Source organism: Protopterus annectens, chromosome 1.part1 (genome assembly GCF_019279795.1).
Source record: "Protopterus annectens isolate FY-2018-M chromosome 1.part1, PAN1.0, whole genome shotgun sequence".
Classification (NCBI taxonomy): Eukaryota; Metazoa; Chordata; order Ceratodontiformes; family Protopteridae; genus Protopterus; species Protopterus annectens.
Window position 1 is genome coordinate 374677261 of NC_056726.1, and position 144179 is coordinate 374821439.

The following is a 144179-nucleotide window of genomic DNA, read 5'->3' on the forward strand; positions in this document are numbered from 1 at the left end:
CAAGGCTAGGCTTAAAAAGACCCTTGTGGTTGCTAGTCTAGTAAAGACCTATGAACGTAAAAGATGATATACCAGCCAAACTCAGTTCAAACCTCTCCATTATCTTTCTGGGCAGTAGATATAGACGTGAATATAAACTATTCTGTAAGTATGCCACATGTGAGAAAGTGTAGTTAGAAATTGCTGTTGGGAAAAAGTAATATTTTCCAGATGAGTTACCAAGCGAGTTACTTTATCAAGTAGTTAATGCACAGAGTGTCTGGGTTCTGCACTTGGAGAATGTGGCTTATTTAGCTCTACCAACAACATACCAACAATATGAAGTGGGAGTAGGTAAGGATTCCAGTATGTATTGGTATAATATATCCAAAGAACAGCATTCTCAGAGGTGTAGCACCTCCTTTATATTACACTGCAGTGTCAGGACTGGGAAAAATCCAAGCACTGGTATACGAGGAAAAATATACAGTTTTCTGATCTTTCAGCATCAAAGGAAACTGTGATACTAGATGAGTCATTAAATTTGACAAAACCAGCCCTAAAATCATCTAGTCACACAGAGATTATCAATCCCATGTAGAAAGACGTTTTTTAGTCATTATTGTTCAGCGATCAGCTTTTAATTTGCATTTTATAACATCTGCAAAGTCTGATCTGTGCTACTTGTGTATGTTTTATGAGGCTTATAATGTAGGCCTAAAATGTGAATACTGTTGAGACAGAAACATACATTATTTCATTTGCAGCCAGGAAAAGATATGAGTTTCTTTATTATGTTATTAAGCTGCAGAAAAGTAGACACTGCTATCCATTGTGAATGAATGGCCACTTCAAGAAAAAGACTTATTCAGCATGAACAGCCATCAGTATATTGTGTCCAAATCTTGACTTTCTTTTCCAGATTAATAATAATGGTTCTTTTGCTGGAAACTGCTCAAAAATTCAAGATTTCAACAAAATGTATTAATGTGCATTTCTTGCTGAACAAGTTTACTTAAGATGCCCTTTATTTTGCATTACTCATTTGTGTCTTACTTTTGTGCTGCTCAATTCTGCCATTTAATTACATGCAGGAGTCATTTCAGACTTCCCATTAGTTTCAGATGTATTATCACCTAATGACTTGTTAGTATACATTGATACATATCTATCGCTCTATGATGTATATAAAATTACATATTGATATAGGTGCATAACTAAGATTTAAACCACATGGTTCATAAACATACATAGTAGATTGTAAACTTGGTGAATATAGTTAAGCTGCAGGTTAAATACTGGTGAATTAAACAGCAATAAAACTATAAAGAAACGGTTCATTTTTTTTTTCCTTTTCTTTTCCTTAACTATTACTGAATACAAACAGGATGAGTGAAGACCGGTATTAAAATGAAATAAAATGAATTCATATGTGTTAACACTGTTGTACACACAAGCCCAAACTGGAAATTATATAAGCAGATAGGAGACTAGATTAAAATGCTGTATATCAAAAAGGTTTCCACTATGAGTGGGCAAAACCGAACAGGATGAGGTCATTTCAAGTGTGTTTTGTCCCGGGGGGGGGGGGGGGCATTCACTAATTGCAGGTAAAATCAATGCCTTTATTGTCAACACACTTTAGTCAACAATGCAGATGGTCATCAGTTGTGAGATAAGAGACAGTCCCTAGGCCTGGAGAATTTACCCATTCCTCAGTAATTGTGAGATGTCAGACTTATTATATATAATTAGCAGGAGGTGTGGGGAGACCTCAGCCAACAAAAAAACAAACTTTTTTTAAATCTGCATATTCTGAGGAGTAACATCTGTGAATGCACAGAGGCATGTTGACCTTTGTGTTTTGACATTCCTGTGTCATTAGCCACTTTAAGGTAACATCAATTCAATGAATGCCACTAGATTCATTTAAATATCAGCTTTTATATTGCTGCTCTGTACAAGACTGCGCTTAATCACAGTTTGAATTTGTCATCTTGGGATGGCAACATCTGTTGCTGATAGAACAAAGCAAATAGTTTATACTTGATTTTTTTGTGCTGTTGTCTGAGGTTGTAGATGGACTCCTACAGAAAGAGCAAGAATATTGCTTATTAACTGCTCTTCTCGTCTTTCCCAGATGTCTAATGACCACAGAAGGAGAATAATAAAGTAAGGGAAGTGTAGGAGGTTAAAGTTTCCATTACCTAATAAAACATGTTATTTTGTGCGTTTTCATCTTTGTATGTTTGTTGTAAATCTTATAGTCTGTGTACGCATGTTGCAAGCTAAAGCATCTCAGTTCTTTGGTTTACAAGTTATCTTTACCAAAGATTTGTGAATTGGAATGTGTATACTTCATACCTCTCAACTGTACAATTTTTTTCAGAATGCCCAGATTTTGCCTCATATTTTTCGTCTATTCCTTACAAAATTTGTGATTTCTGGCAACTCATTGAGGACTGAAGTCACTAAATGGTGACAATCATTTGAGTTTCAGACTTCATATCCTTTATAAAAAGTATGCTAAAACAAATTCTATTATTCTTGCAACTTTCTAAACTTATTAGAGCAATATTTAAAATGTCCATATTGTGGCTACTGTGATGGAAGGAGATACTGTCAGCCAAGCTATCTGGAATTGTGTTACAAATGTATTAGAACTTTATGTCATGTGTATATCTAACTTGTTTGTACAGACGTGTGTTAAAGAAGGTCTTTGCAAAGTGCTTGTATCTACAGTGTGCCCTACTGGAATAGAACAGAAATGTACATGCACTATTGTAAATGTTTAAATGTATATATTTTAACAGTGGAAACTGGAACACAGGAGGTTAACTGCAATCCAGCAAAACTTCAGAAAAATAGCTGAAATTAAATTACTTTATGACTATGCAATAAAAGATTATATATTTCTGTTTCAATGCAGCAAGGAGACACAATGTCTAAAACTAGGGAACTTTATGTATTGTCTTGGAAGTGTTTTACTGTTTCATGACTTCCAGCATCTGCCAAAGATCTGAGGAAAATACCTTGTCTACGTATTTTTAATGCTAGATGCTAAATGCTACTAGCTGCCATCAATGATTTGTTTAGGCCTAGAAACTAGAAGTCAGATGACAAGAAATTATGTCATTCTGCAAGCTAGCCCAGCAGTAATATTTGAGATATTAATTTAAGAAGTCTCTTAAAGAGACACATCATTCTGTATTCATTCTTGGACCTGACAAGAAGATCCATTAAACAGACATCTGCCTTGCTCTGTAAGTAAGTTTCTAGGGAACAGTACAATTCTCTTAGATACAGTCAGAAATATAGCAAAGCTTAGTTTAGATATTTTTCTTTATTTATTTGAGACTGTCCTGCAATGTTGCTTTAAATATTTCCTGTGATTTTGAACTCTGATGTCACTATGTATATATGCTTTTTTCTTGTTCTTCTATTATTTGTTATTAAATATATTTAACCCTTTCATTGTGGCTGATTTATGTGAGACATATTTAAGTTCTGAGTGCACTTGCATATTTATTTGGTGATACTGTGTGGGCCACTCCTAATAACCTTGCTCTTGGTCAAACTACCATTTGTATTAATATTAACATTATGCAGTAAGATTGGACACCCTTTGTTAAGGGTCTTAAAGTAGCTGGTAAGGAGTTGGCTGGTGGCAGTGATAACTACCTTATAATCTAGGCAAAGGAAGGCACAGCTAGTAAACCTAAGCCTGCCTTTCCCAGGTGTGTGTGCGCATGCACACACACGTGTGCATGTGTGTGTGTGTGTATGTGTGTGTGTGTGTGTGTGTGCATATTTGTGTTTGTGTGTGTGTGTGTGTGTGTGTGTGTGTGTGTGTGTGTGTGTGTGTGTGTGTGTGTGTGTGTGTGTGTGTGTGTGCATGTGTGTGTGTGTGTAAATAAATCCTCAAAGAGTGTGTGTGTCAGCTACTTGGGCAGGTACACAAAGTACTGGTTGGACAGAGAGAGTGCTGGAGATCTTGGCTTGGCCACTCAGCTGAGATCTCAACTCTATAGCTGTGCCAGTGGGGAGTCTTATTGGGGATCTGGAGAAAGACGGTGAAACCAGCTCTGGACTGACTGTGGTCTCTGTGTGCTCTCAAGGGAAATTGCACTTGATGCAGAGAGCTGCATCTGGAAATATTGTGTGTGTACATGTAATCCTCCCAATGTACATCCCCCACTGGTGCCAGTGGTGAGGACTGAGGCTCCTTGATTACTTGTTCAATGGCGGGTCATCACAGCTACTATTATCATTTTGATGATTTTTAACAGATTAACAAAAAGTAAATTTGCTGCACATTCTTTGTTTTATCAGACTAGCAGTATAGAACTGGATAAATGAGCACTGCTCAGCTTTAGTATTAAGGGTCTAGATTAAATGATGTGTGGAAATGAGAATAGATGAGGGATTTCTTTTTCAAGTGACAATTCTTATTTACAAGCTACATTTCTGCATGTTATCCAAGAGTTTCACATTTCATATTTCCTCTTTATATTACCAAAGTCTATTTTTCTATATGATATTCAATGGAAGACCATACACTGAGAACAAAACTTTTTCACACATCCTTCTTGCATTTCCAATGTCTTTTTAAGTCTATTTTTCTATGAGACATTCAGTAAAGGGCTATAGCTTGGCTACTTCTTAAGTTCTAGCAATGGTTCAACATGCTATATTTGGAACCACATATAAAGAACTACATGACTATCATTGTATATTTCTTTCTTGAAGGAAAATTCACAGCTACTTCGCAGATTTACAGAAATGTATTAGTGCAGCAAAATACTTCATAGCAAAGGGTCCAGTAGAAGGATGTGAGGCAAAATGCTCAGAAATAGCCAGGAATGTGCAGTATTTCTAAAAATGATCATAAATAACCAGGAATGTACAGTATTTTTTAAAATGCTCAGAAATAGCCAGGAATGTACAGTGTTTTTAAAGTCACTAGAGAACATTCATTGCAAAGGAAGAAAAACAGCACCACTCTGGACAGCATTGCTAACAGAAATATTTTATTTTTTTAAATATTCAAAACATCCAGACTTGGAACAACTAGCAGATCCAAATAAGCAAATTAAGAATCTAGTTTCTAAAACTGACCTTGTCTTTGATTATGTTTCTTTTAGTAAACAGAAAACTGAGACAGGCAGAAAAAAAGAAGCATAACATGCTCAAAATATAGTTAAGAAATAAATGAACTTGCTCATAAATGTTTTAAATGTTAAAACATTTAAAAAGCACTAATCAAATCTTGAATTTCTCACAGGCACTTTTATAGAACATTCCTGAGGCATCATTACATCATTGCTGCCTTTTGCTTTCAGGTGCATATTTAAATACAATTTCCTCTTTCCTCTTCACTTGGACCACTTCACAAACCTATTAACAAATGTATGAATAAAACTAAATAAATAAACAGTTCACACTGTATTAACCTGTAGCACTTAACATTAGCATGTTTTCACTATGACCAGATATCTCATAGGTTCATAAGCGTTTACTAGGCTAACGACCACAAGGGCCTTTTTAAGCATAGCCATGCATCCCAAATCTTTGACAAGTTCTGATACCCTTGATAAGTGTAAGCACGGGCCTGGGAGATGAACCATTTACAGGTTACTTGTTTGTATTAGAGACATAGGTACCAAACCAGGGATCCAAGGACTGATCTCTGAGGGACTTCACTTGTGACTGGCCTCTTTGTAGAGGTGGACTCCCCAATTCTGACTTCCCGGGTCCTGTCTGAGAGCCAGTTGGCTATCTACTGGGTGGCATATAGGTTTCTACCTAACCTCCTGAGTTTGTCAACAATGTCAGAGTGGGGTATTGTGTCAAATACCTTGGCCAGATCAAGGTCAGCAGTGTGAATGATTTTGCCCTCATACATTACTTTGGTGACCTTTTCAAAGATGTCCACCAGGTTGAGTAGGCATTATCTGCCCTTGACAAAACCAAACTGGGTTGGATCCAGTGTCTGGAGGTTTATTGTATCTCTTCTGATCATCTCCACGATAATTTTTTCCTTGGCTTTACATATAAGACTAGTGAGACTTATGGGTCTCTAGTTTCCAGGGTCCGTCGATGGCCCATCTCATGAGTTTTTAATTGCTGATTTAATATATAAGACTCTAAGAGTAATCATAGAAAAGATTAAATTGAATAGGTGAGTACAAATGTAGAGTTCAAAAAGGTGCCAATAGAAATTACAGGGTGCATGAAAACAAATATTAAGCATCCAATGTAGATAAAAATGATCCTCATAAAAATTTGCTAGAGTAGAACAATGCTCTTTCCTCAGTGTTGCATATTTGTGCTACATGGTAAATATGAAATTCACTGACATGCGTAATTAGCATGGTGCTGAGTCCCATTAAATGCTCTAGAGAACTTTAACGAATCACTAATCTGAGCAGTTCAAAAACTCTGGATTGGGTAACCCACTGAACAGATTGTACCCAGGCAGTGCTGATTGATATGGGTACAGACTACTGTGCTCAGGAAAACAAGGTGCCACAGAACACTGATGGTTCCCTGTAGAAATGAATGGATCCAACACAAGTAATAGCCATGCATTCTTATGCTCCTCTGCTCAGATGTTGTATAGTATGGGATTCCATGACCTGCAACACTATACAGCTTCTGAAATAATGAAGTTCTTCATGATGCAAATGACCTAATTTGCATAAACCACACCCAAACACCATCAAATGTATGAATAGTTTGGAAATCTCATCACTGCTCAGTTGCAGGTCACTGAGGTGCATAGCAGCAATGTTCTGTGATTCACTTTTTCCATGTATTGCAAGTTTTTTTTTTTTTATGAATGGCTGATACAGATAACTATAGCCTGTTCCACATAACCCTATAACAAGTGTGGTGGATGACTCCACTTGCAGCAGAAGAAAATAGCAACACAAATAAGTCATTTTAGTAAATATAATGTGAATCTTTACTTTATAGTAGACTGTGTCTGAAATCTGTTTGAACCATATGTCTAAATATAATAAAGTTTTACAGTATTGAACGCAGTGATTCAGATCCAGTACTGATTCTGTAGCTCTGCAATGTTAAGCACTTAGCTCCTTATTACGGAAAGCAAACACACAAAGACTTGTATTATAGTTAATAAACAAGGGCATGTAAAATTAATTAAAAACACACATGAGCAGACCTCTTAGCTGCAGTCATTCAGACTGGTTTTCTTAATCAGATTTGCTTGTGATAGATTTTGGTTATGTACTTGTACTAGTATAATAAATGGCTGGTAGAATACAGCTTACATGCAGTGCCAGCAATCACAGCAAGAAAATGTTTTCATTATGTGACAAAAAGTAAATTATTTGTTTTTTCATGATATACATGACCTGTATTTTCCAACACAATGTATTATGGTACAATAATCTGCTTTTTCAGTTGTTTGGCAAGTCATATTGCTACTGATGTGCTGAAGTCACTAATGAATTATTTTCAAAGTGTTCTACATTATCAAAATAAATAGTGCGGATTGTACAGACACTGTTTATATGGGATGAAATATCTGTCCATATTAATCTGAAATAAGTAAATAGGTCTTTCTAGAGGAAGGAATGAGAAAGTAAAAAATGGAACTAGATAAAAGTCAGCATTTTGAATAACTACTTTCATCACTTATGAGAAGATAACAACTGAAAGAAACAGCAGCACATTTAGAGATATATGTAGGTATGAGTGTGGGCTCTGAAGGTAAAATGAATGTGCCAGTATCATATAATGCTAAAACGTAATTTGGTGACAAAGACTAGATATAGAAAATTTGGAATATTCAACCAAACATAACATGTATCATTGCAAAATGGCACACAACCATTGAAAATCTGTCACAACTACAAAAATAAATAAATAAATAATAGAAGTTTTCATGAGCATAAAAGGTAAAGACTGAAATAGAATAATATGTATAAACAAAACTCAAGCAGTGCCTTGCTTTGAGCTTCTTAATGGTACCCTTAGAGCATATGTTGGCATTCTTAAACGTGCTCCTAAGGTGCTTTGAATGAGTCATTTTACAAGCATTTAAGCATTATTTTTATTTATTTACTTTTTTTTAATTTGCCTATCAGGGTAGAGCACTGATCCATATGGACCACTTTCAGACTCAGCCCTGGTAATGGCTTTCATTTGTTATATGGTTTATTTATACAGGTGTTCCACTGTAGGGGGTTGTTCTTAAACTTCTTATTATATTTGGTGCAGACAGAGACTCTCTTAAGTGGGATAAGAAGTCATAGGATTAGAGCAAAATTTATTTAGCTTATCAGGTAATGAAGAAAGTTTGCTTTTAAGAAATCCCCCCAAAAAGTAGTATTTACAGGGAAGGTACCATTAGTTTTAAAGAAAAAAGTCACTGATTTGTAATCTGATTCAATAAGAGACATTATGAACTTGGAGGTATGCAAGAAGAGGCCATATATGTGTGACAAGATCACGAGTACTTTCCAGCTAGTTATATGGTAAATATTTGTACATAGGAGATAGCATTTATGATGTCAATGAAGCACTGGGATGCCAACCATTGGTAATATAGGTTAGCCAGTGTATTCAGAGATAGTTGAAGTCCTAAAATAAAAATGTGTTGGCAGAGACAGATCCAGCCCAAGATAACCTAGGCAGCTGCATAGGGCCTGGTGCTAACAAGGGGACCCAATAGACATAATAAAAAAATATCCTATTCCCACTCCAGTTACTTGCCAGTCCACAGCATCATTTTGACATTTGATCTGTTTTGCTCTGGCCTTTCATTGGCTCAAATGCATAATATTTCAGCCAGTGAGAGACCTCCTGGAGCTATAATAGAGTCAGAGTGCAGACTTTTCATTTTAAAAAAATGTGATACATTTGTGTGAGGTGGTGCTCTTAATGGAACAGATAGATTGCCCTGTAATAAATTGGCTGAAAATCAAAATAAAGAACTTGTAAAGCCACATTGTCTACCATTGAAAGCTTGCTTTATCTTTGAGCTACTGTTATAATGAACTAAGACTCGGATTAACCAACAAATTAACAGCTATAATTTTATAATTCCTGCAAAACCGAGAATTGTGTATGAGTGAGTCTGCATAATTTTGTAATGTCTGCAGAACTGAGACTTGCATATGTGTGTTTATGTGTGTGTATGCGTGCATGCGTATATGCTTATGGTGTATGCATGTGTATGAGTATGCCGGTGCGCCCGTGTGTGTGTGTGTGTGTGTGTGTGTGTGTGTGTGTGTGTGTGTGTGTTTGTGTACTCCAGTGTGGATACATTAAGCCAGAAGCAATGCTGGCTGAACCACTGCCCTGTGTTGGTACTACAAACTAGTGCCCTACTCCATCAGCTCTTCAAGTGAGGAGCAAAAAAAAAAAATTAGCCAATCAATTTATTACACTTTGATCTACCCCCCAGGTCTTCCATTGTGGAGCAAAAAAAAAAAACACTTTACTGTAATAAGTCAATTAGCAATCGGCTTATTACAGTCAGATTCAGATTCACCCACCCCAGCTTTTCCACTGAAGCATGAAAAAAAAATGTCAATTCCTTCTACTGGCACACTTCCTCTTCTGCCCTAGGCATTCATGTCCCATTTCAGTGCCCTGCCCCTCCTTCCTCACATGTTATTAAAAAATATTTCTTCTTTTATGCTGTAGCAAACTAATAGTAAACAGATACTACAGTTTATGCCCTGCCTGTCTGGAGTGCTATGGCACTCTTGTTTTAGTTAAAAAAATTTCTTCTTTTAAACTGTAGCAAACTGCTTGCTGCAAATGTAGCAAACAGTTGCTATAGTTTATACCTCACCTGAACGGAGCACTACAGGGCTCAGGTTTGACAGTAAATGCAATACTGGCTTTTAAAAGCTGATATTGCATTAAAGAAAGAGAGATCTGGATTAGGTGACTACACCCCCAACAATTTGCTCCTAGGTCAGTTGCCCCATCTTGTCCCATCCTAGCTATGCTACTACATTAAGCTGGCAATAAATGTAAGATGGTAGGATTCTAGCACCTAGTGTCTGTGAACTACCTTACTATTTCTTCTGTACTCTTTTACAACTGTGCTGAATGATGTAACTTAAATTATTTTGATCTGTATTTATTTATTTTTTTATTGCCACATGAAATAAATACTGTACTACACTGCATCTTCTGTGTTTGGAAATGATGTGTTATATGCAAGTTATAATACATCTTGGGTTCCCATTAGCAGAGACAAAATACGGCATCTGTTTATTTACATTTTTGTCATGATGGCAATGTTGTTTTTTAATATTGTTAACTATTTTTTCATGAACATGGCTGGATGAAAAAAGACATTGGCACAAGTCATATTTAGTGCAGAAATCAAGGATCACTGTATAATAAAAAAATGAAGATATTTGTATCACACCTCCATTATAATATTGAATTATTATGCCAGCATTCTAAAGAGAAAGACTGTAAAATAATTGTTGTTTAAAGTGTGCAGTTATTAAAGTACTTCCTCTTCTGGACATCATACCATATATTTGTTAATATGGAACAGTATCTGGTTAAATGACTTACTCAGAGTCACACAATAAGCACATTCTTGATCGGAAAATCTTGCCGGTGCAAACTTGTTGTTCTCTTAGTGTTATAAATGAATTAATTAGAATAGCCTTTTTTTCTGTGTCCAGTTTTGCAGAACATCTCTTATTTTGCCTCAGATGCGCCCTCTATATTTAACTTATTTTTTTCTAGTAAGTCAATGAGGATTACAGTCACTAAGTAGTGCCAGTCACTACAGTTTCATTGCTCTTAATATCCAAAAATATGCATATCCATGGAACATCTATTGTTCTCTTAACTTTATGAGTGAATTAGAGTTGTCTGGCAGTTAAGACTAGGAGGTGTAAACATACTGCTTCCTGTAGTCAAAGTACAGAGTTTGATTCTTACAACTCCATTTGCCTACTGTGTGAGCAAGTCCAGACAATGCTCCTGGTTCACCCCTGAAATGGGATACTTTGTCCAATGGATTTACCTAATTAATAAGTACCCCCCCCCCCCACACACACACACATTACATTTAGCTTTGTCCAGAATTCTTGAGCAAAAAACCTGAGAGGTATGTTGGTATGTTCCCTGGAATGCTGTTGCAAGTTGTGGTTACTAAATAATGATAGGATTTTGAGTGTCAGGCTTTGTATCTTTCAAAAACTGCTTGCTAATGCAAAGCTTGTTATTCTAGCAACTTGTTAAGTATATAAGATAAATATTTTAAAATCTGCTATTGATTTTGGGTGTTTGTCTCTGATTCTTACACAGGGGTTACAACAAGTTTCACTGTATAGTTCTCAAAACAGCAAGCTGAAATATACACTAGGTTATTATTTATGTATTTGTTCATTCATTTGATTACAAGCAAACATGTGATGTATATCTTGTCATACAAGAAATTGTAACTAATGACTATGTGTTTGCGTGTGCATGAGTGTGTATAAATATTTGGTTCATGCATCTGAGAGTAGTTATGGGGCAAAGGAAGGAATGTGTTGTAGTAAACAGAAGCATCATCATATGAGCCATCAGTGGCGGCTGGTGACTTCAAATCACAGGGGGGCAGCAGGAGACAGCTGAATGGGTGGGGTCAGTGGGGGAAGGGGTGTGGTCAACCAGAAAGGGGAGGAGCTATGCACAAAACCACAAAAAACTAACTTTAATTAAATACGCTGCCCTGGGTGGCAAACCATCATTATGAAAGTCCAATTGAGACAAAAATAAGTGTAGAAGAATAAAAATATTTCAATGTATTGGCTGCATGACAGCTTACTTAATATCTAGATGGAAACAAAAGGTTGTGAGGCATGAAAAAATAAATTACTTTTTAAATACATTACTGGAATGCCAGTCAAAATCAAGTATAAGAAAAACCAGAAGCACTCAACTCAAACCACTTCTCCTTGCACTGCAGTTCTAATATATAATATATTCAGCTTTATTAAAGTACCAAGTAACATGCTGAAAGTAGAAATCTATGTGATGCCCCCACTTGTAAAAATGTTTCTTATCCAAAAAAGACCTGCTGCCTGACAACTTGTTTCATGGGGAAAACATGATAAAAGTAAAAAATGAAAAGCAAACAAGAAACAAGCTCAAGATACATTGCTTAAAGGATTACTGTACAGGTTATGGACCACATGATTGGCATTCTGTTTAGTTTACAGGTAAAGTCTGTAGAGATGACTGGAAGTCTCCAACAAGTGTAATGAGCTTTTTAAAATAATGGAATCCTGTCCTTTAATACCCAAGGCTTATACATTATCTAGTCAAGTATTCTCTGCATGGCAACAACAGAAAGGCTTTCAATGTTGGCAATTCTTTAACAGTATGCTTATTAAAGCTTACTTGCATCTTACGATCTCAGACAAGCTTACCTTATGGTCATTAAAGCATTGCTACTTAAACACAGAGCAACAGCCACTTTGAGTAATAAGCATAAATCAACAGTACAAAAATATGACAGAAACCAGACCATTCTGCAAAATCAAGGACAGATGAAAAGCCACTGTAGTACTTATGCAGTGTGTCCTCCCCATCCAAGGTAGATACAACTACTCCTTGCCTTGCTTGGACACATCCAGAGTCACTACATGGGGAGTGGGGTGCAACAAGCATGTCACAATTTGAAATCTCTCTGGCTGACTGTGATGGCCCTGACACATTTGTCATACCTCTCAACCTCAAGAGCAAGAAATCTGGACAAAGCCATACACAGAAGTGGGACAAAGGCCCAAAAATAAGGACAATTTTTAAATATTGCTCTAATAAACTTAGAAAGATAATAGAATAGGTCTTGCATTAGTATGAATTTTCTGAAGGGTATAAAATCTGAAACTCAAATGTCTGTCATTTTCTAACTTCAGTCTTTAGTGATTTGTCACTAATTTGCCAAAAACACAATTTTATGAAAAATGGACCAAAAATGTGATGCAAAAATATAAAATAGACACACAATACAGCTGCTACCTGTCAAAGAAGGGACACTTTAATATTAGTACTGCTACCTTGAGCAGCTGACAAAATAAAAGAATCTACATGCATTTCAAGTAATCTATAACTTTGATTATTACAGTTATTTCTTAATTGTAAACCCTCCATATTTTCTTCCAAAATTGCTATTTTGTGGAGGGATTATTAGGGGGAAGAGCAACATTTTGAGCCAAAAATTGGGGACAGTTGAGAGGTTGGCTATGCCTAATTCTATAAAGCAATTTATTTGCATGTACCTCTCAACCTGTTAATGCAGTAAATCTGAACAAGGCCAACTATATTGGGGGCACATATAAACAGTACTAAAAAATGCTCTTGTATAAATTGAGACAGTTGATAGAACAGCTCTTACTTTAACATGCATTTTTCTGAAGGTTATGAAGTCTGAAACTTATTATTTAGTGACTTAATTCCTAAATGATTTGCCAGAAAACTACAAATTTTATGAAGAACAAACCAAAAATAAGAAGCAAAAATCTATTCATTCTTTGAAAATCTGGACAGTTGGGAGGTACAGTTCCGCTGGGCCTGTCTGAGTTTGCTGCCCTTCCCCCCTGACAAAATAATGGTTGAATTGAGCCTTTGCAGCCATTCCAATGAACCATTACTTGGCTATTTCACTCCATTTACCATAAACACTAATGTGCATACTGCTTTACTTCTATGATGAGTTGGACTTCATTTGAAAGTTTTATTTTGTATTTTACAGCACAAACACTAAGTCATCTGTTAAACAAAGCAATGCAGTCTCACAATGAAAACTTAGCATTAAAACTTCTCTGCCCTTGAAACTCACATTCATTGAAACAGCACTGAAACCCACATTCAAAGAAAATACATTTTGCCAGTGGCAGATAAAGATTAATTTTGGGCTGTTTTCAAATTATAGGCCCCTTGCATATGAAACATACATGTGCTCTTTGATACACCTTCCTCATTGTACTAAAATTATATTCCTTGTACAATACAGTACACTTGTTAGAGGGTGTTTTAAATTTGTTTTGAACATTTTTCCAGTAAGCAATGAAACAAACCATATGCACCCATAATGGCAAAACTGCCCAGTTGAGAACATTTATCATAAAAAAGTCTACTCAGACTTCCACATTCCACCATTATTAGTAAATATACACAATTCTACAGTCCACCATTATTAGTAAATATGCACAATTCCACAGTCCACCATTATTAGTAAATATGCACAATTCTACAGTCCACCATTATCAGTAAATATGCACAATTCTACAGTCCACCTTTATCAGTAAATATGCACAATTCTACAGTCCATTATCAGTAAATATGCACAATCTCTGAAGTAAGTCATCTAAATAATTCCACATTAAAGAAATCTGTAACTAATGAAGCGGTTGCTGCTAGCAATCACCTTTATATTTCATGGTTTCATCGAAAAATAAAGTGTCTGTTGCCCCTCAGGAATAAATTGCCTATATTACATTAAAAATGATAAGCTAGTAATAATATTGCAAGAGGAAATGGATGGCAAACTGATAACAGACTCATAGTTAGTATCTTCACCAAGGAGAACATTCTCAGTGCGGCAGCATCCACCCCTTGTGGGAGTAGAACCCACAGCCTTCTGCATCAAAAGCAAGTACACAACCTGTTGTGCTATAGTATTAACAAGGCAAAGCACTAAACTTCTATTCCCCTGCAGCTCTCAGCTCCTTGTAAAATCTACTCAATACTCAACTGCATCTCAACTTCGCAGCTCAAGAAAACTGGAAAAAGCCAAAATGTATTGGGGGTCAAAAGCCCAAAAACCAGGGACACATTAAACATTGCTTGTATAATCTTGGAAAGTTGCTAGAATAACATGTTGTGTTGCCACCATACATTTTACTGCCAAGGTCCCTGAGCAAAAAACAGTCAGAGTAACATACCACTACGCCACATCAGCTGCTTTGTAAAAGAGAGGAAGACTGAAACTTAAACGGCTATCATTTAGTGAATTCAGTTCTCACCATAGCTGTCAACCTTTTAGTACAAAACACCTGGACAAACCCAGTAATGAGGGAATACAGCCCTCAAACATATTCAGTGAATTGAGTTCTTGCCATAGCTGTCAACCTTAGCACAAAAACCTGGACAAAGCCAATAATGGGGGAATACAGTCACAAAAATAGGGACAAATTTAAAATATTCATCTTATAAACTTAGAAAATTGCTAGAAAAAAAGGTTGTGCTACTATGTATTCTTAAGAACATGAAGTTTGAAATTCAAATGCCGGTCAATTTTACTGCTGACAGAACAAAAACAATTTTCAGCAGAGACCCAGGGATTAATACTGCAGACACATCTTTGTAAAATGACAGGGCACCAGAGCAAATCCACACAAACACAGGGAGGAGATGCAGACTCCACACAGAAGGCACCCCAACCAAGAATCAAATCAGAAAACCTATAGCTGTGAGGCAACAATACTACCACTGCGCCATCAGATATGCAAGGAATTAAACATTCAGAAACCTGAAGTCTGAAATTCAAATGCCTGTCAATTTTACTGCTGACAGAACAAAAACAATTTTCAGCAGAGACGCAGGGATTAATACTGCAGACACGTCTTTGTAAAATGGCAGGGCACCAGAGCAAATCCACACAAACACTGGGAGGAGATGCAGACTCCACACAGAAGCCACCCCAACCAAGAATCAAACCAGAAAACCTATAGCTGTGAGGCAACAATACTACCACTGCACCATCAAATATGAAAGGAATTAAACATTCAGAAACACTTAAGTCTGAAATTCAAATGCCTGTCAATTTTATTTAACATTTTTTAATCAGGACAGTTTGACTTGGAACAAAAAAACAATTTTCAGCAGAGGCTCAGGAAGAAATAATACAGACATGTCTTTGTAACATGGGAGGACACAAAAGCAAACCCACAAAAACACAGGGAGAAGATACAGACCCCACAAAGAAGGAACCCCAGCCAAGAATCAAACCCGAGAACCTGCAGTTGTGAGGCAACAACACTACCAGTGCACCATCAAATAAAAACAAACCCATACAAACACAGGGAGAATATAACAGACCCCACAAAGAAGGAACCCCAGCCAAGAATCAAACCTGAGAACCTGCAGCTGTGAGGCAACAATGCTACTACTACACCATCAAATATCAAGCATTGCAACATTTACAAACCACAGATATTATGAGGAACAGATCAGATCAAATATGAGGCAAAAATCTGCAATTTCTTTACAAATGGTGGTAGGTAGGGAACTCAAGTCTTTAACACCTGCATACAGGGTACAGGGTTCAAGCCTGAGGTATTCCCTACCACACCACCATGAGCACCTGGGGCATTTTCACACACACACACACACACACACACACACACACACACACACACACACACACACACACACACACACACACACACACACACACACCATAAAGTCAATCCAGTAAAAAGCACCACACACACCATAAAGTCAATCCAGTAAAAAGCACCATACACACACCATAAAGTCAATCCAGTAAAAAGCACCATACACACACCATAAAGTCAATCCAGTAAAAGGCACCATACACACACCATAAAGTCAATCCAGTAAAAAGCACCATACACACACCATAAAGTCAATCCAGTATAAACATTGTAAACTAAAAGTAAAAAGCACCATACACTTACCTGAATATATCCAGCTAACGTACATCCTGCCCGCGCAATACTCCAAAGATCCGCGAGATCCCAAGCAAAGCTCCTTCCCGACGAGATCCCAAGCAAAGCTCCTTCCCGACGACGAGACTGTCCTGACTGCTGCTGTTGCAGTCCGGATGCGACATATAATCCCAGCGAGTCTGTGCACTTTAAAAGTGCACAGACATCTCCTTGTGTCCCCCTATGGGGACTGCTGGACTGCCTGGAGCATGCGCATAGACCGACAGTAGTCAGGACTACTGCGCATGCGCGAAGTCCGCGAAATTTAAAAAATAATTTTTTTTTCTATTTTTTATTTTGAGGGGGCTGCAGTCCGGCAGCCCGATGCCATGAGCCGCCCCTGTGAGCCATGATTTTTGGGTATAATCCTTAGTTTCCTTGTTTTGTCGACTGTTGATTGTCTTTTTATTGTTTGGCTGTGAGTAAACTGGACAGCATGAAGTCTTTATTTTAATATTAATAGATTAAATGTAAATACATTTTTAATTTGGCTTGTTTTTTGCAGGCACATGAGTGTAAAATGCACTGTGTTTTGGTTACAACTGTTTGCCTGGCATTTACTGTAGACGAGTAAGACTATAAGCTACTTTCCACCCTGTAACTCTCTTTCATCCCCCCTCCACGATTTTCCCCTTTCCTCTCCGTCTATCTTTTTTACTATCTCACTTGCCCATTAATTGGCATTCCTCTACTATTCTTTTTGCTACCATTGACTCATCCTTTTTCTCTCCATTAACATGTGTCCTGCAGCTGTAAATTCTCTTTAACCTTTGTACTTTATCTTCCTCTCTAGACCCTCCCTAACTTCCTTCCTTTTCACTCCAAAGCTCCTAACTCGTATCTCTTTACAGTCTGAACTTAAACCTCTTTTAAACTTACATACTTATAACTGTTTCATACCTTTCTGCTGTTTTCCCTTACCTTTTAGATTGTTTTTCTTCTAGTGCTACAACACTCCTTTGTCTCTTCCCGCTCCGTTCGCCCTTCGGGCTCACTCCGCTCCCCTACCCTGCCCCCAAATCCCACCCGCCCCCAGTACCTCTACCTATATCCCTCCAGTTTCCACACCCACTTCCTCCCTACACCAATCAGCCCTCTACACCTTAGACACACCTCAACAGCCTATTATCCAATTTGTAACCACTCCCTCAGCTAATACATACATTCTTCTCATTCTAAACACTCCGCAACTTAACTACCTCCCCCTCCAGCTCCACACTTACTACTCCCTATCCTACCCATCCTTACAAAGCTTTTCTCCATCCCCTGCACAATTACCTTACAACATATATAAGCCATCTATAACACTTAACACAAAGCAGCCTTATCAACATGCCTTTAAATCCTTCATCCATTTGTATCCTTCTTTTACTATCTCTTAAACTATCATACCTTTATTACCTCACCCAACCCCATACTTCATACCATACACAATGTTTTCATACAACCAACCATTTGAACTCCCCTCTCTCACACTTGCACTCTCCTATCTCTCCCCATCTTTACCCAATAACACAGCTCCTCACCTTCTCATTCAAAGTTTTCTCCTCTCAGAAAAACTCTCTCCCCATAGCAACCAAACACCCCATAATCATTACAACTGACCCAAATCATTGTTTTACTCTACTCAATCATCTTTTGAACCCAATCTTTTCCAGTCTTTTATCTGGTGATATACATCCCAACCCTGGCCCCTCCTCCTTTTCCTCCTCACACAAGCCTATATACTTTACCTCTCTAAACTCCCAAAGCATAATGAATAAAGTCCCAACCCTCCATGCATGGCTTATGCATAATAAACCTGACATACTATCTATTTCAGAAACATGGTTAAAGCCCTCTATAAAAGATTCTGAAATTACTCCACCCAGCTATTCCATAATTAGAAAAGACAGGACCCAAAGGAAAGGTGGCGGTGTAGCCCTCCTATATTCCTCTTCCTTGCTAGTTACCCCCTACGACAAACCCACTCCTACATTTAACAACGCAGAAGTACTCCATACTCTCCTACAAGTTAATAAGCACAAACACATATGCCTTGCATCTATCTACATTCCCCCAGGGGACAATATTTCCACACTTGAAAATATCCTCTCTTGGCTCTCTGACAATATTAGCAATGAAACCATACTCTTAGGAGATGTAAATATTAACTGGGCCTCCATCCAGTCCCTAACAAATCCTCCTAACATCAACCTATATAACTTTACCCAACTAATCAATACCATAACACACCCATCAAAAGACCCCTCCTGTGGCACCATCCTTGACTGGATTCTAGTATCTCATCCCCACTATTTTTCAGATAGCGGTACTCTTCCTGACCCTCTTAGTGATCATCTGCCTACTTTTACTCATCGGCTCCCCTGTATCTCATACCGTTCCCACAACTACATTACTACTCGTAACGACAAAAGCTTCAACCCATCAATCTTTGTAGATTCCCTGAAAGCAATTAATTGGAACAATCTAAATACACTTCCATTAGAAGAAGCAGTTGCCCACTTTAACTCCACTTTCTTAAGAATACTTGATTCCCATGCCCCTCTAAGAACAAAAAGAATCAAAACAAATTCAGCCCCCTGGCTAACCAAAACCACACTATCAACTATGCGCCTTAGAGACAAAGCCTGGGGACTCTATCTGAGAACTAAGACCCCAGAACATCATATTGCATTCAAAACCCTTCGAAATAAAGTAAAAAAGCTAATAACCTCAGATAGACAAAAATACTTCTTCACACTCCAAAACAATAATAAAACCAACCCTCAAAGATTTTGGAAGGGGATAACCACCCTCCTTAACCCCAGCAAACCTCACACCTCAACCCCAGACCCAAACAGTCCCGACTTAGATTTAGCTACACAGTTTAACTTCTTTTTCATCGACTCCATTAGCAAACTCACCTCCTCCTTCACATGCCCCACCTCACTATCTAATACACCCCCTCCCTCTCCCACCCACAACCCTATCCCCAATTCCACCTCACACTGCCTATCTTCCACCTTATCCACTACTCCAACTGCTTCATCATTCTCACCCCCCTCAAACTCTCTCTCTCCACATTCCTCTCTATTCTCACTAAAACCTACACCCACTTCCACTATAAAGAAACTTCTTCAGAAACTGAAGCCTTGCACTAATGCCCCTGACACCATTCCCTCCTACTTCCTAAGCATAGCTGCAGATGCTATTGCTTATCCCATCAGCATTCTAATCAACGCTCTATTCATGAATGCACTGTGCCCCAACTGTGGAAGCAAGCATTCATCATCCCTCTACACAAAGGAGGCAACAATTGTAGCATCAACAACTTTCGTCCTATTGCTATCCTGTCCCCTATTTCTAAACTTCTGGAAAAGTGTGTCCACCTTCAACTCTTGCCACATCTCTTAGACAACAACCTTATAACTCCTACACAGCATGGATTCAGGCCAAACCACAGCACTATGACAGCCCTCTTATCCTTCCTTGAGACTGTTAACACAGCACGTGATTCCGCCACATTGTCTCTACCCTACTATTTGACCTCTCCAAGGCCTTTGACACTATCTCACACAATCTGCTCTTAACCAAACTGTCAAAACTTAACCTCTCTCCTTCTTCCATAAATTGGTTCTCTAGCTATCTATCAAATAGAAACCAAGCTGTAATATGGAAAAAGGCCACTTCCCTTTCCTTAGTACCCCCACTGGAGTTCCTCAAGGATCTATTCTTGGTCCCCTCCTCTTTAATATATTTATAAACGATTTCCACAAATCAATTCCTTTTGCAAACATCATCCAATATGCAGATGATTCTACCATTATCTGCTCTGCCACCTCCTCCTCTCAGCTCCAAACACTTACCCAGGAAGCTTTTTCAATTACCAAACAGTGGATGAAAATAAATCACTTGGCACTCAATGCCTCCAAAACAAAACTTATGGTATTTACCCCCTCCAAATCCACTTCCTTCAATATAAACTCTTTCTCAATTACCAGCCAAAATAACTTACCCCTTGAACTAGTGGCTGAAACTAAGCTACTAGGTGTACAAATTGATAATAGGCTTAGCTACAACTCCCATCTACAACTAAATATTAAAAAAACTCATCAGAAACTAGGTATGCTCTACCGTCAGAATCAGTACCTTACAAGCTCCTCCAAAATCACACTCGCTTCCTCTTTTCTCATCCCCTCCCTTCTCTATGGGGCCCCACTACTGACCAATCTTCAGTCCTCTCTAAAAAAACAGCTTTCCTCCTGCTATAATAAAATTGCCAAATTCGCAAATGGACACAGGTCCTCCACCCACCACTGTTCCTCTCTCCAAACCCGAAACTGGCTCGAACTACCTAATCATCTCACTTATATACAGCTGACTTTCGCTCACAAGCTCATTCTTAGTCCTTCTCTTTATCCCTCCCTGTCTTCTGCCTTCAAAATGCACCTACCAAATAGAGTATTAAGGTCTAACAATCAAAACCTATTAGAAGTCCATAAACCATCTCATCCCCCAGGTAAACACTTACTATCCTTCAACCTTGCCCGCCTCTGGAACTCACTCCCATCATCCATTCGTACCACCTCTAACCGGTACACGTTCAAAAACTCTCTCCATACATACCTGAGGTCCCAATGGGATTGCTCTTGCTCCCTCCCCTCATAAATTTATTATATCTCATCATCCTTTACACTTTTGATACGTATCTCTACCTAACAAACCTAATGTTTCATCACTATATCTACTCTGTAAGGTTATTTGATGTCTGCTTGAATAACTTCTCTAAATGTATATCACATTACTCTTTCTATTTTCTTACCTCTCATTTATCCTCATCATACTATATTGATTTGAATGCTTTTGAATTGTGAGCTTAAATGTTTTATGTTTTACTCTGTACAATCTCTTTTTTGTAATTTTTTGTAATCTTTGTATGCACCTAATTTTGTCTGTATTGGAGCTTTTCTCCCCAGGACTCCATTGAAAACGGGTTCTTTTGGCCCAATGGACTATCCTGGTAAACCAACTGCAAATAAATAAATAAATAAATAAATAAGCAGTCAATGAGTTGCTTACTGTAGTAAAGGGTACAAATCCCTCATCTTTTGTTTGTATTCTGTGCAACTAATTAAATAACTTCACCAGACAGTACACATGTGATGCCCCTAGAAAGGGAGTCTTCCATCTCTTCAGCTGTCCCTGACTGTTTGCAAATGTGTTACACATTTGTCTTTTGAATTTCTATGCCTTTCATATAACCTCTTGTGAAGGCTGCCAACAGGTAGCTAGAATTTTGTAAATAATTATGTGTCATTGTAAATATTAATATGCTCCACAGGCTTGTCTACAAATGTACGTAACCTGTGTGTTATGTGCTGAACTTCAAAAATGTAACCACAGTGCACCCTGCTGGAAAAGAGCAAACATATATATGCACTATATGCCTGTGTAAATGTATGTTTTCATAATAGAAATTGGAACATACAGAGTTAACTTGAAAACTCTGAGAAAATAAGTAAATAGTTTTACAATTGTGTTTACCACAGCTAGAAGACAGAATGTCTACAGCTAGAGTTTCTTTCAATTGTTTTAAGACAGAAATAATTATTAGGTTTAAAACGTAAACGTGTTAATTGTTTTACGACTTCCAGTTTCAGGCAAGCTTCTAAGAGATAAGTGTCAGCTTCTAAGAGATAAGTATTTTTGACAGATATATGTTAAATTCTGTTGGTTCCTGTTAGCCTGGGAACTAAGGCAGAAGTGACAAGAATGATGTAATCTGAGATGCCCAGCAGAAATGTTTGATAGTAATTTAAGAACTATCTCAGAGAGAAAGTCTGTGCATTTTGTATCTTGTCTTGGACCTGTAAACATCCAGTCAGCGCTTGCATTTGCCTGTATCTGTAAGACTTAGATCATAGTATCTCTGTTAGAGATAGATTGGAAATAGTAAGATCAGTCTAGATGTTTTCTGTATTTATATGAGACTGTCCTGCAATGTTCTTTTAAAGTATTTCATGTGATCCTGAACTCTGTCACTGTATTGAGTTAATGAGTATTGTCTTGTGCTTTTATTATTTATTATTAAATATATTAAAACATTTTTAAATTGTGGCTGGTTTGTTAGAGATATTTAAGCTCTTGGCGTACTTGCAAATGTATTTGGTGATACCATATAGGCCACTCCTAAATAGCCTTAAAAGTTCTGATCACACTTACCATTTGGATGACAGTACCATTACACAGTAGAATTGGTCACCCTTTGGGAAGTGCCTTATAATAGCTGATAAGTAAGGGTGGTTGATGGCAGTGATTTTTACCTTAAAGTCTTGGCAGAAGGGGGCATAGCTAGTGAACCTGTGCCAACCTTCCCCATGAGTGTCTGTGTGTTTGTATATACATCAAATCTCAAAGTGTGTGTGTGTGTGTGTGTGTGTGTGTGTGTGTGTGTGTGTGTGTGTGTGTGTGTGTGTGTGTGTGTGTGTGTGTGTATGACAGCTACTTGGACAGGGACATGAAGCACAAAGAGGGTGCTGCAGGTTTTGGTGTGACCACTTGGCTGAGAGCTTGTCCCTATAGCTGTGCCAGTGGGGAGTCTTATTGGGGATCTGGAGAAAGAGGGATCTGTGTGCTCTTAAGGGAAATTGTACTTTACTGTGTGTGTACTTGTTATCCTCCCAATGTGCATGTCCCTCACTGGTGTTAGTGGTGAGGATTTAGGCTCATTGATTACTGGACCAGTGCAGGGGCATCACATATTAATTGTTTGGCAGTGGTGGGATATCCACATCACATATTAATTGTTTGGCAGTGGTTGGATATCCACATCACATATTAATTGTTTGGCAGTGGTGGGATAGCCACATTGCATATTAATTGGCTTGTAGTGCTGTGGATATTGAATTCCTGTAGCTTGTGTACAGTGGTCACTGAAGGTGTTTGTACTCTAAATCAGTCATGCAGTGAACATTCAGAGGTCATATCACAATTGTTTTATTATTTTTGTTAGCTTAGTTAGTCAGGGAGAACAGGCAAGCAAGTCAGCAGAGGAGTATGGCAGGCTGACAAAGAGCCAGTTGACTGAGATGTGCCAAGCTAAAGGACTGGTGCAGGGAAAGCTGACTAAAGCAGACGTGATTGCAGTTTTGGTCACAGTTGTATCAGAGAATAGTAACCAAGAGGATGATCAGACTGGCCGTGGAGATGTACAATTCTCAGAAAGTGGACAGCTCAACCTTTCCACAGAGGACTTGAAAATCCATCTGGAAATAAAATACTTGAGTTGGAGGCCAAGTTTTTGGAAATGGAAGCTGCAGAGAAACTGAGACATCTGAAATCTGAGGAGAATGAGAGGCAGAGGAAGCATGAAAAGGAGATGCTGACTTTTCACCAGAGTCATGGAGGTGATGGGGAAGGGAGTAACTGGACCCCAGAAGCAACAAAGGTCAGTAAATTCCTTCCACAGTTTACAGTGGGGGATAATTTTGATAGTTTTATTCATATGTTTGAGAGGATATATAAACAGTATAATATTCTATTAAAACTGTCTTATAATGACTTTTTAAATTATAATGTATAAAGAATTGTTTGCTAGAAATTGTTAAGCTAACACTTGAAGCTTATAGGAAAAAGTTTATTGAGCATAGACACAAGGCAGATGAAGGTGTGTATGAATATTCATGACAACAATAAGAGAAATATCCCAAAAACAACGAATGTCAAGGTATGGCCAAAATTTAATAAAAAACAGCAAATATTCTCACAGTGGCACAAAACAAATAAGCACTCTAGCGCCTCAGCTTCACATAAGCCTTCAAGGAGTCATTGTGTGTATAAATATGTTGCTGAACTAAGCACTTACTTTCATAAGTGGGTGAGAGGATGTCAGGTCACCACTTTTGAAGGGCTGGCAGACCTTTTGGTGAGGTAACAAGCCCTTAGCACTTTGCCTGAGGACATGAGAATCTGGTTAGCTGAAAGACAGTGCCTTACTGTAGATGAGTTGGGGAAGAAGGGAGACCTATACCTAGCAAGGAGGACATCCCTGTACAGGAAAGGGACACCCAGTGCTGCTCATGGGTCTAAAGGAACCCATGGTGAGCAGCCCAGACTTCCCCAACAGAATCTGCCAGTCACAGGGAAAGACATTAGTCCAGGTACATGTCCAGGACCTAGGGTTAAATATTTTGAATGCAACCAGTGGGGCCATGTAGCAAATAGATGTTCACAGAGGCAAGATGGGGAACAAAAGGTGAGAGAGCCAGTAAGTGGGAATGACAAAATGCAAAGAGTAGGTTGTCTTGAGATAATAATGGTACCAAACTACCACCCTGCAAATGTCCTGGTAGGGAATGATTTTGGTACTGCAGTACCATGTGTTCATGCAGTTACATGCACTCAGGCTTGGAGACAAGCATGTGGGCCTGGTAGCCTGGAGGATACCCAGATAGACCACACACTTGCAGCCGGGACTGGTGAGGTGGTTACTTCAGGGAGGGAGCTACCCTGTAGCAGTGAAAGGTGAGCCACAACTGCTTGTGGGTACTGATGTTCCCTTAGACAGAGTGACTGCAAGGGCAGAGGTGAGTAGTAGTACCTAGGCTGACAGTGAGGCACCGCTGTCAGAGGATACCAGACTTCCTGTGTAAGGGGAGCTGGGAAGGGTTGCTAAGAGAGAGTTGAGACAGGATTAGCTCTCAGACCTTACATTCCAAGGCCTGAGAGAGGTAGCTAGTGAGGCACCTGATTCTCAAGGGAAGGGGGAATCTGTATACTGTGGCAAAGGGTTACTGTACAGAGAGTGGACCCCTAAGGGAGGGCTAGAGGATGAGAGAATGCAGCAGTTGGTTGTGCCCAGAGACTACCATCTGGCACTTATAGCCATAGCCCATGATATTCCCTTTGCAGGTCATATGGGCATAAAACATACAAAGAAACATATTATGCAGAACTTCTATTGGTCTGGGATTTCCATAGATGCAACAAGGTACAGCAAGACCTGTGAGTAGTGCCAAAAGGTAGGCAAGGCAGGAGACAAGGTGAAAACTCATTTGATGTCTTTGCCTGTGATCGAGGAGCCAATTCAGAGGGTAGCTAAGGATATTGTGGGGCCTCTGAGTACCCCAATTCCCGAGTAATGGTGAGTGCGGAAGAGAGGTGAAGAAGAGAGTACAGGAAGGATGGAATTGGTGGATAAGATTGTCAGGAGTGATTTGTGACAGACGAGTACCAGTAAGAGTGAAAGAGAAAGTCTACAAGAGGGTAGTGAGACCAGCTATGTTATATGGGTTGGAGACAGTGGCATTGACAAAAAGGCAGGAGTCAGAGCTTGACGTGGCAGAGCTGAAGATGTTAAGATTTGCATTGGGTGTGATGAGGATGGACAGGATTAGGAATAAGTATATTAGAGGGTCAGCCCTGGTTGGAAGGTTTGGAGACAAAGCCAGAGAGGCAAAATTACATTGGTTTGGACATGTGCTGAGGAGGGATGCAGAGTATATTAGGAAAAAGATGCTAAGGATGAAGCTGCCAGGTAACAGGAAAAGAGGAAGGCCTAAGATAAGGTTTATGGATGTGGTGAGAGAGGACATGCAGGTGGTTGGTGAGACAGAGCAAGATGCAGAGGACAGGAAAAAATGGAAACAGTTGATCTGCTGTGGCGACCCCTGATGGGAGCAGCCGAAAGAAAAAGAAGAAGAAGATAGTGGTAGTAGATTATGCTACCAGATACCCTGAGGCAGTGGGTCTTATGGGGCCTCTGAGTATCCCAAGTCCCACAGGAAAAAAAGTATATGATAGTGGTAGTAGATTATGCTACCAGATACCCTGAGGCAGTGGATCTGTCCTCTATTGAAGTAGAAAAGGTGGCAAATGCTTTGTAAGAGATTTTCAGCAGGGTTGGTTTCCCAAAGGAAATACTAACTGACAGAGGTGCCAATTTCATGTCAGACCTGCTGGCTTGTCTGTGGAAGTACTGTGGGGTGAAGCACCTAAAGACCACCCCCTACCATCCCTAGACTAATGGTCTTGTTGAAAGGTTAAACTCTACACTCAAGACCATGCTATGGGCATTTGCAGACCAGTTTAGAGTTGCTGTTGTATCTTTCGGCTTTTCCCGGTTAGGGGTCGCCACAGCAGAACTCCGGTCCGCTAATGATTGGCAGTAGATTTTTACATACTGAGTTGCCAGCTCTGATGCACAACCTTCAACAAAGGTATGCCCATTCACGCATGTCTCCACACAGAAGACACTTTAGTTGAGAATCGAACAGGACAAAGTCTTACTGTGAGGCGACAACGCTACCGCAGCACCACCACCGCAGCCATACAGACCAGTTTAGAGGGACCTAGACAAATATTTGATGCATCTGTTGTTTGCTTACAGAGAGGTTCCCCAGGAATCCACAGGTTTTCCATCCTTTGAATTGTATGGGCATAGGGTGAGGGGACCTCTAGATTTAATTTGAGATGAATGAGAGGGTGAGTGTGAATCCCACAAGGTGTCTGTCCTAAACATATGTACTAAACCTCAGGACAAGGCTCAGGGAACTCATGGGCTTGGCCCAGGGAAACCTGGCAGAAGCCCAACAGCAGAAAAAAGTCTGGTATGACAAGAATGCTTGAGCTAGAGAGTAGGCTGTAGTGCAGCAGGTAATGGATCTCATTCCTGTAGGTCAGAACAAGCTTCAGGCAGTTTGGGAAGGACCCTACAAGTTGGTAAGGAAGGTCAGTAATGTTAACTACATGGGAGAACTGCTAGGCAGGAGGCAGGTGCACAAATTGTACCATGTTAACATAATAAATCCTTACCATGATAGGGAGGCCCTTGTGCTGAGTATTTACAGTAGATTGCAGGTGGAGTCTGAGGGAGATCTGGTGACTGATATCCTCAGTGAGGCTTTGACTGACACCTCAGTGGAGGGGGTAATAATGTCCCAACAGCTATCCCCTACCCAGGTTTGAGAAATCCGAGCAGTGTTACAGGAGTTTGGGGACATGCTCACTGGGAATCCAAGGTGCACCCACCTGGTGCAGCACCATGCGGATACAGGACCCCAAAGGCCTATTAAGCAGGCCCCTTATAGTGTGCCTGAGGGAGTCAAACAGACTGAGGGAGGAGATACAGGAAATGTTGGAACTAGGGGTAATTCAGGAGTCCAGTAGTCCTTGGGCCTCCCCAGTGGTCCTGGTACCAAAGAAGGACGGCAGCACCAGATTCTGTGTGGACTACAGGAAATTAAACAGTCACACAGAGTCAGCTGCTTACCCCATGCCTAGGACAGATGAAGCCCTAAAGTAGCTGGGTGGGGCTAAGTATCTTACCACCATTGGTCTTACCAAGGATTACTTGCAGATGCCCTTGACTCCCAGTGCTAGAAACAGGTCAGCCTTTCTGACTCCTTTTGGCTTGTATGAGTTAAGAAAGATTGCCTTTGGATGAAAAATGCTCCAGTGACTTTCCAGATACTGGTAGATCATATCCTAGCAGGCAGAAGTAGGATATTTTGCCTTGCTTACCTATATGATATTGCCATGCACAGCCATTCTTGGCAAAAACACCTTCAGCATGTCAGGGAGGTGCTGGGGCAGAGTACAGAGTGCAGGGTTGACCATTAAGCCCAGCAAATGACAGCTGGGTATGGCAGAGGTCTCCTACCTGGGACATAGAGAGAGGACTGGTAAGATCAGCCAAATCCTGCCAAAGTAGAAGCCATTTAGGTATGGCCTGCACCTGTCACCAAAAAGCAGCTGAGGGTATTTTTAGGGACAGCAGGGTACTACAGAAAGTCTGTCCCCAGTTATAGTAACATAGCTGCTCCCCCCACAGACCTGACAAGGAAAAATAGGCCAGATAAGGTAGTGTGGACCCAGCATGTGAGCAGGCATTCCAGAAGCTTAAATGAGCTTTGGGAGGACCCTCTGTGTTAGCCAGAACAGAATACAGCCAAGAATGTGTTGTGCAGGGGGATGCTTCAAACCATGGTGTAGGGGCTGTACTTAGCCAGATTTCTTCAGAGGGAGAAGAGCACCCCGTGGTTTATATCAGTTGTAAAGCTCCAACCCAGAAAGGAATGCTATGCAGCTGTAGAAAAGGAATGTCTAGCCATAGTGTGGGCACTGCAGAAACTTCAGCCTTATCTGTATGGAAGGAAATTCACTATAATTACAGACCACAATCCCTTAACATGGCTACATCGAGCCAGCCAGCAAAATGCCAAGTTACTAAGGTGCAGCCTAGGACTGCAAGCATATATGTCAGTGCAGCACTGCAGTGGGGTTAGCAATACCAACACAGATGGGCTCTCAAGACAGAGAATGGGTTAAGGTATTCCCAGATACACTCAAACCTCTCAAGCAATGTTTCTTAAGGGTTACTTGAAAAATTTGCTTGAGTTCTCGTGGTCGGGAGAAATGTGAAGGCTGCCAGCCCAGCTAGCTAGAATTTTGTAAATAATCCTATGTCATTGTAAATATTAATATGATCGATAGGCTTGTCTACAAATGTAAGTAACCTGAATGTTATGTGCTGAACTTCAAAAATGTTACCACAGTGCACCCTGCTGGAAAAGAGCAGAAATGTATATGGACTATATGCCTGTGCAAATGTATGTTTTCATAGTAGAAAGTGGGGCATACAGAGTTCACTTGCAATGTCTGAGAAAATAAAGAGTTTTATGATTGTGTCTACAGCTAGAGTTTCTTTCTATTGTCTTAAGACAGAAATAATTACTAGGTTTAAAATGTAAAAGTGTTAATTGTTTTATGACTTCCAGTTTCAGGCAAGCTTCTAAGAGATAAATTTCAGCTTCTAAGAGGTAAGTATTTTTGACAGAGATATGTTAAATTATGTTGGTTCTTGTTAATCTTGGAACTAAGGCAGAGGTGACAAAAATGATGTAATCTGAGTTGGCCCAGCAGAAATGTTTGATAGTAATTTAAGAACTGTCTCAGAGAGAAAGTCTGTGCATTTGTGTATCTTGTCTTGGGCGTGTAAACATCCATTCAGCACTTGCATTTACCTGTATCTGCAAGTAAGACTTAGGTCATAGTATCTCTCTTAGAGATAGATAGGAAATAGTAAGATCAGTCTAGATGTTTTCTGTATTTATGTGAGACTGCCCTGCAATGTTCTTTTAAAGTATTTCCTGTGATTCTGAACTCTGTTGTCACTGTAATGCTTTAATGAGTATTGTCTTGAGCTTTTATTATTTATTATTATATATAAAAAACCTTTTTTAAATTGTGGCTGGCTTGTTAGAGATATTTAATCTCTTAGAATATTTGCATATGTATTTGATGATACTGTATATGCCACTCCTAAATAGATTAAAAGTTCTGGTCACACTTACCATTTGGATGACAGTAACATTACACGGTAGAATTGGTCACTCTTTGGGAAGTGCCTTATAGTAGCTGATAAGTAAGGGTGGTTGGTGGCAGTGAATTCTACCTTAAAGTCTGGGCAGAAGGGGGCATAGCTAGTGAACCTGTGCCAGCCTTCCCCAGTAGTGTCGGTGTGTTTGTATATAGATCAAATCTCAAAGTGTGTATATGTGTCAGCTATTTGGGCATGGACATAAAGCACTGGTTGGACAGAGGGGGTGCTAGAAGATTTGGCTTGTGTGCTCTTAAGAGAAATTGTACTTTACTGTGTGCGTACTTGTCATCCTTCCAACGTGCACGTCCCTCATTGGTGTTAGTGGTGAGGATTGAGGCTTCTTGATTACTGGGCCAGTACAGAACGTCACACCTCTAGTTAGCACCATACCTCTCAACTTCTTAGTGCAAGAAATCTGTACAAAGCCATAAATAATGGGAGGACAAAGGCCAAAAATAGGGACAGTTTTTAAATATTGCTCTTACAAACTTAGAAAGTTGATAGAATAACAGAGTTTACATTAACATGAACTTTCTGAAGGGTATGAAGTCTGAAACTCATATATCTGGCATTATTTTCTGACTTCAGTCCTAAATCATTTGTCAATGACTTGCCAGAAAACCACAATTTTATGAGAAACAGACTAAAAATCTGAGCCAAAAATATGGACAGTAGAGATATATGATTAGCACTAAATTCTATGTGATTTGCTCACAAATTCCAGCAGGTCTCTTGTAGTTTAATGAGTTGCCAGATGCATTTTAAATAAATGGAAGTTTCAATGCAAGAGTGGTTTATTGCTGTTCATAATAGGTCTGATTTCAATGTGAGAGTGTTTTGTTTAGCAAATGGTTGCTAATGTTTTACTGTACAATTTGAAATAAAAGCTTTAAATTAAATCTGAATTTCTGTGATCACTGTAAAAGTAAAGAAGAATATAGTATGCACACTGACAGGTTTCAGCAGTTTGTTATGGTTAATCAGGGATAGGCAGGTAAGTAATGGGATATCAGTATAGCTGGGGCTCCCCATTCCATTACCCTGCCTAGGGTCCTATTTGACTATGATTTGGCACTGGGTACTGGGATTAAGATGAAGATGAAGATTTAAGCTACTGCTTTAAGCTATCATGATCAGAAATAAGAAGTTATGTACCTACCATAACGTTCCATGTTAGTTGTCTTCTCTCGCCTTCTTTCTTGCTTGATGGGTTCGTAGCCAATCCCTCGGCTCCGACTCGGCACTTGCTAAGCTCGAGAGTCACTTTTACCAGCTCGAGGCAGCCCCATATCCCATGATGCAAGGCGGTAAGTACCCAGATCTCATTTGATGACAAAGGGCAATAGCACCAAGCATAAAATACTTCCCAAAGGAAGAAAGAAAACTACAGATGGAAGAAGGACCAGGTCTGAATGGTCTTCAGCATAACAGTTTCTTATAACAAGGTCTGTCCAGGCCAGGGGGAAGGAGGGAGGGTCGCAAGAAAGAAGGCGAGAGAAGACAACTAACATGGAGCGTTATGGTAGGTACATAACTTCTTAATGTTAAGTTGTCAATCTCGCCTTCATTCTTGCTTGATGGGACCGCGTCCCTAGCACCTCTATCCTGGGTGGCTCAATGGAACAAACTCTTGAGGACTGTAGAGCCAAAACTGGCTCTGTCCCTGGAGGCCAAGTCCAATTTGTAATGGGAAACAAAAGTGTGAGGAGTGGCCCAAGTGGCCGCTGCACAAATAGTGTCTAAAGGAAGTCTAGCTTGAAAGGCTGTAGAAGTAGCTAAGCTCCTAGTTGAATGTGCTTTAGGTTTTGAGCACAGCTGTTTTCCCCTGAGCAGATAAATTTCAGAGATGACCGAAGAAAGCCATCTAGACAAAGTCACTTTAGAAACAGGAAGGCCTTTTTATTATCCATAGGAAACAAAAGTTGATCAGATTTTCTAATTTTTTTGTTCTGTCCAAATAATATCTAAGTTGACGGTGGACATCAAGATAATGTAGCTTTTGTTCAGCTCTATCTGAATAGTTGGGGAAAAATACACGGAGATCAATGGATTGATTCAAATTGTTCTTTGAAGCGACCTTAGGCAAAAAGGTTGGGTTAGTTCTCAAAGATACTCTGTCTTTGTGAAAAAACAAATAGGGGGGTCGAACCGAAAGAGCATGAAGTTCAGACACCCTCCTGGCCGATGTAATAGCCACTAGGAATAAAGTTTTCCAAGAAAGATATTTCAGGGAACAAGAAACAGCTGGCTCGAAGGGGAAGAATCAAGGATGTCAGCACTAAATTTAGATCCCACTGAGGAGGAGGATTCCTGATTGGAGGCTTTAGTAGGAAAATTCCTTTCAAGAAGGCCCTGCAGAGCCTATGGGACATAATATTATGATCTGCTATACCGACATGAAAATTGGAAATAGCAGCCAATTGAACTCTGACTGTGGAAGAAGAGGAGCCTGCATGAAAAATCTCTGCTAAGAAGTCCAGGACTGCCTGAACAGGGGCAGTAAAAGGATCAATATTCTTGGCCTTAGCCCAATAAGAGAAACGTTTCCATTTGCTTGTATAAATCCTCCTGGTAGAGGATTTTAGCGAAGCTACTATGATGTCTCTAACAGGGTTAGAGATCAAAGGAAGCCTGGCTAAGGAAGGAAGTGGAGCAACCATGCTGTGAGGTTGAGAGAAGGGATTGACCGGTGCAGCTGACCCGATTGGTGAATCAGAAGATCTGGCACTGGGTCCAGATGCCACGGCTGCACCAAAAGGTGATGATGGAGGAACGGAAACCATACTTGTCGAGGCCAGTAAGGGGCAATGAGAATCAATTTGGCTCTCAAAACGGTAGCTTTCTGGATAACCTGAGGGATCAGAGGAAATGGAGGGAAGGCATAAAGAAGTCCCTGGGGCCAATCCTGGGTCAGAGCGTCTCTGGGGGGATGGCCTGATGGAGGGAAGAGGCAGAAGAAGTCTGGACATTTGCTGTTTTGGGGAGTAGCAAAAAGATCGCAGCATGGACGACCCCATTCCAGAAAAATCTCTTCCGCTATAGATTGCTTGAGAGACCACTCGTGAGGCATGAGAATAGCTCTGCTCAATCTGTCCGCTACAATGTTGGTTTTCCCAGGGATATGCGTTGCTACCAGAAACCGATGAGAGGAGATCGCCCATTGCCATAGTCTGAGCGCTTCTCGACACAAGGGGTAAGACTTGGTTCCGCCCTGTTTGTTGATATACCAAACTACAGACATGTTGTCTGTGTGGACTGCAATTGTCCCTACGGGAAGAAAGTCGTTGAGGGCTTGCAACGTTAAAAGCACTGCTCTCATCTCCAGGACATTTATGTGCAGATGGTACTCGAGCGGCTGCCACGTCCATGAACCATCCTGCCCTGATAATGACCCCCACCCGATCAGGGAGGCATCCATGGTGACAGTGGCTATCGGGGATGGGGGTACAAAGTACCTGCCTTGGTGAACCTGAGGAGATGTGATCCACCAAGCAAGATGCTCTTTGCATGTCTGTGTCACTAGAATCTGGTGACGCATTGGAAGTTGTTGGTATGACCATTGTGTGAACAGCATCCACTGAAGAAGGCGCATGTAGAATCGAGCCAGGGGAAGAAGAGTAATGGCCGCAGCCATAAGACCTAATACCTTTAGAACCATTCTGGCCTGTACTTTCTTGTTGGCCAGAATGATTCTGACATGACTCTGAATGTCTGAAACTCTTTGATCTGTAAGGGTAGCTGACATCCGAACAGTGTTTAAGTTGCGCCTATGAAGGTAATAGACTGGCAGGGCGATAAGGATGACTTTTCGAAGTTGATCGAGATGCCCAAATGAGAACAAAGGTTTATTGTGTAATCCCTGGCTTGTATAAGCTGATGCCTGGTGGTGGCTGACAGGAGCCAGTCGTCGAGATACGGAAACACCTGGAATCCTTGACGTCTCAGGTGAGCCGTGACCACTGCCATGCATTTGGTGAACACTCTGGGGGCTGTAGTGAGACCAAAGGGCAGGGCTCTGAACTGGAAATGATTGGACCCCAGCCGAAAGCGGAGAAATCTCCTGGAGCGTCTGTGAATTTTGATGTGATAGTACGCATCCTGAAGATCTATTGAGCACATCCAGTTGTCCTTCTGTAAGAAGGGCAGAATTGACTGAAGAGTGACCATTCGGAATCTTGTCTTGCTGACAGACTTGTTGAGTCTGCTGAGATCCAATATTGGTCTCCAATCTCCCGTCTTTTGGGGACCAAAAAGAACCTTGAGTAGATTCCGGGCTCTGAATGGTCTGTTGTAACTGGCTGAATGGCTCTTTTGCAGTAGTTTTGAGACTTCTAACTCTGCAATTTCCCTTAGACCGGGTGGTACATCTGGAAGGGAATTTGAGGGTAAGGGACTTTCCTCGAAAGGAATTATGTAACCCTTGGATATGATCGACTGTACCCATCTGTCTTGAGTGAGGGAATGCCAGGCTTCTGGGTACAGTGATAATCTTCCCCCGACTGCCTCCAAGGAGGGACAGCCGGGCAACATCTCAGGGATGCTGAAAGGGCTTGTCAGAGAGAGGCTCTCTGTTTCCCTGGTTTTCGGACCCCTCTGCCTCTAGAGCGGCGTCTGTTGTTGTTACCCCCTCTGCCTCTAGGGGTAAACTGACCACGTGAATCCGGCGTGACTACTTGGGATTTACGGAACCACATTTTCCCACCTTTCTGTCCTTTGGGATAAGGTCTAGAAGGGGTGGAAAAACAGACTCCTACAGCAGAAAGAGTCTTGCCGTCCTGTTCGCACCTGGTCAAAGTTTCCTTCACCTGAGGGCCAAACAAAGCTGACCCATCAAAGGGAGAATTTGTGAAGGACGCCTTAAAGGGATCCGCAAAATCACATAGCCGCATCCAGGCTTGGCGTCTAAGAGCCACACCTGTACCTGCGGCTCTACTCGCTCCATCAGCAGCATAAGATATTAGCCGCATGGAGGAGTTTGCAATGGAATTAAGGGTTCCTAGCTATGAAGCAATTTTTTCTTGAGCCCCTGCAGCTGTAGGATCCTGTACTACTTCACCCAGCTCCTTAAGGATATCCCTCTGGAGTCTGGTGAAGTGACATAGGTAATTCAGCGAACGCATAGCAAAGGTCGCTGAGGAAAACATCCGCTTACCATACCTATCCATGGTCCTAGAGTCCTTATTAGGAGGATGGACGGGTACGGAAGGATCTGCAAGTTCCTTCTTGGTGGCCGCAGCCACCACCATGGCATCAGCGGGGACACCCTTAGTGAGAAATTGCTTGTCACACGGGGCAGTGATAAATTTTGAAGGCCTCCTAGGGACTGGCTCTACAGAGTCAGGAGCTGCCCATGCCTTTCGTGCAATAACCTGCATAAGGGGGTCGAAAGGCGGAGACACCCAGGAGGTGGAGGGCCGAGATCCAAACGCCTCTAGGTATACTGACTCATCCTCAGAGGGATTGTTGGTGGGCCAGTTTCCCCTCTGTTTAAGGAGTTCTAGGATGTCTGAGAAGGAGACATCCTCAGAGGGGATCTAGGGGATCCCTCTGACTCATCAAAGTCAGTATCCGAAGTGACAGACTCAGGGGAGTCTACATGTTTCCTCTTACAAGTCCTCTTCCTAGGAGGATCTCCCGAAACATCAGGAGAATCCTCGGAAGACGGGGAAATTCCCAATGGGGAAACCTGAGGCGGAGGATCTCTGGGTCCTGTAGCAAGAGAAGTGGCAGAGATGTCAAGAGGTACTATAGAGGGAGGAGCTACGGGAACAGACTGCTGACTGATACCAGTGGCCAGCACACTCTTCATCAACTCGAATGCTCCCCTCCCAGGCAGGTCCGAGAGAACCCGTTCCGAAGAACTAGGAACTCCAGGGACCACCGAAAGGGAAGTCTCCGAGGCAGATGTCGGAGCCGAGCTCACCAAGGCCGAGGCTCCAAGGGGAAGAGCGGGTTCGACAAGGGTCCGATGCCACTCACCCCCTCGGAGGAGACCATGGAAGCCCGACCACCGAATCCCTCTAAGGAAGGTCTCGAAGAGGAGATAAGAGTAGAGGCTGAAGGAACAGAAGGGGTATCCGTCCTCCAGCCGTAGCAGTAACCATTCCCGAAGACTCCAACTCCAAGCTCTGGGGTAGAGTTGAAGGAGGAACTGTAATGGGGTGTGGACCAACAGTCGTCTGTTGAGACGGACTATGTAACATTTGGGCCAGTACCTGTGACTTAAGTAATCTGCTGACCACTCTCTCTAGGTCATGGTCTGAAAGTCTGGATGACCTTGAAGATCGGCTCCGATGGCTCCGTTCCGAAAGAAGAGGTGAAGCCGGAGCTGAAAGTATCGGCTCCAAGGAAGGAGACCTCGACCTCTTCCTGGAATGAGCCATCGGAACCGATACTATAGATCCTGTCGGAGCCGAAGACTTATCGGAGCCGACAGGAAGCCTCGATGCATCGGCTCCAGCCGGAGCCGATACAGCCACAAAAGTAACGGTGTCTGAGCCGATCGGAGCCGACACCGATGCCTGTGCCACATGGTGGTCGGAACCGATCGGAGCCGACACCGCAGTGGTCGATGCAGAATCGGCACCGATAGCCATCGGTGCCTAAGGCTTTGTTAAGCCAGAATCGGGTCCAGCGAGCCGATCTCGACTCGAACGAGTCGAGCCAAGGCCGCAGGCTTAGACACAGAAGCCTGGGCCTTGGAAGATTTGGCTGATTTTGATGGAGCCGACTTGGCGGAGAGCCCTCCGGCAAGAAGGCCCCTAAGTATCAGCTTGTTCGTCTTTCCTGCAGGACTCTCTGGCTGAAGGAATGACAAATAGCACAGGAGTCCTGCAGGTGAAGAGGCCCCAGGCAATACAGGCAAGAAGTGTGACCGTCTGTCAGAGACATCTTCTGACAGCACGAGTCACACTTCTTAAAACCTGAGACCCTCTCCTTTGACATGGTGCTTCACAAAACACACACACACACCAGTCAAAAAATTAAATTAAATAAAATACCAAAAAGGTATTCCTATAAAACAAACACACACACCCTAACAGGGAGGGGATGGGATGGGTAAAGTTTGACTAAAAAAAATTAGAAGAGACAGGGAATTTCTGTCAGAAAATCTATATAATTAACTTATAACTAACAATTAAAGGTTTTTTTACAAAAAAGGGGCTTAAATATCAAAAAAGTGAATCACTTACCAGGAGCTGGTAAAAGGAGGACCTCATAAGCGAAGCGGCAAACGAGATCTGGGTACTTACCGCCTTGCATCATGGGATATGGGGCTGCCTCGAGCTGGTAAAAGTGACTCTCGAGCTTAGCAAGTGCCGAGTCGGAGCCGAGGGATCGGCTCCGAACCCATCAAGCAAGAATGAAGGCGAGATTGACAACTTAACATGAGACATTGACTTTGTTCCATAGCTAACTCTGAAGTGTTACTTGATTACACTTAGAGTCATTTGGACATCTAAGAGTTTAATTTTGGGGTCCAAGTCATGAGCTGATGTTATCCTTAAAAAATGCTGATACTCCCTCACTGTCACCAGTAGGTTTGAAGGCATGATAGACACTAAACACAGGAAGTAAGGTAGTACATTCTTTGCATAGAAACCATCTCCCTGTACCTATGTGTGTGTGTGTGTGTGTGTGTGTGTGTGTGTGTGTGTGTGTGTGTGTGTGTGTGTGTGTATATATATATATATATATATATATATATATATATATATATATATATATATATATATATATATATGTATATATATATATATATATATGGGTCTACCTTGACCCAATGAAATTACGTTTCTCAAAAACATTATTAGATGCCCCTTATTTCCCAAAACTGCATTTTTTCGAAAATGCAGTTTCACAAAAAAATCAACTTAGCGAACAGTAGTAGAGGTTGTTGCGTGGATCATGGCACAGCAGGGATAAGGGAATATTCCCTTTTTTACCTACTGTAGTGCGATCTTGGAGTGAGAATATATAAGTAATGGGGGTGTGGGGGGCACAGTCCCCACATGGGGGGTGCAGGGGTTGTGCCCTCCTACATACATGTTGTTAATGTTGTGTTGGTTTTTGTGTGTGTGTGTGTGTGTGTGTGTGTGTGTGTGTGTGTGTGTGTTTTATTTTCATTTAGTTGAATTTTCATGAAACTGCATTGTCATAAAAAATGCAGTTTCAAGAAATAGGGGGGGCTTAATTTCTTTGGGTCAAGGTAGACCTCTCTCTTAATATATATATATATATATATATATATATATATATATATATATATATATATATATATATGTATATATATGAGCCTGGTCTGAAATGTGAACAAGTAGATTTATATGGGAAGAGAGTCACATTAATGACAGATCCTTAGTTTCTATGTTTATGACAAAAATATAGCTCATCAATGAAAGCAACATGCTTGTAGCATTTAGAATTCTTTTTCAAACCACATTATTATAACATCAAATATAAGATAACAAAGCAATGTGGCAATACCAACAGACATTCATATAGTATAAACATGTACCACTGAGGCACAGGTCATGCATTACACTGCAGTCACTAAACTATTACAAGTGAGAAATGTGCTTATCTAAAGCAAAACTACAAATTGCCCAAGATATATTAGATTATTGTAGAAGGATGTGCCAAAAATTATAATTAACTCACTGTACCCAGATTTTGCAGCTAGAAAACATCAGTTGTCTGCCTGACTGTCAGGAAGATCAACTACGTAGGTCCAGTAATGCTTCCTAATCTGCAGGCCAAAGTGTTGGACACTCTGTGAATGATACATCAGAAATGTAAAAATGATTTAAAAACACACATGCATCAAAGCTAATGCCAAGGCACTCCTACTAGTTTGAGCTGCTGTTTTTAATGCTTCATCTGGGCGACATCATACTTTTCTGATGTTGTGGTAGAAGTACATTCCTAGTGTGAAGCAGGAGCTGGTTAATCTATGCCTTAATGCTAAAGTATCTAAGTATAAATACAAGTGTTTAGTTAAGATTATAATTGGAAGGGATAGAAAAGCTTCAAAGATAATATGGCATATATCTGCCTTTTCTCCATCTGTGGCTGTTCTGTATCAGATGAACAAGCCATATCACAGACATTTTCTTTTTATCAGACCAACTTGTAGTTTCTTTAACAGCAGATGTCAACAGATAAGTTTGTGTCAGACGCATGCTTATTAGTTAGGACAGAAAAATATGTTTTTTTTTTTTACTTAAGAAAGTGTGTATATGCAAATAAGCTTTGCCAGAATAGTCTGCAAGTAGCGTTGTCATCAAGAAAATATTATTTCACTCAATTTACTTGTAAGATAATCAATTTGATGAATGTATATGACAAAATTATATTTAAAAACATAAACCACCAGTAGCTGAAGTACAAACTGAAAGTGATTTAAAATGTTTGAAACATGATACCAATTGTCTGTTATTCAGATCAAATCAAAGTACTGCCAAGGATAATAACTATATGCCTGTTTATCTGAATTTATTTTAAAGGTATCAGAAATATCAAAAAACAAATTCTGAAATATATATCACAATATAAATATTTAATAATATACTGTTGACTATAAAAAATAACACATATACTGTTGGCAACGTAGCAAAAGTGGACTGGAGGTGTAGCATGAAATAAGATGATATACCCACAAAATATTTGCATAGACCTGCTTTTATAAATGTACTTTTGAAATGCAGAAAATCGTATTGTTAGGAGTATAGTAATAATGGACTGTAGTAGTCAAAAAGGTACGTCCTGCATACCTCTCAACTGTACAGATTTTTTGCAGAATGTCCAGGATTTTGGCTCATATTTTTGTCTGTTCCTCTTAAATTTGTGGTTTTCTGGCAATGGTATGTTCTGAGAAGTGAAGTCACTAAACGATATACATTTAAGTTTCTGACTTCAAATCCTTCAGAAAATGTATGCTAAAACAAACCCTGTTACTCTAGCAACTTTCTACATTTTTAAGAGCAATATTTAAAATGTGTCCTGAGTTTTGGGCCTCTGTCCCCCCATTTTGTCGGACTTTGTCCAGATTTCTTGTATTAAGAGGTTGAGAGGTAAGACATCCTGGAGTGGAGTCATCATAAAAAGTATGCTAATTTCTGCCGAGACTAGCATTTTCAACTGTACTAGTATAATAATAAAACATAGGACATACTTTTGGTAGAACCGCAATTGTGAATTGGCACCATGACATAAAGCAAGCTACAGCTAAGAATGTCTGCAGCAATAAACACTTAAAACTGTGCTGTTTATTAAATATGAAAATGCTCACAATAGTTTTAATGTACTTATCACTGGTTCACCTTCAAGTGGCTTACTGCAGGGCAATCTTGTAAATGAAGGAAATTGTGATATTTTGCACAACAAATTGCAGCAATGTAGACCTAGGAGCCATTAATTTGCCAAATGGCAAGCAGTGACCACTACACTTTAAAATTACATTATTATTTTCCTTCATTGGAACAGAATCTTGTGTGTCTGAAATTCTGTCTTTTCTACAAATAAAAGTGTTCACATTTACTTGTAATAAATACAAGTTAATAAGTGGTAATTTTTATTTATTTTTATTTATTTTATTTATTTAAATTTGTTGACCGGGAGTGTCCGACTGGACGTAGGTCCATTTTCAGCGGAGGCCCGGGGAGAAAAGCTCCACAGTAAAATAAACAGACAGTAGTTACATTGGATTACATAGCGATTAACAATTTAATATAGCAATTACTTACAACATATTTACAGATGAAGAACATAGTACATCAGTAAACAACTAGAATCTTTATCTGTGAAGTACATAACAGACATTAACAAATGTTACAATGAGAAGTTCCTGCTGTATAATAAGTACTAGGCTTATGAGCATCTGAGCTTGCTATAATCAAGGTAGTTAGTGGAGTGGAAAGAAAGGTAGTGGTTGGATATTAGAGTGGGAGTTGCAAGGGCATAGCCAGCATGTTTTTAGGTGCGCTTTTAGTAAAGTTTTGAAGTGGGTGCATGATGGTACAGAGGTAATTGTGGGTGGTAGTGAGTTCCATAATTTGGCTATGGCGCAAGAGAATAGTGCTTCACCAGCAGAGTTATTGGCTTTAGTGATCTGCAAGTGATTTTTGTTGCTGGATCTTAGTGGTCTGGTGGTGCGATAGGGTTGGAGTAGATTCTGGAGGGATGGGACATTTAGTGGATGGTTTACTAGTTTGTGGGTGAGTGAGAGTTGATACCACTGAAGGAGGTGAGGGAGTTCAAGCCAGCCCAGTTCAGCAAGTGAGAGACAGTGGTGACTATGGTAGGATGCCCATGTGGCAAATTTGGCAATTTTGTTGTAGCAGGTCTCTAGCTTGTTTAGATCACATTGCCTTAGGTTGGTATATATTGGAGAGGCATAAAGTAGGGTGGAGATAAGGTGGGAATTTGCTACTGAAATCTTTGCTGCTTTGGTGAGAAATTGCTTATTTCTGTATAACGCTCCTAGTTTTTTGTGGACTTTTTTATGGTCATGGATATGTGAATGTCAAATTTTAGTTTATTGTCTATTTCCACTCCTAACAATTTGGTGTGTTCAGTTGGGTATATAATGGTGTTGTCTTTTGCTGTGATGTTAAAGTGAGAGTTGTTTTGAGTATGTTTGGTGGGTTGGAAAGTAGTTTAGTTTTGTTTGGATTGAGTATTAACTGGGTATCGGATAACCATGTTTCAACAGAGGAAAAGGCTTCCTGTGTGACTTTTTGCAGTTTGGGTAGGGACTGGGCTGAGCAGATGATGGTCGAGTCATCTGCATATTGTATGAGTGTGCCATGTTTGGTGGAAGAGGCTAGATTATTGGTGTAAACAGAGAAGAGTAGGTAATAACAACTGCTGTTAAAAAAGTGGGTTTTGAAAATCACACATCTGTTGCTGAACTGCGCTATTTGCATACCATACCTTATTTGAAAAATAGATGCATATAACTGCATGCAGAGAGGAGCAGCATTTAATAAGTGCCAGGGCAAAACCATACACATGTGCAGTATATTAGAATGCCATCAATAAAACTGAAAAGGATTTACTTTATAACATGAAATGAACTTCTGGATAAATTATAACAAAATGAAGACAAGAGGAAAGGATTCACTGACTCAAAGGTGCTTTATTGTAGGAGAGTACTGCTTGTGGATGCAGGAGGCACACAGAAGCAGCATAGTGGGACAGGGTATATGTAACTGCATTTTTATCAGTATTTTTAAATATAAACACAATAAGTTACATAGTTTCATTTGTGATTTGCATCTGCAGTATGATAACTGCAACTGTCGCAGTAAGCCATGGACAGGCATATTCATCTCAGGAATCAATGGAACTCTTGTATATGTAAGGATGCTTTCCTAGGCTACATAGCAACTTGAATTTGCTGCTGAGTATACTCACGTGGTATGCTGCATCAATTTATTTATTTATTTTATCTTATCTGTTTTTTTTGTTTGTTTACATTTATTAACCAGGGTAGAGCACAGATCCACCTGGACCAGCTTCATACTCCGCCCAGTTGTGAAAAAAAGACCCCAACAGAATAAGAAATAACGAACATGCATTGCATAATATACAGTAGGTAAAACTGTAGACAATGAAATCGCACATTAAAAAAGAGCAATGTGAAAATGGAGGAAAGGTTACCAAGGGGAACTGGAATGTGTATAAAAGTATATTAACTGATTAATATAGTCAGATAAAAGTCATTACTTAAAGTAGAAGGTAATACAATCAGAAGTTGAAAAAAGGTACAGAAAGTTAAGTGGAGCTTTTACTTCAAGTTTTTAAAGTGCCTCTTACCAAGCAGTGTACAAGTTAAATTAACATAAGCAAACACAAAATAAAACAATAAAAAACTGACATAGAATCTAACAAATTATACAGCATTAACGCAGCAATAAATGCAGATAATGCTCCTTATAAGCAGCACCAATAATGCCCATGCTCACGAACTTTAGATTGCTAAAAAATGTCTTCAAGGCATTATTTAATATTGGCAAGTGTCAGCCACCCAGGTAGCAGATTGCAAAGCTATGAACATTAATAAACATATTCCTGTGTTCCAAAGGACTCAGAGCAGATGGATGGAACTGCCAGTAGTCCATGCGAGGCTTAGCACTAGGGACACATTGGCCAGCAGCAGGTCAGAGGGCCATACAAATGGGGGAGGCAGCAGCCCTCAGAGGGCTATGCAAATGGGGGAGGCAGCAGCCCAAGCCAATGTAGGGCAAGGAAAACTAACACAACAGCTTTGTACATAATCTGCCATTCGATATGCAGCCAATGCAGAATCAGCAGAACTGATGCAATATGACATCACATAGACAATTAAGAAAGCAACCAAGCTGAGCAGTTTGGCACCAGTTGTAGGCAGTCAAGTTCTGTGCCTGGAAACTTCAGGTACAAAGCATTTTAGTAATATAACTGGTAGGAAACAAGGACATGCATCATGTTAGGAAGCTCAGAGGGCAAACTAAGATGCTTAATAAGAGTGATGTCCCTAAGTTTAAAAATTTGGGTAAAAGAACAGATGAAATCTGGTCATTTAAAGTCAGTCTATTATCAAGATTCACTAGCAATTCCCAACAGATACATTCACTGTTACAGACAACGGTGGCAGTGAGTCCAAGAAGTTAATCATTTTTGAGCTTGATGCACGTTCTCCTATTTGTGAAGACATCTGTAGACTCAACAAAATGGCTTGGTAAGTTTGTACAAGTCAGGGGCTATCAGAGGGGGCCCAGGAGGGCCATTTGGTCAGGGCTCCAACCTGCAGAGGACTTCACAGTATTTTACCCAAAAACATGCTTTCATGCAAGGATCAGGATTGCAGGGGTATCACTGAGGCTAAATGCAGGGGTCCCCTACATAATATCAAATCTTAAAACTTTGAAATTCATATGATGGAAGACCATATGATTGAAGTTTTAAAACTTTGAAATCCTGAACGGAGATTGGCATACAGTGTGGAATGGGAGATTTCCCTTTCCCTTGCTGTAGTGCGATCTCGGAAGTGATATATTTAAGTAGCGGGACATGTGGGGGGCGCAGGGGGGCTTGCCCCACTGAAAAAACATGTTTTGTGATGTGTTGACTGCTTTTTGGGGGGTTTCTTAATTTTGAGATTCCAAGATCTCGAGGTTCTGAATTCAATATTCTGAACCTCGGGATTTGGATCTTTCGAAATTAAGAAGTGAATCCAAATGCAGTTATTCACGAATCATGCAACCAGATCAGAGACATTTATCTGTGTGCTTCCCCTTCCATTTTCCACACAAATTCTGCCATGTGAAGATCACTACTAAATGCAGCTCTTACTATTTAATTTATACAGAAGTTATGCCATTTTTGCAGTGTGTCTCTCAGGATCACAATCACATATTTTTGCAGTGTCTCAGGAGTGTGTGTGTGTGTGTGTGTGTGTGTGTGTGTGTGTGTGTGTGTGTGTGTGTGTGTGTGTGTGTGTGTGTGTGGGTGTGTGTGTCTGTCTGTCTGTCTGTGTGCCTGTGTAAAAATGCTCTGTGAAGGGGTAAATCTGAAAATAGGTATTTCCTGAAAAACAGGGGCAGTTGAGAGGTGTGGTAGTATTCCATAGTTTGAAAATGGAAAGTTGACTGTGATTGTAGTTTCTTTAATTCTTTTGCTTGTTGGTGTTTTGGATGGTTTGGTATTCATGATGTTGCAAGCCTTCTCATACATGTGTTGTTTGATGTGGATTTGTGGTGGTGTTGCATGGCTTGCCCATCTGGGGCCTTGGACTTTTGCTACTCAAGTTGTTCCTCCTGAGAATCTCTAATAGTTGAAGAACTGGATATGTAGAAAAACAAGTATAAAGTAACATTTTAACCATGATATAAACTCTCTCCCTACTTAATAAATAGTCTACATTTTTCCCATTTGTTCCTCCTTATAAGAGGTAGTATAGTGTTCCATATTTTGAAGATTGAAAATTGAGAATGGCAACAGTTTTTGTTTTAATTCTTTTGCTTGTTGGTACTATGGATGTTACAGCAATGACAAACCATACAAATTGTCTGAAAATGAAGAAGCCTCAGCTTACGAATTTAAAGATATGTAGTTTTAATCGTCTCAGTCATTAAAACAACAAAGTCTTAAAGTCCTCTGCTGAGACTTGTTTATAGGCAGTTACATTAACATTCAGAAAATCATAAATGCATAATTTAATATCCAGCACATCCAAAAAGTATTAAAATCCTGGAATTGGTTATTCTGACCAGACATTCCCTTTTGAGCACTAAACATATCTCTCAGCTGTCCTTTTTACAGAATGTCCCTGATTTTGTTTCAAATGCTTGTCCTATCCCTCATAACATTTTTTGATTTTCTGGTAAATCACTCAAGATTACACTCTGTCAATAATGCCAGTCATTAGAGTTTTATACTTTTTATTCAAAAATGCATATTGATACAAAACGTGTTGCTCTGTTAATGTTTTAAGTGAATTAGTGTAATATTTAAAAATTGGTCTTGATTTTGTCCCCCCATTATTTTTGGCTTTGTCTAGACTTAATAATAAGTCAAGAGGTATAGTGCTAGATCTATATTCTTTCTATTGGTGTTATTTCAGCAAGTCATAAATCGAGGGGTCTATATTATAACATCGAAGTGTCAAAACTTTGAATGTTTTAACATCGGACCCAAAACCACGAAAGCTGAAAACCCCGAAGACTGAGAACAGCAATTTTTTTTCCCTGGGGAGAAAAATCGCTGTTCCAGTACAAAACACGAAACACACAAACACTACAAACTATTTCTAATGTGGGGGCTGTGCCTCCCACACCCCCCTACTTAAATATACCAACTCTGAGATCGCACCACAGTGGAGGAAATAGTGAAGCCGCGGAAACGGCCCACCAAATTTTTTCCCTGGGAAAGAATTTGATGTTCCGCAGCTTCAGTATTGTCAATCTTCGAGGTTTTGGGTTTTATGTTATAACATTCAAAGTTTTGACACTTCGATGTTATAATATAGACCCAAATCGAGTAATTGGTGCTTCATGTTGCTGCATTTGCTTGAAACAGTCTTTGTCTTTCTCAGGGCTGTTTTCCTTGAAGGGGGCTGAAAATTGTGTATGTTTGCAGTTTCAGTAGATCAATAACACCATTGTCTTTGGTACTGAAAGTTGTGGATTCTATTCCTACACTAAGTGCTTGAATTAATTTTTCCAATAGAGACGTTGCAGTCTTTGCATGACATGTTAAACCAAGGCCCCATCTACCTGAGTTGGTGGTAGTTCAGGTTGATGAAAAAGATCCCATGGCATTTATCAAAAACAGTAGGGGAAAGTTCCCTGGTATCCTGGCCAAATTTAATCCTAGTCAGCATGAATACCATCTCTAGTTTTCCCTGATAAGAAACCAATGGCCTAGTTAGACTAATATCCCTGCCAACAACAAGTCTAAATAAATTATATTTGCCACCTTATCTCAGTTATTTCATTAGATCTTTGTATTCTGACTATTGCAATGCCCCAGAATCATTAAGTTGTTATGGTTATATTATACCTCAATGAAGCAGCCACTATATAGTGATTTTGGATTTTTTCCCCAGAATCTACTTCAAGTCCCCTTTAAACAAGTTATACTAGACATAAGGAAATCATTTTTATAAAGTTCCATGTAAGTAGAATGGCAGTAGTGTGAGTCACAGCCATCTTGTACAGCTCCTGGAATCCATTTGAATTTTCAAATTTTTGTTTAAATTACTCTGACCTGTGTTCTCAGATCAGTTCTCACCTCTTTACCAGTAGTTGTAAATGCTCAACAAAATAAACTAACTAATCTGCATGTTTAAGGCTTCCATTTTTAAATCAAATGCTGACAAACCCTCTCTCACATACTTCCTGAGCTGTCAAAACTATTGTTGTAATCCAGGAGCTGTAAACTGATGACTCTTGCTGCTACTTCAAAGAGCTTTCAATAGACATTTAAAATACTTTGCTATTCACCACAGTGACTACAGTGGGAAGATGTGTGTTTTATCTTGAATATTGATAAAATGTAATGTATTTATTTAAAAAAAATTCCTTACAGTACAACATAGATCAAAATAAGTTGTGTCTTTCTCTTGATAAATGGGTTGATATTTTTTTGTTTCTACTAAGGCACAAATGTCTTTGTGCATGACATTTTACCACCTCTGATGTATTGGTAGCTACACCCTTGACTTGTTAGACTGTATCATTTATATATATTAACACTTTATCCAAATCATAATCCTCAAGCATGACAAATCAGTAGCTTCTCTGTGTTGTGAACATTGTTGGGATTTGTAAGATTATGGCATTTGCTGTTTATTTTTCTGAAAATGGTCTTTCATTTTTAATGGTGGCTTGTGGGTGAGTTATTACCATGTATCATGTAGTCTTTGCTTGATTTTTATAGTGTTTTTTTTTTCTTAATGTGCTCTATGTGCCCAACCAGCTAGCTACTCCTAATGTGCCCTGGCAGGAAGAGGAACTTGTATCCACCACTATCGACACAGGCCTTCTTTAAGATGGGGCATTATAGAACTACTAAGCCATTATAATTCAGTGCTGTCCGATCATATACAAAAAGTTTGCAAGTCACAAGACACTAACCATGGATTCCATGTTCAATGCTTTTCCCAGCACATTCAGAATGAGTGTATCGAGCTTTGTGGTTCATTTATGCAGATCTCCATTCTGGGCAAAATTCAAAATGCTAAATATTTAGCAATAATTGTTGACACTACTGCATATTCTGCTTGTAAGGAACAGACCACGTGAATTGTTAGATATGTGAAGATTACACAATGTGCAATTGTTTGTAGAAGAGTGATTTATCTTGTTTGACAATTTCAAAGACAAAACATGATGGGAAATAACCAATAAAATAATCACACTTCTAGAAGAATTGTACCTTGATTTTGATCTGTGTGTTGGCTATGCTTATGACAATGACTCAAACATGGCCGGGACATGGAGGGGATTTTCACTGAAAGCAATGAAAGTTGTGTCTTCTCAAGCTGTGGAAATCACACACTAAACCTTGTTAGCATTTATTGTGCTACATCCTGAATACAGACAGTTGCATACTTTGGAACCATTCAGCAGATGTATAACGTGTTCAGTTGTAGTCCGCAAAGGTGGGAAATATGAAGCAAAGTCTGTCAGTTTCACTTCACAGCCCATCGGAAACTAGATAGTCACCATGACTGGGCTTTGTTAAACCAGTCGCATTGCATTTGAGCAGAATACTCATGGCATTGTGTGAATCAGAGTCTCAATCTGCCATCACAAGCCCATACAGAATTGAAGTTTGTTCAGAAGTATATGTCAAAATTTGAATATGACTTAATGTCTTCAGTATGGATTAAGCTTCTCACAGTTATTCATCAGACAGACTTGGTAATTCAGGCACAAAATGCAATGCTTGATGTTAAGAGAGACAACACTGAAACTTTTATTGCAGATTTTAAACTGCTTTGTGAACATTGGAACAGAATTCTTGGTGAATCAAGACCTGTGGCACCATAATATGGATATTCATTCCCAGATCTTGAGAAGTCACAGCCTGCCAACTGATGTTGATAGTGAACAGCACAACATGTTGAATGTGTTCTGTGTCATGACTGACTCCATTCTTCTGAGTCTTTGGCATCATTTTGAGTCTTTGCAGCAAAACATGTCTGTCATTTCTTTCCCCACAGTTAAATTCTTGCTTTCTTAAAGGCCATAAACACAGAAATGAACAATGAGTAGAAGTTACTTAGAAAGCAACATAACAGTGGCAAACAAATTCCTATCTAAACAATTTTTAGAGCATTGACTCAAGAAAATGTGATACATGTCATCATCACACATATTTTTGTGACAGGGCACTTTGTGTCATCTATCTTTGTCTAAACAACTTTTCTTCGTGAGGGTTATGGTCATATGAAGCTGAGCAGGGAACCAGAATTCCATGACTTAAAATGAGTGATTGGCTCTTATGGAATGCAATCATTAAGCCTTGGATTTTCCATGAAACAGATGCAATCACACTTTACTATTATACTCAAAGCCCTTTTAGTGAGGTATTGCCGCATAACCACCATACCTCTTCTGCTTAAGCATATTAACTGAGATACATATCTTGGAGAAAAGTGAGCTCTCTAGGATACCAGAGTCAAGATCTTAAAAAAATAAACCAAACAAATCAAGCATTTATGATTGTATATTCAACTGTGTCTCACAAATGACTCACCATTAAGCCTGGCACCTGAGACCAGACCTCTATATCCCCAGCAACAGTCCTCATATCATTTTGCAGGATCTCTAACTATTCTCAGCCAATGAGAGTAATACTGAGTCTACCTGTTGGCTTTCTCCCATTTTGCTGCATGTGGCATACCTCCATCACAACATGCTCAAGGGCCATTCTCACTAGGTGCCCACATTAATGCCTGTCAGCTTACAGGACCATTTATTTATTTATTTGTCTTTGTTGACCAGGAAAAGTACAACTGGGTAAAACCCATTTTCAGAGGAGGCCTGGGGAGAAAAGCACCACAGTTACGTTACATATGATGTACAATTATAAATGCAGGATAAAAAACATTATCTGCATGTCTGTATGAAGACCTCTTGGATTGCTGAACTTCTCATTTTGCATTGAGAGGGGTCCTAGCATATCCATATTAGAATATTATTTCTGTTGCTTATATCTGTGGTATCATCTTTGTGGTCATTCCCCAAAGCTCAACCATAGATAAAGATGTGGACCTAGGATGACTGGTAAAATAAATACTTCATTCTGTGACTCAGCTCTCACTTTACTAGCAATGCCCATTTCAGCACATGAAGTTCTCCTAGCACTGCATCAATCCAGCTGTCTTCAACAGTTCCCACTCCCCTTTTTTGTAAAAAAAGACTCCAATGTACTTAAACTACCCCACACGGGGTAGCTTCCACCATCTCATCTGCAGACAGCAAAATGCTATTTTCTGGAAGAGACTCATGGCTTCTGATTTGGGTGTGTTGATTTTTATCCTACCTGCTTCATGTGCGACAGACCAGAGATTAGACTGATTCATAGGTTCATAGGTAGGTATTAGACTAGCTGCCCTTGTGGGCCATTTAAGCGTAGCCAGTTTCCCATTTTGGTGCTTGAATTAACCTATCCCATTTGGTGTTCGATTGGCCTTATCCATCCCATGGTCAATAATTATATATTACCCCTAGTGAGAGTTACAGGTGGGCAAGCAAGAGCCAATTAGAGCTTGGTTCCAGCCTGAGTAAAAGCTCAACTCTGGCTTGTGATCCAGCAAGGTAAAGAGCCGAGAACAAGCCAAGACACATCCACAATTTTTTTTAATAGTAACTGCTGCTTATTGATTCTGCCTAGATCTGCATGCAAAGAGTGCTTTCTCTTAGGTCTGGTTTGTATATTTAAGCATTGTGGTTGACTGGAATTCCAGAGAGGGTGGTGCCACAGTGCTGAAAAGAAAGCAAATGTAAACATTATTCATTTAGAGGACTATTGCAAGACACTGAAGTTGAGCAATTATTTTATATAAAAAGATTTGCAGTTCATTTGTTTATGTTTGTATTATTTCTTTTACTTCAGGAGTGATTGCATGCAGGGCACAGTCTACTGGGACAGTGTGTGTATTTTGTACCCAAACAGGTTATTAAGAATACTGATTTATTATTGCTACATTCTGTCATAAGTGAAATGAAAAATGATTTCTTACAATAGAGATTTCTTACAAAATCCAGCATTTCACAAGATTTTTGTTGTTCCATTTAGACTGTGTAACTATTTTTACGTTAGGGCTGTTTGACCATTTCTTGCAAAGTGTGTTGAAAGTACTGTTCACTAAATTATCACAAGACCAGAAGGGGAAAAATTTTTTTTCACTAGCCAAGGCAATTTTTCTTTTACTACATACAGAGTGGTCTATTACATTTTGAACTTAGCATTTTTTCCATTTTTTTATTACCAGCACACCTGTAGCTTGGGCACAGTGAAGGTGGTGGCTTGGTGCAAGCTGTTTGGAAGTGAATGTTTGCAATGACAGTATGTGGTTGACTGTAGCTGCAGTTTTTTTTTTTTTTTTGTAATAATGTAGCCTGGATTCCTGGACTACGTTATTTTTACCTAGCTACTTCTCCAATTGTCTCCTCTGGCTTACCTCTTAGTGGGCTGTAAGAGCCATGCCAGCCCCTTGGTGCAGTTCAGGTTTGTCTCCTCTTCAAAAATCCCAGGCTTGCTCAGTAGTTACAATAACTGGGATAAATACCTTAGATATTTGAGGGGACCCATGTATGGGGTAAAGCATTTAGGAGAGGCCTCTGTCCATTAACAGTATTGGTGGTAGTTCAGGAGTAATTTTTTTGTTTACCACCCATAAGTTGCACTTGAGTATAGAACAAAATGAGCTTTGCTTTACATGGACGGGGAGTCTGTTCCAGAGTAGCGGTTTCCTTTGCAAAATATACATGTCCCTCCAAACCATTCTGCTGATGTTGCAAAAGAGATTTAGATCTATATACTGACTATTTCTGATGTCATTCGACTTGTTGATGTGTATTTAATCCATCAGTTTTTAATCAGAGGATACTTTGTATGCCAAACACAAGTCATCCCTTAGCAATCTGTAGGATACTGAATATAGTGGCAGGGCTCTGAGTTGGTCCATGAAAACATATTGTTTAGATCTTGTATCCTTTTAGTGAGGAATCTCTGTCAGCATTCCAGTTGTTGTACATGTCTGGACAGATATATGCCAAAGGGGGTATTATTCTGAATGACTGACCTAATGAAGGTTGTGTAAAGGAGGGACAATGACATCCCTAGATTTAGACATTATTCCTTTGTTTATAAGTTATGCAATATAGAAGGACTTAGTTATGACAATGGACACATGGGTTGAAAGTTAGGTCACTGTCCCCTGTTCCTGAATCCCAAGCAAATGGTTCCGCTCTTAGGAGTGTATTGTCAATATGGTAGTTCCCATGGGTAGATGACTTCCCAAATGATAAGATAATGCATTATTTTGGCATTTAGTTTCAGTCCATGATTTTGGCACCATTTTTTTTTTTATTTGGGACAAGCCTTCCTGCAGGGTCACTAAGTTATTTGGGGAGTCAATGTCTCTCCCTAGATTGTAATCATCTGGAAACTTAGTCAGCTAGGGCACTTTGCAATTGGCTTTTATTTCATAGAAGTACAAACAGGAGACTTCCCAGTACAGAACCCTGGGGGACTCCACTGGTGACTGATCTTCCTGTGGAGGTAACTTCCCCTGTTTTGATTTCCTGCATCCTATCTGTGAACAAGTTGGCAATCCAGTGGGTTGCACAGGAGTTTATCCCCTGTTTATTTAGCTTTTCTGTTATCCTTGAGTGGGGGATTGTATCACAAGTTTTGGCCAGGCAGAGGTATGTGGTGTGTACCATTTTGCCTTCATCCATTGCTGTGGTGACTTAAGTCCACAAGGCTGAGTAAACATAAGCTGCCCTTGGCGAATCCAAACAGAGTCAGCTCCAATGCTTGTAATGTCCCTATGTCCTTATTGATTAGTTCCATGAGAAGCCTATTACAGTTATCTGAAGCCATGGCAACAACATATTATGCAAGCAATACAGATGCAAGCCTCACATCCCCATATTGGGTGCTGTTCACATATTGTTTCCACTTCATTAGCCTGTCGATCAAAATTATGAACAAGAAGAGAGGCACAACTCATAGTTCATGAGTCTTGTTCCATTCTTAAATGCATTTGACTTAGCCCTGAGATTGAACATAATAAAATATAAAATATATAATATAATAAAATATAAAATTAAAAAGTTGCTCATGGAAACAGTGTCTGTTTCCATTTATGCCGAGCATTCTGTGTAGTAATATAGTGGGTAAGATAACAACCAGGTCTTTTGAAGGAGAAGTTGATAAAGCCACTACTGAGAAAAAGAATGTATGGTTGGATTGTTGGATGATATGTTCTTTATGAGCAGAGTTAATTTTAAGGAGAATATTATTTTTGTTATTACTCACTTAGTAATTAAGCGTGTACTGTTTTGTTCATTATTACTAGATGTGGTGGTGCCTTTCACTGAACACAGGTTTAAAATGCTTTTACTTTTTAAAACATTGTTATGTTTAGGCCATTCCAGACTGTGGTGAGAACAAGTTTGTACTGCTTTGTTCATGATGCACACAACGATAGGAAATGGTGCATCACAGAACAGACACAAATTACGCTGGGCTACATTATTTTGCTTGGGTGGAGCTGTGATAGATCCTTTTCCATCACTGGGCAAAATTAATTGCATGAAGACTGTCCATTATACATTTACTCGGAGATGTATCATGGTCAAATGAGGCCATAGGCAGGGAAATGGATCAGCACCTCCCCACAGCCATTCTGGTTTCAAATTACTTGTCTTTCTCCCCCAACACTGCTCAAAACTATCAGTGTGTATAAATGCTGACAACCAAACAAAATGAAAATATGAACTGCAGACCTGCTGGCAAAAAAAAACAAGTAAACCAGAAGCCAAAAATTTAGCGCTTTCTTCCACTGTTTAATATGTGAACTTCCTCAGAAACATTTTCAAATGATTTCCATTTCCTTAAATAACTTACTAAACAGGAAATGACATCATGACCATCAAACTGAAAAAATAACAAATGTGATTTTCTACAAAAATGAAGTATTGTCATAATGATAAATAAAAAAAAAAATATATATATATATATATATATATATATATATATATATATATACACACAAATGAATGTATATACACATATATACACATACATATGTATAAATGCAAAAACACAGTCATAAAAGTGCAGTGTAAATTCATGCTGTGTGAATAGCATGATAATCAACTTGAGCATATGAAATGCGTATCCAAAGACATCTACCACGTAGACAAAACAATCACATGCATACACACACCCGCACACACACACACACACACACACACACACACACACACACACACACACACACAAAAAAAAGGACATATAGACATGTATCCCCCCATCCCCTCCCCACACACACACACACACACACACACACACACACACACACACACACACACACACACACACACACAACACGCACACATCACACACACAGACACACACATACACACACACACACACACACACACACACACACACACACACACACACACACACAAACATAAAGACAAACAGTCACTATGAAAATATAAAATACACATGTGAAAAAATATATGTATAAATATCGTAAAAAATATATGAAAATATAAAAATAATGATGATATATACACACAAGTACACACACCAAAATGTATATAATTGATATATATAAAATATAATATATGTATAAAACAAAAAAATATGTAGATATATATATATATATATATATATATATATATATATATATATATATATATATATGAATAATGTAAATCATATCATATCTCTGAAGGGAATCAGAGTGATATGAAAATGTATGTGTACACACATGTACACCTCACACAAAACACACATGGATCACATGCATATGGTCTCAAACACCTATCTATATTTCAAAAAACATTTTAAATTAATATAATCATTGAGGCCAGGCAACCTATCAGCCCCCAACAAAAGTTGCCACAATGTCTCCTTGCATTCTAAGACATTGTTTAAATCTCCTCCAAATTCACTAGTGTTAATTTTTTCCAAAACTGAAAATTGAAATTTCTTAAAATCTCTACATGTTAAAGAATGTCTGGCCAAAGAATTAAACTGATCTTTGTTTTTTATAGCCAAATTGTGCTCGTAGATTGTTCTTTTTAGAAGCCTTTTAGTTTTTCCTATGTAATAATGTTCACATGAAACACAATTGGTGATGTAAACAACATAATTGGAATTACAATTGTAATAACTCTTAGACCAAATGGTGTAATTAAGAGATTTTATGAATACACTGGTACTGTTACTAATAAATCTACACTGCCTACAGTTATTGCATGCATAAGTACCCCTCTTAATACTGGCTGCTCTTGTCATGTCCTGATACCTATAATGATCTATCTCCAGCATAGATTTTAAATTTTTAACTCTTTTGTAAGTGAAAGTGGGTTTCATCCCTAAAGTACCAACCAAATCTTTATTTCCTAACATCATTTTCCAATTGTTAACGATGATGTCCCTGATGAACCACATTTCGTCAACAATCGGTAAAGGGAACGCTTGGTGGTAACTACTGGTATTCTCTAAAACTTTGGAACCAGAACTTAAACCTATCTGACTAGAAAGAAGAATCGGTTTAGCAACCCCCTTCCTTAAAGAAATGACCTCTTTCTCTATTTTTTGAATCCAGTCTAATGCGTAACCTCTATACAAGAATAGTGACTTTAAAAATCCTACTTCACTTTGAAATACATCATCATCAGTGGTGAGCCTACTCAAACGAATTATTTGGCCCTTCACTACTCCTTTTTTCATATGTGTAGGATGTAAACTGTCCTTGTGTAAATACTGGTTCGCAAAAACCTCTTTCCTATATATTTGACTTTTCAATGTGTTATTAACTGTATCTATACTAAGGAGGACATCAAGAAAGGGAATGTTATCCCCAAAACCACTCAATTTGAAGACCAAGAAGTCAGTACTGTGATTCAAATCTGTCACTAAGTCAGAAAATTCTTCCAAAGTGCCATTCCACAAAAAAAGTAAATCATCTATAAATCTAAAATATGCAAGTGCCCTATTGAAAAGATGATGTTTAACAAAAAATTTAAGCTCCCAATTTGCCATAACCAAATTGGCAAAAGCTGGTGCCACCCTCGCTCCCATTGCTACTCCTGAAATCTGTTGATAAATATGTTTACCAAATCTGAAGAAATTATTCTCTAGAACTAACTCCATTAGATAACAAATGGTGCTAACCTTGTGTTTCTCAACATCAGAATATAAAGTCAGGTATTCCCTCAAATATTCTAATCCTTCTGTTTGCTTGATAGCAGTATATAAGGACTTGACGTCAAGAGTAGTAAAGCTGACAGAACTAGATGAAACATCTATATTCCTTAGTTCTTCCAATAAATGCCAGGAATCTCTGATGTAAAATCTAGTTCTCTGTACAATAGGATTCAGAATATAGTCAAGCCAAATAGATATATTCTCAGTTTTGGAATGCTTTGTGGAAATAATAGGTCTATGCTGGTCAACATGTAATTTTGGAATACCAAATAATGTAGCCAATTTTGGATGTTCGACCAATAAATATTCATAACTCTGATGATCTAATTCTCCTTGGCTAAACATGTCAAACAACAGTGTATCAACTCGTTGAAAACTTTTTTTAACAACATTGACACTAGTCACTTTGTATGTCTCACTGTCACTTAACATGTCTGTCATAGATTCATTATATCGAATGGTATCCATGACCACAGTTTTACCCCCTTTGTCGGCCTTCATTGTTCTAATATCAGAATTTTTGCATAAATCTTGCAAAGCTCCCTTTTCAGAGGAACTTAAATTGTCATTGCTTACATAACCTGTCATCCTGCGGAACTCATTTTCACATTGATTTTGAAACATTTGCAAAGTAGTATGCAGTGGGAGGTTAAAAGTACTAACTTTTTTCGGCCCAGTCATGGAAGGAGTTTGAACAGTGACCAACACATCATGCATTATATACTGTAGGTTCAATTTTCTTAAATATAATCTAAAATCTATTAACAATCTACCAATAGTCACTCTATTATTAGGTATAAATGAAAAACCTTTTTTCAAAATATTAACAGTTTCAGTGGATAAAGCAACTCCAGATAAATTAATAACATTGATTAATTTAGTGTGTACTGTTTTGCTCATTATTACTAGATGTGGCAGTGCCTTTCACTGAACACAGGTTTAAAATGCTTTTACTTTTTAAAACATTGTTATGTTTAGGCCATTCCAGACTGTGGTGAGAACAAGTTTGTACTGCTTTGTTCATGATACACACAACGATAGGAAATGGTGCATCGCAGAACAGACACAAATTACGCTGGGCTACATTATTTTGCTTGTGTGGAGCTGTGATAGATCCTTTTCCATCACTGGGCAAAATGAATTGCATGAAGACTGTCCATTATACATTTACTCGGAGATGTATCATGGTCAAATGAGGCCATAGGCAGGGAAATGGATCAGCACCTCCCCACAGCCATTCTGGTTTCAGATTACTTGTCTTTCTCCCCCAACACTGCTCAAAACTATCAGTGTGTATACTATTTTCTTCCTTAATTTTTAAATGAAGGCAGAGATATGGATTTAATTTAAATATATTGTGTTGACCAGGTTAGTCTCAGTAGGCAAGCAGCATCTTTTCAGAGGAGACTTTTGGTGGCATTTATACTACTAGGAGAAATGTATCCATGGCATTGGGCATCTTACCCCTACTCTTTTCAATAGCTCAGGAGGATGTGAAATATTTCTATCACCTACCATTAATGCAGACAGCTGGGGCCTCGGTTTTACATCTCATCCAAATAAAGACTTACTCAGGAGTGCAGCACCTCCCTCACCCATAAAGTGCAATACAGTATCAGCAATCTATCTACATAGTATGGGAGAAGAACCCTCAGCCTTCTGCATCAAAAGCTAGTATGCTACCCATTGTGCTACTATAGTTGCTTTTAAATTCTATTCCACAAACACTAACTGCCATTTGCTAAACAAAACAGTTACACTTTGAAAACAGACTTAGCATGAGCAGCAATAAACTTCTCTTCCTTGGAAGCTCACATTCCTTGAAAATGCATTGAGACTTACAGTCATTGAAAATGCACCCTTGTAGTGTTTAATATTTTTTCCATTGAACAATGAAACAATATGTATGAACCAATAAAAGACAAGATTAACAATTTCAGAACATTTCAATCAACTCTGATGATAAAGGTAGTTGGTATAAAGGATTAAGGCTCTTGTCTCCTGGAGCCAAAGTTCAGGGTTTGAGCCTGAGCAAGCTAATTAACTAACCTGCCATCCCTAACTAGAGTATTACACACACACACACACACATACACACACACACACACACACACACACACACACACACACACACACACACACACACACACACACACACACACACACACCTAGTACAGGCTGGCACAGCTTACCTTCTCTGCCACCTCCACTCAGACTATAAGGTAGATTTACTGCCACCATAACACCCAAAGCCAGCTACTTTAAGGCTCTTAACAGAGTACCCAATTACATTTAGTAAAGTTAATACTTATACACACAAATGGTAGTGTTTAACTAAGCAGCAAGACTTTCAGGAACGTGGAGCCACAATACCACTAAATAAATGCAAGTACTCTCAAAGGTTAAATATTTTCGACCAGCCAGAAAGAAATATTTAGATATATTTAGCAATATATAATAAAATCATGAAAATACTGAATGTCTGTTTACAATAAACACCAGAGTTTCAATCACAGGAAATATATATAAAACAAAGAAAAAAAAAACAACACAGATGAAAGACTCAGACATATACAGTAAAAACAACATTTAGCTAATCTCACTATATTTCTTAACTGACTGACGGATTACTATTCCCTAGTCACTTACTAACGCAAGGCAAGATTAAAGTGGATGAGTGTCTTCTCAAGTACAAAAACAGAGTACACACCTCACATCTCTAATATTAAAATACAGTTTCAGTGGTGGCTACAGAATTACATCACACCTGGTCATCTGACTCTGTGATTTCACACTACCCTCTCACTAGAAACTGAGCCAGGATGTGGCACTGATGTGTCACAATACACACATACATAACTTTAGCTAAGTTTTATTATAGCATCTAGAAACTGTAATACAATTCCAGCACTTCCAACCTTCCTGCAGAAACTAATAAGCTGTTCTTTGGCAACCCAGGGTAGCAATTAGTTCACCACTAAGGACAATAGAGCAGGACCCCATCCCAGGTTTTTCACAGACATTGCATCTGTGTCTGCATTTAGACCTGTGAGATAAAATCTTTATGGCCTAAACCAAGTCATTTAATTTCAGCCTATTTTTCTTAAGGTTACCTGGGTTGAGCATAACCCCTTCCCTTCCTTTATATTTTGTTAAAATATATACAGTTCATCAGTTACAACAATACAGTCTGACATACATGTATATTTCTTTTCTGTCCAGCAGGACCCACTGTTGATATATTTTTAACAAAGCAACTTTACAAATACATTTTTGACATAAGCATCTGTACAAATCAGTTTGATATTCAAATGACATATAATTTTGTACAAAACTCCAGCTACAGTGGTAAGTAGGGAGTCTTATTTGTGACCTGGAGAGAAAGCCAAACCCCAGGACTGGAGTGTGCATTCTTTGTGTCCTGTTAAGGGAAACTGTACTTGGTGTTGAGGGCTGCATCTGAAAATAATGTTTTTGTGTCTATTTTTCTCGTAGTAAACATTCCCCACTGGTATCAGTGGTGAGGACTGATGGTCCTTGATCACTGGCCCAGAGGAGGTATGTCACATATTGGTGGCAAAAGTGTGGAACTCACAGCAGCCACAAGGTAAACATACAGAGTTTCATTTTTCACAACAGTTTTATTTATTTTTTTAGTTTAGTTTAGTCAGGAAAAGCAAAAATGTCAGCAGAGGATCATGGCAAATGGACAGTGAACCAGTTGGCTAAAGTGTGCAAATTCAAAGGACTGGTGCACGCCAACCTGACTAAAGAATAAATGAGTTCAGCCTTAGTCACAGCTGCAGCTCAGACCTGCAACCAGGAAAACAACCAGTTTGGTGACTGGGATGTGCAGCCCTCAGAAACAGGACACTTAACCCTTTCCTTGGAGTATTTAAAATCCCATCTGGAGTTAAAGAGACTTGAACTGGAGGCAAAACATATAGAATAGAACTGGCAGAGAGACTGAAGTATTTGGAGACAGAAGGAAAATGAGAAGCAGCATCAACATGAGAGGGACATGCTGACTTGGGCATCCACTCCAGTCAGAGGTTTAGGATGGAACCCATTCTAAGTACCTTTGGTCAGGTTTCACCTTGACTGAAAGGGTGGAAAAGGAAGGAAGCAAGTAGGTGTGTTCAAGGCTATCCCTGTAGATGTCTTGATAGGGAATTATTTTGATAAGGCAGTACCTTGTGTACTGAGTCCTTAGCCAGGTGTTCCAAACCAAGTCCTTCACCACCCTCTCTGTGAAATCAGTGTTCTCAGTGTCCCTCTTTCAAAGTAGCTGTCACACACTCTCTTTGAGATTTGATTTGCACACACACACACACACACACACACACACACACACACACACACACACACACACGCACACACACATGGGAAAGGCTGGCAAAGCTCATCCACTCTCCAACCTCCACCCAGACTACAAGGTAGATTTGCTGCCACCATAACACCTAAAGCCAGCTACCTTAAGGCTCTGACCAGGGTACTCAATTGCACTTAGTAAAATTAATACTTATGCAAGTGTTTAACCAAGCAGCAAGACATCAGGAACTTGGAGCCACAATGCTGCTAAATAAATGCAAGTTCTCTCAAAGGTTAAACATTTTCTAATAGATTAGCTACAGTGAAACATTTAGATATATTTAATAATAAATAATATAAAAAAATGAAAATACTGAATATCTATTTACAATAAACACCAGTGTTTCAATCAGAGGAAATATAAGAAAACAACACAGATGAAAAGACTCAGACAGATCCAGAAAAAAACATTTCACTAATCTCACTATATTTTTTACCTGACTGAAGAATTACTGTTCCCTAGTTACTTACTAAAGCAAGGCAAGATGAAAGTGGAAGAGTTTCTTGTCATATCTCTCACTAGTATTCAAATACAATTTCAGTGAGCACTACATAATGATATCACATCTGGTCACCTGACTCTGTAGTTCCCACAATACTCTCTCACTAGAAACTGAGCCAGGATGTGGCACTGATGTGTCACAATACGCACATAGAACTTTAGGTAAAGGTTTATTACAGTATATGGAAACAGTAAAATAATTCCAACACTTCCACCCTTCCTGCAAAAACTAACAAGCCATTTTCTGGCACCCCAGGGTAGCAATCAGTTCATCACTAAGGACAGTAGAGCAGGGTCCAAGCCCAGACTTTTCACAGATATTGCATCTCTGGCTGCATTCAGTCCTGTGGGATAAAATATTTATGGGCTAAACCAAGTCATTTAATTTCAGGCTATTTTTCTTAAGGTTAGCTGGGCTGAGCTTAACCCCTTCTCCTCCAGTATCCTCTGTTAAAATATATACATTTCATCAGGTACAGCAATACATTCTGACATGCATATATATTTCTTTTCTGCCCAGCAGGACCCACTGTTAGTACATTTTTAACACAAGCAACTTTACAAATGCATTTATGATATAAGTATCTGTGCAAATCAGTTTGCTATTCAAATCACATATAATTCTTTACAAAACTCCAGCTAGCTATGCTGGCATATGTTACACATGCACTGCCCTACTCCACCTGGCACAGCTGGCACTACCTCACATCATCACATCATCCATCCATCCATTTTCCATACCTGACTTTGATTGATGGGGTTTTGTCTACCTCACTTTTTAGAAAAGTTTGTAGGAAGAATGCTTTGTTACACTTCAACAGTATGCATCCTAAACATATTTTTAAAAACATTGCTAAAGACCAGTATCTGCATATGTCTAGATTGCATACAGATGATAAACAGTGCCATGAAGCTATGCTCTGTCTTAAGGATAACTTTTCTGCTAGAGGATATATTTCTGAAACACTTGAAGATAGTTATAACATGGTCATTGGCATGCATGCTGACAAAGGCCAACCTTACTTTAATCGACCTTATGTTCCTGGTAAGGCTAATGTGTTAGATACTGCTTATACCAGTGTTAGACTTGCATTAACCTATGGTAAAACATGCAACAAGTATGTGATGTTGTAAAGAAATACTGGCCTGTTTTGTTGTCAGATGACAAAATTAAAGGGATTGTGGGTGAAAAACCTAGTTATGCATTTAAGAATAATATCTCCCTTAAGAGACAGTTATGCTATAAATCTACTCAGTTAACAGTACCTCTTTCTGGATGTCTAGGTACCCATCCATGTAGGCATTGTAAAGCCTGTACTTTTATATCTTCTATACAGGAATTTTAACATCCTGTCATTAATTTTACATTTAAGCCTTGTTTTTATGCTGATTGTACTTCTAAAGGATTAATTTATTTGGCTAGGTGTAAGTTATGCACATCTTTTTATAAAGGCAAAACAGTGAGAATGTTGAAAGAACGTATCCTGCAGCATGAAGGTGATGTTAGGCATTTAAACACTCATAATGCCTTAGCAAAACATACATCCCTTGCAGCAGGACATTCCTTTCTATTTAGTGTTTTACAAGTGTTACCTATGAGTAAGAGAAAGGGTAACTATAACAATAGACTAGAGAATGCAGAAGCCAAGTGGATTGTTAAGTTACAGGCAGATAAACTGCCAGGGATTAATGCATCTGTTCCTTTAAAACCACTCCTAAAAAAGAAGAGCATACATCAGTAATTGTTGCTGCTCCATGGTTAGTTGATTGATTGTTTTTTTAGTATATAATGAGAACACTTGTGATGATTTTTTATGGATCTGAAGAAGCACTATGTGTGAAAGCGCTTATCCTTTGCATTAAAATCCTTTTATCTTATCAGCTCTGGTGGACGCTTGGTTTTTGCTGTTGAATATACTTTTTTAAGCTGGGCGACCTTTGGCTACTGGTATTACTTTTTCTATAATTTATTTTTTCTTTCATTTTCCATACCTGCTTAATACAATTCTGTATCAGAGGCATGAGAACCCCTCTTTTTAAGCAGGACCCATTCTTGAATGGAATACCAGTCCACTGCAGGATACATATACATTCACATACACTCTACAGGCACTCCTAGGAGCAGTTTCTATCATTAATAGTACAATTCCTTGTGTGAAAAGTAGGATTCAAAAGGTGCCAGTAGCACAACTTATCCGCAGTGAGCATAGTGGAGTGCACAGAGAGTATGGGTACATAATGTGAAACTGCTTCTACTGTGGATATGTGTTGTGATACTGTCAAGGTTAGTTATGTTGCACTTATTTTTTTTTCAATCATTTTTATTTTTCATTTATACGAGTCATCAAACAAACATAAACAAAAAACATGACCGCAGTATAGTGTTATCCACTGAGCTTCAAACCATAGGGTATAGGTCATTTAACACAATTATCTACACTATATACAAAGATGCTTTCACTATTAAGACATTGAATATAACAACTGTACATATATTTGTAAATCAAAACCATAGGATGTTATGAGTGGTTGAACACATTTGACGTTCTAGAGTCCCTAATGGTGTATTTCCAAGTGTCTCTGTGATGGTTCATGATAATATGATGTTAAAGGCTTGTTCCCAAACTACCCTCCATTTTGTAATTTTGTCTTTTTTATCCATTACAATTTTATGGGCCAATAAATGTTTTATGGCTACTAATGTTTTATGCAGTAAGAGTACTACAACATTATTAATTTCTTACTGGTGCTTTTTTGTAATCTCTTCTAAGATTCTATTGTTTAAGTTGGCAATTTGTGCAGAATTTGTTACTATGGCATTTATAATGTCTAGAGAGGCATGGTGTGGCTTTTTTATCATTTATTATCATTTCTTATTTGTTTACAAGATGGAACGCTAGAATCTTCCTTTATAGTTATCATATAATTTTATATGAGAGCACATAGAAAACTTGTAAGTATTTTTAAACATATTGATGTGCTCCTGCTGTCAGCTGACACGCCCCTCTTGCTCTTTGTATAATTTGTTGTATTTGTCTGATGATTCCAGGTGAGGGGTGTCAGGTATGGTGTCTTTTACTTTTCATTTCCTGGGTGTCATTATTTAACTTCACATTACAGTAAAAGGTGAGAGTGCCTGTAAGTGTCTAAATCACTTCTATGACATAGGGGAGACTGCTATTAAATTGGTTAAACCTTGTAAGGTTATCTGAAGAATTAAATAAACACAGAAAAAAATCCATCCATCAACAGCCCCTTTTCCCATTTTTGCACATGGAGTCAGGGTGTCATTTCAGCAGTGACAATCATGTAGATCCAAGGTTCACACTGCCAGGTGGCTGGTAATGAATAAAAATTAAAATTTCTAGTTAGCATCTCAAAAGTAATTAATAAAGTCTATAAATATATTAATTTGTTTAAATTATTTAAAAAAGCTCATTGTACAAAACATACTTATCATATTTGAAAAAAGAAAAAATATAAGAAAATATGAGTAGGTAAAGACAGACAGACAAAAGAAGTATATTTCTTTTTGTCAGGAAAATAATACATATTAAAGATAAAGATTATCTGTAAATTATTCAACACAAATAGGTCTTGATAACTTACATGAAATTTAAATCTGAGATTTATAAAATTAATTTATTAGAGAATAGATGCAAAAAAAAAAAAAAAACAGAAATGACAATTTTCAATAGAAAAATTAACAAAAGCACTTTACTTACTTTATGCCCATTATTCTGGCTGGCATGTAAAGGACCTCTACTTCTGTCTGTCTTAGGTGAGTTTCTACACTGTGTTCCAGCTTAAGGATCTTCTGGCCTATTTGTACAGTTCATCTCCAAGTGTTCTTTGACTATCCTCTCTTAAACTTGCCTTCTGGGGTCCATTGGAGAGCTGCTCATGTGATGAAATCTTATTCACTTCTGATGATGTGCTTGTTCCTCTTCCATCTTCAGCTCATAATGATGGTGTCCATGCTCTCTTGCTTGCATATCGTGAGCAGTTCCTGGCTAGAGATTGCTCACAGCCAGAAATGCACAAGATTCTTTAAGAATTATTGGTGTGAAAGACTGACAGCTTAGTAATTTCACTTTTCATCATCCACCAGCATTCTGATACATACAAGAGTGTGGTTACATAACACAGCTCTGGTAAAGGCTCTGCTTGGTGTTGCTGCTGTACTGAAATGGCCTTCACACTTTGTTCAGCATCATGACGGCATTGCTGGCCTTGTTCAGACTGCTGTAGCTGTCACAGCCTGCTTTTCCATCATGTCTGACAGTACCGGCTAAGTGGTTGAGCTCTTCAGCCATAGCTAGGTCCTTTACATCCACTTTGATTGATGAAGGGTTTGGTATGTTTAGTGGCATGCATTCTGATTTCTTATAAACAATTATAAGATCTACATACACATACTAATGAAAAACTGTAAAGAAAGGCCCATATCAAAGATCTCTGCATTGGATTCTCACTAGTCTAAAACTGACCATACATAAAGAAAGATATAATCTGCTACATGACCATATTAACCCATGATGAAGGACTGGATTGCAAAAAAAAAAAAAAAAAAAAAAAAAAAGAAAAAACAAAGCAAAAGTTTCCACTTTGGATATTTGGGCAGTGGAAGCAGTTTCTTGTAAGATTCAGATAGAACAGTCATGTATAGAGCTTTATTTATTTATTATTTATTTATTTTACATTTGTTGACTGGGAGTGTCTGACTGAGCTAAAGACCTTTTTCAGCAGAGGCCTGGGGAGAAAAGCTCCAAATAATATAAACAATTTTACAATTTCAAGGTAGTTTAAGAACACATGCAGTGGTCAGGGGTGGCTTGTGCTATTGGACTGCAGCCCCCATGGATATAAAAGAAAAGAAAAAAATAAATAAAATAATTAGCTGCAAGTCCCGGAACTCTGCGCATGCGTGCTCGGTGAGTTCCCGGAACTCTGCGCATGCGTGCAGGAATCAGTTCGGATTATGAAGAGAAGGCATCAGAGTACAGATGCCCAGAAGTCTATGCAGTTGCACCTGCATAGACTGGAAGGGGATCGAACTGCAATGTACGCAGGCATGTACAGATAGCTGCTCTCGTGGGAAGAAGGGACTCTGTATTTCTTTCAAAGCTGCAGGAAGTCTTGCGGGAAGAAGGGACTTGGTCCAAACTCAAGTGCGAAGAAATAACTTTGGAGAATGATGCTGTAATTCCAAGCCCAACCTAGGTACTGGAGTGTGTGTAATTCTGAACCCAACCCAGGTACTGGGGTGTGTGTGTGTGTGTGTGTGTGTGTGTGTGTGTGTGTGTGTGTGTGTGTGTGTGTGTGTGTGTGTAATTCCCTACCCACCACCACTTGTGAAATCTATTCAAATTTTTGCCTCATATTTTTGTTTTGTTCTGTTCCTCATAAAATCTGTGATTTTCTGGATTTCGAATTCACTACATAATGACAGGCATTTGAATTTCAGACTTCATATTCTTCAGAAAGTACATGGTAACACAAAACCTTTTATTCTAGCAATTTTCTAAGTTTATAAGATCAATATTTGAAATGTGTCCCTATTTTGTGGGGCTGTATTCCCCCATTATTGGCTTTGTTCAGGTTTTTTGTGCTAAGAGGTTGACAGCTATGGTGAGAACTGAATTCACTGAATATGTTTGGAGGCTGTATTCCCCCATTCTTGGCTTTGTCCAGGTGTTTTGTGCTAAGAGGTTGAGAGCTATGGTGAGAACTGAATTCACTAAATGATATCCATTTAAGTTTCAGTCTTTCTGCCTTTCAAGAAACAGCTGATTTGCATAGTAGTATATTGCTCTGACTGTATTGCACAGGGTCCTGGGTTCAAGACTTGGCAGTAAAATGCAAGGTGGTAACACAACATTTTATTCTAACAACGTTCCAACATTATACAAGCAATGTTTAAAATGTGTCCCTGGTTTTTGGGCTTTTGTCCCCCCCAACAAATTTTGGCTTTTTTCCAGATTTCTTGTGCTGTAAAGTTGAGGAATACAGTTGAGTGTCAAATGGATTTTATATGGAGTTGAGAGCTTCAGGGGAAGAGAAGTTTACTGCTGCTTATGCTGACTCTGCTTGCATTGTTAATAGCATAACAGGTTGAATACTTGCTTTTGATGCAGAAGGCTGTGGGTTCTATTCCCACAATATATAGATGCATTGTTGGCACTGTACTGTGTTGTACGTTTAAAGAGGTTGGATGCTGCAGTCCTGAGAATGTCCTCTTTGGTGGCGATACATAGTAATTATGAACCTGTTAGCAGTTTACCTTCCATTCCCTATTACAATATTACTAGCTTATCATTTTTTTTAATGTAACATAGGCAATTTATTCCTCAAGGGCAACAGGCACTTTATTTGTAGATAAAACAATGAAATATAAAGTTGTTTGCTAGCAGCAACATCTTCATTAGTTACAGATCTCTTTATAATGTGGAATTATTTAGATGACTTTTACTTCTGCAGAGATTGTGCATATTTACTGATACTGGTGGACTGTAGAAGTTTGAGTAGACTTTTATGATGGCAGTGTTCTGACCTGGGCAATTTTGTCATTACTGGTGCATACATTTTTTTCATTGTTTACTGGAAATTTTTTCAAAACAATACATTTGAAATGCCAGCCAACAACTGTACTGTATTATTCAAGGACTATAATTTAATACAGTCAGGAAGGTGTATCAAAGAACACATGTATGTTTCGTGTACAAGGGGCCTATGATTTGAAAACAGCCCAAAGTTAATCTTTATCTGCCACTGACCAGATGTATTTTCTTTGAATGTGGGTTTCAATGCTGTTTCAATGAGTGTAAGTTTTAAGGACAGAGACGTTTTAATGCTAAGTCTATTTTTATTGTGAGACTGCATTGTTTGTTTAGCAGATGTCTATTAGTGTTTGTGCTGTAAAATGTAAAATAAAACTTTTAAATGAAATCCAAATCATTGTAGAAGTAAAGCAGTGTGCACATTATAGTGTTTATGGTAAAAGGGGTGAAATAGACAAGTAATGGGACATTGGAATGGCTGCAAGGGGGAGGCCACATTCAACCATGATTTTGTGAGGGGGGAAGGGTGGCAAACTCAAAGACAGCCCTGGTTGAACTATACCTCTCAACTGTCCAGATTTTTGCAGAATAAATAGATTTTTGCTTCTTATTTTTGGTTTGTTTCTCATAAATTTGTATGTTTCTGGCAAATCGTTTAGGAATGAAGTAATTAAATAATGACAGACATTGAGTTTCAGACTTCATACTCTTCAGATAAATGCATGTTAAAGCAAGACCTGTTATTCTATTAACTAACTTTATACAAGAGCAATTGTTAGTACTGTTTGTATGTTCCCCCAATATATTTGGCCTTGTCCAGATTTCCTGCATTAACAGGTTGAGATGTACAGACAAATAAATTGCTTTATAGACTTAGGTTTATTCAAACCTCTCAACTGTCCCTGACTTTGGCTCAAAATGTTGCTCTCCTCCTAATAATCCCTCTGCAAAATGTCAATTTTGGTAGAAAATGTGGAGGGTTTACAATTAATAAATAATTGTAATGACCAGAGTTATAGACTATTTTTATCTCAGAAATGCATGTAGATTCTCTTATTTTGTCAGCTGCTCAACCTAACAGTACTAATATTAAAAAATTGTCCCTTCTTTGACAGGTTCACAGCTGTATTGTGTGGCTATTTTATATTTTTGCATCACATTTGTGGTCCATTTTTCATAAAATTGTGGTTTTCTGGCAAATTAGTGGCAAATCATTAAAGATTGAAGTTAGAAAATAATGACAGACATTTGAGTTTCAGATTTCATACCATTCAGAAAATTCATACTAATGCAAGACCTACTATTCTATTATCTTTCTAAGTTCATAAGGGCAATATTTAAAAATTGTCCTTATTTTTGGGCCTTTGTCCCACTTCTGTTTATGGCTTTGTCCAGATTTCTTGCTCTGAGGTTGAGAGATATGACAAATGTGTCAAAGCCATCGCCGTCAGCCAGAGACATTTCAAATTGTGACATACTTGTTGTTCCCCACTCATCCATGTAGTGACTCTCGAAGTGTCCAAGCAAGGCAAGGCGCAGTTATGCAGTATAAATGTGCAGCGTATCCTCCCATCCAAGGTAGACACAAGTACTACAGTGGCTTTTCATCTGTTCTTGATTTTGCAGAATGTTCTGGTTTTCTGCCATATTCTTATACTGTTGATTAATGCTTCATATTATTCAGAAAATGCATGTTGTCGCAGTGCCTGTTCTGTATTTAAGTAGCAATGCTTTAATGTCCATCAAGTAAGCTTGACTGAGATTGTAAGATTCAAGTAAGCTTTAATAAGCATACTGTTAAAGAACTACCAACATTGAAAGCATTTTTGTTGTTGCCATGCAGAGAATATTTACATAACTAGATAATGTATAAGCCTTAGGTATTGAAATGCACATGACAGTATTTGTAGTACAGGATTATAGTATTTTCAGAAGCTCATTACATTTGTTGGAGACTTGCAGTCATCTTTGCAGGCTTTACCCATAAACTAAACAGAATGCCAATCTATCATGTATGGTGTATAACCTGTCCAGTAATCCCTTAAGCAATTTATCTTGAGCTTGTTTCTTGTTTGCTGTTCATTTTTTACTTTGATCATGTTTTCCACATACAACAAGTAGATAGTTGTTGTCAGGCAGCAGGTCTTTTTTGGATAAGAAACATTTTTACAAGTGGGGGTATCACAGAGATTGCTACTTTCAGCATGTTACTTGGTACTTTTATAAAGCTGAATATAAATTATAATTAGAACTGCAGTGCAAGGAGAAGTGGTTTGAGTTGAGTGCTGCTTGTTTTATTATACTTGATTTTGACTGGCATTCTAGTAATGTATTTAAAAAGTAGTTTATTTTTTCATGCCTCACAACCTTTTTGTTTCCATTGAGATATTAAGTAAGCTGTCATGTAGCCAATGCATTGAATATTTTTTTTCTTCTCCACTGCAATTTGTCTTGATTGGATTCTCATAATGATGTTTTTCCACCCAGGGCAGCGTATTTAATTGAAGTTCCAGTGTTTGTGATTTTGAGCATAGCTCCACCACTTTCTAGTTGGCCACACCCCTTCCCATAGGCCCCCACCTATTCAGCTGTCTCCTACAGCCTCCCTTTGATTTGAAGTCACCAGTCGCCACTGGCAGTGGTACATAATGCTTAAAAGACAAAAGTCAAAAGAAAATGACAACAGTGCTGTGTTACAATTACAGATACTGATGCATAAGAAGTTACATGAAAAGTATAGGTAGTTTGCTGTTTAGACTAGCTATGTAATGTAATACATGAACTTTACCCGTATCATGAAAGGTGTTTGCAGCTAAGGAATGGGAAAGAAAGTGAAGAGGTGGCTAGAGGAAAAGGAAGGAATAGATTAAAAAGGATAGAGGATGATTATTAGAGGGAAAAGTAAGGAAAGACGAGAATGATGGTTAGTTTGTAATCACACTTAAGAGATGTCATCTGGATAACAGTGCTTTGTATTAATTGCTATGACAAAAATTAAGAATTACTTTGATATTAAAAGATTTGTGGATCCTCTAAACTCTCTTCATGCTCAGCACACGTGTATTAATATTTATTAAATTACATTTCATTATTGCCTAAACTCCACTGGACAAATATGACATCTTCCAGATGTCCTCATAATATTTAGCCAGTTACTTGTTATAATAAAGTTAAACTATATATTACTTTAAACATGTTCATTCATATTAAAACTAAATAAGAAAATGTTGTTTAAAGAACATTAGTGCTAGAAAGAAAATGCACCACTGGTTTTAATGCTTCCTTACACATTGTATAAACTAGCAGTGTTCAGTTTCTGGGAAGTCAGAACTCTTGTTTTTTCATGTTTACTCATGCAGAGATTAGGCCTGGAATTTCCAAAATTCTTATTCATACTCCTGTGGGAAGACAGGACATTTAAAGTGACTGAAGCAATTCTATTAACATTATTTCCTCCATGAATGGGAACATGCCTGTAAAAACGTGTCCAGTTATTTTTTCTTGTCATAGTAACTTGCTGCACAGCATGTGCCTTAATCTGAACTGTGTGCAGAATGAGTTTAGAACCTGTCACAGAGAAGTTCATGGACTTCACTCCATAAAACAGGAAAACACATAATCCATCAGCATATTAAATGGTTGAGATAGCGGGTGAGGTTTGCCTTTACAAAGCAATGCTGTACGAATTCCATAGGTAGAGCTATGGGGCAGCGGGAGCAGGAAAATGTTCAGTGCCAAAGTCTGCTCTTCAATTTTTCACTTAGATCTGCTAGTTCTCTTCTCTCCTACACTTTTACTAGCTTATTAGTTTAGCACATTACCAGACTTCTTGTAGCAATTATTGTAGCACACAAAAGTGCTACCAGCATTGAAGGTTCTACAAGGAAACAGCTCCAGTACTTATTATTAATGCCCACCCCTCCAGGCATGTATAAAGGTCAGTTCCCTGTGCTTCCTCCTATTAACCTGGTGAACTTGGGCATCCTGAGGCAATGTAGCAAGTGCCTCATGTACACTGACAGCCCTCTCCTCTTACCTCCCAACACTCAGACTTGCGAGAGATGCATTTATATATCCATATTGGAAGCCATGCACTCTCCAGCCAAGACCAAAATAGTGGGTCAAGAGGAGAAGGTCAACACTTGCACCATACTACATGGAACACATAGCACACCAGAACACACACACCAGCACTGCCTTCACATAAAAACATAAACCACACACCCACCTTCACGGAGGTTCTCAATAAAAATCTATCCAAACAGCAGAGACCTCCAAGGCAGAAACACAGTCGACCACCACAACACTAATCACGAGACACATAACTCTCCTAAACAGTGTGCCACTCAACCAAAGCCCCTAAGGCAAAACAGTATGCCCAATATACTAATCATAGGTGACTCGATAGTAAGGCACACTGATGTCCCACTCACTAGGTTGAATAAGGAGAAAGTAACAGTCAGCTGCCTGTCAGGTGCCAGGATCCGCCACATAACGCATGCACTCAGGTCTCTCAACAACAGGTACAAATATGACTCTGTCATTGTACATGTGGGTGTGAATGACCTGAGATGTACCTCCCTGGGCTACATGAAAAGAGACCTGGAGGAGTTCACAGATTATGAAGCCCAGGCAGGTATGACCCCAACCCTGAGCAGCATCCTGCCATTACCCAGAATGATACCACAGTACAAGCAGAAAATTATTGATTTCAACAACTGGCGAAGTTTCTAGAGTCATTCTAAGGGGATCCAGTATCTGTCTGCCTGGGATGACATGATTGACAGACCTCGATGCTTTACCAGAGATGGCCTGCATCTGTCACCCCTGGGCTACCAGATACTGGCCAAGACTTTCCACCCCATAATGCCTTTTTCAGACAGCATTCCAAAGTCCAAATTACCACCATAACAGCTGCAAACAAATGCAATATAAGGGTCATGCTGTTCAACGCTAGAAGTATAAATCCCAAAATGCACTCACTCAAAGCACTTCTTAAAATGGAGAACATCCGCATTTCTGCTGTAACACTACCAAGCTATAACTCATTCCACACCTTTCGGACCCAGAACTTGGACTGACGCTCCAAAGGTGGTGGTATTTCCATATTCATAAATGATTTGCACACCTCTAGACTGGTAGCCCAACATAACGCATCTGAGATACTTCAGGTGCAGCTAACATTGGGTACGACACCAATTCAGGTCGTAGCCTGCTATATGTCCCCAACCATGTCCCAAGACTCACACCCACATTCCTAAGCACCCTGACGAATATTAGGGTCCAAACTAATACTCTCATAATGGGTGACTTCAACTACCCCTCCATTAACTGGGAAAACTACTCATGTACCAATACACTTGCCCAATGTTTCCTGGAATTCATTAATTTCAATGCCCTGGACCAGCTCGTTCTTACCCCCACTAGAGGTAGCAACATCCTTGACCTGGTCAATACTAACATGGCGACCATTGCTCTACACCAATAGTCAACTCCTCCCTGGTTAGATCCAACCACAAACTAATCACCTTGGAAATACACATCCCTCTTATCCCCCTCCCCCCAACCGCAAAGGTAACCACCATGAAAAACTTCTCCAAAGCTAACTGTGGGCTCCTAAAAACAGAGGTGGCTAACTTCACGGCACCCTTGCAAATGGAGAATAGTTGCATGACCACTGAATCATACACCAATACACTGTACAAACATATACACAAATGCATGGATCTCACCATACCTAGTAGAACCAAAACACTGTCCTCCAAAAAAAGGAAGCCAATCTGGTGGTCCCCTGCCATAAACAAACTCTACAACAGAAGGAGGAAACTGATGTGGAATAAGGTAAAGTCCCAAGACTGAAAAAACTCCCTTATCAGCCTCAACAAAAAGCTGAGATCCCTCATCAAATCCCCTAAAGCTAACAATGAAAACAGAATTGCAGCAGATAGTAAAGACAACCACAAGGCCTTCCACAGATATGTAAAGAATCTCCACAGAAATACCCATATTTGCTCTGAGCTACTGCACAGTGGTACATCCTGTACTGAGCCAACAGATATTGTCAATATACTGGCCAACAGACTCAGTGCCAACTTTATCCCCCCCAAAGGACCAATAACAATACCAGTAGATTGCCAGGCACCCAGTATTACTGCTGCACAGGTTAAAACAGCACTGTCCAAGGCCAAAAATACAGCTTCTATGGGACCTGACATTATCCCTGGCTGTGTTCTGCATGAACTACAGAATGAACTGGCACCTCACCCGTGTACCCTGTTCAATCACAGTCTCATCTCAGGCTTTGTCCCTACTAAATGGCCCACTGCTACAGTCAACCCTCTCCATAAAGGAGGAGCAACTACAGACCCTGGGAACTATCCCCCCATTAGCCTGCTGAGTCTGATATGCAAAGCTATGAAAAGCATCATCATGGACCTAATAAACAAGGATATATGGAATCTCCAAACTCTGGATCCTACACAGTTTGGTTTGTGAAGATTAGATCATGCCTGCTCAACTTGGTCAACTTCTTTGAGTCAGTTACCAGAGCTGTGGATGAAGGCAAGGTGGTTCATATAGCCTACCTTGATCTAGCCGAGGTCTTTGACACCATTCCCCTCTCAGGAATCATAGAAAAACTCACTAAGCTAGGCATCAACCTCTATATCACTAGGTAGATAGCAAACTGGCTCACAGATAGAACCCACAGTGTGAAAGTAGATGACTCCAAGTCAGACTGCAGACCAGTCACGAGTGGAGTCCCACAGGGTTCGGTCCTGGGTCCTCTCCTGTTTGGTATCTACTTCTCTGAAGTCCAGGCCAACATGAAGGGACTGTGGCTGACAAAGTTCACAGACGATTGCAAGTTGGGAGCTATTATTAACTCCCCAAGTGATGTTGACATACTACAGAAAGGTCTCACTGAGACCAATGACTGATGTCAGAACCATGGCCTTAAGCTCAATGCCAAAAAAAAATTTGTCGTCATCCCCCTTAGGAAAACCCAGTTCCCTTGAATTACCACATCGATGGTAGTCCACTGAACACAAAAGGCATTATAAGAGATCTGGGAACACAGGTTGACAGCAACCTCTCTTTTGACCACCACATTGCCACTGTGGTCAGAAAGTCCTTCTATGTGGCACATCTCATTACTAAGGGTTTTGCATCCAGGAAGAAAGAGGTCATTGTCTCCCTCTACTCTTCCCTCATTAGGCCAATCATCGAGTACAATGCCTCTTTTGGCATGTACCTCACTAGACACCTGGAACAACTGGAGAGGCCAAAAAAGTACCTCACAAAGAGGATCCAAGGCCTTAAACACTTGTTCTATATGGACAGACTAAAAAAACTCCAGCTATTCTCTGCCTCATATCGCCTACTTAGAGGCAATCTCTGCTTGACTTACAAAGCCATGTCTGACCCAGCTCTGTTAGAAATGCTATAGCTAAAGAAATCTCAATCCCTCCATACCACATGCTCCAGAGACCTCAACCTCATTACCACAATCAACAGAACATGCTGGTGGGACAGGTTCATAACCCAGAGACTGCCCATGCTCTGGAACAGACTTCGCATACATGTCAAGCAGAGCACCTCACTGGTCTTCTTCAAGAGAAATCTTGATGAGTGGATGGGAAATAGAAAATTCACCCCGGGGATCACTCCAGTGGCTCTCCTCGACAGAGTTACTGGGAACTAAGGTCAGGTGGTACGCTGCCAGGGTAATCCTGTGGGCTAGGCTTGTAAAGGCTCCAGGGCCATTAGCCTAGTACACACGTACACACCTATGAACCTATGAACCTATACTGGTCCCTACCTGGGAACACCTAGAGTCAGTTGAAAGAAAAACATGACAAAATAACACTCACCATGGCTGTGGCATCCATAACAAATGGTTAAAACCATGAGGAACACATTTGTTTGTTAGATGGGTAATGTTTTGTAGTGATGCAAATGCCTCCAACAGGACAAATATGTACAGTTATGTTTCTCTTCCTCAGCTACTGCAACATTGTAGTCTTATGTTGAGGCATGTTTTTTCTATTCCTCTGGCCACACAAATGGCACATCTTCGCTTGTCATAGTTTTTTGGGAGTTCCCAGGATGGAGGAAATTGGAATTACCCTGCCTAATGATGAGAAGGCACATTGGTTCATGCTGATAATAGTTTCAGGGCTTAGTGTATGTTTTGATTTCTACTTTATACCAGAAGGTGAATTTAGGTTAAGATTTATGTATAAGGTTTAGTTTTAGTTGAGTTTTGAGAAAATCATGACATTTTTTTTTTTTTTTTTTTATTGCTTTGGTTCACTTTTAAGAACTTGTGTTTGATATTCCTAGTTCTCTAGAGACTTATGTCACAGCAAAACAGCATTTCTTGAACCATATTGTTTTCACTAAATATTTTGGAATACTATGTGCTTCCTGCATCCTCTTTTCAGACCACTTTGCCACATTTTTCATCAGAAAAGCTATACCGGATCATGTTCCTTTTTAATGTCACTAGTGTGTCTATATCATATACTTTCATCTTCATTTTGCATTTCTTTCATGTTCATGATTTTGTACTTTTATCTGTACTAAAATGAGTCTTCTTTTCACTTTGTTATGATGTGGATTGACAGAGTGTCCACTCTTCCCCATCTGCCTTATTACTTATTCTATCAACATCAGGCGTACTGGTTGAAGTAACAGTCCATGCAGTATCCCCACTGGGAACATTTCTTTCAAAATTGTCTGTGTGCGTCTACTGCTGCCATTCTCTGTTGATCACATAACTAATCTATTTCACATTTCACCATCCTCAACCTAATTTTGCAGTGATTATTTAACTTAACAGTGATTTATATGATGTCAAGTCGGATATCTTATTACATATGGCCACCACAGACCACATCATATCCTCTTGTTTGATTCAGATCCTGGTCATCCAATCATAGTACCTGTCAAATTTATTTCATGTCATCTGACCCCATGTGATTGCCCCCCCCACACACACACACACACACATACACAGGGATATATATATATATATATATATATATATATATATATATATATATGGGTTTAGGACATTTCACTGAATGCACATTTCACTGAAAGTCAAATTAGTGTGCACTTTTCACTGAAAGCTCAATTCACTTAAAACTCAATTCACTGAAACACATTTCACTGAAAGTTATATATCGCCTTTTCCCCACTATAGTGTGACCCTGGTGTTAGTATATATAGTAAGGGTGGGGGTGGGGGGCACTGCCCTCACATTGGGGGGTGTGGGGGAACATAGCCCCCCACATATTTTAAATATTTTGAACTATATATATGGATACTTGCAATTCCAATATATTACTGTTTTCCAAACATAATATATACTTAAAATATGTGGGGGTTATGCCCCCACACCCCCCGATGTGGGGGGCGGTGCCCCCACCCCCTCTTACTATATATACTAACTCCAGGGTCACTCTACAGTGGGGAAAAGGTGATTTGTGTTCAGTCATTTGAGTTTCAATGAAATGTGCATTCAGTGAAATGTCCTAGACCCATATATATATAGTTATATATATATTATATATATATGTGTGTGTGTGTGTATATATATATATATATATATATATATATATATAGATATATATATATATATAGATAGATACAGATATAGATATACAAAGATACATGTGAGCACAAATGCAAATAAGGGGGTGCACCTGAACAAACCTCAAACATACACACTTCTGCTGCTGAATAGTGAGAAACCACCCTGTCAAGGTATTATATGCCCTTCCCCATGAGAAATAAGTTCACATACAACTGGCCTGCACTTGGAATGCTAATAACTGTTACTAGCTATATGATAAAGTAATTATTCTTTTAAAGCAGGAAATCATGACTTTGAGCTAGGAATGCACTTGCCTGTTTACTGATTTTGTGAACTGACACCATTCATCAGGGAATAGTTACAGAGGCCAATATCAGAAGTACAAAACCAAGTACTGTTGAAACAAATACAATGAATTCTGAAACGTGTTGTTGCACCTAACAATTTCAACAGACACTCAGTTACACAGACCTGAAAAAGAATAGTCAGCATTTTCTCAGGTTTATTTCCATTCTGTTGGTTTTGTTGACTTGCTTAGCTCAGAACCACATCTTCTCTGCTTGTGGTCGTCCCTGTCTGCTCATAGCTAGTTTCCCATCTTTGTAGGTTCACTCAAGGAAGAGTGAAAAGGTAAGCCACCACAATATTTATTTTTCTTACTCCACCAGACTTGGCCCATTGGCTCCCCTACCTGGACAGTCCCTCTTTGGGCAGTTGTGTCCTGCAAAAAAATTGAAAAAATGGTAAATGTCCTGAGATTTCAGGACAAAATTATTTCTTATATTTTATGTAATAGTTGCATAAAACAGTTATTCTGTATCTGAAACACCTAAATGTTATAAGAAACAAGATAAGCAACTAAAATGCTACAAGAATAAGTTTTTATTTAGGCAAAAAAATAAAATTCTGTCCTTTGTACTGTCTGTGGGTATGTTTTGCCCTGCAAAATCTGACATTTGTACCAAAAATGTCCCACTTTGGGCATTTGAAAAGGTGGCAACCCTAGCCCATTTAATTCCCTGGAAGAGCATCCGCCCTCAACCTAATAATCCACTTTGCTTCTTGTGTCTCAGTCCGATTCCTTATATCCCCTCCTCTGGGATGGATGGATACCACTTTCATGACCCTAAACCTGAACTCATGTGTGTCATCAGTGCAATGGTCATATTTGGATAGGGCATTGACCGTAGATCCAATCCTAATCTGATAAAGATGCTCCCTTATTCTATCCCTGAGCTTCCTATCCATTTTGCTCAGACTCTGTAGTGGTATTGATTGGATTTTGATTGACTAGCTCATGCAGGGGGTAGAGCCTTACAGTCAAAAAATGTACAGAGGTTTGCTCAGTTAAATTCCTTTCAGTGCTGGGCTTTCAAAAGACTGAAGGCAACAGACTACAGAGAAGGTGAAGAATACTACAAAGCTCTTTTTCTATCTGGTAGTGATTCAAAGCACTACAAGGATGTCATTAGCTTCCTAGGACTGGGTTTGCAGTGTTTCATCCTCTAGTAACAGCAAGGGTTTCCATGTGACACCTCCCTGAGCTTGTATTCTAGTGAAGGACTCGAGTGTCAGTTTTTGATCTGATAGCTTCTGTTGAGACATTGGATGGATTTTGATTAGCCAGCTTCTGTAATGGCAGACCCATAAAGACCTTCTATGCATGGAAGCTTGCTCAGTTCAGCACACAGCAGTGCAAAGTAATTTTAGACCTATTATGTAACCAGCACAAGAGCCTAGTGTACAACACATAAAGCAATGTTTTCATCTGTGTTGTAGATCATATAAATTGTACTGCCTTATCTGTCTGTGCTAGTACTGTCTTATTACATAGAGTGAAATCATTTTTTTCTTTTTAAGTTATTAACTCATGGAATGCATCATTGAAATTAGGACCATCAGGCTGACTATAGTGTTGTTACATTGAAGTAATACTGTACTGTTGCATCTTGTTGCTGTCATGTTGTTGTTTACTACCAGTAAAATCTAAGATAAGTCTGCAGTGTTGCTAGTACTATTTCAGGTAATGTTGCACTGCGGCCAGTTATTGATACTATGTAGATAGAAACCAAATTAACTTATTATCTCCCTTATTAATTTCACTTTTTGATCATTGGCATGCTGCATTTATGCTTGTTATGATTGCTGTACTGTTATGGCATGTGAACGTACTTCTCTACAGCACTACACTGCAGAATATTGAATTACACTGTCTGATATACTTTTGCTGTTCATGTTGACTGTATTATAATTAGCGACTTTACATTTACTGCACTTGGAGCAATTCATTAGACTATCTGTAGCTGTTGCTCTACAGCTACTGCACCCTAGATCATTACCTTAGACTAACCGTGTCTTATTGCTGGTACTAGTTAGGCAGAGATCAACTATTATTTCAGCTATCGGTTGCACTTGGTTTCACTTTTGATCACTGCTGTTGTTGCTTTGTTGTTTCTTCAGATTGTTCATCTGTTGCAGAGATCAAAACTATTGTTCTCAATTACTGCATTTGAAGATGTTGACTATGATTATCTGGTTTAAATTTGCACTTTTTAGATTACCTAACCATTGTTACATATTGCTCTAACTTTTATATCTTTTAGCCAATATGAATGATACCACTACTACGTGTTCAGAGTCTACAGTCCAACGTTCTTGTATGCTTGTGCATCATCGCATATTATCACTATGGTCTAGTCCAATCTGTTATCCCATGCTGTCTTATACCAAGAATAGGTTATTAGGCCGTCTTATTTTTTCATGCACATTCATCTCACCTGGTCATTTTGAAATTTATGTCATCTCTTGCCTCTTCTGCAGCCAGCAGCCAGCCTGATAGCTCTAAGTATTATGAGGCAATGTAGCGAATGTCTGATACATAACAAAACCCCTTTATTGCTATATCCCATCATCATCATCAGCCCCCCCCCTTTCCCATTTTCTACATGGGGTCGGTGTATTGTGTTAAGTGTCAACCTGTTTCTTGATTCGGTGTCATTCCCCTACATTCGTCAACAGTCATGCCTGACTATCACAGGTATTCTCTCACACAGTTCATCTCTTTGGATATATCACTACCTGTCAGTTGCTGTTGTGAGAATCAAGGCTGTCAGTTTGGCTCCTCTGTCTGCTTCATGCTTCCTGTGGCTTCTCTGGGAGTGTCTCTGCTGCAACCTTATGAACTGTTCTAAAACAAACAGTTACTGATATTAATATATTTGAGGGGCAAGGGGAATCTGGGAATATTTCATTGGATGCTGACACCTTATGGCAGCTCTGGTTGCACTGGGGAAAGAGATTAAAGGAGGTATAGGCCACAGACATGAGACAATTAGACTTGGGGGGTTATTTACTTCATGGTTGTTATACTTGAGAAGGACCCCCAACAGGAGTTAACATTATTATCTCATTTTGTTTAATGGTGAGGGAGACCCAGAGGCTTGGGATGGTAATGTCTGGCTATGGTATGATCAATGCTTTCATAAGTTAAAGGCTGTGGGGAGGTTTTTGGTCTGGGGACATAGGCATCCTAATACGTGGATGGGGACCATGCTGGATAGATTGGGTAGTGTGGTCAAGAACCAGGCAGAGGAAACAGGGGCAAGGTGAAATCATGTTGGTCCTTCAATGTGGGTAAGTGTTCATGGCCCTCATGTAGGTTTCCACAAGTGTGTTTTCATTGCTCAGAGCTTCATCCAGAGGTCAATGCTGGAAGAAGGAGGCACTGAGTGGAATGAGACTAGATATTTATGGGGTAGCTCAAGATGTAGAGGTTGGGAGAAGAGGAGGAAGGCCAGAGGGGCACAAGGAGGGGCCCTTCTTTAGAGGTGTTTCCAGTCAGGGGCCAGTGCTTTCACCTATTGGGAACAAGTGTTTTGGTATATTAGCAAGCTAGAAGGGCTTTAATGCCTGTGCTTGAAACATTTGTATGTATGTATGTATATATGTATTGATGTGAATTGGTTAGAACAGTTTCTGCAGTGCTACCCCAATAAGGAGGTGACTCAAGAGCTAGTAGGGGGGGGTTCAATGCGGTTTTGGGGTAAAATCTTCTATGGATGAGTTGTTTCACAGCTGTACAAATCTGAAGTAGATAGTAGGGAAAGAGGAAGTAGTCCAGAAAATGATGGATAATGAGTTGGCCATGGGTAAGCTATTATGTCCCTTTGATAGTCCTCTGTTCTGTGAATATCATATATCTGCATTAGGTTTGGTGCCCAAGAAGTTACTAGGGTAATTTAGATTAATACACCATTTGTCTTTCCCAGAAGTTGACTCAGTTAACACTCATATTGATAGATCAAACATTAAGGTTCATTATTCATTGCTGGATGAGGCAGTGAGGGTTTTTAGGGCATTCATGGATTCCTGGCTGGCTAAGCCGGACATCAAATCAGCATTTAGGTTATTGCTGGTGAGGGTATGCAGCTCAGTGGAAGGTTTTTCTTTGATAAGGCCATACCTTTGGGCTGTGCAGTTGCATGTGCCACTTTTGAAAAGGTCAGCACAGCATTGCACTGGATATGGCAGCAGAGGATAGTTGGCATGAGGTCAGTACAGTATTTGGGTGATTTTTTGCTGATTGGGGAAAGGAAAGAGTCAGTGGTCAAGATAATGAGGATGTTTGATGAAATCTGTGGAAAGCTTGGGGTGCCATTAGCAAAGGACAGGGAGCTTGGGGTGGCATTAGCAAAGAACAAAGTGGAAGGGCCAGCTAAAACATTAATCTTTTAGGATTAGAGCTGGATGCACATTTAGAAATGTTCATGTTACTGCAGGACAAGGTGGAGAAATTGAGACATAAAGTGGTGGTAATTGTGGTACAGGAAAAGATGAGGTTAAGGAAGTGATGGCACTGCTAGGTTTATTAAATTTTGCTTGCAGAGCAGTAAGGCCAGGGCATGCCTTTACAAGAGTGGTGGCTTATTTGCTGCATGGGTGTAAGGAGGAAGCATCTTAGGGTGCAGGTAGGAAGGCAAATTAAAGAAGACACGTCTATGTGGCTTGAGTTTCTCCAGCATTTTAACAGAGTGTCTTTTTGGGAAGAGGATTAGGTTACTTCACTGGATATAAGTTTGTTTAACGATGCAGCAGGGGGTTACATATGGGAGATATTGTGGGGACATGTGATTCACCAAAACATAGCCAGAGGTATGGGATGATGAACTTCGTAATAATATTACATTTTTGGAATTGATGCTGATTTGGCATCATTGGTAGTGTGGGAAGAACACATTCAGAACAAGAGAGAGTGATATTTCATTATGGAAATTTAGCAGTATTTCAAGTTTTGACTAAGAAGACAGCAAGATCCAGATGAAAGATTTTTTGCTTTAATTAACCATTGACCTTACTTTTTCATCTCAGCATATTCCTGGCCATTGCCATGTTTGGTTGATAGCCTGTCCCATTTTCAGTTTTGCAGGTTTTAGCAGCTGGTACCTAAAGTTCATGTGTACCACATTATTCTGCCCAGGAAGGTGTTTCAGATTGGTTGAGCATGGCAAGTTGGCTGATTCAGCAGTCCTGGTCCAGTCTACTAAAAAGGCATACAGTAAGGCTTTGGTCATTTTTAAGTAATCGTTTAATAGTGTGCCATTTAATATGAGGCCATGGTTGGTTGAGTTAATGCTGAGGTTTTCAGTTGAAGCTGGAGGATTGGTGAGGTTGTCAGGATAGCTAGGGTGCACCTTGCTGTAGTGGGTATACCTCTCAACCTCTTAGCACAAGAAATCTGGACAAAGCTTAACATAATGGGAGGACAGAGAAAGAGTTTAAATATTGTTCTCATAAACTTATAAAGTTGCTAAAATAACAGGATTTGTGTTAGCATGCATTTTTCTGAAGGATATGAAGTCTGAAACTCAACTGTATGTCACCATTTAGTGACTTCAGTCTTCAGATCATCCTAGTGATTCACCAGAAACCACAATTTTTTTGAGGAACAGACCAAAAGTATGAGGCATAAATATGGGAAGTTAAGAGGTATGGCAGTGAGTGCTGCAGCTGGTTGGTATAAAGTGGTATTTTTAGCTGGTTTGCACAAGGTGGTTTGTTGTCATTTTGAATTGTGTTGTACACACTGGTGGTTTTCATGTACATTGGAGTGTTTAAGGTTAGTGAAATATTAGACTAGCTGAGGTGTGAAGATCTGAAAATTACATTGATGGAGGTGTTGATTTGGTTAAGGTGATCTAAGACTGATTAGGAGGGAGTGGATAAACTGGTAGCTTTGCCAAGGTGTACTGCACATTTATTATGCCTGGTGGCTTGGACTTAAGACTGACTGGAGGAACCTGATCGTGGCAGAAAGGTTTACTTTTTAGGGATTCACAGGAGGTGAGGTGGATGCCAGGAAGTTTGTGTCTTGGATGCAGATAGCAGTGAGAGTGCAGAAGGTAGTTAGCAGCACACAATTACATATTTATTACAATAGTCTGATTTGGTTTAAGAAGGTAGGTCAGTATAAGTGATTAAACCAGTAGAAGTGATTAAAAGAGCTTAGAGGTGGTGATCTAGGGCCATTTTGAATTACATTTGCTGGGCTATAAATAAATAAATACATAAAAGGGAATGAGGAGTATTGTGGATGTTATTTGTGTGTGGATGTTAATTGAGTGTATTTCTTTTGCAGGTAAAATGCTGTTGGTCATGCTGGGACACTCTTATTTACTGGCTGCTAAGTGAGTGGAAATTTGTCTGGGTGGTGTGAATCTGGGCCTGGATCCACTACATTGCAAGCATAGTGGTGTAGTTGTTGAGGCACTCACTGGCCTCAGTTATAACAGTGTTGGGAGAGGTAAGACAACAATTTGATAAACCAGTTGGAATAGTCATATATTTAGTAGTTAATGACATTGCACATAATCTTAAAAGGAGGTTGCTTACTTGTTTGTTAAGGGCTTTGTCAGTGGTTGTGCAGAGATTTCCAGGGGCTAAGGTGATGAAGGTGACTAGAAGGTCTGTTAACCATAGGATGGCTAGAATAAGTAGGGCATTAGGCTTTTTTGTAACAAAGTATTGGAATTTTATGGCTAAGGATCTGAAATTCAGTTTGGTGCCACTGGCTTAGATATGTTTAAAGTGCAGATATCTTTGTTTTTGCAAGATTTGTTTGGGAGATAGTGGTTAAGTGTTAGAGGAGGGAACAGGCTGTTAAGCAGCATAGTGGGTAGAAGAAGGGCCCTAGGAGATGTGAAGTGGGAAAAGTCCCCCCCCCCCACCATGTTTTCAGTTGGCACTTTCATTGGTCCAGGTGAGTGGTTCTACACTGCCTGGTGGAGTTAAAGTTTGGTTAATGAGCAGTGGATAGCTGTTAATGTGTTTGTGGTGAGCAGTCTGAAATGCTGTCAAGATTCTGTAAAGAGGTGTTGGTGGAGCTTGTCAAGTGTTTAAAAATAAGGTGAATGAATGGCCTATTATGCTGCCCAGGTGTTTCATGGGGTGATATTATTGACATGTTTTACTTTTTGTTAATAAAGTTGGATTGTGTGATCATATTGAATAAACCTGGTGACAAAGTCATGAGAGTTGTCAAGTGTGTAATTGCTGGGAAAAGCATCGCCCAAAAGCAAATTACTCTTTATTGAGACAGGTAAACTCTAAGATGCTTATATGGTGATGTTTTCTATTTCTGCTGCTGTTCCAAGGATTCCAGTTACAAACAAAGTCACACAACATGCTTCTTATCTGAGGGCTTGTTAATGGTTTAGGATAAATTTTGATTCCCTAAGGTAAAGCATAATACAAAGCATGGGAAAAAGACTTGCTAACCCTTAGAAGCTGTCTTTTGAATGCTTAAGTTCGGAATCACACTTCAAGGAATGTAATAAATCTTCAGCAACTCTTCTTGGCAGTTTTATGCCCCACCTATCATATTCCACCTCATTCACAATTTCGATCCATAGGATCATAGGACGTTACTAGACTAATGGTCCTAGGGCCCTTACAAGCCTAGCCAAGTTCTACCCTTATTTCCATGATCACCTCCTAATGACCCTGTCCAAGAGGGACACAGGTAGAACCCCCAGGATGAATTTACGGTTACCCATCCAATAGTCCAGATTGTGTTTGAAGAGGACCAATGAGGTGGTCTGCTTGACATGACATGGGAGTCTGTTCCAAAGGTGTGGTAACCTCTGGGAGACAAATGTGTCCCTCCAATAGGTTCTATTAATGTCACATTCCAGATTAAGGTCTTTAGAGCGAGTAACTTGTGTACCATTTGACTTGTGAATAAGCAGCATTTCCAATAAAGCATGGTCAGAGATTGCCTTATATGCAAGGCAGAGAACTGCCTCCGAGTAGTCTGTATGAAACAGAATAAAGTGACTGATTTCAGATAATCCACATAGGACAGATGCTGAAGCCCTTAAATATTCCTGTTGAGGAACCTTCGTGGTTTCTCCAATTGCTGCAGGTGCTTAAAAAGGTACATACCAAAAGGGGCGTTGTACTCAATTATTGGCCTGATGAGGGAAGATTACAGGGAGGGTATAACTTCTTTTTTTCCTGAAGGCAATGCACTTACTTATGAGATGAGTGATCTAGAATGCCCTTCTTACTATTGTGGAAACATGCTGATCAAAGGTAATGTTGCTGTCAACCTTTGTGCCCAGGTCTCTCACCACCGAGTGCATACTTAGGGTGTTGCTATTGATCTGGTACCTATCAGGAACATTGCTCTTACCGAAAGAGACAATAATACATTTTTTTGTATTTGAGTTTAAGGCCATGACCTGGGCATCAATCATTTTTTTGTATAAGACCCTCTTGTAAGATGTTGGCAACATTTAGAGATTCTATGACTGCTCACAGTTTGCAGTCATCAGCAAACTTTGTCAGCCACAGACCTTTAGTTTTTGCTTGTACTTTGGAGAAATTGATTCCAGACAGTAGAGGTCCCAGGACTGATCCCTGTGGAACATCACTGGTTACAGGTATACTGTTGGAGGTGGATCCCCCTATATGTGTTCTATCAGTGAGCCAGTAAGTGACCCATCTAATGATATAACAGTTGATACCTATCTGGCTGAGTTTGTCAATGATGCCTAAGTGGGGCATAGTGTCAAAAGTCTTGGCTAAGTCTAGGTAGGCTGTATGCAAATATTTCCCCTTGTCCAGGGCCTTGGTGACTGTGTCAAAGAAGTCCACCAGGTTTAACAGGAATGATCTCCCTTGGATAAATCCAAACTGAGTAGGGTCAAGTGTTTGGAGATTACCTATATCTTTGTTGATAAGGTCCATGATGATTGAGACTCCATGGCCTTGCAGATGAGGCTAGTCAGGCTAATCGGTCTGTAGTTCCCAGGGTCAGTGGAAGCACCACCTTTGTGCAAGGGAATAATGGTGACTGCTTTCCATTCAGCTAGGACAAAGCCAGTGCTTAGATTATGATTGAAAAGAGTACCCAATGGTATTGCTAATTCTTGTTGGAGCTCATGTAGATGCAACCTGGGATGTTATCTGGTCCCATAGATGCTGTGTTTTTGGCCTTAGTGACGGCATTTACAACCTTCTCTTTAGAGATACAAGGTAGGGGAAAGGTGGTAGGGATGTCATGGAGTATATGTAGTGGAGACAGGGCTATGAAGTTTCATAGAACCTGTTGGCCAACAGGTTAGCTATGTCCACAGGCTCAATATATGTGGTATTATTAACTGCTAGTTCGGCACAAATCTGGGCCTTTCCTTTTAGGTTACAGATGTAAGTAAAGAATGCCTTATGGTTGTCCTTAGTTGAGGAAGCTAATTTGGATTCATAGTTTGCTTTAGTGGACTTTACAAGAAGGCTTATTTTCCTGTTTAGGCTGAGGAGGGAGCATTTCCAGTTTAGGGCTCACTCCCTCTTAATCTTAGACAGAATTTCTTTCTACTATTGTAAAGCCTGTTAATGGCAGTTATCCACCAGGCAGGTTTGCTCTTCCTTGAAGAGCTTGTTTTGGTCCTATCAGGTACAGCCAAGTCAATGCAGTTATACAGATGTTTGTATAAAGCATTGGTATAGAACTCAGCATAGTTGCCAATTCCATCTGAGGGGGAGTGCAATGAAGCAAATTATACCATCCTGTAAAAGGTTCTAATCTGTTTTGGAGAAGTTTTTTAGTTTATTTGCTGCTGGGGGGGGGGGGTCAGATATGATAATTATTTCAAATTAGACTGATTTGTGGTCAGATCTGATCAGGGAAGACCTCACAGTGGAGGTGCTACAGTGGTCCCCCATATTGATAAACACCAGATCCAGGATGCTGTCACCCCTTGTGGGGGTATCACCCAGCTGGTATAGGGCACTGGTGTTAACAAAGTCAAGAAACCTTTGGGCAAGTGAGTTTGAGCACGAGTAATTTACCCAGTCAGTAGATGGCTAGTTAAAGTCACCCAAAAAATGGTGTTCAGATGTATCTCAATAGACTCAAGTAGATCCAAATAGGTATAATGGGTGTCCTGATTCATGGAGGGGGTCCTGTAGCTGGCAATGACTTGAAGAGGTGTCCTACCAACAGTTAATTGCACCTGAAGTATCTCCAGGGAATCGTACTGTTTAACCAGACTGGAGGTGTATTTATCTTTAATGAATACTGATATACCGCCTCCTTTAGTTTTCATGCCTTCAGTTTGTGGTCTGAACGTGTGGAAGGAGGTGTAACCCAGTATGGCTGGGGTGCTCTCCACAGCCTTGAGCCAGGTCTCCATGACTGCACAAATGTTTCTGTCTTCCAAGATGAGGACTGCTACCAGTGAGTGCAGTTTCATGTTAAGACTCCTAGTGTTTAGCAGCATAAACTATAGGTTGTTTTTAGATTGAGTTTTCACATCAGGAATTTTGTCCTTGAGACACTGCCTAAAAAAAGCACTGTGGGAGTGTCAACAGCCTTAGCCAGTAGCCGAAATCCAGGGGTGACAGATGAAGACCATCTCTGTCAAAGCATTGAGGTCTGTCGATCATGTCATGCCAGGCTGACACATTCTGTATCCCCTTAGAAGGACCAGAAACTAAGCCAATTATTGAAGTCTGTCATTTTCTCTTTCCTAAAAAACTGTTTGGCATCTTCATTATCCACCCCCTTCACATGCACACATTTATTTTATTTACACTTGTTGACTGGGTTAGTCTCACTAGGCTGCTGGTCAATTTTCAGGAGAGACCCATGATGATATTCTTACTAGTTCCTAGGCGAATACTAGGCTAAGAGTTTTGAAGGGCCCTTTTAAGCCAAACCAGTGTCCCAAGGTCAGACTCAAACTCTGTACCTTGTTTTGATGAGGTGAAGGCATTGACCATTATGCCAAACCCACTGACTAGGGGAAACTTCTCCAGGGTACCAAGGAACTTCCACTACTCTTTTTGAGCAACACACATCAGTCCCATTCCTAGAACAGAGGTGGCTGGAAGGAGAGGTGTAATGGTGGATGTTGTACAGCAGAATGAGGATGAGACTTGGCAAGTGATAGAGACAAAAATGTCAGGATTGCTACAAGGATATATTCCTGCAAGTCAGAAGATGCAGGAAGGTGATAATAATGAGCAAGCAAATGGACTGGAGAGTGAGCGTACAACTGTCATGGAGAATAGCGAATCAGAAGGAAACATATTGTCAGTAGGAAAGGCCCAGCATGATGATGTGTCCAGTATTATTGTCATGGCTATACAGAAAGTAGGTTTTGGAAATTGCCAGTTAGTTTCATTTTTGCAGAAAGAAGAGTCTAATGACAATTCAGTGCTTTCATAGGTCAAAGATCCATATTCTTTTCAGTAATTACCTTGAGAACTTTTACTCCCACCTAAGCTACCTCCAGCTCAGTCAGATAGGGTTTTACATGTCATCTGAAGCACACACACACACACATATACGCGCGCGTGCACGCACACACACACACACACACACACACACACACACACACACACACACACACACATGCACACACACACGCACGCACGCACGCACACACACACACACACACACACACACACACACACACACACACACACATTGTTTTATTGTCCTGAACCATTTTCTCACCCGTTTCCTTTAATTTCTCCCATGAGAGATTTACTATTCACTCAGCTATTATTGTCTTATTTCTTGGACCTAGGGTATAAATTTAATTAGTTCCTAAGTTCAGAGGTTTATGTTTCAAGCTTATGGCCAACTGGCTTTCAGCAAAAATATGATTTAAGAAAAGGTCAAACTCAAAAAGAGAGTGCAGCTAGCCACAAAACCAATTGTCTCTTGTATTGCTACCTTGTATGCACATGCTAAAACAGAGATTTATATGGCCCATACCATTATGAGCTCATCCTTGACAAGTTAATGCTCAATTTCCAAACTTCTGTTGCATCCTGAAATGACAAGTTCATAAGTAAAGAAGGGTTTGCATAAGTCCACTGTTAAGTATACACTCTCAAACATTTGTGAAGTCATACCTCAGTGAATTGGGCACATGCATACCACGATTTAACCTCCATGTCAGCCTGCTATGTAGTTTATGTGCCTATTATTTGTTTTTTTATTTATATTTAAAAAAATAACATTGTTTCTTGCTGCCTGTGTCATTCCCTTCACTTATCTTCCTTGTGCATTCACAACTCATGTATTTCAGCACAAACTGAAGATAAAATCTACTTAATGAGTGACATTGTTAGTTTCTCTCCAGTACTGAGTCATGTGGTTGAGCGTCTTGATGGTCTTCTTGGCCATAAACATAGTAAGAGCTTATGAATCTATGACCTATTTGTTCGACAACTATCTCACAATATATGGTTGCAGTTCTGTAGAAGAGGCTGCTATTTTATAGAGCATTTTATTCTTTTAATCTGTTATTGTACTGGTGCATTTCTTCATTTGCTACCATGAGCAGATTCTTCCGTGACTCGACATGTCATTAACTACGCCATCTGTCATTACTTTACAACAACCAGATATTTCTCTGCCATGTAATCCAGCAATGTAAATGACTCTGGTTGGTTTGGCAAAAGAGATTACTTTCTAGACCTCCCCATGTATGCATTACATCAATAAAATCAGTGATGTTCATGCTTTTCCTGGTATTTGCAACAGATAAAGGCCAAACAGAGACTGGATTTATAAATGGAATTTGCTATATATGTTGGTATCATTCTTTCAGCTTTAAAGTTTTCCTTTTCGTATGATTTCCATGGATAAATTTACAATTATTGAAGCCTGTTTTGAAGGTGTGTCATTCCTCTGAGTTTTTCCAGAATTCCACTCAATTTGTGCAACCTTATAGGATGTAGTGCAGTGGTTAGCATTGTCGCTTCACAGCAAAAGGTTCTCCAGATCAATTCTCATCTTTGGTGTCTTTTATGTGGAGTCTGCATGTCCTCCCTGCATTTGTGTAGGTTTCCTCTGGGTGATCTGGTTTCCTACCATATTCCAAAACATGCATCTGGAGAGTTTCTCCCCAGGTCTCCGCTGAAAATGGGCTCTGTCCAAGTCGGGCTTTCCCAGTAAACAAATGTTAAATCAATAAAATATTACATTAACTAAGTAACAGTTAAGTAACTCTCAATAATTTTGAATAAATGTTAGCATGTGGAAATGCCCCTAAACTATGGTAGCAAGCTGTAGTGGCACCAGTTCACAAGAGGGAGTTCAAATCCAAGCAAAATAATTTTAGACCTATCCCCCTGACCAGTTTTCTATGTAAAACCATGGTAGGAGACATAATGAAGCTTATCCAAAATGACAAAGGAGAACTTACTTCTGTTTCATATGGAACAGTATGAATATGATAAGGCAACAGCTTGCCATCTGAATCCTTTATTTTTGGTCTCTCTGCCCTCACATCACTAACATCAACCTTATATCCCCATGAATCCATTCATTCCCTTCGCATAGCAGTGATAAAATACTGCAGTAAGTTTTGAAATGGATGACCCCTACCCATCCAGGCAAAGTGCAGCCTTACCAACCCTTCCTATGGTAAGAGTACCAATCCTACATTTTGGGGGTTAGAGACAGAAGTCAGGCATCACATTATTTTGGCAATGCAAAAACTGAAAAAAGGGGGAAACACTGAACAAGGTTAGAGTATGTGTATGTGCATGTACATCTTGTATATCACTCTGCAGAACAATACACCCACTCACGCCAGCCATTTTATCATGTATGGAAGCTTGCTCATAACCGTGAAATACTTACCAGGGAAATGCCTGGTTGCCATGAAGATGTGCACTACCTGAATTTTAATCTTATGTCATTCTATGAAGAGGTAACAGCAGCACTTGATGAAGGGCTGATAGCCGTTGCTGCTTATTCTGACCTTAGTAAGGCATTCACCCCTGTCCCATGTATAGGAACATGTTTCACAAATTAGGTGCATTAAATGTAAATGCATAAATAATTCAGTGGGTAAAACACTGGTTAATAAACAAAACACAAGTAAATGCGAATACATCACCTATCTGTCTTGATGGAAGTTATCAGGTGTCCCACTAGGCTCTGTATTTGTGCCAGCTTTTAAACCATTTTTCTTATACATAAAAGTTGAAAATGGGCTATAGGTAATGACCAGATGTGCTGATGAGTGCAAACCGGGTAAGAAAACTACTTCAATAAAAGATGTTGAAGTTTTTCAAGATGGTTTACAAAAATACACATTTGGTGACCTCACTTCTGATGTCAGCAAATATGGAATCATGAGACTAGGTAAAAAGGATATATATTATGATTACAAAATAAATGTGGAAATCATTAACATAACACCATCATTAAAGATCTAGGAATAATGTCAGACAACACATTAAACGTTGACCACTATGTATGTTTTAAAGTCTAGAAAGCATATGTTGTTTCTCTTTTAAATTTAAAAGGCATGTCTAGTCATACAAGAGAGAAAAATTGTATCACTTTATACCTCACTTATTTAATCATTTATTAAATAATGAACAAGCTGTTAGAAATTCACTTGAAAGAACATGAAAAAGTACAATGATTCCTTACTAGAAAAAAATTGTAAGGAATGAAAACTTGAGCTGCTCAGAAAGACTTGAAAAACCCATGTTGTGTTCTGCTTCTTACATGCTACTGAGAGGTGATCTCCAACCGGTGTATAAGGCAATGTCATACCCACTTCCCATTGAATATGTATGTCTGGAATACAGTGGTTGGGGATCACCTGGAATACAGTGGTTGGGGATTTTACATCAGACTGGGAAATCTAGTTCTAGAAATTAACATCAGTGGTAAAAAAAAGTTGTAACTACATTACACATCACCATCTAAGACTGAGATAAGCTATCTCTTTATATAAGTCATTAACTTCTTTCAAAAATAATTTTAATCAAAAACAGAACACCAAGACCACCACCACTGGAGCAAACGTCTTTATTAGTAACAGATAAACATTTTTGGGTTGAAAACCCTTCTTCAGATCAAAATTCAATAACAACAACCAGGATATTTAAACAAAATAATAACCAACCACTGTTTTGCCATTTTGGTGCCAAAATATCAAACCAATAGGTTAAAAGCATGCTAAATAAGGCTAAGAATGAGCCAATAGTAAAAAATTTATAACATATATCCACTGACAAATAAAATCTATCATGTCATTTCTGGAGCATAATAAAATATTGATCCTAGTAAAAACATGAAAACTTGTAAAAATATATTTGAATTGTTCTTACAAAAAATAAAAGCAATACAGTATCATTTTTAAATTCTAATGACATAGTCGTTAAACTAAGAATAGAACAATGTCAAAATATATAAACACTCCCAGCAGAGTAAATACCTCTTGGCTCACGAGTACTATAATGCAGAAAAGTCTAAATAAAGCAGCTAAGAGGCAACCACAGCTCAGCAACAAATCCAGTATAAGAAATATACAAAATAGGAAGTACTCCGTTTGTATAAAATAAGTTCTGATTTTAATTTGCATGCATCAGGTAAGCGCTTTCACATAAAGCTTCATCAGACCGTTAGCATTCAAAAATTTTTTCAAAAAAATCATCTCTTTATATAATCATCACGTGTTAAAACCTATTAATCAATTAAACATCTTAAAGGTACACTCTCAAGTTAAAAACAATACTGAAACTTCCTTTATTTCATGCAATAAAAAATAAGCACTCAAAAGCTGCAGGAACTGCTCCTACAGATAACCTTACTTCTACGATACAAACTGACTGCCCTACTACTTTGATGTATGCATAGTCAGGTTATATATGATGCTTAAAATAACCAGATTCAATAATATCTATATATTATACTAACTATTGTACATGTGCACAAAATGCCTATAAAAACTTTTATATAAAGAATTATATCTGTGTATAATATACGTATAGCCTACTGTCTGCTTCCTTGTGCAGTGTCCTATTCATTAAAAACTTGTATGTTTTGTATGAAAAAACATTTAAATTATAATGCTCTATTTAATATGATATCTAAACACAGGGAAAATAGAGCAGCTCCATATTATTCAGCTCAGGCATACTGGACTAATCAGCAGAAAGACAGTAGGCCTCAATTAAAAATACCAATGTATTATACTAGCAATAATAAAGATCTAATGGAATTAATTAGTAGCCATTGACGCATCCTTATGACTGATGAGGAATTAAGGAATATAGTTGGGGAAAAAAACGAAGTTCCTATATAAGAACAAACCCAATCTTAAAAGACTACTGTGCCATCCAATAGCAAATATCAGTAATCATACTTACACCGGCACTCATTGCTGTGGTAAATGTAACTTTTGTGTATGTATTGAAACAGGAGATAATTTCATACATCCAGATGTTGTTGTTGTTGTTGTGTCTTTTGGCTTTTCCCGGTTAGGGGTCGCTACAGCGGAACTCCGGTCCGCTAATGATTGGCAGTGGATTTTTACGTGCCAAGTTGCCAGCCCTGATGCACAACCTTCAACGAAGGTACGCCCATTCACGCATGTTTCTACACAGAAGACACTCTAGCTGAGAATCGAACAGGGCAACGACTTACTGTGAGGTGACAACGCTACCGCAGCACCACCACTACAGGACAATATTATAGGTTTCATGTGTCTGCAGACTGTGGTACTAATCATGTGGTATATCTGGCTGTCTGTCAGAAATGTCAATCTTTTTATGTCGGTAAAACCGACAGGGCATTTCAGACCAGAATCAGAGAACATTTTTAGGCCATCAGGATAGGCTATGCTACCAATGCCTTGGCCAAACACATCATGGCGCTAGGACAGCACCATGCCTTCCGCTTTATGGTTATAGATCATATCATTGCCATAATGAGAGAGGGTAATATACGAAATAACACAGAAAAGAAAGAAATTAACTGGATTATGAGAATGAGGGCAGACAAAGGCAAAGGCCTAAATGAGAGGGCCTCAATCAAACCCGTATTAAGAGCTAGACGTTTAGCTATAAGGTAGCCATACTATATAGGAAGGTTACCTTATGAGGTTTATCTATATACTAATTGGTATACACTTATGTCAAAATAATTAGAAACTTGGCTATTTGGAAGTAGCGTTAGATAGGAAAACGCACATATATATCTCCAAGTTTCTAACTCCAATATGAAGCTTCACCAGCATATAGCAATGGATTAGTTATATATCACTATATACTTACACGTCTTTACATTACATAAAGTTTTCAACATTTAATATGAAGGCTTTGTAAACATAATTTGTAAATTATGGTAATTAATTTTGATACGAATGTTATATTGATATATAGTAATGTTCTAACTATGCATTATTGCCCTGTTGTACAATTTTATGGTGTAGGGCTCCGTAAATAATTTGGGTATTTATGTATAATTATTTGCCCTCACATTGCATCTATTCTAAGGCAGCACCATAAATTAGATAGGAATATATATAGATATATATATAGATATAGATATATATATATATCTATATCTATATATATATGTATATATATATATATATATATATATATATATATATATATATATATATATACGTATATATATATATATATATATATATATATATATATATATATATATATATATATGTATATATATATATATATATATATATATATATATATGTATATATATATATATATATATATATGTATATATATGTTCCGTTTTTATGATTTCTAACTTGAAGGCGTACACTATTGCAAAGCTGTATGTTGTTATACTTTTTATATTACATTCTGTGTTTAGATATCATATTAAATAGAGCATTATAATTGAAATGTTTTTTCATACCAAATATGCAAGTTTTTAATGAATAGGACGATGCACAAGGTAGCAGATAGTAGGCTATACGTATATTATACACAGATATAATTCTTTATATAAAAATTGTTATAGGCATTTTGTGCACATGTACAATAGTTAGTATAATATATAGATATTATTGAATCTGGTTATTTTAAGCATCATATATAACCTGACTATGCATACATCAAAGTAGTAAGGCAGTCAGTTTGTATCGTAGAAGTAAGGTTATCTGTAGGAGCAGTTCCTACAGCCTTTGAGTGCTTATTTTTTATTGCGTGAAAGAAAGGAAGTTCCAGTATTGTTTTTAACTTGAGAGTGTACCTTTAAGGTGTTTAATTGATTAATAGGTTTTAACAAGTGATGATTATATAAAGAGATGATTTTTTGAAAACATTTTTGAATTCTGACGGTCTGATGAAGCTTTATGTGAAAGCGCTTACCTGATGCATGCGAATTAAAATCAGAACTTATTTTATACAAACGGAGTACTTCCTATTTTGTATATTTCTTATACTGGATTTGTTGCTGAGCTGTGGTTGCCTCTTAGCTGCTTTATTTGGACTTTTAAGAATAGAACAAGCCAACCAAAAGTGCATCTAACTTTGTTCCTCCAATAGAATGCCTACTGTGTGTTTAATATGTTGGTCTTTCTAACTAGTCAGACTAGCGTTCAAAGATTATTTAATATTCATTAAAAATTGCTGTGTCGGAATATATATCTATGAATAAGGGACATAGTCATAATGTCAAAAAATTACTTATAATAGGCTATTTCCGTAAGAACCAATCAAAAATTAATATTCATTTTATCAACCAATAAACCTGAAGATAGGTATAATAAAAGTCTATACAAAAAATTCAGAAATATTTAAGTAATAAACCTTGAAAAGGTGTCCAATAATGCATATAATAGTAATGATCGTCATATAAATGAGACTACTCTATGTATTAAAATTTTCATGTACCAGTGACTTCTATGTTTAAAAATGAAACGGGCTTCATGCTGAGATGACTGATCAGTCTCATTTATCTAAGATGATTGAAACAAATATAACATGTATTATGTTAAACACTTCAATTCATAGATTTAAAGGGCCATATTTGTTTTATAAGGTTAGTGATATTATATGAACAGCTTGCCATAAGCTGAAGTTCAATGCAAACATACATATCAAGCCACCATCATGACAGCCAATCAGATTCTAATGTTATCTTCATCGATAAATGGAAATACTTAGATATTGCAGATATCTTTTCATAAATTGGAAATCAGAAAAGATCATGTATTACGAGCCATAAAATTAGTGTCAAATCAGGTAAGAATTAATAACAGTGATAGAATACTTAGATGTCACACCATAAACTAAGAATAAAAATGAAACATATATCACAAGCCACCAATATATCGGCCATTCGGGTTCTGGCTTTAACTTGATTGACCAGTAGAACTAAAACGGAATTATCCTAAAAATGTTCTTTCAAACTGAATAAATAGACAACATATATGAGGTATGTTGCACACTAAATTAAATATATGTTTATATGTCTCACCGTATTCTATGATACAAAAATTACAAGTCAGTTAGTACATTCTAAAGCCTGTGAAAATTAAAGCCTTGAACAAAATTTATTTTAAATGAACAATATTACTTCATAAAAGAACACTCAATGGTTTATGCTCCACCTGAAAACATCCAAATCCACCAGAGCCACCAGAGCGAGAGACTTGAACCTCAACACAGAAATAAATAGGACATGCTGGAGTGACAGATTCATAACCCAGAGGCTCCCTACACTCTGGAACAGAATCCCAGTCCATGTTAGGCAGAGCCCCTCACTGACTCTCTTCAAGAGAAATCTTGACGAGTGGATGGGAGATCGTAGGTTTACCCCGGGGGTCATCTCTGTGTCACTATTAGACAGAGGCACAGTAAACTAAATCCTAAATGGGCACAGTATTATCATTCCAAGGGGTGGCGGAAGCCACGCACACTCTGGCTAGGCTTATAAATGCCCTAGGACAGATAGCCTAGTATGAACCTATGAACCTATGAACTAGCCAATAAAAATTAAGTTTTAGTCTATTTGGTGAATGGCCTATATAGCAAATCACGATTCAATGTTAATAGTATTGTTCAATAAAATTTAGTCTATATTCATCCAGTTAACTGTTAAACTGCTTATCATGGCCAAGCATATAGATGCATTATACACTGATAGCAGTGCTCAGTTACTTCGTAGTTCAAACTCATTGAAATAAGTAGTGCTGTCTTTCTCCAATAAAATTTACAAGTTGGTGTTTTTGGCCAATGGCGCATATAAAGAAATCACAGTTAAACATTAGTAAAAATATCCTATCAAAATTTATTGAATATTTAACCAATTAAATGTTGAAGCTGTTCTTCACAGCCAGTCACATAGAAGTTCCATGTAGATGGCAGGATATTGCATTAAGACACAGCAAGAACCTAGCCAAATATTTATTCATATATATATATATATATATATATATATATATATATATATATATATATATATATACATATATATATGTTTAAATAATCATTAAAAAATAAATCAACTTTTAAAAACTATTAAAGCTACTTATCACGGCCAATCAATCATATAGATAACTACATCAGTAACATTGCTCAGTTACTTCATAGTTCAAACGCATTGAAATAAGTAGCGCTCTCTTTGGCCAATAGAATTTACAAGTTGGTGTTATCGGCCTATGGTGCATATAACAAATCACAGATGGAAATCCTATCAAATTTTATTACAGATTTAACCAATTAAATATTAAGGCTGTTCTTCACAGCCAATCACATGGAAATTCTATGTAGATGCAAGATATTACATTAGGATATGGCAAGAACCAAGCCAAATACTTATATGTATATATTTAAATAATCATTAAAAAATGAATCAACTTCCATTTTTACACTAATGCAATGCATGTATGTCCAACAATCTTCAAAATATATCTATTCATCAAATAAATAGTGCTGATTTATCATGCTAGCAGCATTTGTTTTTTGACCTTTCATCCAATAAGAAATCGGCAGGTCAAGAGTGCAGAAAGAATAAAATTAGTCCATTCTCATAGTAACTTAAACATCAGCTCAAAATACAAGCTGTTCTATGCTTAATTAAGCAAATATATACAAAATAAGCAATAGCCTTGTTATTAGTCATATAATAACAGGTGGGCTGTAGATGTTCAAACAAATATTGAAGCATAATACTTTGAAAGGCAAAAGCTGTAAACTATATGATGACTAGTTTATAATTCTAAGCAATAAACTAATAATGTAATACAGCCTATGACCTAAAATAATGAATCAAAAATATATTGATGGAATGTACATCAAGTACACATATATGTGAATAAAGCATATGTGAAGAAATTAAGCTAAATATTTCTAACAATAAATGTTGCATGTAGTGAAACTGACTAGACCATGCATAAAAGTGTATATGATGTATATAGATGAACATAAGTATGTAATATGCAATAAGATGATATAATGACTTACTTAACTCTTCTTTTCTTCAAAAAAGGTTTTCATGGAAGACAGGTATTTAAACCCGGAGGTTTATCAGCCATAACATTAGCTATCCACTGTGCCTCTTTACATTTTGTTTCTAATGTAATATCACCTCCTCTGTTACTCAACTTGATAGTTTGTAATACTAGGAAATGAAAAGTATATGTCGGATAACATGATACGTGCTTATATAGAGGGCTCTTCCAATCCATAAGTCTAATATCATTAATGTGTTTTGAAATTCTTTCCTTGAACTGCCTATTAGCTTCACCTACATAGAAACTAGTACAGTCCTGACAACATGCAGCATATATAACATTGTGAGTTCTACAATCTGCATATATATTTAATTCATAAATTCTTTGACTTACAGGATGTGTAAATACTTGTGTCTCTCGTATGTATTTACAACTTTTGGAATTTTTGCAAGAAAACATGCCTTTACTTCTAATTTTAGATGTATAAGTTCTAGTGTGGCCCATATTTAAGATAGTCTTTAAAACTGTACTGTTTTAAAGGTAAACACAGGTGTTTCTCCTACAGTGTCCTTAATAGTTGGATCACTTCTTAAAATATTCCAATTACATTTTATCACTTCCCAAGTATATCTCACATCACTAATATAAGTTAGTAAGACACGTGTGAGGATGGGTACTACTGATTTATTTTCTGTGGGAGAACCAGTCCTTGGCTGTTGTGTCAGGTATGGTTTACCTTTACCATCTCTTAATTGGTCAACTTCTTTGACATATTTATTTACTTCATTAACATTACAACCCCAGTGTGCTGTGGTAGCATTGTCGCCTCACAGTTAGACATTGCCCGTTCGATTCTCAGTTAGAGCGTCTTCTGTGTGGCGACATGCGTGAATGGGCGTTACTTCGTTGAAGGTTGTGCGTTAGGCCCGGCAAGCCAGCACGTAAAAATCTACTGCCAATCATTAGCGGACCGGAGTTCCACTGTGGCGAACCCTAACTGGGAAAAGCTGAAAGACACAAACATTACAACCCCATTGCAAGAGCTATTGCTTTAGATTTTGTGAGGCCTCTATGCATTCTGCAGCCTTCTTATGAAGTTTAGAATATCTGAGTAACTGCCCCTTGATTATATTAGGATAACTATGTCTAGGGTGCTTACTATCTCTAGTTAATAAATTATTCTTTCTACAAGACCTTTGTATAGCTGTATTAATACCCTTGTGTTCGTATAATTCTAACTTGACATCTAAAAAATCAATAGAAGTGTTAGAGTAATTTAGAGTAAAACATAAAAAAATCAGTGGTAGTTTCTAAATATTTTACAAATTCATGCAACATCTCAATATTTCCTTGCCACAAAGTAAAGACATCATCCACAAACCAACTATAAAACAAAGATGGTGACTATAAGGATTCCCATTCAAAACATATTTACTTTCCCAGAATGCAAGGATTATATTTGCATATGTATACTGGCACAGTTGCTGGTACTGCGGTAGCGTTGTCGCCTCACAGTTAGACGTTGCCCGTTCGATTCTCAGTTAGAGCGTCTTCTGTGTGGTGACATGCATGAATGGGCATTCCTTCGTTGAAGGTTGTGCGTTAGGCTAGGCAAGCCAGCACGCAAAACTCTACTGCCAATCATTAGTGGACAGAGTTCCACTGTGGCGACCCCTAACCAGGAAAAGCCGAAAGACACAAACAAAATATTGGCACAGTGAGTGCCCATGGCCACCCCCCATTTTTGTCAATAATTTTTGTCCTCATAAATATAAATATATTTTTATATATATATATATATATATATATATATATATATATATGGGTCTACCTGACACCGACGCCAGAAGATCGACAACTGAGAAGACTGACGGATGAAAACACCGACGCTGAGAACACCGACATGGGAAAAGGCTGTGTAAGTATGCGGTAATGATGGACGTTAGGGTGCGAGTAAGGTAAGTGTGCGATATTGACGGTCTGTAGGGATAGGGGTGGGTTAAGTGAGTTAGGGTTAGGGCGCGGGTTAGGTAAGTGTGCGGTAGTGATAGTCTTTGGGTTAGGGGCGGGTTAAGTGAGTTAGGGTTAGGGCGCGGGTTAGGTGAGTGTGCGATAGTGACAGTCTTTGGGTTAGGGGTGGGTTAAGTGAGTTAGGGTTAGGGCGCGGGTTAGGTGAGTGTGCGATAGTGATGGACCTTAGGGTTAGGGTTTGGGTTAAGGTTGTAGATAGTTGTGTATGTGAGGTTTAATGTGGGTTTGTAAGGATTTTGGAGTGCTTGTGTTGTGTGTGTGCTTTTTGGACAGGGGATTTGTTTTGTTTGTTGATTGTTGGTATTATGGTGTGTCGGGCATGTGAGGTTTTGTGTTTATGAACTGTCGGTTATGTGGTGTCGGTGATTTCGTTGTCGATGTTGTGATGTGTTGGTGTTGTTAGGTAGACCCATATATATATATATATATATATATATATATATATATATATATATATATATATATATATATATATATACACACACACACACACACACACACACACACACACACACACACACACACACACACACATACACACACATCATCATCATTTTATTATTCAAAGGGTTAAAACAAATCCAAAGCTGAAGGTCGCAAGCAGCAATGATGCCCTGTATCCCAATAGAACATTGAGGGCCAGGTGTTTATAAGCTACCTCTGTCCATAAAGGACTTGAGTGCCAGGCCCACTGTAAATTTCCTATTCTCCATCCACTTGTTTGAGTTGTGCTTAAACTGGGTAATAGACAAACTCAGTTTAACATGGATGGGAAGCCTGTTCCATAGGAGATGCAGTCTGTGGGATACATATCTGTCTCTTCAGCATGTTCTATTTAAGTCACAGACAAAATTCAGGTACCTAGACCTAGTATTTCTAGTACTCTTTGACTTAAGAATATGTAAGAGATTCATAAATAAGGGGTTTATGGATGCCTTGCAAGCCAAGCATGGATCACTGCTCAGAAATCTATTGGAAAATGAGTAGAGAGAAAAGCTTTAAGGCACTCTGCAAAAGGCAGGTTTGGTATGCCTTGTATTCTTTTTGTAAGCAGCCTTTGAGGTCACTCTAGTTGCTGCATATGACTGGTCAGGTAAATACCAAAGGGAGAACTGTACTCTATGATTGGTCTGATAAGGGCAGAGTGCAGTTGGATAATGACTTCTTTGGACCTAGATGCCATGTCCAATAAGTTGCTCAACATAAAAGTATTTCCTCACTACTATGGCTACGTGGTGGTTGAAGGTAAAGCTACTGTCAACATGCGTACCCAGATCCCTGACCACTGGGACCACTCTTAGCGGTATATTATCAACATGATAATTAGCTGGGATGGTTGACTTCCCAATGGGTACAGTTATGCATTTCTTAGCATTGAGTTTAAGACCATGGTGTTGGTTCCATTTGTGAGTCAGAGATAGATCTTCTTGAAGAATGCTAGTGTCTGCGGGGGAGCCGATAATAAACCCCAGCTTGCAATCATCAGCAAACCTAGTCAGCCATAAACCTTCAGCATTTGCTTACATTTCAGAGAAATAGATGCCAAAAGGGAGCAGGCCCACCACCAAAACCTGGGGGACTCCGCTAGTGACTGGTCTCTTGGTGGAGGTGGTCTCACCTATTTTGACCTCCTGGGTGCTGTCAGTGAGCCAGATGGCTATCCAGTGGGTGATAAAAGGGTTTATACCTAAATTAGTGAGGTTGTCTATAATACCTGAGTGGAGTATTCTATCAATAGCCTTGTTCAGGTCGAGGTAAGCGGCATGCACAGACTTGGTATAACTTTCATTTAACAATGCCAAACTGTGATGGGTCCAGCGTTTGCAATTTACCCATGTCCTGATTTATCATGTCCCTGATGATTCTTTCTGTGACCTTAGATATGAGGCTCATAAGACTAATGTGCTTGTTGTTACCCGGATCAGTGGTTGGACCTCCTTTCTGCAAAGGAATGACTGTATCCATCTTTCATTCCTTGGGCACAAAATCTGACTAAAGGCTCCAGTTGAGAAGGTGAAATAGTAATATAATAATAGATACAGATATAGAAATAGATATAGATGTAGATATAGATATATACATCGATATATACATAGCTATATCACTGTTAAATTACAGGAATCAATTGTCTTGAAGGTCAGTAGGTTGTAAGCTTGTCAATCAAATATATGAACATTAGAGGTACAGTGAGAGGTACAGCAAGAAAAATTGCCTACTTGAAGCAGAAGTAGATGGCTGTCTTCCAGTTTTCCCACGGTCTTTATCTGATATTTTTCAATTACTGAAATTTGAAGGACTGGTCCATCTACAAAACAGGATTAACAACATGCATTATATCCTTGTATTGACTAAATATGATAACTGGGTTGTTAATACAGCCTTTGTTCAGTAATATTTTTATTGTGTTAAAGTTTATGCAGAGTTTTCATTTAGTGAATTCACATTATTATGGAAATTAGTCACTCTAAATATTAGGTTAACACTAACATACAAATCCTGAATTGCCACCTGGCAAGAAAGATTCAAAATGAAAAAAAATAATTATTCTATCAATCTTTTAATCTTCCCACTACACTAGGTTTTACATTGATCTGACCTTGATAGTAGGTATATGATTGACTATTGCTTTCCATATGGTTTTAATTCTCTGATACCTGATAGAAAATGCCTACAAAATGAAAAATCAGTATTTTTAATCTGACTCCATGCCACTCTCTAAGTATATATTATTACGTTTCATTATCACTTCAGTCCATCTGAATAAAATACTGCTCACTTTTTCCAAAAACAACATTGATAAACTACTTTATTTCCTTTATCTGCCACCCAGCAGTGTATATCTTAGCTCTAGATTATTGTCACTGGCGGAGTTCACCCCAACCCCATGTGCAAAATGGAAAAAAGGGGTTGTGGATGGATGGATGGATGGATGGATGGATGGATGGATGGATGGATGGATGGATCTAATTCTGTCTGTATCTAGGCTGTATTCTAGGGGAATGAGTCATCTGTCAGCTTTCTTCTCATCAGGATGCAGCATTCACTTATGTAGTGCAGTAATTATTGTTGGACATAAGTTGGAATTCATCACGGTGGTTCTGTTGGCTCTCGTAACATGAACTAACATCACCAAAAAAGATTTCTGTGCTAACAGAAAAAATCCGGCTTATGTCCTTCGTACAATATTGAAGAACCCTCTTCCATAGATATTGTCCCTGAGCTGTATCACCAAGCGGCAATCATCCCGGTTCATTAGATTGACTCAGCACTGAACCCCCTAAGTCCAACCCTCCACTAAGCAGCAAGCAGCATGTGAGCACTGTATATGGACATCAGATGTGGGAGTGCTCACACCTGCCTACTAAGAAACCTGGCCTGATTGCGTCATTGAAGCATTGATGATTATCCCTCATCGCTGTATGTGCAGAACTGCTTGCATATGTAGTTATACATGCTGTTATTAAATAGTATAGCATTATGAAATGTTAATAATTTATTAATACGGTCTTCATATGTGTATACAATGCTGTGATGCACATGCAATTACACAGCCCTCAGGTTCTCACTGATGAGGTGCTACTGCATTTTCAAAATTCAATACATCCAGTAGGTCACAGGTAACTCTTTAATCTAGTTTCTTTAAAGCATGGAGTATGTGTACCCTTCCATCCTCTTGGCTTGTTCAAACTACATACAGTGCTGTGCCCTGTAACCTCCTCACCTAATCTGAATGAGTTTTACAGTGTTCCATCAGGGAGTAAGGTCCCCCGAAGAGCAACATCATTTGCAAGTAATACTTGTCTTGTAAGAGTTATTTAAATCTACAAGATCGCCAAATTGCTGATGTCCTCTTTTCATATGAAACTACTTTTAATTGTTTTGGTGACTCATTTAAAAATGAAATGTGATCTTGTAGATTTAAATAACTCTTACAAGACAAGTAGCAAATGATGGACCTCACTCCCTGGTGGAACACTGTAAAACTATCCTGAATACGTGAGGAGGTTGCAGGGCACAGCACTGTATGTAATTTGAACAAGCCAAAAGGATGGAAGGATACACATACTCCATGCTTTAAAGAAACTAGATTGAAGAGTAACCCGTGACCTACTGGATGTACTGAAAAGGAGAGAGTCATCATGCAGATAGGATGGCACTTAATGCATACTTTGTTCCTGTCAAGCCACGTAATTTTAGTTTAACCTTGCTATTTACTGAAATGTGATCATGTTGTATTTCTTTTAGAATACCCTCCAATATTTTTAACAAGGAACTAACACTTTATAATATCAAAGTAATTTTTACAGTAATTTGGTCATGTCCTTAAACACAGAGTACTGAGATGGATGACAGGTCTCACATGTAGTATGCTATTGAAGAGCTGTGCTTGTCTGCTATCTCTGAATCCTGTAACAACCTTCTCTTTTACAGCAGTGTGTGTATGCAACATCAGTTTGTTTAGTTTTTTTGTTTCTTTGTTTTTTTGTGGCATGCCCACTCACTTGATATCATGAACTACTAGGGCTTTGTGAAGGAAACGCTTACCTTTTCACTTGTTTCATCTTTTTTAGGAGATGCAGCAAAGAAAGTAAAAGGACGTACTGTACACACTGCATACCTAGATCCTGCCAAAGCCATTTATATCAATCCTCTGTAAGGATCATGAAAAAAAGGGCTCTCAAAGCCAGTGGAAACAAAATTCATCGGACTGAGCATGGATATCTTGTTGGGCACAATGGGCTAAAGTAGGTTCTTCTGCAGGAGACATTAGTGGGGTGGTACAGGGCTCAATTCATTGAAGAACCCCGTTTGACATTTTCTTTTCAAACATCCAGGTTAGTGCTAATTTATGGCTTACCAAGTTTGCCCATGACTACAAACTGAATGGCCAGTTATGTCCATCCCCACAGAATGGGTAGGAGTCTGCTCACACCACTTATGCAAACAATGTTCTAGCGTTTAGTGTTAAAAATGTAGAGGTATGTCCTTTACTTAAAAAGTGGTCCCATTGAAACACTTTATCAAACATCAGAGGGTCAGACTGCTGAGGATCAGGGTTGCATTGACCAATTATGGTTTCACTGTTTATTAAAATGAAACCCCTTGACTCCAAACAGGAACAGTACACTCTTCAAGGAGCTGTTTATGTAGCCCTGTATGAGGCTTGCTCAGTATTTTATATAGGAAAGACTCAATGAAAATTAAAAGACAGGATACTGGAACATACTAATGATATAAAAAAGAAATGTGAATCTAATGCTGTAGCACGGCATGTTTTAGAGTTTTCCAATAATGCCTTTAAGATTAATTATTATTGAAAAGTTAATGTTGGGTGAGAGAGGTGGATCATGACCCTTGAAATTGTAGAGACAGAAATCATACTGGCAATTACATTTGAATGCCGGAGTTTGGCTGGGTCTGAATGATAACATTTTAATCAACTCCCTGTTAAAATTAAAAGCATTAACTAGGAAATAGAACTTATTGAGTTGTCAATGAATTAGTTTAAAAAATGTTCATTAAAATAGTGTTTTAGATGGCATTTTGGCATGTTCACTTTAAGTGAATCATTGGTATTAGTGAATGAATGGAAGTAGTATCATTTTATTGGTTGGCATTGGAGGCTTGGCTGTGACATATATATTTAGTTATTTTAAAGGAGGCAATTTTGTATTTTATGTATTTTTGATTAAGTTTTTTAAAAATAAAGATGAAAGTGCTTAATTACATTTCTTTTTGTGGTTATAATCAGCTTTGTGGTAATTTAAAGACAGAGTTATTGGAGCTGGAGTATATTTTAAATCTGAAGAGTGTAGCTATCCTTTTTGGGTCAAATGGTATCATTTTAATAAGTAGTCTGTAGTGTGTTTGTATTTAGTTTGTTTGTTTTGGACTCTCCGTTATGGCCGCAGGTGGAACACCCGCATCACAACTACTGTTCACTGAGCCACATGTTATGGAATTACAACATTCAGTGGGTAGTTTGACCATATCGGTGCAGCAATTGTCCCAATGTTTGAGAGCCTTTCAGGTTCTCTTAGTGGAATAGTTGATAGATGAGAAATAATTTAGCGGAAGCTTTAACCACAGGCAATGAAATTTTATTATCGATTCCACAGGTTCCTGCGATGTAAGTGGCAGCGAACAATCAAAATCAGCCAAGCTTTCTGTATAATGGCAATGTTCCAGTCTTACAGGATTGGTTGAGTAAATATTTGTGTTTAGCTGATATGTAACAGCAGCAGAGTAATAAGGATTTAACCCAGAAGTTGAAAGAGTTTGATTATAAGCTGTTGAAAGTGAAGAAGCTTCAACTAGAAAACACCTTTTTTGTTCAATGTATAAAAGAACAGCTTGTCCCCAAAAGGTTACATATTTGGCGGTATCCCACAGGCCTCCAAAAAGACTTTCCATTGCATGTCGAGTTATTAAAAAAGTTTGACCTGCATGGATTTCAGTATATGGAGGTCCGGTCCTAGTAAAAAATAATTCCCAATTAACAGATCAATTAACTGTTGAACTGAGTGCCTTGGATAAGGCAATAATGCAGGATATGTTGTTTCAACAGTTTAAATATGACTATATTCATATTTTTAATAGTACTGATGAGCAAGTGATGTCAATGAAAAAGAAGAAAATTAGGAAACTGGAGAGGGACAGGCATGGGTATTTTAATCACACAGCTTACCCCCTCCACCATCATCTCAAGAGTGGGGTAATAAGCTTAACAGGGAGAATGTGGGAGTCAGAAACAATATTTCTACTATAGAGGAAAATGGTAACACAAATTTAGATCCCCCAAATTTGGAGGTCCCTTTTGACACTCGACAGCAACATTTGCAGCACTAGTTTCAACAACTATTGCAGCAGTCAGACAGGTTGACGCAAAAGTACAATACCCATCAACCTACATTCAATCAACGGAATCGGAGTTCAAGCATTCAGGCCAACCAAGGCAGTTACTTCAACCAACAGAACAGAGTTCATAGACCTCAAAAGTGGCAACATTAGGCAAAAATGGGCCAAGTGTATCGTATCAAGTTGGAAATAGTTCTTATATTTTGGTGAAGAATTTAAAAGGTGACTTTAGTGTTTATAATTATTCATACTTTCCTATTAATACATTTTTTGTGATTTAGGTGCTCGTGGCCTTACTTTTGTTCCAACAAAATGAGCAACTGTAGCAAGTACTAGTATGGATTTAAAACTGTATGTCAGAAAGATGAATTTTAATGTTCTGTTTGGTGAAGATATGAGTGGTGAAATATCACATTATTTAAGAGTGCCTAATACATTTAACCCACCTGTTCATTCAGTCTTAGCTTCCTATGAAAAAGTGTGTGAAATAGATTTACGAAATTTAAGAAGGGTAAAGCTGGATTTTAATAGTAACCTCTCTCCTGAGGAGAAGGACTTGTTAGAGGAACTTCATAATCATAATTTAAGGATAATGAAGTATGATAAGGGGGGGTTAATTATTATGAATCAAGATCAATATGTTTCAAGGATGTTGAAATTATTGTCTGATGAAACTTATGAGAGTTTTTCATTGAATGTATTAAACCCAGCATATAGAATGGTATGTTCATTGAGGGGCAAATTAGTTTGCATGCATTAAATTTCTTACAGGTTTTATATCCTATTGTGACAACTATTTTCAGACTCCCAAAAATTCATAAATATTTGGAAAAAATCACCTATGAGGCCAATTGTAAATGCTAGGAGATCTATTACCTATCCTTTAGCTATCTTTTTGAATGAAAAGTTAATATCTTTGACACTGAGTGAGGCTCAAATATGTAAATACTCTTGAGATTTTTTAATGAGAATTAATGAATTGGCTTATAAGAATAATATTGTATTTGCAACCATTGATGTAAAAGATCTTTATAGTGTAATCCCACATGATGTAGGAGTCTCATGGTTCACAGAGTATTTGTATGAAAAAGGAATTTCACAGCCCAAGATTAATACGTATGAGGCCTTATTGGAACTATTACTGAAAAATAATGTTATAATGTTTGAACATAAATATTTTTGACAAAGAACAAGGGTAGGGATGGGTTCAACATGTGGTGGGCTCATCGCAAATATAGTTATAGCCCAATGGGAGTATGTGTTTAATTCAGTGCGTATAAAATAATGTAATTTATACACACGTTTTCTTGATGATGTAGTTATTGCATGGGAAGGTAGTAAGGAGTTATTTATTTGAATTTTGAATTACATCAATCATACAGCAAACTTTTTAAAGTCTACCCACCTTGTGAATGAAAAACAGATAGTTTATTTGGATATCCTATTAGAGAGGGACACTATTGATAGGCAATTTGTGGCTAAAATCCATTGTAAGCCAACTTTCTTGAGCACATACCTCCATTTTAATAGTAGCTATCCATTGTATCAAAAGCGGGTCATTGTAAAAGGACAATTAGTTCAGGCGGCCTAGTTGGTGTCAACATTTGAGGATTTTTTTAGATGAATTCGACTTAATAAAGGAAATGTTTTTGGCGAGGAAATAGACACTTAAATTGGTTAATTAATTAATGTTGGAAGTGATCAATAAAAGAGAACATGAGTTTTATGTAACTATTTTAGGTTTTAAAAACATTCTCAACGATCATCAGACAGACTCAAGACCGATGGTAAATTCAGGGTGTTCTGGAATGTATGATTTAAATGGTGGCAATGCCTATTTATGTACAGCCTCCTCTGTAATGGTATTTAATGTAGATAGTTTAGCAATAAAAAATATTTTAGAGAATAATTGGGTAATTTTAATGCAAGACAGAATTGTAAGACAGAAAGGAGAAAGGCCAAAAATAGTTTATAGATGGGGCAGTAATTTGAAATCAGTTTAGAAAATATTAATAAGTTTAGTGGGAACAGTTTTAACAACATTTAATATACATTTTAGGATGGAAAAGTGTGGACATTTGTTTGGCTAGTAGGTTTATTTTAGAGGGACAGCATTTTATTCTAAATAATGTAAGGTTTATGTTACAAGAACATTTTGATTGTCAGACAACAGGGTTTTTTATGCAGCCTTATGTGAGGATTGCTCAGTATTTTATATAAGAAAGACTCAATGAAAATTAAAAGACAGGATATTGCACTCAATAATAGGGCTAACTAATGCAGAATACAGAGAGGAATGACCTCTTTAGATCTGGATGAAATCCTGTTTGGAATCATTTGTGCTGTGTAGAAAGACTCCTTGTCCACTGTTTTTGCATAATTTTCCATCTTTTGGTCATCCTCAACTCATGTTCCGAGGTCATTAACAACATTCATATTTTGACAATATGAAATTTTTGGCATTTAATTTGACCCATTTAACAAAAATAAAAAAATAAAAAAAGACAAGCCTATTTTTTACATACTAGGTATTTGCAGACGCAAGTTCTTGTGGAAGGGTTTGAGCATCAGAATGGGACCTGATCATAACTCCCAGTTTGCAGTCATCAGCAGACATTGTTAGCCAGTGGTCTTGTTTCATGGGCTGGAGATCCAAAAATTAAATGCCAAACAGAAGGGGTCCCAACACTTAGCTATGGGATGTCTTTGATCACCTTGACACTCTTTGATGAGGCATCTGCCAGCTGCACAGTGTGTGTTCTGTCTGTTTTACCACATAAGAATTGATTTTAATGTATTATGCCTGCTAATTATGCCATCATAGGGAATGGTGTCAAATGCCTTGCCCAAGACAAGGTACACTGTGTGGACAATCTGACCATTGTCAACAGCCTGCATAACCATCTCAAAGAAGTTAATGAACCTATACATGTACAATGTATATGCACTATACATGTACAGTGTATATGCATTATACATGTATAACGTAGATGCACTATACATGCACAAAGTATACGCACTTTACATGTACAGTGTATATGCACTATACATGTATAATGTATATGCACTATACATATGCAATGTATATGCACTATACATGTATAGTGTATATGCGCTTAAGGTTCATACTTGGTAGCCATGTTATCTTGAGACAGTTGGTTATTTCATGCTCTTATATCTCATTCTCTTACACAGGATTACATCCTGAATCTTTTACAAAATATACAGAATACATGATAAATAGAAATTTTCAGAACCAAATAAAAACTGTAAAACTGGTTTTGTCACAGTTTCCATCTCAGTACATCATTAGTCAAACATTCTGCATCCAGTTCCATTTCTGCCAGTTCAAAATGGTGCAAACACAACTGAAACACTCAAGTGGCAAATTGATTTTATTTATTTATTTATTTACTTAATTAGTTGCTTCCTTATTTTGCTTTTGTTTACCAAGATAGTCTTACTGGGCTGAAACCCCTTTTCAGTGGAAGCCTGGGGAGAAAAGCTCTGCAGGAAATGCACTGACTTGCCATGATAGCAAGTAAGTGATTATACCACAAAAAAAAAAAAGTGAAGCTGCATACACGGCTGTGAAAGTGAAGGCTGCTGTAGGATCCAAAGACAACAGACAAGCACAGTACTTTGGTCACATTCTACATGTGAGAACCGTCATCCATCTCAGTGCAGTGTGCTTATGGACATGACCAAGAAGTACTTTAATATTAAAAAGTGTAAGCATACTTTTAAAACTTAGAAGGATACTCCAAAGAAATATAACGTGACCATAATACAGTAAATAGCAAGGTGAAAATAACTTGATGTGGCCTAATGGGGCAAAATATGTATAAGTGCCATCATAGTTTGGATATTACTGGGCTAGTACTGAATAATGAAGCCTCATGGTCAGAAAAACATCAGTCACCATGTAAGTGGCTAGACCTTGCTATTTGTGGTCATATGACCCAGGGACATGGTCATGTAGGTAGAGTGCCCAGTGCAGTGAATGTTCATGTGCAAGCATCACACAGTGCAACATCGGCATCCGTCAAGCTATACAGCAAACAACTGACTTGCATTATTACATAAATGGAAAGGAAAAGGGGTAACTGGATAGTCAGAGAGGGGGAAGAGTAATTAGAGGAACATACAGAAGGGCAGGAGGGAGAAAAGGCTGGTATGGGTGGGGTAAGAACTTTTTTGTCAGACAGGTGCCTTTTTTAAAAGAAAGTTAGTGGGGAAGGAATTATAGGGAAGGTGTGGGTAGAAAGGATGGTACAGGAATGTCTGCAGGGGCAGACACACAACCATATAATACAGGCAAAGGCTGAAAGGAATGGGGGCATCAGTGGAAACAGGCAGGCTGACAGAGGGGGAACAATTGGTGATGGAGTGAATTGGGTTACAGACAGGGGATGCAGAGTGCATATAAAGAAGGGGAAGCACCATGATGAAGCGTAGAGTGCAATAAAGTTAGAATGGCCTTCCAGCCAAGCCCAGAGAGGAAGCCATCCAGAACTCATTCTTATCTGTGGCTGAAATCATGGGTGCAGATAGGTTTCACAGTCATGCACACCCTATGTGACCTCCATGTCCATACACATGCATAACAAGCAGCTGGGTAGCATGATGACCAACTGTCATTAATGTGATGCAGACTATAATTTGCATGTGCAGGCTCCCTATGCATGCACACCATATGTGATTAGAAGCCCATAAATGAACACGATTGGGCAAAGTAGTACAGACTATTTGTGCAATTCAGAGATGATTACACTAAATCACATCATAAGAATAATTATGCGCTATGAACCTTGTTCTAATGAAGTTAAAAACATGGTCATTATTCTGTTGGAGACAACAGTACAGCAAGCCACAAAGAGAATCCAGAGAAAGTGGATATCAAAGTGCACTGGCAAATAGGAAAAGTGACAATGGACGGGATAAGAAGCAATGGACTCCAAGATTGCAGTCACTGCTCAAGTGGTCATGGCAGACACAGACACTCTCACACAGTAGTGCAGTGTGTGTGTATGTGTGTGTGTGTGTGTGTGTGTGTGTGTGTGTGTGTGTGTGTGTGTGTATGTGTATCTGTGTGTGTGTGTGTGTGTGTGTGTGTGTGTGTGTGTGTGTGTGTGTGTGTGTGTGTGTGTGTGTGTGTGTGTGTGCATGCGCGCATTGGCTGAGACAGGAGTCTGAAAGACTGGAGGCAGCTCGGACTTAACAGGGCACAGGGAGCAAGTAGGACATGTTGCAGTCCTTGGGGTAGGTAAATCATCCATCCAAGGCACACGGAACAGGGAAGGGGATGTAGTTCTATTGGGGGGGAGGGTCATCTAGCCAATGAACAGGAAACAGGCCAGATAGATCACAAGCCTGGGAATGGCAGCCAGCTAGGAAGCAGGAATGACAGGCAGACTCAGCCACAGTCCTGCTGTGTTAATGGGTGTGTGTATATATATATATATATATATATATATATATATATGTATATACACACACACACACACACACACACACACACACACACACACACACACACACACACACACACACACAAGCACACAGAGACAATAGGACAGACTACAAGGGTTTCTGACCCTCCAGTACACAAGGCAGACACAGTGTTATTGGCACAGGTACAAGGGACAACACATGTGGTCCATATGCCCACAGCTGCCACACTAATGCAAAGTGTCAGAACAATTACCTTCTAGCAGAGCATAGGCTGTGACTACCAATGGGGTGCTGGGGATATTTAGGATGCAGATGTTGGCTGGTATACACTGCCCTGCATATCTACACAGCTCTGTAGGTATGCCCACAGATTTATCTGACCTATTATGAAAATGAAAGAAAACAATGACTGAAGAAGTTCACCATGCAGGTGACTGAGGTGCTTTTTAAGGCCTTATGCACACATGGCAGGTATATCAATGGAAACAGTAAAGCAGACTAGGCCTTCTGGGATTGGGTGTGGCAAGTACTTGTGTAGAACCTCAATACAATAATTGTCCATAATAGAATGATGGTACAGGATTTCCCCAGGATCATTGCTATGTTCATGCATATCAAGACAAAGACTTATGAAATAGCCAGGAATAGGTTGACCACCGTGGGTGGACCCTCAACACAGCAGCATCTCATGGACATTGAGGAATTCCTGCTACCCTCAGTGATGGCAGTGAGAGAACCGTCATACCGGAAGGGGGATTGGATGAAGGACAGGAGCTGGGGATGACTGCCCTAGTGACTGAAGGATATGCTTCAACTAAGTTGTGACACATGCCATTCCTGCAAGACATTGTCTAACATTTTTGCATGGTATACTCAGAGATACATATCTGCATTTATGCCACCCAAGGACAGCAGGGCTACAATGGAAACCATCTACAAAGATACTTGTGTTATGTACCTAGAGGTTATGTATATTCTTGACATGCAGCAGCTTGTGTATTGTAGGATGATGGGAATCCCACCTGACTTTACCATTGTTATGTTATTTGTATACAAGCACAGGTTCCACTGAAAAAAGGTATGGCACAACTATTCACCACATGCCTGATGTTAGTGGAGCTCTAAAGGCTTACAATGATGGCAATATTTACCAAAGACACAGTGCCATTATCAGCACCACTAACATTCTGCCCTGCCATTACTGAGGGAACTACGAAGGTCCAGGATGACCTTCGAGCATCACATGTGTTTAGCAAAGGTTGTCTTGTCAGTATTAGCTCCACCTCTATTATGCACTCAGTACCATTGCAGACAGTATCAGAGTGCTGAATTGCTGACAACGTGTGCATATTTATTATTGGAGAGAGGAGTGTAAGTGGTCATTGCCACCATGACCCCAGAACATTCCGTGATTTGGGTGTTACAAGTGGCAACAATCAGCAGGGGTGCAGATTTGTGATCCAATTACAGACACCCTCTTATTAGACCATGTCAGACTTGTTGAATGTTCTGCATGACCTGCCTGAATACATTCAACCATTACAGAGACTGTGGGACATTCTATACCTGAGGAAGAGTACCACCACATACAGAGACCTGGCACTGACATGCCTGTTGATAGCAGCAGCAGCAGCAGTCTATGTGGCATCCATTAGTGCAACCATGGTCATTTTAGGGGGAACTTGCACACTGCAGGAGTGTACATCAGGTTAACACAGATGGCACGCATAATTCCAGGGAATGGCCATACAGTCCATACTGTCCACAACTGTCTCAACCCTTGGTCATGGAAGCTCTAATGGTGATGGCTGGCACTTGTCTGGGTCCACTGTGGGCATACCCCAGCAGGCAACCCACACAGGGTCCTGCAGTTCAACGTTGGCCCACTCACCTGGATTATTACAATGAGTAACACCTACCTATGCCTGGCCATCATTCTGCAAGCACATCACAGTGGGGGCCACAGCAACTTCCATATGTGCCTGATATACATTACTGTTATTTGCCTTGTCATGGCCCATAGTTGTAGACACTGCCTCTTTACCATTGCCGTAACACACTGAACTTTATCTGCCTTGGATGAGAGCCAGCTCAGCTGGTTCCTCCACTGACCTTTCACCCTGCTAGTTCTATGAGCTCCCCTTTATGTAACTTTTTTCTTGTGGCACCATGTTATGTAGCATGCCATAAACCCCAAAGGTACTTGCTGCAGGTCTTCAGAGTATACTAAGCCTTACTCCCTCTAAACTGCTAACACCTCCTAACCCCCACAACCATCACCTGCCTTGACTATCATTACCCCAACAGCATTTCCACTATTTTTGATATATACAGTTCACTGCCTCTCTATTCTCTTTTTACTTCTTCTTCTTCTTTCTGAATTATTTCCACCAAGCAGTACCTGCAAATGATCAGTTGTAATCTGTGTACCACTCCAGTAAACAAATGTAAAATAAAATATCAAAGTATACTGCAATACACCACCAGATGTACTCAATCAGTGGAAGTGGACCTTCAGCAGTCCAAACAGATGTTTAACAGTATTATGTGTCTGTGCCAGGGCAATGCTGAACATCATCTGTGCTGTGGTCAGGAGACTTTGGACAGAGGTCATCAACCACAGTTCCAAAGCATATCCAGCATCACCTTTAATGTACATCAGCAAACAACATTATGATTGGTCTACTACCTAATTTCAAGGGAATGATCATTCTTGCCTCTATGATTGATAATATGTTGACCTACCAACTAGATGACCTTTTGGAAAGTCACCACACATGAAATGCTGGTATAGGATCCCACATGTTCCAGATATAGGAGTCATGTGAAATTCCTGAATGACACACAGACACATTGTATATAATCCCCTGTGTGTGGCACACCACATAACAGCTGATGGAGTGAAAACCCTTCCAGCTAATATGCAGGACACCATATGGATCAGGTGGGACCTTGATAGCAATGTGGGTGCAGTCACATGCTGACCAGCAAAGCAGATGCTGCTCCAAATATCTAAGTGCTAACAGTACACATGATTACTAAAAGTTGATGGTGTTCAGTCAGCTGCAGCTCTTTCCACAAATGTTAAACATTTGTAAATCACCTGACCATGTTTATTTTTGTCATCTGCATATGCAGTAATTCTCATTACCATACTGGTGCTCATTTACATGTCATTATGTACTGATCTGCAAGCAATACATATCTTATTATTTTCCTGCTAGAGTGGTCATGCTACATGTGCCTCTAAACTACCCCCTCCCTAGCCTTTCCAATGCATGTTTTTTTATAAGTCAAGAAACAACCCTGGATGGGATATCAGTCCATCACCGGATTGCATGCAAACTCACATGCATATTACTTTCACATTTGTTGACAATTTTAGCATTGTCAATTAATCCACCATCATTGGAAGATGTCAGCTATTGTCATAAAAACTCACATGAATATAGGAAATATTTGCAAACTTCATACAGATGGCACCCCAGCCCAGAAATAAAAGTGAAGAAAAAAAAGTGCTGTTAGGCGGAGACACTAAGTGCTGTATGACTGTGCCTTGTCGTAGCCTATGACCAAAGTGTATACAGTTTGTTTGTTACTGACTAAGCTCTAGTCAATGAAAATACATCATTTTCAGAGGAAACATTGAATCATTTATCCATTTAGTTCTCTCAGTATCTATTAAATATGTATTGTACTGTATTCATTTATTTGGTGAACAATTTAACAAGAGATGATCCTTAAAGAATATTAGTAACAGAAAAGAAGTGTTCTATCTATCTATCTATCTATCTATCTATCTATCTATCTATCTATCTATCTATCTATCTATCTATCTATCTGTCTGTCTGTCTGTCTATCTATCTATCTATCTATCTATCTATCTGTCTATCTATCTCTTTATCTATCTATCTAGCTGTCTAGCCTTGTGTGTCTATCTATCTACCTATTTAGCTGGTTAGCTATCCATTTTTTTCAGTCACAGCCTTGTTGCACATAGCAAAATAAACAACATTGCAAGACAGTAATACAGAAATAGCTACACAATTTAAAAAAGTTCATAATAGCCATATTGTAACATAGGAAGATAATTAAAAAGAAATAAATAATTATTGCAGAATTTCACCATTTGTCATAGAAATAATTGAACTGTGGACAAAAGTACTAGGTTTTGACTAGGTTAACATATATCGTGTATCACCTCAGCCTATGGGCCAGTCTGGCTGATTATTTGCTTTGGAACGTTTTCATTTTATATATAGTAGAAGAGTGTTACTTCTGGGAAATGCTGAACTCACTTTCTCTTGTTTAGTCATGTATATACTAGCATGGAATTTCAGAAATGCTTACCAATACTCCTGTGAAGTGATAAAGTAGCCAGACCCAGAGACTGAAATAATTCTGTCAAATTTACTGCAACAAGCAGAGATGAATCATGGTCAAATGGGACCTTAGGCAGGGTAATGGATCGGGCCCCCCAGAAACACAGCAACCCCTGCCAACGCCCAGCAACCCCCACGCATCCATTCCAATGTCTCATTACTTGGCTATTTCTCCCCAATTTTCCCTAAACACTATTCAAACCTGTCACTGTGCATAATATTTTCTTTTTTACTTCTACAATGATTACACATATTTGGATTTAATTTAAAACATTTATTTCAAAATTTATAGCACAAACACTGATAGCCATTTGCTAAGCAAAACAATAGAACCTCACAATGAAAAGAGACTTAGCATGAACAGTAAACTTTTCTGTCCTTGAAACTCACATTATTTGAAATGGCATTGAAACCTACATTCTAAGAAAATGCATCTGGTCAGTGGTGGATTAAGTTTACCTTTTGGCTATTTTCAAACCACAGGCCCCTTGCACACATTATTTAGATCTGTGCATAAATGCATGTATTCTTTGATTCACCTTCCTGATTATATTAAATTATATTCCTTCTGTAATATAGCACCACTTGTTAAAGTGTGTTTTATATTTGTCGTTTTGAATATTTTTCCAGTAAGCAATGAAATGAAATGTATGAACCAACAATGACCAAACTACTGATTTCAGAACATTTCAACCATAAAAATGCCACTCCAACTTCTGTCATTACACTCCACCAATATCAGTCAATAAGCACAATCTCTGCAGAAGTAAAGGTCATCTGAACAGTTCACATTAAAGAGATCCGTAACTAATGAAGACGTTGCTACTGGCAAAAACAGCTTTACATTTCAGTGTTTCATCTATAAATTCAGTGCCTGCTGCCCTTGGAGAATAACTTGCCTAGGTTACATTACAAAAAATAGTGAATGGTTGGCAAACCAACAATAGGTTCATAGTTACCAGGCATCTCATCCAAAGGAAGACACATTCAGGAGTGCAATGCATCACCATCCTCCCTTAAAGTGCACCGCAGTATCAGCGATCCATCTACATAGTGTAGAACCCCATCCTTCTGCCCCTAAGGCTACCTGTTCTGCTACTAAGACCAGTATCAGTGACCCATCTACATAGTGTAGAATGCACAGCCTTCTGCCCCTAAGGCTACCTGTTCTGCTACTAACACCAGTATCAGCGACCCATCTACATAGTGTAGAACCCCAGCCTTCTGCCCCTATGGCTGCCTGTTCTGCTACTAACACCAGTATCAGCGATCCATCTACATAGTGTAGAACCCCAGCCTTCTGCCCCTAAGGCTACCTGTTCTGCTACTAACACCAGTATCAGCGACCCATCTACATAGTGTAGAACCCCAGCCTTCTGCCCCTACTGCTACCTGTTCTGCTACTAACACCAGTATCAGCGATCCATCTACATAGTGTAGAACTCACAGCCTTCAGCCCAAAGCTATCTGTTCTGCTACTAACACCAATATCAGTGATCCATCTACATAGTGTAGAACCCAGTGCCTTCTGCCCCTATGGCTACCTGTTCTGCTACTAACACCAGTATCAGCAATCCATCTACATAGTGTAGAACCCACAGCCTTCTGCCCCTAAGGCTACCTGTTCTGCTACTAACACCAGTATCAGCGACCCATCTACATAGTGTAGAACCCCAGCCTTCTGCCCCTACGGCTACCTGTTCTGCTACTAACACCAGTATCAGCGATCCATCTAGATAGTGTAGAACCCCAGCCTTCTGCCCCTAAGGCTACTTGTTCTGCTACTAACACCAGTATCAGTGACCCATCTACATAGTGTAGAACCCCAGCCTTCTGTCCCTACGGCTACCTGTTCTGCTACTAACACCAGTATCAGCGATCCACCTACATAGTGTAGAACCCCAGCCTTCTGCCCCTAAGGCTACCTGTTCTGCTACTAACACCAGTATCAGTGACCCATCTACATAGTGTAGAACCCCAGCCTTCTGCCCCTACTGCTACCTGTTCTACTACTAACACCAGTATCAGCGATCCATCTACATAGTGTAGAACTCACAGCCTTCAGCCCAAAGCTATCGGTTCTGCTACTAACACCAATATCAGCGATCCCTCTACATAGTGTAGAGCCAAGTGCCTTCTGCCCCAATGGCTACCTGTTCTGCTACTAACACCAGTAGCAGAAATCCATCCACATAGTGTAGAACCCACAGCCTTCTGCCCCTAAGGCTACCTGTTCTGCTACTAACACCAGTATCAGCGATCCATCTACATAGTGTAGAACCCACAGCCTTCTGCCCCTACGGCTACCTGTTCTGCTACTAACACCAGTATCAGCGATCCAAATACATAGTGTAGAACCCCACCCTTCTGCCCCTACGGCTACCTGTTCTGCTACTAACACCGCTTTCAAATTTTATAGCATAAACATTGATAGCCATTTGGTAAACAAGACAGTTGCACACTGAAAACAGACTTAGCAATCTGTAACAGTAAACTTCTCTTCCTTTAAAATTAACAATTCCTTGAAAATCCACTGAAATTCACATTCCTTGAAAATGCACCCCAATGAAGGTACTTGGTATAGAGGATTAAGGCTTCTGTTTCCTGTAAGCAAGGTACAGGGTTTTATCCTGAGCAAGTTAATTCATCAACCTAGCATTCTTAACTATTGCATCATACACACACACACACACACACACACACACACACACACACACACACACACACACACACACACACAGACACACACACACACGCATGCACGCACGCACACACACACACACACACACACACACACACACACACACACACACACACACACACACACACACACACACACACACCTCTGTTCTGCATACAGTAAGGAAGAGCTCATATTGTTCGGAGGTCATGTCATCCACAGCAAGTTCCAAGAAGCTCACTTCTCAGCAACAGCAAGTTCCAACTTATAAGTGTGTGTGTGTGTGGGTGTGTAGTAAGTAACAATGCATGCATGCATGCAGAGTGCAACCTTAAAGTAGAAATGTAATTTTTTAAACTGTTTAAGATGTATTTTTAATTGTTTAATTAAAAACAAAATGTTATGGCAGACCCTCAGTCAGCAGGCCCCCACAACCAGTGGGTCCTAGGCAACTGTCAGACTCCAAACCAGTTACAAGTGGCATCCCACAAGGCTCAGTCCTGGGACCTCTCTTGTTCGGTATATATTTCTAGGCGGTACAGGCCAATACGGAAGGACTGTGGCTGACCAAGTTCGCAGATGACTGCAAACTGGGCGCCATAATCAACTCTCCAGCCGACACAAGCATCCTCCAAAAGGGCCTCATAGAAACAGACAACTGGTGCCAGAGCCATGGCCTCAAGCTAAACGCCAAAAAGTGTATAGTCATCCCCTTTGGCAAAAACAAAGTGCCCACAAATTACCATATAGGTGGTAATCCATTAAGTACAGAAGAAGTCATTAGGGACCTGGGGACCCAAGTTGATAGCAATCTCTCATTTGACAACCACGTGGCCAAAGTGGTTAGAAAACATTTTATATAGCCCACCTAATCATGAAGGGATTCACATCTAGATCAGGGAGGTCATCGCCTCTTTACTCATCCCTCATCAGGCCCATAATTGAGTACAATGCCCCTTTTGGGATGTACCTTACCAGACACCTGCAGCAACTGGAAAGACCCCAAAAGTACCTCACCAAGAGGATCAAAGGGCTCAAACAGATGCCATATGCTGCCCGGTTAAAGAAACTCCTGCTCTTCTCAGTGGCATACCGCCTGCTCAGCGGCGATCTGTGCCTGACGATAAAGCCATGTCCAACCCGGAATTAATGGACATGCTGCACCTCAGAAAATCCAAATCCCATCGAGCTACGCGCTCGAGAGACTTGAACCTCAGCACTGAAATAAATAGGACATGCTGGAGGGACAGATTCATAACCCAGAGGCTCCCTTCACTCTGGAATAAAATCCCAGTCCAGGTTAGGCAGAGTCCCACATTGACTCTCTTCAAGAGGAATCTTGATGAGTGGATGGGAGATCGTAGGTTTACCCTGGCTATCACTTCTGTGTCACTGTTAGACAGAGGCACAGTATACTAACCTCAAAAAAAGACATAGCAAAATTAATTTAAAATGGGTGGCGAAAGCCAAACACACTCTGGCTAGGCTTATAAATGCCCTAGGGCAGATAGCCTAGTATGAACCTATGAACCTATGAACCTATGAACCTAGTGCTGGATCCGGCTCTGGCAACAAGGGTGGTAAATATGTATAAAATATGACCGGAGCTTTCCCTACAAGTGAAGTTTCTGCTTAAGAATATTTTGTTGCATAGGTTGTATATGGTTCTGAGTAAATTTTAAGTAAGTGAGAATTAAAACAACTGTCTCATAAAAAAATATGGACATTGATAAAGAAAAGTCATCAGAGTATAAAATGGTTGATGTAGGAAAAGCATTGTTCTACAAACGTCATCAGCCATGGGGGCAGACAGGTCAGGATAACTTTTTGCAGATGAATGATAGCTGAATTAAACATGTCACAGACTAATTGAACTGAACAGTGTTCTAGGATGAAGCGTCCTCATTTGTGACCCCGTTTTCTAATAAATTCACTTCTTGAAATTTTGTCTTTAAATGTTTCCTAGTTTACCTGTGATGGCTGAATATATATCAATAGACATTCAGAAATGCACTGTATGATGCTGGTCATATGACGTGATCTCAGCTACATGACAAGAAGATTAATTCAGAAGGGAAAGTTCACAGCTTTAAACTTTTAATTATAGGGTCAGACCATCTTGTAATGTGACCTGTCAAAATGCAAAAACGTGTGATTGCTTTAAAAATACAGCAGCGCAAACAGTAGAGCTGTGCAGAGGAGATGAAGTATAAAATTCATGTACTGTACAGCGGGATGAAATTTCAGCAACCTTGCCCAAACCAAGGACATGTCTGGCTGATTTATTATATGAAGAAGGGTTTAATAAGTGCAGGTAGAGTTTAAATAAAGACAAAAGGGTACAAAAGAGACAGCGTCTTTGAAGACAGCGTGAAAGACAAAGGTTAGGATGCCAGCTCTCTGATCAGAGACTAGTAACTAAACCAAGTCTCTGAATGCTGCTCTCAGGGTCGGTATCTATCAATCAGCCTTTACAGAAATGGACGTTTGCTGACAATGATAAGGGTGGGGACTACTACTCTTAACACTTTTAATGATGGATGGAATGCCGGCTGGCAAAAGAAAGGAAATAGATACATATTGTTTAGCGTTACAGAAAAGAACACCTTTTAGCGATATAGGAGAAAGCACTAAAGTAGCTGTTGTTTTGAGCAAAGTATAGCTGTGTCAACCTCTTGTTCCACCCAAAGGTTGTCTTAAACCAAAACCATACAGTATGAATAAAATCTCTTTGCACACTTCATTTCGCCATGTCTTTTGTATTAGCACTTACAGTGTCCATTGCTAAGATTTATCCCTGCAGTTTGTTATAGTTAAGGCAACCCTGTATATACTGTATGTATTTTCAGGTCCTGGTCGAGTTTTTCCTACCACCTCCAAAGAAAAACATCTGAATTTTTTCTCTAAGTGTGTTTTTTTTTCATTTATTCCTCAGAAACAGATACAAGGTGAACTGGTGGAATTTTTTTTCATTTGTACCTCAGTTATCATATTCTTTATCCCTTCCTTATAAAGCCTACATATTAGGATAATCTGTTCCATATGTGCCCCATTGGGCAAGTCATATGCATTTCATACACCATCATTTAGTTCACCTGAACTGCTCCATTACAGCAGTACAAAGATTATGGTTCCATAGCTGTCTGTGGTACTCTGGTGTCCTGCACAGTGCTTTGCTGTAGTAATATAACACATTTTTGATCTATATGCTGTTATTAGAACATTCTAGCATCCTACTAATTATCTCCATCTCCAATCCATATGACCTCATCATATTTTTTATTAGGAGAGTTATTTTAGACTTACTTACCCATTAACAACTATAAACATCACGCCTGTGTTGTGCATTTTACCTCTGGCTGCAGTATTCTTAAATGCACGATTTTGAACTTTACCGCTGTAAAATGTGTCGTCTTTTTCTTGGAAATCTTTCATCATCCGTTGATCACTTTGCTGCCACTAAAGCAGCTGAACAGCTTGAGCTACTGTATCTAACATTTCTAATGCAGAAATCATTTCATTACAAACTCAGTTAGTTGCTCAGCATTACTCCCTTATCTCAAACAATTATGGTGCCCTTAAGCTAAAAAGACATTCATTTGGTTTATCAATGGTTGATAAATCATCCAGGAGAGTCACTGCAGCTTGGTACGAACAGAACATCCTCAATTAAATAGAAATGGACAATTCTTTGCATGCTCTAAACTTTAACTGTTTGAGCATTTCTCCTCAGTGTATGGATAATATTAAAAAGAGTGTGCAAAGTGCAAGATCCAAATATTACAGTATTACTTCCTTTAGTTCTGCATGATAAACTTACTGTTTCATATGGATATGACTCAGTTGCTCTGCAAGCATTTCCTGTCATGGCTGTCTCTCAACGTCTTTATTCAAAACGTAAGAGTTCAGGAGAAAGCCAAAATAATGGAGAGATAAAGACCAAAAGTCATGGGCAATTTTTAAATATTTCTCTAATTTACCTACAATTTGAATAGAACTACAGGCTTTGCATGAATACGCACTTTCTAAACAATAAGAAGTACAAAACCCTAAAGTCTGGCATCACTGACTGACTGTAATCCTTAAACGTTTACTAAAAAGTCAAACAGCTTACAAAAGCAGGACAAAATTATGTGGCAAAATTAGGGACAGCTGTGAGTTATGTATGGTTCTCCATGATTCATTGCTTTCAGGAAAGAGGATGTCATAATAGCTCTGACCAAACATGTCTTTGCTGACCATCTTTCTAAACTGGAAGATTATTTTATTTTTTCTGTCTTACGAATGTTAAACATTGTTTTACCTTGTAAGCTTATACAATAGTTGGCAATGCAACTAGCAAAGTATTTTTCCGAAAAGATTCTTTAACCAGTTTCAATGCTGCAAGTATTTTGCATTGATACCGATCCTGAAAAGCAGAGTGGAGTGTAAAGAACAGCAGAAATATTTAGAAAACTATGAAGAACGTGATGAGTTAGTGTAAGTCAGGGTGAACTGTAAACTTAGACAAGGTTTTAGTTAGATGTAGTCTGAAATGGTAGGGGGAAAGGGGGCCAAAAGGAAAACAAAGAAAGTGACGTACACTGTTCCAGAAATTAGGATCAGTAAAATAGAAGGCTTAGAAACTGTGATAAATTAATGAAATAATACCAACAGGGAGAGAGAACTCTGTAAATAAATTGCAATTAAAGTCTTTGGTCTTCAGCAACAGGGATAATCACAATATTAAGATAATGTGTCACAGTTGTGTTCCATTTAAGAAAGCAGAATTTATATCCTTGCTGTTCAGTTATTCAGTGTCTGTATCCTTGAACCTTTGGTGTTTGATGAGGAAACAAGTTGAGAATGTCCCTATGTCAATAGGATACAAACCGAAAAAAAAAAATACCAGACAATCATTGTCTTCAGTATGTCGTATGAAACTGATATGAACTATAAGTCATTTATTTATGATGGACTGCAGATCTTCATAGTGGTAGGAGATGGAGAGGAAAGATGAAACCAGATGGCAAGTTATTTAAAAGATGTGACAGTTAAATCAAGAGTAGAATGTGTCCCCATGTATGAAAACAAGTTTAAAGGTATTAGATAAGGAGGAAAAATTATGAAGAAACCAGGAGGAATATTCAGGGGAAGGTAAGGAAGCAAAAGGTAGTAGTGTAGGGTCTATATTATAAGAACGAAGTTTTAAATATTTGAACACCATATAGGTGACACCAAATGGTCGAATATTTAAAACCTCGCAAGTGTGAACGGAGATCGCAGTAGGGAATTCTTCCCTTTACTTCAACATAGTGCGATCTCAGAGTTGGTATATTTAAGTAGTGGGGGGTTCAGGGGGGCTTGCCCCCCTGCTCAGAACAATCAGGTAGGTTTTTCTTTTATTTTTACATTTTTTATTTTGCTTTCGATATTTTACAACTTTGCTCATATAGTGTCGCCCATACGGTGTTCTAAGTTGTAAAACGTCATTCTTATAATATAGACCCAGTAGTGTAATATGGTAATGATATTCAAAAATGTATGGGACAGGCATAATGCAAATCCTATGAGAAGTGTGAGAAGAAGACAATATAATGAAAGTTAACTAGAATCTTCATTTCATCCAAATGGCCCCTGTATACCATCAAGCTATCTTTCTGTATAGGAAGATGTTGGAAATCTTAGGAAACAAAACTTTAATTCCTTGGCTCAGTTGTAAAATAATTCTGAATGCTGCTTAGTGGATTGTTTCCCTGTTCCAGTCTTCTGGTATGATCCTCATTATTCCAGTTAAAAAGATTTCCAATTTGTAGCTCTTCCTTTCAGGCTAGCAGCTAAACCCATAATATCTTTCAAGTATTGCACCTTGTCGGAATGCATAGAAGTCCTGACTGAAATCACTATTACATTAGTCCAAACAAGTGGGTTATCACCACTGATGCCTGGCCAACAATACCAAATCTTAACCTTCCCTAGACTGTACATCCAATATAAGTCCTCATCTCACAATTGTAGCGACATATGTATGAGATTAGATCTTCAGACTATCTCACTGTCAGCCTAAACTCAGGTCACACATCTCTCAGACTGACTGTAGTTTAGTCATTGGTACAGTAGCTTCATTAAATTAGATAAGTGCCCTGCTAAGGAACCTTTATTTACTTACATACTTTGATGTGCTATATCTGTATTAGATGTCAGCTAGGAGAGGTAAGCATACCTCTCAACCTCTTAACACAAAAAATCTGGACATAGCCATAAATATTAGGGGACAAAGCACCACAAATAGGGACAAATTTTAAATACAGCTCTTATAAACGTATAAACGTGCTAGAATAAAAGGTCTTGTATTACAATGCATTTCCTGAAGGGTATGAAGTCTGAAACTCCAATGCCTTTATTTAGTGAATTCAGTAATCACGAATTTGCCACAAAAACCCAGAAAACCACACATTTTATGAGGAACAGACCAAAAATTTTAGTAAAAAATCTGGACATTCTGCAAAAATCTGGACAGTTGAGAAGTGTGGGGTAAGTGTAAGTGCAGCAGCCAAATCCCGTACAGTGATGTGCATACCCAGTGTGTCTCTTTTACCTAGGTCCAGAACATGACTACAAGACTTGTTCCATTTGCCAGTCCTTTGTTCCAAAGACTTTGCAATCCCATTTAGGTTTGCTTAACACTTTCTTGGAGACCCAATGTCTGAAGTGTTGGGCCCACTCTAAGATGGCAGATCCAACTTCCCAAGTTGTACCTCCAACCCTCAAGAAAACACTCAAAACGCCCAAGCTGGATACTCAGTCTACCTTTTCTGATTCTGATGCACCCACAGAGATTACAGAACCCACAGTACATCTGCCTCCACCTTTGTTGCCCTCTGCTGAGAACCCAGTGAAGACCAATATGGCACTGGAGGGCATTATGACTAAGGAATTGGCTCCCACAGACAGGGGTGGTTGCGGTGGTGCAGCGGTTAGCATTACCACCTCACTGCAAGAGGTTTTCCGGTTTGATCCTCGGCTGGGGTGCCTTCTGTGCAGAGTCTGAATGTCCTCCCTGTGGTCACGTGGGTTTCCTTTGGGTGCTCCGGTTAACTCCCACATCCCAAAGACATACTGTAGGTGGATTGGACACTCCAAATTGGCCCTAGGCATGAGTGCATGCCTGTGTGGGCCTTCTGTAGAAGGTTGGGTGCCGGGCTGGCAACTCAACACTGTAAAACTCCACTGCCAATCATGAGCGGACAGGTGATCCACTGTGGCATCCCCTAACTGGGAAAAGCCAAAAGAAGAATTGGCTCCCATAGACAAAGGTAAAGAGTGCATCACAATATCTGAGGACCCAGAAGGCATCTCTCAGATTCTAGTTAGGAAAGAGAGCCCTAATAACTTAATACAGTTTCTTCAAGGGTCTGATCATTCCCAGCTGGTACAGGTGAACATCACACCAAAAAGAAATGACAAAAATCTAAGCATGTCTCCTCTCCCATCTAAGGAGAAGAATGGTGGGAATTTTCTCAAGGTCTCCTCAAGGCCATTATGACCCTGAAACCTTCATTTTCTAACCATTCTCCTCCTTCCATACCCCATAAAATGATTGTGTATTCATCTTCTTCTGAAGAGGAAGATGCTTCTGACTCTAAACATTATCTGGAAAAATCCTGTAATGTACACATCCCTGGCTAAATCTCTTCTGATGATAAAGACTCCAATTCCACTGACTCTCTTGTTGAAGAAACTTCATTTGGAGAGACAATTACAAGCATGATGAAACATTTTAAGTGAGATTCTAGGCATATTTCAAAGATGCAGAAAAAAATATTACAGCCTCTTTGAAAAGGGCACTCCAGCCCCTTCACCTGTCCCTCCAGTTCTTCTAGAGCAGCTGCTACTGGCTATGTCATTCACAGGTATAAATGGGTTCACTACCAGCCCTTACCAGAAGACTTCAAAGCCAAACTTATTGATTCTCCTTTTGAAAAAGACCTTTCGGTTGGTCCACAAGCTGCCAGCTTATTTAAAGCCTGTAGGAGCAAGACAATGAAAGGCAGAATAATTATCCAGCCAAGCCCACTTCTTTTGATGGATGGGACTCTACACACATTCAAAAACACAAAAAGGCTCCCAGAAAGGGGTTCCCAAAGAAACGACAGAGGGATCCCACATCTGAGAAACATCCCTTCATGGAAAAATCTCTGTGAGTCGTTACAAAACAACATCATCCAACCTCTTGGTTCTGCCCTGCCCTTCTCCAAGACTTACTCAGTCAATCTCGAAATGGGAAAAGATCACCACAGACCAGTGGATGCTTTCCACTATAAAGAAGAGTTATTTCTTAACCCAGAAAGAACTCCCCTTTCTGAATGGCATACCCCACACCCCTCAACCAAGTCCATCTTCTACCACCCATACTCCAAGAATTGCAGACAGAGGGCACTATAGAACCAGTGCCCATAAAATTTGTAAGAAATTGTTTTTATTCCAAACTCTTTCTAGTTCCAAGAAAAGAAGGACAATGGAGACCCATACAGGAGGTGACTCTCTGCTAAACATCTTCTTAAAAGTGCTAACCTTCAAAATGCTCTCACTACACACACTGCTGCCTTTTATACTTCATCAGGCATGCTTAGTATCTCTGAATCTAAAGGATGCCTATGTCCATGTACTAGTTTGCCCCTCTTGCAGGAGATTACTGAGGTTTTGTACTGACTCATCTCACTTTCAGTTTACTGCTTTACCTTTTGGACTTTCCAAAGCCCCAAGAGTTTTCACAACATGTCTAGCATCCATTATAGCATTCTGATGAGCTCAGGGAATTCAGATTTATCCTTGCTTAGACAATCTGCTGATTCAGGCTATCTTGCCTCAGATACTGCTGCAGCATCTCCACTTCAACCTCAACCTCGTACTGCAGCTGTGTCCCCCCAACGCCTAGTGTTTCTGGGCTGAAGATTGAACACCAGAAAGCTGTAGACGTACCTGCCTTAGAAAAATGTACAGAATCTTACAGCTTATTTCTACATCCTTTCCCCCCTCAACCAATGCCATGGAAATCCTAAGATCCCTGAGATCCATGGCAGCCAGTATCTCAATACTTCCTCTAGCCAGACTGCACATGAGGAAAATTCAATGGTACCTGAAAACTGTCTGTTCCTAACACTGTCATCTTCTAGACACTGTGATTCACTTCATACCTTGCCTTAGGAAGGAGCTGTCTTGGTGGGTGGATCAGGTGAAACTCAACCCAGGACTCCCTCTGTCCCCACCAGTTTCAATTAAGGAGTTGCACACACATGCCTTGGATAAGGAAACATGGGGAGGCTGGTCAGGAATCCACAGAGTCCAGGGCAAATGGCAGCAAAAAGTCCAAAGGGAACACATCAGCCTGAAGGAGATGAGGGCCCCATGCAAGCTCTTCTGATCCTCTCACATATTTGAAAGCCAGGTTATCTTTCAGTATTCTTAGACAAGACAACAGTCATGTGGTACATAAATAAGCAAATAGGCACCAGATCATACCAACTGTGCAGACTAGCATAGAGGCCTGAGACTTTGCCCCCTGAAAAATCATGTCCCTGTTCACCATATACATCCATCACAGGATAATGTGTTAGTGAGCACAATAAGGAGGGCCCTGGAGGACCCTCCGGGATGGACCCTGAGCAAATAAGTCTTCCTGGACATTCTTCACCACTGGGGGACATCTTGGATAGATCTGCTTGTCTCAAAAGGCAACAATCAACTTCTTTCTTTTGCACTAGAAACCATTGCCCATTGGTCTGGAAGACAGATGCTTTTTCTTTTAGGTGGTCAGGGAAGTTCCTGTTTGCCTTCCCCCTTCCTAAGACTCCTTCCAAGGATTCTGTTAAATATCCAAAAAGAAAAAAAACAAAACTCTTACTAGTCACCCCTTTTTAGCCAAGACAGCACTGGTTCATTGTTCTGTCTCATCTAGCCAAGGGCAAAGACTGCAAACTGCCACACAAGTTGGACCTTATCACTCAGCAGAAAGACTCACTACTACGTCGCAACCTGTCATCCCTAAACCAGCCTAAGCTTGTGGATTATACAGCTCTGATTGCTTTCTGGCACAAGTTTTCAGAAGATGTAAATAATATTCCCCAAAAACAAGGAGACCCACCACTCAAAAATCCTAGATAGTCAAATGAAAGAAATGTTCTTTTTGCCACCATAGGAATAACCAGGACCCCAACAAATGAGTAAGCATATAGATGCAGGTTTGGCCTAGTTCTCCATTAAAGTCCACCTACCCACTATCTCTCCCTGTCTGCACCTCAGTCCTCCTGCTATGTCCAGACCTGAGGTCAAAGAATTCCTTAAAGGGGTTCTGCACCTTAGACCACCAAGAAATCCTTTTCTCCCTCCTTGAAATATCCATTTTGTGCTGGAAAAGCTTACTTAGCCTCCCTTTTAACCAACAGCCTCAGCTAATTTCAAATTCTACACCTTGAAGACTATTCTGCCTCTGGCTCTTACGTCTGTTACGAAAGTCTCAAAGCTACAGGCACTCATGGACATTCCTGCTTTTCTTATTTTTTACAAGGACATGGTGACCCTAAGGGTTAATCCCTCTTTCATGCCAAAAGTACTGAATGAGCTGTCTCTCAATCAGGCCATCAATCTTCCTGCTTTGTTCCTCAATCCACACAACTAGGGTGAAAGACTCTTACACACTCCAGATGTTCACAGACAGTTAAGGTTCTATTTGGACATGAGCAAATCCATTCATAACTCTGATAAACTGTCTATTATAAGGATTCAAAACTGGGCTAACCAGTATTCAAGCAAACCATTGCAGGCTGGATCTCTAAGTCATTTTCCTTGTGTAACTCTCTGCATGGCAAATCCTTGCTCTCATGTCCCCAATCTCATTCTACCATGGCAGTGGCTTCCTCATGGGCCTTCTACAAACGAGTGGATATCAGAGCCATATTGAAAGCTGTCACCTGGTTTTCTGTATGCACCTTCACTAAAAACTGCAAGATTAATACTTTTTCAAGGTTTAGAGTAGCGTTTGCTAGGTCAGTCCTCTATGGCCTTATAGACATTTCCTTCATCAACTAGCCAACCCTGCTTAAATTCTCTATAGCTCTGGGAATCACCTACTTGCTTGGAATACTGCAATGGTGATTTCAGTCAGGACATGGTACAGTTGTGTAAGAACTTACCAAAATAGTAGATGTTCTACTGATTACTGTTGCAGTATTCCTTCCAACTTCACTTCCCCTCTCACTTGGTTACCATCCTCACTCTATATATCTTACTCTTCCTTCTTTCTGACCCCCATCAAAACCCTAGGACCAAAGAGGCTCCTTACCACCTCAAACTTGGCCCATTGTAGCCAGTCAATCAGTGTCTCAGGGTCTTTAGGCCACTGGCTTGGTGACTGTCTGAGGATCTATGCTCATATTACCACAGGACCACCCCCTATACTACTAATGGACAAATGCACCTCAGATTATCTATAGTATGATCTCAGTTATTCTCATTACAGGTAATATATCCACAGAATGGGTAAGGCCAGTCTCTAACCAAATGGAATAGGTAATTTCAAGCACAAAAAGGGGAAACTGACTAAGCTTAAAATGGTCCGCAAGGCAACTAGCCTAGTACTTACCTATGAACTTATAAAATTGTGGCAAAAAGAAATAAGACTTCAGGCAGTTTTATCTAATATTTATCTATTTGTTTGTTTAATTATTTTACTTAATAGATTCACGCTGTAGCATGCAAAATTTGGTAGACTTATGTGGAACAACTTCATTTCTTTGTCTATAAAATTATTTGTCTTTTTCTTAATGCATTAAGAGTACAGCAACCAGAAAAAAAAGCAATATTTGAGTTCCAAGCATCATTGTTTATGACAGATTATACAATGACTGGCCATTAACATTCAGAAAGGAGCAACCTATTTCCTAACCCACCACAATGAAAATCCATCCATTGTAGATCGAGACTATACCAATGATAAAGGTCCGGCCACTAAAGTATCACTGAGCAGCCATACTTTTTTATTATTACTATGTGGTAGAAACACATTGGTCTGAAAGAAACTGAAACTGAAATTCATGTCATTATTTAGTGACTTCTTTCTGCATAAAATTTGTTTATTTCTGATAAATCACTAAGGACAAAGTCACTAAATAATGATGGGCATTTTAGTTTCAAACTTTCTTTCCTTCAAACAATGCACACATATTCACATTTTTTAAAATAAAAGATCAGGAAGTACATACGAGACCACATAAAATGCAAGAAAAATCTGGCACTGTCCCACTGCGCTCATCCCTCATTAGACCCATTATAGAGTACAACGCCCCATTTGGTATGTACCTCACAAGACATCTGCAACAACCGGAAAGGCAACAGAAATATCTCACTAAAAGAATCACAAGCCTAAAGCAAATGCTCTATGCTGACCGTCTAAAAAAACTCTAGCTATACTCTGTCGCATATTGCCTGCTCAGAGGCGATCTCTGCTTAACATACAAGGCCATGTCAAACCCAGAGCTGTTAGACATGCTACACTTAAAGAAATCCCAATCCCTCAGAGCCACATGCTCCAGGGATCTAAACCTGGTCATCACAATGAAGAAAACATGCTGGAGGGATATGTTCCTGACCCAGAGACTCCCCATACTCTGGAATAGACTTCCCATGCATGTCAAGCTGAGCGCCTCTTTGGCCCTCTTCAAAAATAACCTTGACGATTGGATGGAAGATCAGAAATTCACCACAGGGATCACGCCAATCTGCCTGTTAGACAGGGGACCAGGGAAGTAATAGCCATGGAATTGTTATGGCTAGGCTTGTATAGGCCCTAGGGCCGATAGCCTAGTATCAACCTATGAACCTGTGAACAAACTAAAACATACGTGATTTTCCTTGTATTTTCCTTTCTCTCTCATACCTCTAAACTGTCAGGTTACCCTTTTTAGATTGTCCTTTCTCCGTTGCTTGCTTGCTAAACCAGTGATGTACAGTGTAAGGCTGGGAAAGCAACTGCCATATGCATGTGCAGTACATCATCAAAGAACACATCAGAAAACAATGAAGAACACCATGGCGCCATTATACAAAGACATTATTTAAGAAAAGAAAGTAATTTTTTTCTTAAATAATGTCATTGTATAATAGCAATACCTGACTTTGTGGTGTGATATATTGAAGATTTACTCACAGCTGGCTTTGTTTAATCACTCTGGCTTCACCCTCATGATTAATCCACACCAAGCATGGGTAAATCTTCAATATACCACACCCACATCATTGGTTATTGCTATATTAGTGAGCTAACTTCTGTGTGTATAGCTGACTGTTTTTAAAAACAGAAAATATATTGAATTCTGAGTGCAATCTTGCTGTGAAGTTCTTTTTGAGTGTTAAACCACTTCTATCTAATGGGTATATTTACAGCAGTTTGTCTTATATGTATTATAGAACCTTCCTGCACTTTTCTCATATCATTACATGTCTATGGAAAAAGAAAAAAATATTCTAGTTTTCTTTTCCCAAAATTAATTAGTGTTGGCCGAAGGCTAAAGAGGCACATGCACCTAACACTTTTAATAGCTTATTTCTGTGAGATTGCAAAGTATTTTTACACCAGATATCCCATTCTTCCTGGACTGGTTCACAACTCATACTAAACAGACTCTGGTGAAATGTTATAATGAGTAAAAATAATTCAACTAAGGATACATAAAAACCAAAAAATTACCTTGTCCCACACTTACTGATTTTTTTTGTTTGTTTTTGTCATTCCATGTTAAGATCAGGGTCTACCTGCTCCATTCACTCTCTGTGACACCCATGCACTGGCCCAACAATCAAGGATCCTCAATCCCCTCCACTAACAACAGTGAGGTGTGTCTATATTGAGAAGGATAACAAATACATACACAGTAAAGTACAATTTTCCTTAAGAGCACACAGAGATCACAGTCAGTCTGGGGATGGTTTCTCCCTTTGTCTCCAGATCCCCAATAAGACTCCCCCACTGACACAGCTATAGGGTCCAGATCTCAGCCTAGTGGTCAAGCTAAAACATCCAGCACCCTCTCTGTGCAACCAGTGCTTCGTGTCCCTGCCCAAGTAGCTCACACACACACACACACACACACACACACACACACACACACACACACACACACACACACACACACACACACACACACTTTGAGATATGAGTTATATACAACCACACAGACACTCCTGGGAAAGGCTGGCACAGGTTTTCCAGCTGTGCCCCTTTTACCCAGACTATACGGTAGTGCCACTTGCCACTACTCACTAATATTTATCAGCTACTCAAAGTCCCTTATTAAAGGGTGTCCAATTATTATTGTGCAATATTATTATCCAAATGGTAAGTGTGACTGAACAGCAAAGCTTATTGGAGTGACTTGAACAGTATCACTATATACATGTGATGTACTCTAGAGTTTAAATTATCTCTACATAAAACAGCCACAGTTGAAAGGTTTAAAAATATTTAATAATAAATAATAAAAATTCAAGACAATACTTCTTACTAGACAGTGCAAGTCAAGAGTTCAGAGATCACAGAGAAATACTTAAAATAATACAGTAGAAAAGTTCTGACATCAATACAGAAAAAAATAATCGAATCTTCTTATTTCCTTGGTATATCTAAGAGAAAACACGGTTCTAAAATAAACTTACATATAGAGCATAGGCAGAGTGCTGGTAATGGATGTTCTCAAGACAAATGCAAAATGGTCTGAGTCTCTCTGTCCTTAAATTGATAACAAAATACCACTGACTCACTTCAGATTGCATCATTATTTTCTACTTCCTGGGTTAACAGACGCTCAGAGTGTAATAGCCCTTTTGATCTTGCACCTGGTCAGGAAGCTACAGCAATAAAAGACATTATACATGCAAATTCTAGCAATTAACTCTAGTCTCAAAACAAAAGCAAGAATTCCTTCATCCAGATATCTCAGCTCCGGGTTTTGTGATCAAACAATTATACAATGCTTGACTTATCAGCTTTCCTACAGCAGAGTACACTGTTGTTACATTTTTGCAGTTCCACATTTAACACCATTTTCTTCTGTTTAAGAGAACAAGCCTGTGGCTTATATTAATATTTACAAATAACAGAATTATCTACAAAATTCTATCTAACTAGGCTTGCAGCCTTCATCTATCTTATCACCCTTGCTCTGCTCAGGCTTGCCCTGCTTCTCTACCCTACCCTATTTTCTACCCACCCCACCTATACATACATTTACATTTAACTAGTCATTCCTCCAATCTAAAACAACCAATTACAACCTAATTATGCTCATCCCTGCATTCCACTTAATTATCCAATCAGTAAAACCCATACCTAGTCACCATATACACTAATGCCCAAAAAATCTACTCACAAATTCCATCTAGCTACACCTCAATTAAACTTCCACATAACAACCCCCTCTACAAATCGCTATATTAAAGACTCTCACATACCTAAACACTGATACAAGCAAGTAGTCTCAATCCCTCTATTCTATAATCATTCCATAATTCATACTGCTCACCTATAACTTCTCTGGTTCAGTATGCTACCTGTTTACTCCATAACTCTATTAATTCTTACAATAGCTGCTCATCTGACATCCTATCATAATTATCTAAACATTCCACACTCATAGGTTCATAAGTTCATAGGTGTGTACTAGGCTAATGGCCCTGGAGCCATTTGCAAGCCTAGCCCATAGAAGTGCCCTGGCATCATGCCGCCATTAGTTCCCTGTGCCTCTATAAAGTAGAGCCACTAGAGTGATCCCCGGGGGTGAACTTTCCATTTCCCATCCACTCATCAAGATTTCTCTTGAAAAGGGCCAGTGAGGTGCTCTGCTTGACATGCATGGGAAGTCTATTCCAAAGCATGGGCAGTTTCTGGGTTATGAATCTGTCCCTCCAGCATGTTCTATTGATTGTGGTAATGAGGCTGAGGTCCCTGGAGCATGTGGTGTGGAGGGATTGGGATTTCTTTAGGTGTAAAATTTCTAAAAGGGCTGGGTCAGACATGGCTTTGTAAGTAAAGCAGAGATCGCCACCTAATAGATGATATGAGAGAAAAGCTGGAATTTTTTGAGTCTGTCCATGTAGGGCATGTGTTTAAGGCCTAGAAACTCTTCATCCCATACTTCCCTATTTCCTTACCCACCACAACAAAACTCCACAACTCTCACAATATCATCAGCAATCTATAATATTGGAAACATTAATCTAGACACATTTTTTGCAAAGAATCTTATTATCACATTTCCCTGAAATACGATAAGTTTATATCTAAATAACTGAAAATGATTTTACACATAGCATCTCGACTAATTATCAGTCCACTCATACATCCTAACCCTCATCCCCAAACCAATCCACCCCGACTCAATCACCTACCCACCAATCAGCATCAAAATCCTTTAAACCTCACCAGGAAAGGAACTGATTTACTAATACTAAATATAAACATTTTAAGGATACTTAAAATACAAGAACTACATGCCACCCTTTCACTTTATTCACCAGACATCGCCCTAGTTATGGAAACCTTGCTAAAGCCAGAAATCATTGGCAATGAAATAATACCCCCTGGCTATAACACATATAGACAAGATAGAAGGGGCAAATGAGGGGGCAGCATAATCATGCTATTTAAATACAGCCTTACCTTAGAAACCATAATCCTTGTCACCCCAGATTTTAATAATACTAAAATAATGTTTACAAAACTAATAATTAACTCAAAGAAACACTTAAATATAGTAGGAGCTTATATCCAACCCAGAAATAATCTTCCCATCCTAGAACAGATCCTACACTGGACATCAAAATCCCTCCCTCAGGAAACAATTATAATGGGAGACTTTAACACTGATTGGCAATCCTGTAACTCACTCAAGCCTACTGATCATATTAACCTCCACGGCTTCATCCAAATAATCCAAACTTCTACAAGGTTTGATAAAACATCAAAAAAGGAGTCAATCTTCAATTGGATCCTAACAAACAGAGCCACTATTTCACTACACTCTGGCTATCTTCCTGATAGCCTCAGTGATGACTTACCCTCCTTTGTACTCTGGTACTGTATAAAATGAAAAAACACACCACTTACCACCAAATCTGAAATAAAAGTAATTTTAATCAGCAAGACTTTGTATCCATACTCAAACACTGCAATTGGTCACCACTTATATATCTCCCCTTAGACAATGCAGTAGAGTATTTTAACTCCACCTTCCTTAACATCTTAAACAAACTGGCTCCTCCTAGAACAATAGGGATTAAATGTAACTACACCCCATGACTAACCAAAGAAACAAGATCTTTACTGAAAACAAGAGACAAGTTCTGGGAAAATTGTCTCAGTAATAAAATCATAGCAAATCGACAGACTTATTTGGAACTAAGAAAGCCAAAAAATAAACCAAACAGGACAAAAAAAATCCACTGTAGCAACATCCAATTAAAACATCAGAAGAACCCACAAAAGTTCCTGTCAGCTATAAAACAAATCCTACAGTCAGGACAAGTCAGTACACCATCTCTATCATTAACAAGCAGTACAGATAATATAGCTATACAATTTAATAATTCAATAAATCCATACATGCTGTCTGAGATACCAAATGCACATCACCTCCTCTCACTTACTCACTGCCAGGTCACAAAGTCAATAACTTTTCCTTCCAACCAGTCCCAACTGCTACCATAAAAAAAACCTTAAAAGAATTCAAGCCAACTACCCTAGCAGCTGATAATCTACCTGCTGAGTATCTTAAAATTGCTGCTGAAGCAGCCTCCTATCTTGTATCTGCACTCAGAAATTGGTCCATCTCAGAACATCAAGTCCCAGCAATCTGGAAAATATCATATGTCATCCCTTTCCATAAAGGCGGTAACTCAAAAGAACTATACAACTATTGGCCAGGGGCAGTTCGTGACATCGGACTGGAGGACTGCAGCCCCCCCAGCTGTGAAAAAAAGAAAAAGAAGACTAAGTGTAACATTTTAAATTAAAAAATAAAATATTTTACTTTTAGCATAGCTCCTGCAAGTCCGACTGACTTGCTGTTATAGTCCCGGAACTCGAACTGTGCATGCATGCGTGCTCGGTGAGTTTCGGGTTTCTATAAATCCGGACTGCTGTAAAACGAGACCAGATTTACAAGCAAAGGCATCAGTTTAGATGCCCACAAGTCTATGCTGTTTGTAACCACAGTAAAGTGGAAGGAGATCAGACTGCCACGTCCGCAGTCATGTACGTGACATGGATGACTGGATGGGTACTGATTGGTTGGTTCTCTTCTCGCTCTCTTCTTGCGCTGGCGCTGGGAAAAAGATAGTGAGAAACAGTTATGGAAGCAGCAGCAGACTACAGTACTAGGCTAGTGCTTGTTGTTTGGAGTTCGATCGTCGGACAGCAGAGAGGGCAGACAGAGAGCAGTGCAGTGCACCTTACTTGGACCTGTTGGCTGTTTCCTTAGAAAGTGAAAAAGAAGGAAAGGAAGTAGAACTGAATGAATCCTGATGTTTGTCTTCTCATATGCTTGCCTAACACCTGACCTTCATACTCATACTTCTCAACTGTACAGAATTTCACAGAATGCCCAGAGTTTTGCCTCATAGTCATAGTTTTGGTCCGTTTTTCATAAAATTGTGGTTTTCTGACAAATTAGTGGCAAATTACTAAAGATTAAAGTTAGAAAATAATGACAGACATTAGAGTTTCAGACTTCATACCCTTTAGAAAATTCATGCTAATGCAAAACCTGTTATTCTATTAACTTTCTAAGTTTGTAAGAGCAATATTTAAAAATTGTCCCCATTTTTGGGCCTTTGTCCAACTTTTATATATGGCTTTGTCCAGATTTCTTACTCTTAAGAGGTTGACAGGTATGATACAGTTTTTGATTTTCTGGTAAACCAGTCACCTTAACTGTCTAGGTTTTTGCAGAATATTTTTGATCTGTTCCTCATAAAATCTATGTTTTCCTGGCAAATCACTGAGAACTAGTCACAAAATAATGACAGACATTGGAGTTTGAAACTTCAGATCCTTAATAAAATGCAGACTGATACAAAACCTTTTTTCCAGCAGTTTTTAAGCGTATAAGAGCAATAATTAAAATTTGTCCCTATTTTGTGTCTTTATCTCCCCCATTACTTTTGGTTTTGTCCAGATTTCTTGAGCTAACAGCTTGAGAGGTATGTAAACCACCTAGAACAACTGTGGCAGATGATGCAGAAGTGTTAACATAAATGCATAGAAATAGAACAAAAACATAAATGAAATGAAGGACAGTGACAAAAAGGAAAATAAAGAAAAATAATAACATTACTATTACTTGTGTCACATACGATCATCCAGAATGTAACATAATGTTCTACTAGAGAGGCAGTGTGGGTGAACTGTGAAGGGTTCTGCATACTCGTGCTGATAATTTGTTTTTTGTTTTGTGTCTAACCCTATGCCCTTCTAAGGGCAATAAGGTGACACCTGCTGTTATTAATTCTTTAGTACACTCTCTCCTATCTTTCTAAAGACATGGGGAACACACAGTTTTTATTTTTGTTTATTCTACTCAAAGGAAGAGGGCTCATCCACTCACATACAAAGAGCGAGATTTAAATACAACTGCCTTATAAGCAGATTTCAGTCAAGCAGCGCATCTTGTGTCATGTCGCAGATGTAAATTACGTGAGTTAGTGATTTTATGAGTTTGGGATTAGGAATCTGCAAATCTTATTGTTACAGGTATTGTTTTTAAATCCTTTTTATAACTGTAACTTCAATTTGTTATTGTAATTTCATAAATGGACTAAGTACAATAGAATATGCTTTTAATGAGTTCTTGATACATAATTTTATAATGCATAATGTGTGACTACTGTTTACATGAAACAAAGCTGAAGTACAATATATGGGTGTCATTGTTTTATCATAGTTGCCTGATAGACATCTAGAATTAGCTATAACTAATGGGTAGGGATTGGGAGCTATTAACTGAAAGTAACTGACTTTCTTGTTGTTTGCTCAGTTTAAACAGTCAGTATATGTACTAGTGTGCATTTGTGTAAAGTAAGGTGGATTGCATTACTGAGATTGCTTTACTTTATTATTGTTTAGTTATGTTTCTTTATTGTTTTTTTACCACAAGCACACATTTGAGGTGCACGCAGTCAGTAAAGTGGCCATAATTGATAGCTATGGAGGTAATCTGTAGATTAAGTTTCTTTCCTCTGCTGTTATGTTTTTGTTGTGGCAAAATGGGAGGAAATGCATATCATACTTCGGCTCAAGCCTGGACAGGTTGTTTTTTACAGGAGATTTGTTGATGATCTTTTCCTCCTGTGGGGGGGTACTGGTGATGAGCTGTCTCAATACATTGGTCAACTCAACAGTAGTATTGACTTTCTTAATTTGACGGCCAGTAGCTCTACTGTAAGTATGGATTTTCTTGATGTTAGGATTATCAGGGGACTTGATGGCGCTTTTACTTCTGAAATCTATAGGAAAAGTTGCCATAGGAATACGTTTGTCCACAGACAGAGTATGCATCCTGGGCACATTTTTAATAATGTTGTGACAGCACAGATGTTACGAACATCCAGATTGACAGCAGGTGACTCCACCTTCTCTTGTGAATTGAAACATATGGAACAGCGATTCCTTGAGAGAGGTTATAATAAGAAAGAAATTAGCTTGGTTACAGCTTGAGCATATACATCTAGAACTCAGGAGGGTAAACCATATTTCTCTTCACCCACTCAGTTTTGCAAACAGAAAGTGACCATCTGTAAACTGAGAGTACCAGTTACTTATGCCAGCAACATTAGATTGTTGAAGGACATCTATGCTAAACACTGGGATATACTTAGATCTAATGAGGGAGTGGAATCAATATTAGGAGAAGCCCCGAGCTATATGTATAAGAATAAGAGATCACTTAAGACATTGCTATGTTATCCAAAGTTTAACTCCAGTACTGATACACAGCTTAATACTGGTACAGTTCCTTGTTGGGCATGTGACTACTGTCATTTGATTGGCAGTAGTGCTGCATTTGAACTTCCAGATATGCATAAAAAGATATTTTTCAGAGCCAGAGCTAACTGTGACACAGTGAATCTAGTTTATTTAGCCTACTGCACGGTTTGTTACTGTTTCGACATTGGGATGACAGCACGCAAGCTACGAGACAGGATGAGGGAGCATCAATATGATATCTCCAGGAGAGCTGAGACTAATGCTTTATCTAAGCACATCATGTTACTAGGTGCTCAGCATAATTTTAAGTTTGTGGTTGTTGAAACAGTCAATGTGGGTATAAGGGGGGGCCCACATAGAACTAAGGTAGAAAGCAAAGAATCAAACTGGATTATTAGAATGAATGCTAATATGGGGAAAGGCCTCAATGATACATTTTCTATTAAACGAGTTTTAATGAATAGGCCCTTAACCAGATAGATATTAATTATGTTCAGTATTTTTATAATGTTTTTATGAATGAAATGTTCTATTTGCTTTTATGTATGAAATGCTTTCATGTTTGTATAATGAGTTCTGAGCTGCATTTTTTGGCTGTTGAATGAAATGCTTTATATGTTTTTATGAATGAAATGTTTTTGTGTTTATACAATGAACTCTGAGCTGCATTTTTTGGTGTGGCTTTAAGGGCTCTTGTTAACTCCTAATTGTTTTTGCATGCTAATTGGTTGCTTTGCTGTTTAAAAGTACTACAGTTTGGATCTTTACCTGTCTGATGAAGCAGCTGTTGCTGCGAAAGTGCTTAGTGTTTGTTCTGGGATTAAATTCTTGAATTTTACTGCTGTGTTCTGCTGCCTCCTTTGACTGTGATATTGTATTTCCTCTGCTGTTGTTTGATCACTGCTAAATAACAATCTTTTTATCTGGTGGGAACATGTCACTTCGAAAAAGTAGTTTTGGCAAATGTAAAAGAATGGATACTGTTCACTGAAACTATTTTTACTCACAGTAGAGTTTGCTTTTTCCTTCACTGGTTTTTGTGACCTTGGAGCTGGTTTATATAAATCTGGGTTGTGGGTGGCATGGTGTCCCCCTACATGGAAGTGGCAGGGGGGGGCTTGCCCCCTGCAAAACTATTTTGTTGTAGTATTTGCTGAATGTAGCTTCGGTGAAGGGTTATAGATTTGTTTCCTATCACTGAAAGTAATTTCAGTGACTCCACATAAATCCAATCTGGTGTGGCTGCAATATTATTACGCATTGTATTTTATTTTTTTGAAATCCGTGTAAACCTAGTATTGCAATGGGTTATACCATGTATGTGGGGGAGTTGCAATGCATTTAAGAATAACTATATGGCCAGAATTTCTTTTTCTTTCCTTTTTGGGTAAGAAACATTTTTACAAGTGGGGGTATCCCAGAGATTGCTACTTTCACCATGTTACTTGGCACTTTTATAAAGCTGAATATAAATTATCATTAGAACTACAAGGAGAAGTGGTTTGAGTTGAGTGCTGCTTGTTTTTTTATACTTGATTTTGACTGGCACCATAGCTCTGCCCCTTTCTATTTAACCCCACCCCATTTCATTGGCCCCACCCATCCAGCTGTCTCCTGCAGCCCCCCCCCCTTTGATTTGAAGTCACCAGCCACCACTGCTACTGGCCTGTAGCTATCCTATCTCCATTATTTAACAGTCTTGAAAAATGCATTCATTCACAAATTGTAGACTATTTCTTATCCAACAATCTTTTGTCTAATACTCAGCATGGATTCCTTCCTAACCACAGTACAACTACCACCCTGATGATCTCTGGAATGAAGGCAATCTAGTTTCCTCTATCTTTCTCGATCTATCCAAAGCATTCGACACAGTCTCACATAAAAAAACTCTTAAATGTATTTTCTGAACTGAAACTTAGCCATTCTGCACTTGCGTGGTTCCAGCACTATCTAACTGGACACCAACAAGCTGTAAAATGGCAAAAACAGCCTTTCTCCTCTACTAGCTGTCACTTTGGAGTTCCACAGGTATCTATCCTTGGTCCTTTTCTTTTTACTATATTTGCTAACAAACTCAACACTGCCACCCTACATGCCACCCTGGTCTGATATGCAGATGATTCAACCCTGTTATGTGCTGCTCCATCACTACACCAATTTCAGCAGATAACACAGCAGTCCTTCAGTGCAGTGGAATCTTGGCTATCCAACGCTCAACTTATACTAAACCCAATAAAACTATTATACTGTTTCATCCCACAAGAGCTCCAGAACCCTTCTACCATTCAAAATTTCTTCTTTAAACTATACCATTATTACTCCTGTAACCCAAACCAAACTTCTCAGTTTAGTTATGGGTCATAACATGAAATGTGACATACACATAGCCCAGACAATAAAAAGTACACAAAAAAACTTGGTGCCCTTTACAGAAGCAAACATTACCTAACAACACAAAGGCCGCCATTGCAAGAACACACATTATCTCTACTCTCCTATGTGCATCTTCCATTCTAGAAAACTAAGGAAATCTGACTTAAGTAAACCATAAACTTGCTATAATAAAATTGCAAAGTTTGCCACAGAATCTACATATAGATCCCATCATTGCCTTGCCCTTAAACACCTCTCATTCCTAGAATTCCCCAATCTACTCACCTACAACCAGCTTACCATGGCAATTCAAATAGTTAACAAACCAGAAGAAACTACAGCTCTTCAAAATCTCCTTAATCACTACTCATACAACTGGGTATTACACTCCACTAACAGAGTAATAATAAACAAAACCAAAAGTAAATATGCTGCAGATGATTCCCTGTACTCTAACTATGTAGATAAAATGCAGAATTCCTTACCCTTAAACATATGATCCACTATTAGTATGTTAAACTTTAAAGAATTACTCAAACACCACTTAACAACTACATGGATTTAC